The sequence below is a fragment of the Apteryx mantelli genome, chromosome 1 (genome assembly GCF_036417845.1).
Source record: "Apteryx mantelli isolate bAptMan1 chromosome 1, bAptMan1.hap1, whole genome shotgun sequence".
NCBI classification, from domain to species: Eukaryota; Metazoa; Chordata; class Aves; order Apterygiformes; family Apterygidae; genus Apteryx; species Apteryx mantelli.
This window is the reverse complement of record NC_089978.1, coordinates 97,884,544-98,004,789: the sequence shown is the minus strand read 5'-3', so window position 1 is coordinate 98,004,789 and position 120,246 is coordinate 97,884,544. Positions and strand designations below refer to the sequence as shown.

At 40.0% G+C, this 120,246-nt stretch overlaps 1 protein-coding gene and 1 long non-coding RNA gene across 4 annotated transcripts; both read left to right on the top strand.

The window, feature by feature from the left end:
• Positions 1–29,833: 29,833 nt before the first annotated feature.
• Positions 29,834–92,521, top strand: EFHC2 (EF-hand domain containing 2). 3 transcript variants are annotated; one of them, XM_067289751.1, is made up of 16 exons: positions 29,834–29,912; positions 42,831–43,019; positions 44,800–44,950; positions 52,393–52,616; positions 54,828–55,079; positions 56,702–56,812; positions 57,133–57,271; positions 65,538–65,703; positions 66,676–66,818; positions 72,013–72,209; positions 76,800–76,933; positions 82,111–82,308; positions 82,899–82,991; positions 89,629–89,734; positions 89,912–89,966; positions 92,201–92,249. In XM_067289751.1, exons 1-15 carry the CDS (start codon positions 29,871–29,873, stop codon positions 89,927–89,929), a joined length of 2,163 nt encoding a protein of 720 aa, XP_067145852.1. In that variant the 5' UTR covers positions 29,834–29,870; the 3' UTR covers positions 89,930–89,966; positions 92,201–92,249. The 3 variants fall into 3 exon arrangements, with proteins under 3 accessions (XP_067145852.1, XP_067145851.1, XP_067145853.1); XM_067289750.1 differs by lacking the exon at positions 89,912–89,966 and having other exon boundaries at positions 92,201–92,521; XM_067289752.1 differs by lacking the exons at positions 29,834–29,912; positions 89,912–89,966 and adding an exon at positions 42,081–42,131 and having other exon boundaries at positions 92,201–92,521.
• Positions 92,522–114,502: 21,981 nt separating this feature from the next.
• On the top strand, positions 114,503–116,362 carry LOC136991129 (uncharacterized). The gene is made up of 2 exons (XR_010883164.1): positions 114,503–114,581; positions 115,911–116,362. It is a non-coding gene; the product is annotated as an uncharacterized lncRNA (long non-coding RNA).
• The last annotated feature ends 3,884 nt before the right edge of the window (positions 116,363–120,246 follow it).

Genomic DNA, 120,246 nt, shown 5'->3' with positions numbered 1-120,246 from the left:
GTTAAGACAAAACCTGCTTAAGGTTTTGGATATCTAAACTTAAAAAATAAAAATAACAAGAAGCATAAATGACTGCCAATAACATGTTATCATCCGAAACATGGTTTTTGAAAAGTAAATATCTAAAGCTATGTAAACAGAATTGTTGTAGTTTACTGGAAGTGGGAAATCCCTGGTCATCTGGGATTGAAGAAAAGAAGGATGAAAATGTTAAAGTGCTAAAAAGTTTCTTTGCCTTAGTATTCAGGGCAAAGGATGTTGAGAAGATGACCACCATGCTCTTTTCTGCTGATGAAGATGAAGCTAATGGATTTTGGTCAGAGTTACTGAAGACAACTGAGAGTTTAAAGCAGTAAGTCACCCACCCTGACTGGAATGAACTCAGGCATTCAGGAGGGCTGTAAGAATGAAATGAACACCTTGCTACCATGAACCTGCATACATTTTAAAAAGGGCCCTCTCTGTGGAAGGATTTCAAGGAAGCATGTTGTCATGTGTTTTCTGAAAAAGTTGCTGATATGATCTAGGAATACACTTCACAGTTAGAACTAAAACAAAACAATTCTGTTCTATAATAGTCTACAAACCCAGTTTCTACAGAAGAAAGTTACTCTGCTATTCTATTACCATTATCTAAGATTCTCAATAAGACAGTGGATATTGAACTGATTGGCCTAAATATATATATTAAAGCCATTAGGATAAGAAGCTAATGTTATGGTAGATCTAAAAATGTCTGAGAGACAAAAAGTAAAGGTAAGGAGAAACAGTATAATTGAAAAGGTGAGCATTGGTGGTTTGTATTAGGATTGGCCTTAAGTAATACATTAAAGATTTGAGAAAAAGAATGATTGCTGACAGCAAAATTTGCTAAGTTCTTTGACACTGTTCTTGAGGTTGGTTAAGTATAGGGGATACTATCAGGAACTACAAATAGAACTGACAGGATGAGTAGATGATGGAGTGGCAATACTGATAAATATAAAATGCTGAGATAAATGAAGCTTTTCTTGCAAAAACCTGAGACGTTATTATCTGCCAGCTCAGAATAGGGACTTGGTATCACTATATGCAACTGAATGCTCTATAAATTTATCGTCAAAAGAATGCAAATGATGATGGGATTACTGAGAACAGAATGGAGCATAACAGAAATATTATGTTTCTAGTGACATGTTCTTCTCTGGAATGATTTCAAAGTTCGTATTATCCTCTCTGAAAAAAAGTAATGCAGACTGAGAAGACTGAGAAATGGATGACAGCAAAGACTGGTGAAAAATTCCTTAGAAGATCACTTTGGGAAAGATGAGAACATCCATTCTGGAAAGCAGACAATTAAGAAAGAAAGCCCATGCATGGTCTATATGTGGAAAATATACTGTTTCCCACCAAATTCAACACAATTGGAGCTAGGCAACATATTGGAAAGCAGCATTAATCATCATTAGAAATAGGTAAACTAATGAAAGTCTGAACCAGCATTTCTATGCTTTTTATTGTATAACTGAAGAAATTCAAATTTAGAAAACTGAAAGGGGGAAAACATGAACCAAGCATGGAGTAATACATTTTCACAAATGTATGATTGGACTGTTGAACTCATTTCCATTACGTGTTACTGAAATGAAGGAACAGGCTCTATTCAAGGAAAGATGGGGAGACATTTCAGGAGTGCTCAGGTATATTCAAAGATGCAAGAAACACAACTTCATGTATTTCAGGCCATAGCTAATATTGCCTGGTGAGGTTTGTGATAAAATCATTGTAGTGGTCAGATTATCCTATATTTGCCTTGCACAAGCTTGTCTCTTTTTTTTTTTTGTCTTTTTTTTTTCCCTCAAACGGTTGTTATCAGTCACTTCTAAAAACTGAATACTAAGCTAAATGATTCACAAAACAAGCCATATATCCTTGTGTAAAGTAGTAAACCTCTGTTGAAAGTTTACTGAAGAATGAGTTTTGGGAGAGACTGCTAATAAATAATTTATTCATTTTGTATATTCTTAATGGGATAATCCATTTTTTGAAATTATTTCTTTTTAGTTAAAGCCACATCAGGCAATAGGTTTAAATTTAAAGTGAGGTGAGTGGTCAATCAAAATCAGCGTGGTTTTATTACTGAATTTTGAGAGGCCGGAAGCTGGCTAAATCTGAGGAGGCTGTTTTTATTTTAGCAGCCAGACTGAAAATGAAAATGTTACAGTTGTACAGCTGTATTGTAGGTTCAAGTATATTTGTGATGAGACTGGAGTTCCACACACTTAGTAAGTCTTAGAAGGGAAGGTGCATACAAAATTAGATGCAGGAGAAGGCAATATTGTAATTTAAAATTGATGCCTGTGTGTGTTTCATTACATATTTAACATACAGTAGTGTGAAGAAGCATCTAGATTAGCACCTCCTGCTAACCTTTCTGTACATCTAAAATTGTTAGCGGGAAATCCAAAAGAACAGCTTGAAAATCAAAACTTTTGCAGTCTTATTTTTGCAGTGTGCAGCTGCCCATGCATGGTCTATATGTGGAAAAGATGGTGTTTCTCACCAAATTCAGCACAACTGGAGCTAGGCAACATTTTGGACAGCAGCATTAATCATCAGGTCTCTATCACCCTGAGACTGTTCACCCTTGGGGCAGGGCAAAGAGGGATTAGAATCATAAATCTACCAGAGTAGGACATTTCTTTCCTCCCATCTTCTGTACTATAGTTCAAACATTAGAACTGGTATGATCAACTTCTCTGTACTTGAGAGCTGTTTTTCCCTTGTCTGATGCGGAAGCACGTCCAATACGATGTGGTGATGTCCCAGTACTCAATAATGAGAAGGCTGGGATAAGTGGAAAAGTTGGCAGATGGCATTTTGGGGCAGGTTGGGAAGCAAGCTCTGGCTTCTTGACTGTTGAGAGAGCTGATATCCACCAAGATCTGTAAATCCTGAAGCTAGTGATTTTTATTTGTGGGGTGGGTCTGCACAAAGTGTCCAGTGCTGATTCTGTGAAGGTATATTAGGTCTGTCACAGTGGACCATGAAAGCTAGATTAGGTTTGGCCCCACAGGCAAGCCAAGAGGCCATGTGGAGCACAGAGTGCTGAGAAACATGGTGCAGGGGCATGATAGGGCCTTTTGTGCTCGCATACTGGACTGAAAACAGCATAGCTAATCCTAGCACAAATGGTGCCATGCTTATACAAAGAAATCCTGCTAGATCCAAGCTGGATAAATATCCAATTTATAACTTGGGTAAACCAATACAGCATAACAGATGTGATCAGTTCGTAAGTTCACAACCCAGAGGTCCTCTGCTCTCTGTCACCTTCTTATCTTGTTCCCTGACCTCTGTGTCCCCAGTTTTTCAATGCACTGCATGTTCCTACCTCCCCATTTGAATGTTGCCTTTCTTCCTTCTTCTTTTTCCACAATTATCTAGAAAAGAGCTTCACAGTACACAGTATTGCTAATCTGTGAAGAACAGGAAAGAGGAAATGCAGTACTTGAAAATGGGATGAAGTTGAGGAATAAAACCATCCCACAAGCCAATCCAGCTGTTGAACTACCTGCCAGTTACTGTCGCTGGATTAGAGAGTTCAAGGAAACTGGAGATCCTATTCAGTAAATTCTTCTTCCTGAAAAACTTCTTCCGCTTCCTAAACTAGTTTCCTACCTACCAAACCATAATGTGTTTTGGCAAGAGATACTCTTAGTCTCTGCTGCTGGCGTGTTCTGTCCTGTGTGCGCACCTCAACATTTCATGGGAGTGAGGAGAGAAACTTGAGTTTCATCTCCTCAGAGTTTACTTTAAATTATCACCGTATCACTGAACAGTTAAATATGCTACTCAAAATGGAACTACTCTAACAGAAAAGAAGAAAGAGAGTTACACCCAGGATATTTTACTGTCTGTTTGGTAGGATGCTTACCTGAGAACTAGAATCTATTGCTATACATCTAATCCTTGATACAAGGCTTTCTAGTTTAACTGTTGAACCCCCCAAAAATCAATTGCTCACAGAGCCTTAAGCTGTAAAAAACATTTCTGTATGTGTACACTGTACATTTTAAAAATACTTAACAGAAAATGTTAACATCCACAAAGGAAATTAATGAGTATTGAACCATACAGTTCCCATTTAGCATAGATGCTTTGAACTTTCATTGCAACAAGAGGCTATCTACATAAGCTTGCCAATATGCACTCATGGGACCTAGAGAATTGAGAACCAATGTGTCTAGTGTGATTTTTAATTAAACATCTTACTTCCTTGAAGTATAAATTGTGAAATAAGGGTTATGCTATTTTCTCATGTATTTAAGGGACGACAAACTCTTACTGAAGCCAAATATACAGATTTTTATTTTCAGATTTCAAATCCTCTGCAGTGAGCCAATTCCAAATGCCTTCATAGTTAGATGTTGCTCAGACAGAAATCTAAGCCAAAATACATCTGAACAAATTTGTAAAATAAGAAAAACCTACAGATATATGAAAGGAAAGTATGAAAATCAAGTGTTGCCAAATACTGTTTCAGAATCCGTTTGGGAAAATAAAGAGGAATAAATAGAAATAAGGGATTTGTTATTCTTAATGCTCTTATAACTGTGTATGATTTTTAAGGTTAAAAATATTCAGAAATTGCCTTTCTAAAGTATTTTTTTTTCTATTTCCATAACATCAAATATGATACTTAGCTTACAAACTTATAAGCTCCTTGTGCCAGATAAACTGCATGCTGGCTCCTGCAGAAACTTTCATTTGAGACTGCTTATACAAGTAAAGTTAAGCCTATGCTTAATTGCCTAACTAGTTTTATGAATGAAAGCAAAGGTAGAACAAACACTGAAAGTGATGAGACCATGGCTACAGATTTTTTTCTCTTTTAATGTTGTTATAGGAATCTCTAGCTGGGCTTTGAGTCCCGTAAGCAGTCTGTAGAGAATCAGAAAACCATGGACTGCAGAATATATCAGAATTAAAGGAAAGGCACAGAAGTGGAATTCAGGTGTCTATGTGTGGATGTCAAGCTAGTTACCTTATGCTTTGCTTGTATCAGTGAAAGGAAATGGACATTTCTATGGCAAATTTATCTTACTCTAAAATTGACATCTACAATGGGTTAGCTGAATCTGACCCTACATGTGCCCATTTTAACCCATTGTTTCTAACAGGAGGCCAGTAAGTGACTTGCTCATCTGTAGTTGTTTAAGATTAGGTGAGATGAATTCCATGAAATATGTTTGAAATTCCAAACACATGAAGGATGAGAAGGTCATTTACCAAGGGTAAATCATGCTTGACCAACCTGTTTGCTTTCTCCGATGAAATGACTGGCTATATGGAGAAGAGAAGAAAGGTTGATGCCTTGGATTCAGTAAAACTTTTGACATCATCCCTCCCTGCAGTTCTCCTTAGTGAGTGGAGGAAGTGTGGGCTGGCAAACTGGGCTCTTATGTAGACTGAAAACTGCCCAAACTGCCAGGCTCGAAGGGCAGCGATCAATGTCTTGGAGTACAGCTGGCAGTGGTAACAAGCGGACGCCTCAGGGATTGCCACTGCACCAGCATTGTTCCGTATTTTCATCAGCGACCTGCTAGATGGGCCAGAATACAACCCCTTAACAAAACCATGGATGATACTAAATCAGGAAAGATGTTTGGCATGCTGAACTGTAGAGCTTAAATTCAAAGGAATTTGGGAAGTTGAGGATTGCGCCAACAGAAACCTCATGGAGTTCAACAAGAAGTACAAAGTTCTCCACCTGGGGCACATTAAACCCATGTACAGCAACTGGCCGAACAGCAGCTATGCTGGAAACGGCATGGAGGTTATGGTAGACCCCAAACTGAATTTGAATGAACCGTGCATTCCCAGTGCAAATAAAGCAAATCACATACTGAGATACCTTACCAGGAGCATGATCTGCACATATGGAAAATTATGATCCCCCTGTCTGTACTCAGCACTGGTGAGACCACACCTGAAGTACTGTGTCTCTCTTTGGGCACCCCAGTGCAAGAGGGATGTGGAGAAATTGGAAAGGATTGAGAGAAAAACAACCAAGTTGATCATGGGCCTAAGCCTAGGACCTACAAGGAGCGCTGAGGTTGTTTAGGCTGGGGAAGAGGAGGCTAAGGGATGGTTGAATGGCTGCCTACAGCTACTTGAAGGGGAGTTACAAAGATGATGGAGCCAAACTCTCCTCAGAAGTGGCAGATGGTAAAACAAGGGCCAACAGGCACAAGCTGTGGCTTGGGGGGTTCACACTGACAATAGGCAATACCTTTTCATCAGGACAGTGGCGCAGCCCTGAGACAGGTCACCCAGAGAGGGTAGGGAGTCTCTGTCCTCGAGGTTTATAATATTGGGCAGTGCAAGAGGCATGGCTGACCTGATCTAGTGCTGGTCACCATCTCGCTTTGAATCAGAAGGCTGGACTCTGTGACCTCCAGAGGTCCCTTCCAAGCAGCACTTCTACGGGTCTGTGAAATTTAAGGGCTTTCCCACTCAGCCCCTCAGTCTTTTTTCTGGGGTTAGCTTTGGGTGCCTGTACTTCTGACCATACATAACAAAGGGTCTTCTGTGGCTGGTCTCTTCCTACTGTTCACACTAAACAGGAAAAATAGATACTGATGGTATATGGTACGGCAATTAATTCCAGCTTTTCATTTTAAAAGTAGGTTGATTATATCAGCATTGAAAAGGTTAGAGACCTGCCAAATGTTTTTGCGATATTAGATTTGCTCTTAGAAAATTAAGCTCCTTCGGTAGGTGACATACAGGAATTTGTGTACATGTGTGGTTTGCTTGGAGATGTTGCTGTAAATTCTCAAATATGGAACAGCCATAAAAAAGCATCATATAGTCTTTATTTTTTTTAATAGAAACTCCTTAACCAATTTAAAAATAGCAAACTGAAGCAAGGTAAGTATCGCAGAGCCTGATGTGAAACAATATTTTGATAGAAAATAAGGAACAAAATATTGGATAAATATTGACATCACAAATAAAAAAGGAAAATAAAAAAAAGAGACACAAAATAACAAAAGATGCAAAGTGATTAGGAGCATTGAGAGACAGGAATGGAAAGTTAGTGACAGATGAGGTTGATAAGGCAAAAGGCCTAAAGGAATTCTTCGCCCCAGTAATCACAGAGGCAGCAGAAGGTAATATCCCAGGAACTGGGATTTGTTTTCCTCAGGGAAGGAAGTAAAATGTCAAAAGGTTTTACTCTTGCATTGGAGTGGATAATAAGGCAATTAGTACTATTAAAAGTTGACAGAGCCCGCAGACTGCAATGATAAATCACATCCTAGAATTCTAAAGGAACTAGAAGATATTGGAAAGCTTTTGTGGAGCGGTCGTGATAACTTACTAGAAATGCAAGTATTGAGAACTGGTGAGTGGTTAATGAAGTTTACACTGATAAATGAGAAGGAACACTGGAATCCAAATATTAATAGATCTGTAAGCTTGACTTCACTTCTACAGGAGAAACTGTAAACAGTGGTGAGTCATGACTATACAAATTTATAAGTGACAACATGACTATATTTGTAAAAATATTATTTTAACATACATACCACAGGTAAAATGTATATAATATAAATGATTTGTTGTATATAATATAAATGATTTGTAGTCTTTTGCACAAAAGATTTATGCAAATAACTTCCATTAATAGGATTTATCAATGTAAATCCTTTCTTGTCAATATGAGAACAGGTCTTAGCAATGTTACATTCATGATTTACCTTTCCAAAAGGTTTCTGATGTTTCTACAGTTTCAAATGTTTTTTATCCTGTGTTACTATATTTAGTAGAGGAAGTAACTGTTATCCTTTCACAAAGCTCTGTAAACCTAAAGTGACCTATGTACAGTATCATCCACAGGTTTAATAACAATGGATAAAAATATAAGTTCTCTGGATGTTATACCTCTACACAACTTTCCAGGTCTGTTTTATACATTTTTTTATTGGTCAATATATTTTAGACAGGAATATGACTTTTTAATGAAATAGTTTAACTGATATAGATCCCCACATGATTACAGTTATACTAACACAAAGGAAAATTATACCAGCAAGTAGTATTTCTCTTCTCACATGGTAAAAACTACACTACACATGGATAAGCTTGAATAAGTTCCACTGCATAACTATGTCCACACTATTCCTTACCAAAACTGATGTAATTTAAAGCAATACAACTTTGGTGTTAGACAATATAAGAACTATCTATAGAGTGCTCTTTTATTGCTTACAGCTACATGCGGGGAGGGGGTATTCAAGCCTTTTTACTGTTATAACACGAGATGGGTTAGTAGTCACTCTGCTAACCTGTTTATTCTATAATATGCTGTTTTCCATTTCTGCTTTTCTCAACCTGTCAACTCTTCACTCCAAGACAACATGTCCTCAGGGGCCTGAGCTACTCCAATAAAAATGTGCAAACTGCCTCTGTGACTCATCTTTGCGTGGCCTCAGTTTTCCAGATGTTCCTTTCTCCCTTCCCCTCTGCCCCCAGTGTAGGAAAGGGCTTTCACACTGTGGTCATCTGGCTGCTTGAAAAAGTTTCCTGGAGAAGGTGATGTTCACAAAAATGAGGGATGGCATTTGAGCCCTGGGCAGAGCTGGAGCACGAGCTGCTGCCCATCCCCACAAGTGGGCTCTGTGCTGACCCTGAGCAGGCCCGGCCATCTTCCCTCGCCCCGCAATGGTGACCCAGCAGAGCTCCAAGTGCCAGGATGAACAAAGTCTGGTTGCTCGTGGGCTTGTGTCTCACTGCTGCTTGACCGCAGCCCGAAAACCCCACTCAGGCATCGGAGACTTTCCACAGGAGAGAACCACTCACCTGAGTGGATTTTTTGTTTCTCTCTGAGCTTTGGCTGAAGCTTTTCCCACCATTAAGGTATTCAAAACATTGCAGTCCTTTGTGGGTTGTCTGGTGTCTAATAAGGGTTGATCTCACAGATGAAGTGGTAAATAAAAATAATGAGCAGACTTCTCCATTTGGTATTGCAGGCTGGTTAAATACTATGTTGCCCAGGGGAGTATACTCCATTTACCTGCATATATCCTTGCCTTCACTGTCATGCTCATTTCCTTCCCTGAGCGGGGCATTAATGAGCTCTCTGTCTTCTCCCCAGCTTATTTTCATGCAGCTTCTATGAACTTCTCAGCTCTGATACCATTCTGTGAAGCATCGTTGATTTGGATCACGAGTTCTTGGAGGAAGTCTGACAGACAGACAGACAGACAGACAAGAGCATGATCACGGGACCCTTGTTACCTTAGAAAGCTAAGCTGTTAAAAATAGGAGACTGTATGTTTTGGAGAGGTGGCTAAGCTGCCAGTAGACACCTGGATGAAATGTCAGTGCTCTCTCCTGTGAGGCAGTTTGGAAGTTTTTCCCATTTTGAAATGAAAATGACTTACAGCTTTTGCACTTTGCTACCCAGCGTGTTACTGTGCTCCTGTCAGCTAGTCAAGGAAAAAGGTCTGGCTCCGTGGGCACAAAACACATCTTGGTCAGCTGTTGCTCATGAAGACTGTGCATATTATGTCAAAACACGCACAAATGCAATTTGTTATGCCACATTTCCAAGCTTACTTCTGTTCTTTGATTTGTCTTGTTTCAGCACTCCAAGAACTTCATTTTAACCAAAGAAAGCTCTTTCTTTCCTAGATACTATAGGAGGAGCATTTCTCAAATGCCTCCAATTGACAGCTAAACATCATTATAACAATAGCAATTACAAATATGCATGGCTTTATACAGCATTTTTCAGACATAAATGTCAGGTCACTGCAGCTCCCAGATGCAGCTGCCCATAGTTGCTTCTTCCACAGTGACTGCATCAAGGTCAGGCAGCGCCTCCGGGACAGGGGCTGCGCCCGAGGCCCTGGCAATGGATCTCCAGGAACTTTACAATAGATCTATGTATCCATCAATGGAAAGGAGCTTCAGGTGCGAGACCAGATGGGAAGAAACTCACAAGCTGTGGACAGTGTTTTGTTTACCTTCTCCAAGAGCTGAATTGGGTACCTCTCTGAGGAAGCTCTGTAAGGATCTCTGCTAGAGGAAAAAAAAAAAAAAGAGAAAGATAAGGAGACAGGCTAGAAAAATCTGAAGCTCTTAAGGGGAGCAGCCAGTTTCCTCTGCACAGCGTGGTTGAATAAATCACTCCAACTCCAGCTGGGAGGAAGAATCATCTGCCAGAAGATGCCAGCCAAGTGGAGAACTTGCCGTGTTTCTGCAGTACCCAGCACCAGCAGCATTGCTGTAGGTGGGCTGGTCTAAAAAATGAGTGAGGTGAGAGTCAGTGGGGGGCAAGACGTAACATTAGGACAACTGACACCACTGGGAAAATGAGGCGAGCTTTCAGGGGCACAAAGCTGTCCCTCAGGACCTCCCCATCTAAAGCAATCACCGTGCCCATACACTTTACATGGCACCTACCGTGAAGGGTTCCTGCTCCAGGACTTGTGTAGGCCCAAATCCTAAAAAGCACACAGTCACCACTGCAGGGGTGGCTAGCCTGACTCTCATCAGCCATGTGTGGTTCTTGCATGGTTCAGGCATGTGCCCAGGGCTGGGTGACTCCCCTTGCAGCTGCACTGGCAAGGCAGCTGCCAGATAGGCTGCAGGAGGAAGAAGATAGAAAGAGCTGCCGAGGTCAACCTTGCCAGGACACGCAGAGACCCAGGCGCTCAGCTGCCCAGCCTCCACCTCTGGGGCAGTGCTGGGCCCTTGGTGCCAATCCACCTCCAACTCTCCCCAGAACTGCCCTTCTCCTCGGCCCTCCACGGCATCAGCTCATTCTCAGTTGTGGCCTCTCCTCTGCGTGGGAGCCACTCTGCAGATGCGGATGCGCAAACTTGCCTTTGGCTGAATTTCAGGATTCAGCAACAGTAAAGGCACAGCTGAGCCCATCTGGAATTAGGAAGCTGAGGGCCAGAAAATCTGGTACTGACCTGGTGAGTGGTTGTGTGTCTGTGCGTGTGTGTGTCTAAGCAAACACCAGGTCTCTAAGGTTTGTACAACTTGTCCAGCAAGCATGACCCATGTATGTCCTTGCTTTACTTCACGGTGTCAGAGCTAATAGACACTTTTCCATGCTGTCCTGTGCAGACATTGCTGTAGTCATACACCCTGGCACTGTTACAGCATCAGACTTACATATATAGGACAGGATAGCTGAGGCTGGAAGGGATCTCTGGATGTTGTTTAGTCCAGTCCTCTATTCAAAGGAGGGTCATACACCTTTAGTATAGGGGACAGCTGGCATTTCAAAAAGCCAGGTATACCTGTGCAGTGGGAGGGATTACAGCAGCCACAGTGTGATGTTGCTGTCAGCCTTGTTCCAGCGTTAACTATTGTGATTGCCCTGCTCTTAGGGTGACTTCCCCAGTCACCCTTTCAGCCTGTTATACACCTTGGAATATTGCATATGGGATGGTAGTATTGCATCCCCTCTTTTGGGTCAGTTTGTTCGGGCATCTTCAGCCAGGTACAAAAAGTCTGCAAGAATGATCTATGCAGCCTAGAAGTAGAAAGTAATTATTCATTGCCTAACACATGCAAAAGATAGCTAGGATTTAACAAGCTACTAGGTTAAGCTTTCACATTCCTGCTGCCCCTGACTAGGCACCTGACAAGTCTTTGCTGGCCAGGCAGGCGACAGTCAGGCTGGGAACTGTTGGCATCTGCAACTTTGGGGAATGGCGCCTCACTGTTGCTGAGCTGCCTCTGCCACCAGCCCCGACAACAGAGATAACACCAATGACTCAATCCAGCGATCCCATAATTCTGGACCAGCCCCCAAACAGCCTCACGGTCTTTCTTTATCTTAATTTAGAATTCAATACCTTTCCCTGCTGGTGTTTTCCCTCTCGAATCCTTAAGCTGCTAGCAAGCTCATTTCAGCAGTCTTTCCTCTGATTGTAATTTTACCTTTCTTATCTCTATGCAGACTTTCTCATGGCTTTTTCTCAGCAGCCTGACTCAAGGTTACGCAGCTGTGCTGTATCAGAGCTGGGCCTTGGATCCTCGATATGCAGGCAGCTAAGCTCCTGGGAGCAGGTTACAAAGACAGAGGGGTACAGAAGCCCATAATCTCTGTGCTACCTGTGTTACAGCAGGCTATTTTGGGAATGACAACTAAGTCTACAAAAACATGTTTTATTCCTCAGGTCATGTAACAGATGCGCATTGCTCTCAATTCCTATTGACTTGGGTTACAAGTCAGTGTCTACCCCTATCACCTGTCACTTTTGCCCCTCCTCACTATTCTGAGGAACTGCAAAACATGCAAAATTTGTGTTTTTGGAAGAAACTTGAGCACAAGTATTTCTACAAAAGGCTAAAAATGATGTCCTTGCAACCTGTGTTAGTCTTAATTTTGGTACTGACTTTCTTTCAGGCCTGCTCAGCCTGTTTGCTGAGCTCTTTAGAGCATTGCCATGAAGCAGTTGGCTCTGGGCCCTGGAGGAGCTGCTGCCAACCACTCTTCATTTTTTGCTGAAAATGCCACCAGTCGTGGCTATGGAGCCATAGCTAGAGCTTGTCAGCCGTGCTGTGAGAGCTGGTCAATTCTTTTTCTGGAGAAGGTAGAAAAAGATAAAGACAGTTTGCTCAGCTGTTCCAGCTGGGAGACATACACTCTTGTTTGCTCCTTACTTCTTTTTCAGACTGATCCTCTTCAAGATTACAAGCAGTGACAGACTTGATCTCCCTAGCTCAGTAATCTAAATCCACGAGAACTGTGGATTTTTAATGCCACCATTCTAATTTAGATTATTAGAGTGGTAGCATTAAAAATCCACAGTTCTCGTGTTGCTTTTGAAAGGCTGTCAGCACTTCTCAAAGATGAATGGTAATATTGCGAACTTACTCTGCATTTAAGACAGGGTTCTTGTTCCATGACAAACAGGTTTCATTTTTCAGAAAAGACAAATTATGTTTTGTGCAAGAGGTTTCTTTTTGAAGAGAGAAGGAAAGACACCATTGTACCTGTGTATGTGCAGCCTGAGTCTGCACATAGGCAGGTACAAGGAGCCAAACACACATAACTAAAGTGGTAACATTGGTTCTGTCTGTATGGCTGAGAAAATGCTGGCACTGTAGCAATTTCTCAAATCAGTCTGTTCTGATTTTGTTGATTATCTGCATTGCCTTTCTTAATCTCCAGCTTTGTAAGAAGTGGGAAGTCTATTGCGTTAATATCCAGATTACCTAATATAGCTTTCCTTGGCTCAGCAACTAGTCATATAGGCCACTGCAAGTTCAATAACGGATCAGAGGCACCAGTCTGTTAAATTTTCCAAACATTTTTGTTGGAACAAAATTGCAGACTTTTATCTCACTGGAAGGATTTACAGATTACACATGGCACTGACAAATAGAGTATCAGTTTAATGTCTGACAGGTCGCCTCTCAGAGGACTAAAACCCACGTTTGCAGAGGGATGGAGATGGTTATCAAATGATCTTTCCTGTCTCTTTCTTTTATGAAAGCTGGCTATTTTGTGGCCAACTGGAACAAAAGGGAAATAATTTGGAAGAGTTATTCTAAGGCCAAAACCAAGTTCTCAGAAAATCTGTCTCCTAGTCTTCTAGTATGTACAAGGTTGTTATAAAGAGGATTATAATCAACTGCTCATCATGTCTACCAAAGGAAGGGCAAGAAGAAATCAGCTTAAACTGAAGTAAAGAAGATTTAGATTAGGCAATAGAGAAAACTTCCTAATGACAGGAGTCGTGCAGCACTGGAAGAGGTTCGCCAGGATGTTTTTTTTTTCAACTTTTCAAAGAGAAGATAAAGCAAATATCTAGCACTGATAGTTCAGAAGTGCTCAGCCCTGCCTGAGTGCATGGGGCTGTAAGGGTGTCCCTTCCAGTTGTGAACTCCTATGACCCTAGGATGCACTAATTTAATGTACAGGAGGCTTTTCAGGTAGCCTACTGCTGTTTCAGGCATTCTGCCCTCTTAAGCATATTAAATTTTCACCTGGTGGACCTATAGGCCACTGCATGCATGCAATTATTTGTCCAGGATATTGTAGATCTGGGTTCCACCTAACTCTCTGGTAAGGCAAGAGAGTGGGCAGGACTCAGGTGCCTGAACATAGGGGTCCAGTGCCTTTGGGATGCCTCAGGATATCCAAGCCATCCATATGGGACCCTACAGGGTCTTGTGTCATCTCTGCCTTCTTATGTGGATGAGCTGGATACTGCAGGGTGTTTCACATGGGACTGAATGCCTACGTTTAGACAAGCGAATCACAGCCCTGAGAGATCCAGCTTGTCTCTATGGCTGGGAGTCTCACCCTTGCCACTGCACATCCCCTGTCTGAGAACAGGCAACAAACTCCCTGTCTTGTTCCAAAGTGCAAAACTGCTGTGGCTGAAATGTTTATTTAAAAGGGATCTTTTTTTTCCCCGAGTATTGTCACTGTTACTCAAGCCTCCTGCAAATAATCTGCAGCAAATAATGCAAAAGTTGCACCCCGAGGAGTCTCTCAGCTGGTAGCAGCTTTCAGGAATCATGGCCCCACAGATGACTACACTCCAAATGGTTTCATTTGGATGCCACTTCCCTTTCCCAGTACCTTGCTTTGATATGATATGATATCATCTGGAAGACAGACACTTTCTGTGCCCAGCTCTTGCTGGCAGCTTGGCCCTGCAAAAATCTTGCTTTAAAGTACCAGGGTCACTATATTAATCCTGACCATAGCTGACCTAGTACTGAAAACACAGAAAACTGTGGTCAGTGGTAGCACAGAACAGAACATAGCCTGTTTGTTTGTAATGGACTGACATCATGCTATGCGTGACTTGTCACTTGATGTACAGACTGTGAAGCTGTGATTAACGTTATATTAAAAAAAATCCCTCACCTTCACATTCTCACTTAAGAAAAAAACTTGACAAAAAACAAAAAATGTGATTGTAAAGCTATATAAATTAGCAGAGGGATCCCAGGATCTGTTAGTTTCTGAATTTATTTAGAATAATTTTTTTAACTGTCTAATTTCAGTTTGATGGGTCCCTTTGAGAACTAAGCAGGTCATGTAGCTAAACTAAGCAAGAGCTTGTCTTCTTTATGCACTGACTGTGAGTCATGTTTATACTCAAAGGGAATAGTGCCATGCATTAATTGAGTCTCACTGGTTTAATTTTCGATTGACGAGTAAATAAGCCTGGTTCTTAAAAAATTATGCAACAGAAAAAAACTCCCAGTAATACTCTGATGACAATCTTCTCAGGTACATATTTTTTCTTCCCAGACCAGTGCAAATTGCAAATGCAGCTGATATTGCATCATTCTGTTTCAAAGGATGTTACTACAGTTCATTGTATTAATCTGATTATACTGAGTTTTGGCTCTTATTTACAGATAAAATAATTTTACTTATCTCATACAGCTGCATGTTTAACACTTAACAGAACTGCTAACCATTTCAAAGAATCTGATTCTGTCCCAAGGCAAAATTCATGAAATCTGTCAAAATGCCAGGTGAGGAATCTAGAAAAAAAGCAGTATGGACATAGTTTAAGGGTCAGTCTTTCCCAGATGTTTACAGATGCAGAAGACAATGTAGGCCTCTTGATCTCTACCCAGGGAACAAGAAAGTGGGTGTGCTTACTTCCCTGATTATAAAGCCTACAGAGAAATCATCCTCTTCTTTTGCCAGTTATGAGCTCTGTGCTAGGGGTAAGGAATGCTGGTGGAGAAAGACTGGATGTGAAGGGGGACTGTGGTGGGGATCTTTGGTGTGTAGATGTCAATCCATCACCCTACCTGGGTAGCACAAACCAACGCAGACCACTTTTGCCTCAGCTGCATTACTTGCTTCATATTAGGAAACTCTCAGTACAGGGAAATTCGTGAGATGGTGTTACCCTGAAAACAGAATTTTGTTAGAAGCCTGGTAGGAAGGATATTTAAGGAACAAAAGTATGTGCAGAGCAAAGGACCTCTTTTTTGGGGTGTTTGGCTCCAGAGATCTGTGGGCTAAGAGAGAAAGTCTCCTGCTATGTCCACTGCCCCATCCCATGCCCACCACAGCTGAGAAAAGACTGGCCAGCATCAGTGAACATATCGACTCTGGGAATGTCTGGGGCTCTGCACAAATAAACTCCTTGCTAGCAAATACAAGGTCCCATCTGTACATATATCCACCTGGTTGTTATTTTATTTCAATATGGCATGGCATCTAGGAAAAAGACAGCTTAGTTAATCATGAACTTATTTATATCCTTGGGATGGGAGTCTCACTGTAGTCCCACTCTATTTGAATAAAACGTCAAAAAGCAATGGTCACAGTGTACAGATTGCTGCTTCCTGACATCTATCTGTCCAGCTCCAGGTAGCTGATCAAGAGAGAAGGCTTTGGATGCACCTAACAGCTGCCTGCCCATACTTATGGGGGTGTCATTGAGAAGAGGGTTCCAAGCTCTTCACAGGGGTGCCTGCAGGGAGGATGAGAAACAATGGGCTTAAGTTGAAACAAGAGATGTTCAGGCTGGATATAAGGAGAAACTTTTTCCCTATGAGGACAGATGAATGCTGGAGCAGGTTGCCCAGCAAGGTCATGTAGGCTCCAACCTTGGAAGTTTTCGAGACCCAGGTGGAGAGAGCCCTGAGAATCCTGGGCTGATCTCAGAGCTCATCCTGCTCTGAGAAGGAGATTGGACTTCCAGGTCCCTTCCAGATCCTCCCTAGGTCCCTTCCAGCCTGAATTATCCTGTAATCCTATAGTTCCTTCAACATCTGCCACTGGTAATGGAGCTCCCACAGGTGGGATCACACTGACTGGAGCTCTGCTCCACAGCCCCTCTGCCTGTGGCTGCAAGGCAACATAAACAATGTGCCCATTCCCTTGCTGGTGTTGTGCAAGGGGAGACCCTGATGAAACAGCATTCAGAAAGAGCCATCTCTGCTATCTCTCCACCAGAGAAAAGTTCTTCTCAGGCCTAGGTCACTTTCAAGGGTGCTTGGTGTTGTGTCACAACAGTTTGCTGTTTCAAGATTGCTTACAGATTCTAGGTGAGTAGTAATACTTTGCATTTTAGCTTAGAATAAATAATATTCGATTGTCAGCATTGTGGGGAAAATCATGTTAAAAGTTTATGGGCATTGGAACAAGATATGAAAGAGGAAAAAGGTATAGCAGGCCAAATTTGGATCTCTGTAATTTCAACACTGTGATTTTCACCTTTAGTAAAACACACAACCTGCTTCTCCTTGTGTATTATGTGTCATTGCAGGACATGTTTTGCAGGTCACCTGTGGGGGGAATTCCCTCACATCAGTGGAGTTGCTCTACTGAGTATATAATGGAACTGTTTTCTGCAAAATAACAGAACTGATTATTGCAAAAATGTCTTTGATTAGGAATATTAGCAATTTACTTCACAGTAGCAATGAATGGTCTCAATGCTGTTTAGGAATATATAACATTCATCTCTAAAACTGACTATGTTTTCACACGTCATTTTCCTTGAACTGCAGACTATCAAAAAAACCCTCAAACCCTTTCTAAGAAACCACACACTTATAAAATACTTTGCTTCACACAGAGCATGTATTTTAATTTACTAATCTCTATGGATTATGTTCCTGTAAATTACTCAAAATAGTCCAATATCTGGGTTGATCATAATAGCTTAGCTATGATGGCTACCAAGCATCATCAATTTTTACATTTCCAAATCTATTATGAGAATGGAGCCGACAGAACACAACTAATAATTTTCTACTTTATTAAAGAAGGCAGTTTCACAACTCATCTAAATATGTCCCACATGTATATGGGTCTTTGAAATATTGCCTCTCTACCCTCTTCTTCATAATAAATAGAAACAAAAATAAAGTTCAGGAAAGAATCTTCTTCTGCATCTCCAAGGCACTTCTACATTGTCTGCCCAGCAGACCAGCTAGGACCAGCTGACATTTCATGGATCAGAAATGATACTGCATTTTCTCTGTGCCTAGGTGGTGATAGTACACTTACCCAAAGACTGCATCCTTGATCAGAACAACAGTCCAACTAGTCCTAGAAGCTAATGTTAGCGCTTTCTCTATCAAGAAACAGAGGAATGTAAGACACAGTTAATGAAAACTGCTAAAGTTGTGAAAAAGCAAATTAAGATTAAGGAAGCTGTTTGATTTACATAGGAAACAATAAGAAGAGTACAAGCTAAGGAAGTCAAAAGGACATAGATTTGGCACTTCTCCTGACTTTTTCATAATATGAGAACAAAACCCACAAATGACACTGAGAAACAGGGGATGAGAGAGGAATGCTGTCCCACACAATGTGGGGATGAAGCTTCATTGATTCAAGAACCTCACAAGATTAAAAAAATGTCATGCACTCCTTAAGTGATGAGAACACCAACAGTTATGATAGTAAGAGTTAAAATACAAGTAGCATAAGGGCTTGGATAGTTGTGCTTCAGATCCTGACTTAATTTCTTAATGAAAAGGTGGATTTTCATATTTGCACTTCTTTCACCAATGAGCAGTTTACTCACTGGTTACCCACTCATAAAGTTTTGCATTTCTCCCTGAGGCATCTGGCACAGCTATCCCTGGAGACAAAATATCCTGGCAGCTGAATCAGTCTTGTGATCTCCTATGCAGTTTTGGGGTAAGTATACAGTTGCTAGCCATGCACAAGAAAAACAGACCACAGGGACAAGCCTGAACATGCACCTCGGAACTAACTGAAAGTCAGATCTTCAGCAGTGAAAGCCCACTGATTCCATTACATTTCCACAGGGGTTCCTGCCCAGCCATTACTGCAGATAAACGTGTAACATTTGGGGTGAGAAACAGGGCTGAAAGAGACTACACAAACTCATTTACACCATCCCACTGACCCAAGGGTGGATCAATACCTAGCCTAAACCATCTCTAGCAGGAATTTATCTAGCCTGTTCTTACAAGTGCTGGAAGATGGAGATGCTCTGGTCTGCAGGGGTGTTACACTCCTGTCCCTCACTATCCTCACTTCTATAGCATTTTTCCAGTGTAAATGCCTTATGGCCAAGGGAAAACAAATGATTTTCTTACTCTTTGCAACATAGTTCTCTATATCTGAAGATCATTACCATGCTTTATCTTACCTTTTCTGAGCAAGCCCAGTCCCTGCAGCCTTTCCCCACCAGTGTTTTGATGGCTTGCAGCCAGAGCAGGGGGAGAGTCCTCTTCAGGAGAACTGGTTTGGGGGTTGGACAAGGACACACAGAATTTGGCAGCAGCCTCCAGCTGAGGCAAGTGAGGGTATCTGACCAGAGGAGGACAGCTGAGGACATTATTCCTGTAACTTCTGAATGCCTCAGGATTATCTAGGTGCTGGAGCCTCTCTTCCCCTCCCCATTCTGATGACTCCCATGTTTTCTGGGCCTTGCAGCAATCTGGCTCTTCTCCATCACCTGTTGTCCCCACTGCCGGGCCACAGGTGTCTGGAAAGAGTGTGCCAAGTGCTGGATGCAGTGCTGCAGATAAAGCCCGACCATCACTGTAGAGAGTAAAAGATTGGTCCAGGCTGCAGTACGCTGGCTCACTTTTGAAAGAGTCATGTGAGAAATTGTCAAAAGCTCTAATAAAATATAAATAAAGAACCACAGCTCTGGGGAGATCTTTGAACCTTCGGCTTTCCTGTATGCACCATCTTTCCCCATGTTGGTGCTCCCTCCAGGCATTACCCCAAGCATCCAGGGTGTGGAAGCAGAGACAAGTGCTGCCAGCACTGGGAAAGTTGGCTTCCTCTTATCTAAAAGGGTTTTCGGGTCTTTTCCTTGGCCACATCTTTTTCTGCCATCCAGCTTAGAAGCACACACAGTTGCCCAGTTGCACAGTATGCATGGCCCACACTGTTTCTTTTATACCCATAATGACTATTTCCTTGTCACAGAAGGAAATATGGTGGTTTCAGTAAAAACAAATCACGTCAAGCTGCATCTCATTTTTTAAATTTAAGAGAATTATAAATTGTCTGATTATTTGTTTTAGTCTTTTCTCAGCAATTAAGGGGATGGTAATTATTTCTAATTCCCTGGCTCCACAAGTCCCTGCCCCTACTTTTAACAGAGGCACTATGTTTGTCCTCTTCTAATCTTCTTCAAAAAAGGCACTAGGCTCTCTGAGCTTCTCAGCATCATTCGTCAATTTTTCTACCCATGGAGAAACTCTTCCCTTTGTTTCCGATTTTGATACTAATGTCCTTAAAATGTCTTATTAGTACAAGCAAAGAATATGAGAAGTATTCTGTTTTGTGCCTTAGATTTTCTGATTTTGTCTCTGTATGCTCATGCTAAGGGTTTTTTTTTTTTTAACATTCATTTTTAGATATTTGACCTAGTTTCTGTGTTCTGTACACTCCCTTCTTGCACTCGAGATCATTGAAGAGCTTGTGACTTCACAGATATCTCTTACTGCATATCCTATCCTTTCTACACACTGAGATAATTTTGTGATTCTGCTCCCAGTATCTTTTTTTTTTTTTTATGAACCATCAACTCTTGCTGGAGCTCTTTTCTTTCATAGATTTGATTCCCAGGAGAATCCACCTGCCAGTACCCTGTGCATTCATTGAAGTCCGCTGTCTTTAAAGTCCTTTGTCTTCAGGTTTATATTCTCCATTCTTAATTTCCTGAGGTTTATGAATGCTACAATTCTCTTACCCACATTGTCCTCCACCTTCACATTCTCTGGCTGTTCCTCTCTATTGGTTGGAACTGACTCTAGAAATGCCACCTTGGAAGCTGCTTTCTGTACCTTCTGCATGACAAAATGCTAGTGACACATTCGCTGAGCAGGCTGTGCCCTAGTTTATCACTTTCCTCATATGCATCTGGATAGTTAAAGACCCTCACAATCAATATCAGCCCCGTTTTTTAAATGATTCTGCTACTTACGCACAAAAGAGCCTCCTCTAACTGAGTTTCTTGGTTAGGGGAAAGAAGATTAGTGTAATAGACTTATATTTTTACTGTTTTATTTTCTGCTAATTAGAGATCAGGTCTATCTCTTTCTACATTCTGTGTCTGAGAAGAAACATATATATCTGTTTTTTCCTTGCCAGCTCACATTTCTCCAGTTCACTGCTTCCCATTTCTCCCTTACATATGTAGTCTCATGTAGACTCTCCAGTGCATCTTAATGGGAGGGAAGGACAAAGCTATGGTAGTCACTGAACCTTCTCTGCGTATGAGAAGTGAGAATCACGCAGAGAAGCGCCTCTTCACAGGCAAGATGTTTAAGGTAGATTGCCTCATCCCTCCAAAAAATCAAGATATATAAATTAGGCAGTAACATTTTGCCCAACCCAGCAGCTATAATTTGAGTATCAAGGCTGCTGTATTCCCTATTTCTTTAATAGGTAGCTCTTCTTGATTTTAGACAGTTTAAAATTTGGTACTGAGACCACACTGCATCACTAAGTTTAGTGTGATTTGATCTTGTCATCTTCATTATAAAGAAACCCTACATTTGAAACAAACATCATAGCTACATTAAATATCAGTAAAATTACATGTAAATACAAAAATTAACTCATTCTAACTTGACTTTTCCCTGCATGATCCCGTCTTCATCATCCACATAAAAATTATTCAGTCACAAAAGGCCCTTGAGCATAACATGACATTTACAGCATCTCTGAGTATTCCTTGTTTATTTCTCATAAATTTCTTTTGGTAATAAGGTAGTCACTCAGAAACATTCTACAGTATACACATACATTACATGATTATCTCATATTTTGTACAACACATGTTAGAGTAATTAATTTTCCCAGGCAAATGTCATACCATTTAGTTCATCGTTATGAGCCAAATATTTGTGCAACCATTTGTTACAAATATATGCATAACCACAGAACACTTTAGCTTCGTTGTATTTAACACATGTAATTTAAAGGGACACTGTCAATGTTATTAAAGTCTCAGCTTTCACATTAATTTTTGTTCCACTTGCCATTCCCTTAAGGATCCAACATAATTTTATTTATTATTAGTTAAATATCTTTGCCACAGCATTTAGCACACAAAAATAGATGTGGTTTTATTGTGGTGTGGAATGTGCTACCAGCTGATCTTTGTGTCCCAGGATGATAGAAGGGTTTCATCTTTCCCTTAAACTTCCTTTTTCCTTTTCATAGACAAGATCTTGACTTTGCCTCAACTTTAAGGTAGAGCCATAGCAAGTAAGAATAGGTATCTGCTTCATAAAAAGAACCGAGTTTAATTAGAAGTAACTGAACTTCAAGTTAAAGAAAGAAATTTCTTTCTGTGTTAACATAGCTAACCTTAAAAACAAACAAACAAACAAACAAACAAAACCCACCAGGACAGAAGCCCTATCCTCACCAGATGGAAGACAAGTTAGTTATATATCATCTGGACTGACTCCCTTGGAATATTACATCTTAAGGGCATGAAACCACTTGTGACAGATAGTGAAGTCTGCTTCTCCCATCCCCTAAATTAGGTCTTTCCCATACTCCACACACACCCCATACAGAAGTCCTTCACATTTAGAAAGAGGAACAGCAGCAGTGGAGCTGTGCAGTAAGAAATTGTGCTTGGAGACTTGATAGGCTGAATCAGACACCTCCATTAAAGCTTGTAGCCGAATAAATCCTATTACCTGCAGACCAGTTATTCTTCAGCATGTTCAATCCTCAAGTTTGGAGAGGGGACCTGACACTTTTCTCACTGCTTTTTGGCCTTCTAAGAGAAAAGCAGCAGTTAAGAAAAGAAGCAGAACCAAAAGCAGTAAAAGTGGAAATGAGAAGTGGTAGGAGGAACTGAAAAAACAAGAAAACAGCATGGCAGGAGAAATAAATATTGAGAAGATACAGCAGAGATATAGCAGAGAAAAGAGTAAATGAAACTGTAGGACATCTTGGTGAGACTTTCTTTAGATTACTGTGTAATTCCTGTATTCAGGAAAGATGCATTCAGACTGGAATGGGCATAGAGAAGAGCATACCAGGTTGTTCAGAAGAAAGATGAGCTAGCATACAAATGGAGTGCCAAAAAGTTTGGTTTGCTAAACTTACCAAAAAGCTGTAAGGAAATGTGATTATGTGCCTAAGGAGTAAGCATCAAATGGCAAAAAAGAGGCAAATTAGTTAACGGACAATGTCAACACAAGGATGAAAAGAATAAATTACCCATGAATATATTTAGGCTGGAAGTTAGAATAAAACTCCTAATCACTAAAGGAATTAAGTTTGGCGTAAATCTTAATTCCTAACCTATTCCTCATTGACTGATTTCAGTCAGTTTTGAGAAGCAAGTATTGACCAAGGCTTCTGATCAGTACAGATGACCTCACTAACATTAAGACAGAGCTTGATTAGTTTATGAAGCAATTTCTCATATGAAGCCTATAATGGCTAATGCGTTGGACTCTGTGTCTGAGGGGATCACTGTCACTCTTGCACTCTTGTAGATCTTCTACAAGAAGATGTTTTTATTCTGGCAGACTTCACCAGTTTTGAGACCACTGCTTAGAAACTGAAAATGTACTTTCTGCTTTGATATCTTATACTGCCTTAATTTTTGTATGGACAATGTGCTATCAAAGTTGAAGCAGAATAGATGATTTCTCAAAGCAGCTTTGATCTGTACTAGATCCTCAAAGCAACCTGCAAGGATAGCTTGAAAGCTTTTTATTTAAAAACAAGTGACATTTTCTCCCCTCTCTATTTAATTGAAATAGATGCTGAATCTAGGGCAAACTATATTGTAAGCTTGATTGCAGAATGCATGTATACTTCTAAAACAGCCTTGATCAATAGTAGTTTCTTGTAACTGACTGTAATCTATCTACCTATTTATTGCCATGGGAATTTTAAAAATTGTTTTTTTGGTTTTATCCATCAGCTGAAAAGATTAAGTTGGAGAATGGGAGGAGAGGGAGGAATTGATCAGTCATGCGGCCTCAACTGATGGTATATCCTCAAGGCAACTTGCAAGACTTGGAGAAATGCCGACAGAATTCTCCTAGGCAGAAGGAAGCAGAATGGCAAATTTGCTAAGCAGAGCCAGCACTGGGGCTTTAAAGTATCTTCTGATGTCTCATTGGCTAGATGTGACAGTTTTTACAATAAATACGAATACTCATGCTAAAGATAAATTAAACCACTGGTAGAAAGGACAAAAAAAAGTCTATTGACACTTCTGCCGAGCCAAACCCCTGTTTTGTCAGGAAGAGAGTGTGAAAGCAAAAAGAGGGAAGTCAGAAAATGTCTGCAATGTGAATGGGTTTATCCCATGAATAGAAGAGGATACAGGTCAGGAATTAAAGTAAGGAAAAACAAGTACGATCAGGAGGGAAATAGATATACCCCTTACTTTACTGTTGCTATGAGCGTGGCCCACTGCACTACAATGTCTGATATTGTCATTAGCTTTCTGGATGCTGCAGTTGTGGCTACAGAAGCATTTCCCTGATTCTTGCAGGGCTGTTGGAGGGATGGCTGCCAGTTTAGATTGCTAGTGTTATAGTCACAGTTCTTCCCCTGTCAAGGTGACTTTATATTTTCAGGTGATTTTTCTTCAGTCTAAAATAGATGTTATCTACATTGAGGAATCCATGCTTCGTTCTTCATGCACTTGACAACATAACTTGGAGGCCTCAACTGCATTTTGACAAATGGCTATATTGTTGCTGGGTGCTGTATTAACACTTTTCTCCTGTAGGTTTGTTAGGTGTGTTACATAATGTGGGGTCTTCCTACTCTTCCCAGCAATCGCTGCATGCTGTATTAAACATGTGTCTATAGTTTAATTGCAAAAATCTGCATTCTACTTCTGCATTTAATTAGAAACTTTACTGTCAGGTTCGTTTTACTAGCATGGCTGCATCTCAAATCAGCCCACGTTATGAGGATGAAGAACTCAACAGCTACTGTAGATTGCAGATCTCACTGAATATATGGAGCGGGGGCAATTCAAAGTTATCTACCGGGCTGAAAACATTTCTTTTTCTCATGCATTCAGAAGTGTGTGTGGGACTTATGAAAGCAGCCCCTCAGATTCCCCCCTGACTTCAATGACAGGGAAGTTAGGTCAATACCAAGCATCCCAGTAAAGCTCACACCATATATATGTAAAAGGGCTGGATATCAGATGACTAGGAACTTCCAGTCTACTGAAATGCTTTAAGCAGGCCTGGCAAAGTGAAGCATGCCAACCAAGCTTATTCTGTGAGATAGTGAACTTTTTCCATCAAGTTTTCAGAGACTGATGCATTTATGAGATGACTTAATGGGGTGGGGACAGAAGGGGAAGAAAAACAGCGTACCACATGGCCTTTAGCATGCAGGCTACAGCAGGTAGTACCAATGGGAGTACTACAGTTCCTACCCTTCTTCCCTGTCCTACACCTTGTGTTCCCAAAGGGCACTGCAGGAGATTTGAACAAGGCGATTCATGTACCAACATGCCTTCAGGACATGCTGAACTGGAGTATTAGCCACAGACAGGTCATTCCAGCTAAGGAGACCTTTCAGCGAGACTAAGATGGGACTAACTGCTTCTCTGTTCTCCTATTCTCTGCAGTGTGCCCAGAGAAAGAGGTTATGGGCCATATACTGTGGAAATTCAAGCTTGATACCCTGCTTTCTTGGGGCATTGGGCAGCTGCAGCAATAATAATCGAAGTGACCTTGAGGTACATGGCAAGCACAGAGGACATAAATGCCACATAGATGCTGGAGTTTTCCTGTGTGTGATGTGTGTGTTGTTTGGAGCACTCCACAGCTGCAGCCAAAAATTATGGTCAGACTGTTGTTCTGTGCCCACTGAAGAAGTATTTTCAAATGCTACATGTTCATTGACTGGTGAAAACAAAATGAATGAGGTAATAAAAGACATGGGAAAACATAAGGAATCAATATTTCTAAGGATCCTTCACTGATTGTGATGGTGCTGTATTTCAAGAATGATGGTATGTGTTGACCCATATTATACTACAGTGAATAGCCACTTCAGGAATTACCCTTTTCCCCCTTAAATTAACTAGCTACAGTTAGGGCTGCAATTCCATGTGTGTGTGTGTGTATGTGTGCGCGCGTGCACGCACGTGTGCACGCTTAATTCTTCTATTCCTATCTTCTGTCTGATTTCTGTGATGACTGTTTCAGTGTTTGCTATTTTTCTAAGTAAGACAGACCTAAGGAAGAAGGTATTAATAGGCAAAAATTTTCCATTCTTAATTTTTGTTACCTACTTAAGTGTATGTTAGTTTCACTTACGTTTAAGTCTTGGTGTGTGCTTGCATGATAATCCATGCATGGCCATAATTTGCTTTAAACTAGGCAGTCTGGGAACAATCTATTTCGGGCAGCCCAGCCTTAGCATGGCCTGTAAAACCAGTCCCAGGAAGAGGATGAAATAATACCTGTGACTGAAGCACAGGCATATCTTTACAGTGAAGTGACATTAAATAATGCTAATTTCAGTCAAACTTTCCTGGTGTATGCTAACTGACATAACTTCAGCAAAGGCAACTCTTTCTCCCTCACACACTTGAATGATGTCCATCCGCTTCCTGTTGTAAGCTCAGATCACTGTCTGCTCTGAAGTGAAGGAAGTACAAATTAAGAGTCAGGTTCTGAACTATTATGTCATCCTCGCTGGAAAACAAAGTGCTGAGCATAGCTCCAATCAATACGTGACTGGAACAGAAGTTTCAGTTCCCTTAAGATTTCACAGAAGAGAGAGAGAGATATGAAATGTATTTGTTGGAGCTGGTCTTCCACTCAAGTCAAATGAACTAAGAGTCTGAAGTCTGGAGCCAATGACATTTGGTCAAACCAATATAGAAAGAGAAAAATGAGGCCTTTTCTGGAGAGTTCTAGTTTGCTCAGAAGATTACAATTTGAATTCCTTTACCGATTTGGAGTTTGCTAGTAAAACTCAATACCAATAAAAAGAGATTAGAATCTCTTTTTGTCACCAAAATAATATTTTCCATGTTTTCCCCAGCTTTAACTTCCCTCCTGCTTTCTTCTTTCTTTGAACTGTACAACAAATGTTGTCTTATGTACATTCACCACCGTAACTATTATCCTTAATAGTACTGTCAAAATACACAGCTAATTTACTACTGCCTACTGCTTGCCTTTGTTGTCATTAACAATCTTAATTTAATAAAATGCTTTTATCAAAAATGGTTTTCCTGTAGGACTTCTATTTTTCCCAGAAAAGATATTAAAATTAATTTGTTTTCACTTGGTCTGTATTCTTGAGTGAATACAGCAAGGAACAAGAAAGATAACCATGTGAGAGAAACCCCAAAGAGAAGTTAATGTAAGAAGAAATGACTCTGCTCTAAGTAGGGTATAATTTTTTTTTCCCTGCTTCTGAAGGCAAAACACGATTGAAGTCTGGTAGAAAACATCACATTGTAACCATACTGTGGTGTACTAGGAGGATGCTTCCCTTCTCCATAGCTCCTTGTGGCTTCTTTATGGGATGAAGCAGAAGGTAATCCTATGCAGAAAAATTTGACCCACAAGTCAGGGAGGATTCATGGAATTTCCTGCTGAAAATGCATCATACTCTCTACTGATGCCGTGCACTTCAGCATCCCTCCTAAATAACTGCTACTGTCTGTTTCCCTTGCACGTGTTTCATATAGGTAGCCTCTGGCAGTATTGCCTGAAATCTTATTGCAACAGGTTATTATTGATACCAGAGGAGGACTCAGGTATTTCAACTGCCCTGTTATATAATGAGCAACAAAAACTAAACAGGAGATACCAGTTCCAGAGAAAAAATGAGGTGAAAAGATGCACTAATTCTTCACTACTGTGTTTTGACGATAGTTATTTTCCCAAATAAGAAGCTGTGCCATTAGTGATACAGGGCTTTTGGGGATTCCGTATAAAGAAGCAGCTATGCTGGTTCAAAAATCCCCAAAAGACATATTGGTGTATATACATTCTAAAATGTTTTGGATCCATTTTATGAAGATCCTCTCCTTCTAATGAAAGCTGTCAAGCCGAAAGGTACGTTTTATGACTATGCCAGTTGTCTCCTGTACAATATTTGTTAGATACAGAAAGACATATTGAAAAGGATATTGGAGGATCACACGAACATACAAAGAACATCAGCAAATGCAGAAGTGGTCCGCTGCTGAAGTACGGGAAAGAGTTTCATGCCCTGCAGTGAGCCTTTCTGAATTTTTTCTTTCTCCTTCTTTTCTTCCTTCCTTCCTCCCTCCCTTCTCTCTTTCTTTCTCTTTCTTTTTTTTAATTTATGGCAAAAATTAAAAATGAAATATTTTATCTGAAACTGTGATTTTTGATATCACAATATTCTGACTAAATAACAATTCTGTTAGCAAATGCTGCACAATGCTGTTCCATGGGGGCTTTAGAGGGAGTGCCTCCTAGACTCATTTAGACCAAGTACATTGCCCATGCTGTTCCACAAGCCTCTTTTTCAGGGAGGAGAGATGATATGTTATGGGAATTTCATGGTCTGATGCATCATAGAGTATAAAATATGGCAGGGAAGATCCACTCCATCTATGAGAATAAGGACATTAAGCAACTGGAGTATGGCTCCCCTGAGACAGCATGATGGCATATCAGAATTGAAATATTTGGGTTTCAGCTAACAATTTTGTCCATTAACTCATTTTTCTGTTAAAAACAATTTCAGTAGGAAAAAAAAAAAAACATGAACAGCTTTAGGTAAAATGGAAGAATGTAATGTAACATGGTTGTTGACCTCTGGAATATGCTTTGGAGATCTGGATCTGGAGATTTGGAGATCTGGAATATGCTTTGGATCTGGAATGCATCTTCCCTTATTAACAAGGAAAATGTTAGTTCTATCAAAGAAAGAAACAATCCTCCCCTCCAAGCAACCCATGAGAAACTCTCAATATATTTTCTGTTTGAAATGTAAATTTGGGTGTAATACCACCCACTATATGAAGTGAATGTGATTAAAATAATGGTTCCTTTTATTTTCAATTAAAATGTATTTTAAATGTTTACCTTTCCTTACTAGAAATGCAAATGCAGGTGCATAATGTAGCACTGGGAAACCAGAAAGTGAAAACCCACTGACCTAGTTTCACCATCTCAGTGGACTAAAATGCAAAAACAAACAGAAAGATGTAAAAGCATCTCCCCTCCTCCAAACCCGCCAGGGCCCCAAAGTCAAACACACTGCATAAAAAAGTCGCAAAATGAAAAAAATAGAAATAAAAATTAATTCATGCAGAAAATGGCAAATATGGTGGGATCTGCCCCTTCTCTGTGACCACAGCCGCACTATTATTTTGGATGGAGAAAGTTTTTCAGTCAGAGACTACTGCCCAGGGGAAGGGGGGGAGGAGGGGTCGCATATCTGTGCAGAGTACACACAGCTTTGGGTCTGAAGTAAGTTTGGGGAGATTTGCGAGGAAGTCGGCAACGACTTCTACAAATGAAGGAGCAGTCGGAGCTACTCTGGCCACACCTGAGGCGCGAACACCCAAACGCTCCCCGGCGGGGCAGAACCGGCCCCTTGCGGGGAGACGCCCCCCATCCCCCGCAGGGGCCCAACGGTCGCCCTAGGCCAGCCCCGCGCGCCGGGCATAGCTAACGGTTGCGGGGCGGGGCGATGCTGCGGAGCGGGGAGGGGCCAGAGCGGGCGGCTCCCCGAGGCTTGGGGCGCGGCGGCACCGCCCCCTGGCGGCGGGGCGGGCGGTGGGAGGGGAGTGAGCGCTCCTCGGCCCCGCCCCTCAGTGACGTCGGCGGCCGGTCTCCGGGCAACGGAGCCCCCAACAGCGCGCGGTGGTGGCGGCGGGGGAGGCGGCGGCGGCGCGGGGCTGCTGGCGGGCGCCATGGCGCTGCCGCTCCTGCCCGGGGCCTCCTTCGACCGGAACGTGAGTGACGGCGGCCCCCGGTCCCCCTCCCCCCCCGCCGCCGCGGGGAGCGGGCGGTTGCCAGGCGCGGCGGTCACAGCCCGGTTCCCCGGTGCTCCTGACGTCCAGCGGTGCCATGCGATGACACGCAGGACCTGGGGGAACACACACGTTTAAAAAGCTGTGCTTTTTAAAGGCTTTTTAAAAAAAGCCTCAGTTCCAGGCCTTTCTGGAGAGCCTGGCAGCTGCCGTGGAACGGCTGAAACTCTCGTTGCATCTCTAACAAAGCGAAGTGGGGAGAGACAAGTGTGTGCAAATAAACTGAAAAGTTTTTGCAAAGGACGAAAAAAGTAGAGGTGATAATGTGTTTTTCAGAGCTGCCAGTACTATTAAGTACTCACGGCAGTCTGTGAATGTATAAGAAGATGGTATTTTTATCATGAGCTGCAATAGTGTTAAAAAAAAAAAGTTTGCTATCACTACTTCAGACTTGTTCAGCAAAAATAGCTAAAAATTTGCTGAACAGCACCTGTATCATTAAATAGTGCAGAAGGTAAGGAAGAATTTGGGCATGGCACTTCAGCTGATGCCTGTGGGAGACAGATGAAACATAATAGCCTTTCTTAAAAATCTTAAAATAAAAATATCCAGGAGGGAATCTGTTGTTCTCACACTTTGAACAAGCCGTGAGTGTCGGAGCCCTCAGTTCTGCAGCCTGGCTGCTGAGGCAGTTCCACTCAAAGACTATTATGCGAGGCAGTACTGTAGTTCAGGTGAAATGAGGAGATGGAGAGTTTCCAAAATTTGTCAAGACACATGTGTTAATGCCAGTGAAACCATGAGCATCAGTACCCCTTTAATACGAGGTGTTCCCGTGCTGTTAGCATAACTGGGAGCCCACTTTATGAGTAATGAATCAGTCCACATTAAGTGCAGTCCGGTGTAAAACCTCTGGCAGTTCTCTCTACCAGCTGGAGGCAACCATAGCTGCCTGGGTCACTGATGCACAGTACTGGTACAGGGAACATGCAGATGTGTAGAAACATGTGGACTTCTCAGCCAGATTTGGTGTGTCAGCATTTGCATGGATGCACCTAAACATAGGTCCTCTTGCAGCAGAAGCCCAGCTTACAAGCAGTGAGGATCTTTCAAGCAACTTGTTCCCTACAAACAGCAGGTTGGGTTGTTGTCAATTTAGAAGAAAAGGCTGCTGGTGATTGCAGCCCTCCTCTTTTCGTTTTGTTGTTAAATCCACATGTGGTTAGAAAATGTGTATAGGAGAATTTCAGTCCTGCACCCCTGTTTTCCTACCCATTTTATAAACGTTCTTCTCTTATCTGAGGTACTGAATCTAGTTGTTCATCTGTGCTGTTCTCAGGTGTTTTTTTTTTCCTGGAGAAGACTAGAGAATACTGTAAAAGCATATACATTTCTCACTTGGCAACCTTTGTTAAGTCACTTCTCTTCCGTCTCTCTTGCTGAATTCAATTTTGTATTGTAATGAATTGGTTGTGTATATGATGCTTCAGGTAGTGGCCAAGTGGGCACATGAGCAACAATGAAATAGATGTGTACCATTGCTGTGCGCTGGATGGAAGAAGAATAGCTCAGCTGTGTTATCCAGGACTTTATTGTTCTCAAGACTTCATTTGACCTTAACTGATAGGGAGTTTATGGAGTGTGATGGAGTTGTTGCTAGACCTCCACAGCAGCAATGAGGTGGCTTTGTCTCCATGATGTCTCTATTTCTGGAGGTATGGCATAGTGCTTGGCTTCACATGCTTGAGAAAAACAACCTATATATAGTGATGGACCCCCCATGCTGAATTACATACAGTCTCATAACCTGTATGTTATGAGAACTAAAGGTATGAAAACCAAGGCACAATTGTTATAAGACAGTATTGTAAAACCATGGTTATACTGTTGTTAGGGCTCCAAATTGCTGTTTTTGTACAGTCCTTGCTACAGTAGGGTTAATACTGATCATTAGCCTCTCTTGAAAAGGATTTCTAATCTTTGCTCAGTTGTTGGTTATTAGATTTTTTTTTCATATTGTTCCACAAATAAGGGTCCAAGAAATACATATTTAAAGAAAAAAAAGTTTGTCTACTATAGATATATTGAATAGGAAAAATGTATTTGCATCTGATAGTAATCAGAGCATTGCCATCAGTGCCTCATATCACACAGGAGTAGTAGTGGCAAAGTATCCCCTAAAGAAGGAAGGGCAGGGGACAGGCGATTGCTGCTTCTGTCAGTCCTCAGTTTATAAATATGAGTATTAATTTCACTCTAGCTCTTATCACTGTTCATACTACTGCTACAATCCTCTTTTCTCTTCCCCTAATGCTTCCGCCTGTCTCTTACATAGGCCAACAAAGAAGAAGGGTCTGTGAAGAAGGAAGGCAGAGGAAGAGGTGGACATATCCATTTTGTTTAACTTGGAGGTGCTTAGTAAGGAGACTGTGCCATTTCTGGAAACTGAGCTTTAAGGTAGTTAGGAACAAGGAGTCTAACTTGATGGCAATAGGGATTGGCTTTGGCAAATGGGGATTGAAAATCCTTTCATAGCGCTTAGGTCTTTGTGTCTAAGAGTCACACAGAATCACAGAATCACAGAATCACAGAATGGTTGAAGTTGGAAGGAACCTCTGGAGATCATCTAGTCCAACCCCCCTGCTCAAGCAGGGTCACCTAGAGCATGTTGCACAGGATGGCATCCAGGCACATTTTGAATATCTCCAGAGAAGGAGACTCCACAACCTCTCTGGGCAACCTGTTCCAGTGCTCTGTCACCCTCACAGTGAAGAAGTTTTTCCTCATGTTCAGATGGAATTGTCTGTGTTTCAGTTTGTGCCCGTTGCCTCGCGTTCTGTCGCTGGGCACCACTGAAAAGAGTCTGGCTCCATCCTCTTGACACCCTCCCTTCAGATATTTGTACACGTTGATAAGATCTCCTCTCAGTCTTCTCTTCTCTAGGCTAAACAGGCCCAGCTCTCTCAGTCTTTCCTCATAAGAGAGATGCTCCAGTCCCCTAATCATCTTTGTAGCCCTTCGCTGGACTTGCCCCAGTAGTGCCACATCCCTCTTGTACTGGGGAGCCCAGAACTGGACGCAGTACTCCAGATGTGGCCTCACCAGGGCTGAGTAGAGGGGGAGAATCACCTCCCTCCACCTGCTGGCAGCACTCTTCCTGATGCAGCCCAGGATACCATTGGCCTTCTTGGCCACAAGGGCACATTGCTGCCTCATGCTTAACTTGGTGTCCACCAGCACTCCCAGGTCCTTCTCCACAGAGGTGCTGTCCAGCAGGTCAACCCCCAACCTGTACTGGTGCATGGGGTTATTCCTCCCTAGGTGCAGGACCCTGCACTTGCCTTTTTGTTGAACTTCATGAGGTTCCTCTCCGCCCACCTCTCCAGCCTGTCCGGGTCTCTCTGAATGGCAGCACAGCCCTCTGGGGTATCAGCCACTCCTCCCAGTTTTGTATCGTTGGCAAACTTGCTGAGGGTGCACTCTGTGCCTTCATCCAGGTCATTGATGAAGAAGTTGAACAAGACTGGACCCAGCACTGACCCCTGGGGGACACCGCTAGCTACAGGCCTCCAACTAGACTCTGCACCGCTGATCATAACCCTCTGAGCTCTGCCCATTCAGCCAGTTCTCAATCCACCTCCCTGTCCACTCATCTAGCCCACACTTCCTGAGCTTGTCTCTGAGGATGTTATGGGAGACAGTGTCGAAAGCCTTGCTGAAGTCAAGGTAGACAACATCCACCGCTCTCCCCTCATCTACCCAGCCAGTCATTCCATCATAGAAGGCTATCAGATTGGTTAAGCATGATTTCCCCTTGGTGAAGCCATGCTGACTACTCCTGATCACCTTCTTGTCCTCCACATGCTTGGAGATGGCCTCCAGGATGAGCTGCTCCCTCACCTTTCCAGGGATGGAGGTGAGGCTGACTGGCCTGTAGTTCCCTGGGTCCTCCTTCTTGCCCTTTTTGAAGACTGGGGTGACATTGGCTTTCTTCCAGTCTTCAGGCACCTCTCCTGTCCTCCATGACCTTTCAAAGATGATGGAGAGTGGCCTAGTAATAACATCCGCCAGCTCCCTCAGCACTCGTGGGTGCATCCCATTGGGGCCCATGGATTTGTGGGTGTCAAGTTTGCTTAAATGATCTCTAACCCGATCCTCCTTGACCAAGGGAAAGTCTTCCTTTCTCCAGACTTTCTCTCTTGCCTCCAGGGTCTGGGGTTCCTGAGGGCTGGCCTGAGCAGTAAAGACTGAAGCAAAGAAGGCATTCAGTAACTCTGCCTTCTCTGCATCCTTCGTCACCAGGGTACCCACCCCATTCAGCAATGGGCCCACCTTTTCCCTAGTCTTCCTCTTGCTACTGATGTATTTGAAGAAGCCTTTCTTGTTGTCCTTGACATCTCTTGCCTTCTCCTTCTGGTTGAGTTCTGCCAGGAGCTCCTTGCTCATCCATGCAGGTCTCTTACCTCCTTTACTTGACTTCCTACTCATAGGGATGCACCTCTCTTGAGCTTGGAGGAAGTGATGTTTGAATATTAACCAGCTCTCTTGAACGCCCCTTCCTTCTAGGGCCCTAACCCATGGGATTCCTCCAAGTAGGTCCCTGAAGAGGCCAAAGTTTGCTCTCCTAAACTCCAGGGTTGCGATCCTACTCAGTGCCCTGCCTCCTCCTCGCAGGATCCTGAACTCCACCATCTCATGGTCACTGCAGCCAAGGCTGCCCCCGATCTCCACATCTTCCATCAGTCCTTCTTTGTTTGTTAGTACAAGGTCCAGCAGAACACCTCTCCTTGTTGGTTCCTCCACCACCTGTGTCAAGAAGTTGTCACCAATGCTCTGCAGGAACCTCCGGGACTGTTTGTGCCTAGCTGTGTTGTCTTTCCAGCAGATATCGGGGTGGTTGAAGTCCCCCATGAGAACCAGGGCCTGGGACCATGAGGCTACTTCCAGCTGTCTGTAGAAGGCCTCACTGACTTCCTCATCCTGATCAGGTGGCCTGTAGTAAACACCCACAACAGTGTCACCCATGCTAGCCTGCCCTTTAATCCTTACCCATCAGCTCTCGACTCGCTCTTCATCCACCCCTAGGCACAGCTCAATACATTCCAGTTGCTCTCTCACATAAAGAGCAACTCCGCCACCTCGCTTTCCTGGCCTGTCTTTCCTAAAAAGCACGTAGCCATCCATGACAGCACTCCAGTCATGCGAGCTGTCCCACCATGTCTCTGTAATGGCAATGAGATCATGGCCCTGCGACCGCACTCATATCTCTAGTTCTTCCTGTTTATTCCCCATGCTGTGTGCATTGGTGTACAGGCATTTCAGGGAGGTGATCGAGCATGCAGGTTTCCCAGGAGGGGTAAAAGAGGATCCTCCATAGCCACATCCCATGCGCACTTCCCTGGCTGCATTCACCTGCTGGAGGTGTCCTGACTTGAGCAGTTTTTTGCCAACTACCCTGGCACTAAAACTTTCCTAGTTTAAAGCCCTCCTTACCAGGTTGGCCAACCTGTTGGCAAAGACCCGCGTGCCACGCCTCGTGAGGTGGATCCCATCTCTCACCATCAGTTGTCGATCTTCAAACAGGGTCCCATGGTCGTAGAAACCAAAACCCTGTTGCCAACATCAGCGGCGCAGCCAGTCGTTAACTTGGAAAGTCCATCTCCTCCTCCTTTCATCCTTCCCCCTCACTGGCAGGATTGAGGAGGAGATGACCTGGGCTCCCAGACCCTTGACCACCATCCCCAGAGCTCTGAAATCCTGCTTGATGGTCTCCAGTTTGCCCTTGGTGTCATTAGCGCCCACATGGAAGAGCAGCAGTGGGTAATAGTCCAAAGCATGGACAAGCCTTGGCAGTCTTTCCATGGCATCTCTCACACGAGCCCCCGGCAGGCCACAAACCTCTCTAGACAAGAGGTCAGGTCGGCAGATAGATGCCTCCGTCCCCTGCAGCAGGGAGTCCCCCACAACAATCACCCGCTGCTTCTTCTGGGCGTTCCGGCAAGGCACAGGGTCTGTTGTTCCAGGTACTTCCCTTGCAGCCATGCCCATCTCCTCCTCATCCTGGAGGGCACTAAACCTGTTCTTCAGCTTCAAGTCTTCCGGAGGAGTAGGAGCCTTTCTCCTGCTACGAGCAGTGACCAGTTTCCAACCTTCTTCTACGGTGTTATGATGTACCGTTTCACACGGCACAGAGCCCTCCGGCAACTCCACTGCTGCGGGGGATTGGGACTCCTGGAGCTGCACAGTCTCCGAAAATACCCTGTCTATCTCTTGCTCATCTTCTCGGATGCTGCGCAGCCTACTGACCTCCTCCCGTAACTCCCTTACCTGACGACACAACTCGCCAACAGCAGCACACCTCCTGCAGGAGAGGTGACAGCCAGCCCAGGCCTCCCGGAGAGGCCCCAAGCACTCCCTGCAGCCTGAGACCTGCAGAGCTGCATCTGCTGTCAGAGGGTCGGTCTGGGTCGCAGCCTCTGACACAGCAACTCCAACAGCCACTGGGGAATGTGCTCTGCGGCGTGTGACAACCATACTTGAGGAAGCATACACGACAGGGAACAGAAACAAAGGTACCTTCGTGCACCCTTCCGCGTGAACTGCTGTGCAAACTGCTGCCTCTGTTCGCTGCCTCTGTTAGCTGTGCAGGCCCCTGTATTACTGCTCTGTTATTAAGATTACTATTTCTAGATAGCTCTACCAAGAATGTTTTCTCTCTCTTTAGTCTATGAGCAGAAAAGCTTCATCATAGCTGACCGCTTCTTTCTGCATCAGCTGAAAACAATGGACTGCAAGGACCAGCGGCTCACAGCTGCCCCTGGTGCTGGCACTGTGTAAGGCAGAAAGCACTGTCTTAGTTATTCTTTGACTGTTATTGACTGATGCCTGTTTCCAATTCAGCAGCTTCCCCGAGAGCAATATTACTACTGCAGTTCTATTTAATCCTGACAAAATATAACTGCTTGGGCATCACAATTAATTAGAAGCGAGGCTAATATACCAAGGTGATACACACTTTTAAAATAGCTGGAGTGGTTCCTATGGTAACGTAACATAACATTTCCTTTGCACTAGATGAAGAGCAGGGATGAAAGTGACAGGCATAGCAGAAGCATTGCCATGTGTGATGTTTGGTTTGACTGGGGGGGAGAAGAATGATTGCCACCAGAAGGCATCTGAAGCATAAAATATTTACTGCCTACAAAGAGAGTAAAAGGAACTCTCCTCTTTCTTTCAAATCTCTCTTAAATCAAAATTACCGTAGTTTGGAAACACACAAGTCCATCTGTCAAATAACCTTCCTTTGCCTTCTTTAAAATTCCTGTTCTTTGAACATAAGTCCATAGATAACATGCATTACTGATAAGCCCACTGCAGCTTATGTTCACATGTGGGCAATCAGAAGATCTTACAATAGAGCAACCTGGCATACTCGTGAGTGCATATTAGCCTATCTCCTGCTTGCTTGCTCAGGCTCTGTCTTCAGAGGGCTAGTTAGTGGGTAGAAGTAAGGCCTTTCCCCTTAGCCAGGGCTGTGGATAGCTGATATTGAAATTGTTCAATAGCAAGATTTTTAGCTTTGTCCATACAAGTTATATGCACATCACTATTTGTCAGGAGAGAAAATTATGTATTGTGATAACCATGTTTAATCCTCTCTCTGGGGAAATGTAGCATGTAATAGATTTGCTATATTGCTGCAAAAAAAAGAGTTTGTGCATTTGGAGTCTGAGTTAGATATGGCTCTGGTTGCAATACAATAGCATTGTTGCTTCCTTTGTTAGTGCTACAGATCTACCTCCTGTTGTAAAAGGCAGCTGTCCCCTCTCATATCAGGTTAATGTTCTTGCCTTATATCAGCAGCTAATGGAGATGACTGTATATTCATACGGGTCAGATTTACTAGATTCTAGCTGACCAGTGTCTTCTTGTGTCTGAGGTTTGAAATCCCTGTGGCAGAGAGAATTCTTTCCAGCAGTTCTGTGTGGTATTTCTCAGAGAATCAGGCAGTGAGTTTACAGATCTCAGGGGGAAAATACATACTTGAGAATATCAGTTTCTGTGGCAAACTTTAGTGATACAGCGCAAATTCCCCATCTTCCCTGTTGGTTTATTGCAGCAGCTTGGAATTGCCCTCAGCTGTGCTACTGTGGCTGTCCCTGTGTTTCCTGGCTTAAGTATTTTCTACTGCTCTGTAATTGTTGGTGCCAAAATGGGACATTGGTTTTTCTTGACAGAGTGCTTTCCAACCTCTTATAAGTAAGTTGCCTGCTGTGCCTTCCCCTGCTCCTCACCCTTGCATTCTTTCCTGAACCCCTTCCACTATCTCCTGCCCCTCAACCCTGCTCCCCCTGATCTCTGTCCCTTCACAGTCTCCAACCCCAAACCTTCCCCTAGCTTTCCATCAGTGTTGCATTTTGGACTCTTTCACTTGTATCCTTCTGTTGCCTTGTCTCAGGCAGTACTAGCCCAGGCAGGAAGAACAAGCTAAGAACTCTGCTGCAGGCTGTGTGTATCATTAATGTTGATGCACGTTCTTCTGAGATGTATTAGAGGGGCACCACACTTACTGGGAACAATGTCTTAAGGTGATCGTCTTTGTAAAATACCACTTACTTCTAAACCTACTGGAATCTCTGCAGGAAGCTGGGGATGATACATAACTTGAAAATCAGTAGCTTACATAAGACTTTTCACTAAGAACCTAAGTGCTAACTTTGTGAAAGATGCGACTTGTATCATGGGAACTTCTGCTACTTGGCTCATCTGTCTGTCTGCTGATGGGTGATCGGTGCTTTCCACAGGGAAGGGGAGGTCAGATGAATTTCACTGGCACAGTGTGAAGTATTTGCATTTGTTTCCAGTGTTTAGCTGAAGCAACCAGAACACTGTCTGTATTGGCAGACTAGAGTAGTTCAGAAATGTCGCAGTTCATCCTGATACAGGGTTTGAGCAGGACCTCCACAGTGCAGCTGCTGTTCTCAAGGTGGGAATTAAAATGGATACAGGAAGGAGTACCAAACTGCTACCAGTGGCTTCTGCCATAACTCCTCGTGGGACTTGGTTAGCAACACATGACCCCTGACACAGTGCGTGTCACAGGGCTCCCTCTTCACTCCAGTATATATGGTCAGAAATGCCCAGTTGTGTTTGGCTGAGCTGAAACGTGCAGCTCCCTGACGAGTTTGCTGTAACTCTGTACCAGAGCATTAAAGAGTAAGATGCAGAGAGCATGAGGCAGAGTGTTCCCCCAAGGACTGCAGTAGCTGAGTTTGCAAAGCCAATAGCTGCAGTCAGAGAATCATGACCTTTGCATTACTCACTATTGAATGTATCCTCGGTATTTATTTCAGGCTCACCACACAGAAAATGACCAGCTTTGTTCAGCAGATGTACTGCCTGCTTAGTTTAGCTGCATTAGCACAGCAGACATAGTAAAAGCTCTTTTGCTGTACTGTCACATATTTCCTTTAAAACTCATTTAATATTGCTGTGGATGTAATGTGATGTTCTGTCACTATTTTAGGCTGGATGCGGTCTGAGTTCATTAGCTAAAGTTTCCCAAATGTCATTTTTCTCTTTTGTGATCTTCAATTATAGTTACTCTTTTTCTTAAACTTTCTTTTGTTTTTTAAAGACATATCGTGTTCAGATTTTTACAAAAGATTATTTTGTGTATAGATTTAGTAATTTGCATAGAGAAGGTGCTGATAAGTAATTCTGTGATTAATAATCTAAAATGGTCTTTCTGTAGAACCCTAAAAATTTACAAGAATTCCATGAAGGATTCTTAGTAGAATTGCAGCTGTTGGGCCATATATTTTTCCTATCAAATTGTGAACTATGTTGCGATTTCACCACTAAATTCTGGAAAATTTGCAGCAGGAGCAAACCTGGATTACTTTGACAAACACTTTAACACATAATAACTAACCCAAAACTAGAAACAGATCAACAGAAAATTCTTCTAGGAAAACCTTTGAGGACGTAAAAAAACTCTCCTTTGCCCAGAAAAACTGCCACCCTCGCTTGCTGTGCTTTGATAACTATGCCTTTCTCCCTAACTCATTCTTTTGTAATAGGGGGAAAATAACTAAATACTTGCTGTGCCAAAATCTGAATCTGTTCTGTAGATCCTTCAGCATAAATCAGATGTTTCTGCCTAAAAATTTCCCTTTTAAAACTCAGCTTGACTATGTTTATTCTACATCTGAATGGATAAATGCAGAAAGCTCCCTCCCGTTCTGACTTCTTCCCAACTTTCTTTAGCAGCCTACTGAGGGACAAAATTAATAAAAAGAAAAGTAGAACAAGAAAGGGCAGTTCAGTAGAGTCCTAAAGAAAGGGAGAAAACCTTCCTGATGGCAAATTTTCCACAAAGGAGGTGCCAGACCCCAGAGAGTGCCCATAACTTCCAGTATCCTTTACCTGGAGAGGGCCTATGTTGAGTTCATCAGGGGAGAGTGGGATGATCACATAAAGATCTCCTCCTAATGCCTAAATGTCAGTGCTTAGAGTGTGCACTGAAGCATGAGATTTTATATCACAGGTCAAAAAATGTGCTGATGCTAAATATTTTATTTTGGACATTATTCCTGCAAATATGCAGCTCTTCTTTTAATCTTGTTAGATTCTTGGCTTGAGCAATGCAGTGTGGCAGGGGTGCCCACAGGCTAACTGCTCATTACACGAACAAGTATTTCCTTTTATTGATTTTCAACTTTATTCAGTAACCCTTGTTCTTAAGTTATAAAAATTATATGGTTCAGGAGTACTTCTTTTCCCCTTTGTATCATTCTTTACACTTGATACTTGCCATGTGCCCTTTTACTCACCTTTTTTCAAAACACTGCTTGCCTTTTAAATACCTTCTTTGGGGAAGTGCTTCCATACTCTCAGTCATTCCCACCTGCAGTATGTGAACCTTCTCTTATTTTGCGATATCTGGTTGACTAGTCCTGCTTTTGTTATCCTAAGCAAAGTATGGCCATTTATTATTATGGCTTTTAATATAATCAGTTGTAAAAATAATAAATCGTGTATTATTTTGCATACCACTATCCTTTTCTTTCCATAGCCAAACTAGCGTTTTAAATACAAATTAAATTAAAGTCTTGTCCGAGCTGCTCATATCAGTGGCAGCTCCCCTTCCTGAGTGACTGGATTTAGACCACTGCAAGGTAGGTGAACAGTTCAGGTTTTAACCTTCAGTGTGCATTGGTTTGTATATATGAGCATTGAATGTTATGAGCCATGAGGTTGGTTAGCTGCCTTTGAAATTCCTCATACTTTTTCATTTTGGCAGGATGAAGTAACTACTCAGTTACTTTCAGATTTTGCTTATTCACTGCTTGCACTCTTCCAGAACATTGCTGTACTAAACAGCACTGAGTGTATTACGTTATCCTGGAGTACTTGAATGTTGCTATGATGAAAAATGATTGTTTGTTCCTGCTCTTTGTTTTTTCTCTTGGCCAATTTTTGGTTCATGATGGTAACTTAGACTAGTCTACACTTTTTGGGGGGTACCATTTTAATTATATGTGTGTGATAATTAGTGTTCCCTACTCTTCCACATGTAGCAGAAGAGGTGATTTTGGCACTCTGCTACTTTACCAACACATCTGCTTGAGTGCTGCTATTCAACCTCCAGCAAGTCTTGCTGTCCAGCCTTTACATCTACCCAGGGCCTTCTCTGTGCTCACCACTCGTAACAGCAGTTTTCCCCTGCTCCAGCCTCATCTTTTCTTTTTGTGCACCCATCCCATGCTGAGGGAGGACACAACTGCTGTAGTCTCCATCTCCCATTGCAAGGTGCACCAGGGTGCAACTACCCAGTGCCTTTCCTCTGCCTTTGCAGCCAAAGTGTTTCAGGCTTCTTTCAGGGGAGTGAGGAAGGGAGGAATAGCAGAGTGAGGGGAGCTAAGGAGTCGCTATTGCTGCTCGTGGAAGGAAGGATTAGTGGAGCTTTCTGTTGACTTTTCCTGTTTCCCTTTCCTCTCGTGTGAGAATGGTGTGATGGGCTGTTAGGGGATTGCTGCCTGAGCGCAGCTCACGCTGGCTGCTTCTGTAGAAGGGAGCAGGCCAGCAAAGCAGGCAGCTTATTAGAGGGGACATTGCCACAGGCAGGACTCAAATTCAAGTGAGGCCAGAGGCTTTTCTGCATCATTTCAAGACTGGCTCCAGCCCTAGCCAAGAAATGTGAGTAGGCAAGATGGGTTTCTTTGCAGTTGGTTATGCATCTTTTTTAGCACTCCATCCTTAATTGCCTGAAAAATAATAATAATATAAAGAAATCACTGCAGAGACCTTCTTTTGGAATAAGCCCAGATGGAATTAATATTCTGTCTTCTGATTCAGGCCTGGCCTCCTAAAATTCAAATGTATTCACTAGTACAGAGCTATTTATTTTGTACTCTGGAATGCAAATGTAAATAAGATCTTTGACATAAGTAATGAGAGAGGGCTGTTCTTTCGGTACTCTTGAACCATTTCCATTTGTCTTCAGGAGTGCTTCAGAAAAGGCTGTTCCTCTCTACCTTTAGGAACAATTCTCATGGGTGACTCACTTCCTTTTGCCACATGCCTTAATTTCAGGGAATGAGGTGGGGGAAAAAGGCCAGGATTATCCTGTTTCTCAGCCTGGGCAAACTGCTGGAATTTTTTTTCATTTTCATCAATAAGATGGTCCTGCAAATGAACCACAGAAAGATGTCACTTGAGTTGCAAAATTCAAGTTGTTACAGGTTTTTAGAATCTGTATTAAAAGTAGTTCTAGAGAAGCTTTTACATGATTAGTCCCCCTTGCCAGCTGGTTAACTCTTATGGATTAAAAAACAAACAAACAAACAAAAATGACCCAGTTGTTTTTTTCTTTCTTTTCTTCTAAACTTTTGACAGCTAGGGAAAGAGAAGTTCCACAAGTCTCAGCTCTGGGGTTACTGCAATAATGTTGCTATGCTGGTTGGAGAAGATAAATCTGGAATAGGAGGTGAACCGTTACCGGGACAGAAGCTGAAACCTAAATACAGTGCATTTCCTAGGGAGATAGGAAGTGATGCTCCTGCTTGGGTAGCGTTTGACAAACAGGTATGTAGAAATCTGTATCTGTTACCAAAGGATGTTTTCTATGATTAGATACAATATGACAAAGAAGGTATAAGGATGAATTTCAGTTAGTCAAATACCTGAAAAGATTATTTTGTGCATGCAAAAAAAGTTCCTAGATAAACAAAAGGAGTGGTAGTATTTATTTTTCTGTAATATTGGTATGTTGGGCAATTAATGTAAACATATGTCATGCCATACAACAACATATAAAAATACTGCTGCACTGAGGTACATCTCCAACAGTATATAATAAAGGGGGGTGGTTGATTTACTTCTTTTTAGTGAAAAAGATGGCAAAAAAGGAATTATCTGGCAACCTAGGAAGAAAAATGGGCTCCTTTGCTCCCCCTCCCCTCTTTCTTTTTAATAAGCAAACAGCAAACGTAGTTACAGGAATGTGAGGTAAGCCCTGGTCTGAGAATCTGCATGGGCACACAGGGAACATTAACCACAATGGAGGGCCATAGACTCAGAATTTACTTATCCAGACATGTTTGCTTTCAGAAAGTCCCGTTGACTTTTGTGTGATCCATTCATGTGTAAGGATATAGGTAGATTGTGTCCTTTGTAGACACAAGAATTTAAAATTACTGTATTTTTATTTTGTAAGGATATAGCAACACCTTTAAAGTTAGAGAGTTATCAAATAACTGTATTCTATGGTGCTTTGAATTTTGTAGCACACTCATTACTTCCGATGTTTAAATTTACATTAAATTCTGCTTAGTGATATTTTATTGTACCCACTTGAAACATAGGGAATAGCTAAGTTTTCTTTTTTTCCAGTGCTTCATTTTGTCTAATGAATCAAGATTAAAGGTTATTGAATTTATTAAATATAACTATTATGAAAATGAAGTATAAATTAGCACTGATTTGAGCCAAATGTGCTGAGGAGGAAAACCTAGTTTTTACTAATGCCTTCTCACACATTTAACAACACAAGCATCCTGGTTGATAGTGCACTACTAAATAGATATTTCTTGCACACTCCTTTTAAGTTGGTCTTGGTGATTAAAGACCATGAATGATACCAAGACGTGCAAAATTCACATAGTGCTTTGCAAAGCTTTAGCTGGGGTGTCCAGACATAAAGGTCTGAGCACCTCACCTACAAAGGTTTTTTTTCTGGGATTATTGCTATTGCAAGAGACCATGAAGGCAAGTTGGTATATTCTCTGAGATTTCCCCCCATTGCTGAATTGCAGAACCAGGTAAGTTTTGAAATGACCATCTTACACATCTCAGAAATGACTTCTGGAAGAATGTCGTTTCTCTCTGATAGTCTTCAGTACCATTCATTAGACAGCTTGCAGGATCTGCTTAAAAATAACTCTCCTTTCCACTTATCTCAACAGTAAAGCCATTACTGTCAGAACGCGCTTTATTTTCCAACAATTCATTGAATAGAAATATAAAATTTGCTTCAGGATCTAGGTAGCTCATTGTGCTGTCAAAAGTGCTTTGTTCAGAAGATTTTGCAAGCAGCCTGCTGATATTTTTATATTTGATTTATTTCTTTACTTTAGTGTTCCATCTCTGCTTAGATGTTGTGGTAATAAAAATGCCAACCAAAGAATTTTAAATTTATGTGATTTAATGTGGATTTCATTCTTACATTTCTGAGAAATAAATCTACCTCATGAAATCCATACACTTAGTTAGCTTATAATCTATACAAGTTTATTTTATTGACGTGTTCTGCAAAAGCATTGATTGAAGATTTTGCTTCATTATATTTATTTATCGTTCTTAATAGGTATTGTCTTTTGATGCCTATTTTGAGGAGGAAGTGCCTGACAAAAATCAAGAGCTATATAGAATAAGACATTGTAAAATATACTTCTACCTTGAAGATGATACAATCCAAGTGGTTGAACCCCAAGTGAAAAATAGTGGCATAACTCAAGGTATCTATTTTTAATAGCACTCTACTTTGTTTTTTGCCCTTTATACCTTTCCTCAGTATAGTCTCGGTCCATTCTAAAGGATATCTAATATGACTTCTTACAGTGAAAATGGCCTGTAAGTAAACAACTATAATTGATTTTTCTTGTTCTAGATGATAATGTGAACTTTTTTATTGTCTTAGTTTCTGAAGATCCAAGTTTTGTAAGGAGACTCCTGCCCCTACTTCCCCCTTCTTTTTCTGGAGTATAGATGTTTGAAATCATATGATAGCGGGTCTTTTGTCAGCATCTTCTCACTTTTGCAAAAACAATTGTCTGTTCTGGATCTCCATTCTGAAGCCTAGTTCCTCCCATCTTGGCACTGATTGTAAATTCTCTAGCTAAAACTCTGTAGTTGTTCATTACCTTCTGCAGGTTTCTCTGCCTTTTTTGAAGGAGAGCACCTCTGGTGTCTCTGGCTGTCGGTTCCTTTATGATTAGAATGTCCTTGGCTCAGTAATTTTTCCTTGACACCCCTCAGTGATTGCCTCAGGGTCACGCTGCTGCACTTGGGCCAGCCTGAGGACATTTGGAGGAGGGTTTAGGGAGCTGATTTACTGGGATATTAATGGACTTGGTTTACATTAACAAAATGTGATCTGGCGGTCAACATCCTGCTGCAGAAGAGGAGTGCAGCTGCTGCTTCTTGGTGTTTATGGGTCACTGCCAGAGTTAAAACACAAACAAACAAAAAAAACATTTCAAAGGATATAGTCCAGATAAGCATAATGTCTTGGGATTAGTATTTTAGGATGACTGCACCTCCCAATCTTCAGAGATTTTGTGTATATTCTGATGTATATTAGCACAATAATTTTCAAAAAAAGAAAAAAAAAACCTATTTAACTGCTATATTCTTTTCCAAGATGAACAGATACTACCAGTTTCTCTACATAGTAGGGGTAGCATCTGAAGGGATTACCTGCATCATTACTGTTATACATAGGATAGATTTTCCAGGAATCTTTTCTTCTTAAACTGGTTCTTAGTGCCTTTCTCTCCCTGTGCTGAGCAGTTCTCCTTGCCAGAAGTCTTGCTGACTATTCTGCAGCAGATCTGATTTTGAATTCAGGGGAACCTCTTCCTCCTACATGGGAAAATGCTGTTTCAAGACCTGAAGAAATGCATGCTGGAGCTCTTCACCTGGGAACTTCCAAAGCAGTTATCCTCCCTGCCCCTGACCTCATCTGTGCGAGACTGGAGACATCATCAGATGTGGGTGTTCCTTGACTCGTGTGTCACAGGAGTGAAGGCAGCTGTTTCTGGCTTAAGTGGCTTAGAACGAATGACCTTCAATGGAAAGGAAGTATGGTTAACACTAGAGATAGAAGTGACATCCTTGAGAGGGAAGATGGAAGCTGGTTTCATTATAGCGGGATAAAGCAAACTCAAAGCTGATTCCTTTGAATCTAGCTATAGGAACTAGATGTTTTCACTGTCTTTGCAGTATGGGTTGTGCAGACTGCATCTTCAGGCCTGGAGTTCCTGGCAGTCTAATAATGTTCCCATGGTGATGGGAAGGCTCCAATTTCACCTTATTTCCTTGGTTGTATCTTGGGTTAATGGCTGTTGGAATCATCTTGGTACCGGATCTAAAATTAACTGAATATGCTTGTAGAAAAACAAGAATTCTTCCAGTGTCCCATGCAAGGATATTTTGAAGGCCTGTAGAGCTTTGTCCAAGTACTTATGTGGGATCAATGAGTATCCATAAAGCATTAAACTGATGGATTAAAAAGGAATGTTCCAGGATCTCAAAAGTGCACTTAATTTATTTGTTGCTGGTACCTGGGCTGGTAAAGAAGTTCTATATATTGATTGTTTTTATGAAGGAAGCAATACTTAGATTCAAAGGCTCAGAAACCATTTGGGATGCATTTAGGCACCACAGTTAATGAGAGGATCTAGATCATATACTTATCATAAGTATCCATATAAATATTCTTTTTATCCTGGAGATTAACATGATTTAGAGGGAAAAAAGGTGGTAGAGAGACCTATCAGAGAATTCTTTAATCACATACACTTTACTCTGCATAACTGAAAATGTAAAAAGAACAGCCATGAAGTTGTTATCCTAAAGGTAGTATGTATATTCAAACAACAAATATTTAAAATCAGTGTTTCTTAAAAAGAAATCCAAAACCATCAGCTGCCAGTTTTACTCCATTTTAGAGCAAAAATTGGCCTGTTTTATATTGTAATTATATAATGTTATATAATAGTACAATTATATAACATTATATCTCTTATATTATTCAGAGTCCCTGTCTTGACTGGGAATATTGTAAGCCTGAAAAGAGCAGAAGTGTAACTGCCTGCATTGTAAAGCTGGGAAGCTGAGATACAAAGAAAGGGAAGTCTTGCCCATGATCATACAAGAAAGCTTGTAACAGAAAGAGGAATTGAACTCAGGCCTTTTAAATAAAAGTTCAGGATCTTAACCATAATGCTATCTTCTGCATCTCTGCTGAAATAGAATATTTCAGTTAATTAAAATACAAGGCTTTTGTGGAGGAGAGTTCAATTGTAGGAGACCTTGGGTTGGTGAAATAAGAGCAAACTGCACTGAACAAAAAAGCACAGATGTGGGGATGTGAATGATGAAAAAGTGTGGGAATGTCAGGAGCAGGACAGGCCCAGTCTGCACGGACAGTTGGAGAGCTGGCAGGAAAGGGGTTGCTTAAAGGAGGAGCAGCAAAAAACAGTGATGGAAAAAGAGCTTACTGGCCAATTTTCGGAACTGATCTGTTGATGGTAAAAGGTGGTGGGGACCTTTATTTGGATGTTCCTGCTACCCAGATGGAAAAGATGTAAAAGAGAAGCTGAAACGGGTGTTCTCAGGAGTCGTCCTGAAGAGTAGGTACAGCAGTGGTAGGGTGGCTCAGAGGCCGTGGTCTGAGCTTGACTGGCTAATCCCTTGGGGCCACTGGATTACCAGTGCCTGTGCCATTCCCCACAGATGAGAGCTTGATGGCCTGAATGGGTGTCTGTGGGCATGCTGGGATCAGAGAAATGTAGCAGTTTCCTGCTGTACTCTCCACTGTGGGTGGTACTCGTTGCTTTACAGAAAAAATGTTGCAGAGGCTTTCAGACTGCAGGAAGACTTGGTGAAGAACAGCTGGCAAAGAAGCCTTTGTAACTTCAGTTATGAGTTTACAAAACTAAAACAAATTGGCTTCAAAAGAAAAAAAAAAGCCAGAAAATGTACTTTTACCAGTAATCAAAATCTCAGAGTGACAAAATAAATGATCTGTGGGAAATGTGTTTCAGTGACTTGAAAAACAAATGCTTTATGGAATTGGCTGCAGTACTTGGACATGAATTTGGACAGATAAAGTTGCTACTAAATAACTGAAATTAAAACTATGTTCAATTTTGGAAACTGCATTGCTATAGCTTGAACTTTGGAAAATATTAGAAGTATTGGAAGAAATCTATCTAAACAGAAATTCAGTGCAAAACACAAAGGAATGCAGAGGCCAGCCTGAACTTGTGAGAAACCTGAATGAAAGCTAAAAATACTGGTACAATCACAGTGCACAAGAACTAATTAAAGATAAGGGAGTACAGAGTGAAGAGAAGGACGGTTAAGTCAACCACATAACAAACTCCACCTATGTTCTTCCAGAGCCGGAATGCTAATTACTCTCCCCATATAAAAAGAAACATAGAGAGCCAGGCTAGATATGGTGGTGCAAGTGTTCTGTAATCCTAATTCCCAGTTAACAGGACTGTGGCTGACTGATTTTGTCTTATCAAAAGGCCGTTTATGTCCCATGGGGTTAACTGTATCTTCCAGTGGAGTCCAGGCCTTGCAATCTACAGCACAGTGGAGCAGCTGGCTGATTTCCCCAAGGTCAGCCAGCTGAAAAAGAGAGTGGAGCTGCCTGCTGGCTGGATTCCCAAGGCTGACTGGCTGGCTGAAGAGAAAAGTACAGTCAGGAAAGTGAACTTGCAGTCAGCTCCTCCAATATAACCGATTATCTAAGAGTTTAAGACCTCCCCTGAGACCTTGAGATAATTGGGATTTTGCCATATTTAATGATGGCCAAATCATGACCTTGCTACATACTCACGTGGGTGAACAAGTGAATGTAAGAAGTCTTCTTGTTTCTTCAGATGAACTCTTTTTGCATTGCAGGAATAGTAGTGGTTGCTTCTCCTCCTTTCTGTGCAAGTAAACAAGGAGTGAACCAAATCCAGGTGTTAGCCTCACCTTCTCTCTGTAGTGCACTCCTGAGTTGTGCAGAGGGAATAGAAAGTTTTGCGGAGGAAATTCCTGATACCACTTTATTTCTTCTGCAGAGCAATGTAGCCACAGAGACCAAATCTTTTGCTGCCTTGCTTCATGAGCTGCCTCATAGTCAAGAGTCCTTCACTACTATAAAAGACTCCTTAAGCTGCCACTGGACTTGCCCCAAAATCAGCAGCTCTGAGAGAAGAGAAGATATCCTGCAAAGGGTGGTGTAGGAACTTACTGATGCCAGCACCACTGTCAGAGAGCAGCAGTACTCCAAATCCCTTTACAAAGGCGGAGTAAAGGAGCTCTTTAGCCTGACCAAATGCATATATTAAAATAATTGTTGGTAATGCAGCAGGATACCATGATCAATAGACTGACATCCCCATAATCAAAAAAGAAGCATCAGAATAGCCATCCATCCTGAGCAACCTGATTGTTGCACATTGACAGGTCTCCATATGACAACTTCTGGCAAATTTCTAGAAGCAGAAATTTAATTATTTTCCAGAAGGAAGGGCAATTAAAAAAAACCCTGAAACCTAACCTCAGCTGATCAAGTTTTATTAAATTTCAAATTAAACAATATAAAATGTATCCTCTGCATGTGTAGATCAGGCACATACCTAATAAAAGCAAAGAACTGCTGGGCTTGATATTATCTGTACAAGATGCTTTCCATTAGGAAGGAAATTTTTATCCCCTCAGAACAAAATGGAGTTGTGTATTGTACTTTGAGAAGTGATATCAAAAACTAGCTGAAGGCTTACTCACCAGTTCTGAGGTGAATATACCCTCAGAAAACACCTCATATTAGAAAACTATTGTCAACTATTTTAACTAACATGATCATTCAACAGGATTTCCATTTATGTGGAGGACTGTTCCAGTACAGCACCTTATCTGTTCATTTTTGCAGGAGTGACCCAATGGTTAGCCAAAACCAGTTAACACATTTTGAAAATGATGTGTTCTTGTTCGTGGTAGTGCTATAGAGTCTTGCATCATGTTGAAATGTGCTAATTACCATGTTTTCTACCTAACATTTCTGTGAGGATGCATCCTAAACATGTGTATAAGTTCATTTAACAGATAGAAGTTTAAGTTTGTTCTACAGGCAGTGACCAAAATATTAGATGTGGTACCTGTGAAACATCAAGGAGCTGAACAGGCCTAGTTTTAAGGAGAAATGTAAAGTAAATATGCTTTGTTGGTTTATTCCCCTGAAAAATTAAGGGCATGTTTTCATCACGGGAGTTAAATGTAGTAATAGAATGTATTTCATACAGATTAGTCCCTAGGGGAGTAAAGCAAACAATAAAGAATTTCCGTGGACTAACTCAGAAATATAGCCATTCAAATGCCAAACAAAAATATACAGGAATATCTTTCTTCCTCCCTCCTCCTCTGCTCCTCTTCATCCCGTCCATCCCCCTGCCCCCAACAAAATAGCAATGCTGGAGAATCATCAAGAGGGACTCAGTGGGAACCATTACCAGATGCACAGCTGGAGGGCACTGGAAAGAGACCCAGTTCCATAATGAGACATAATGAGATAGACCTTTTAGATAATTGTATCTATATAAACTATTATTATAGTAGTAGGTTGGTATTGGAACTATTTTTAATTTTGGAATTTTTGTATGTTTACTATAGTTGTTTTGAAGTCGTACCTTTTATAATTACTGTAATTTTAAAGTTGTTAGGAACCTCTAGTGGCAAGGAATTGTTAAAATAGTATGGGTTGGTGGTTTCTGTCTGGCCTTAGCCAGTGGGTACTCTCATTATGAAGCTGTTGTTACGGAGGCATCTGAGTTGGTAAGCTCAGCAAAGAGTCTGAGATTAAAGACTGGACCATCTTTTTATTCTCTGCAGGTTGTTTTCACAGAGTTATGCTGATGTATTGATGTGGCAACTTTCATGTTGTCCTATTTGTCCTCTCATAATATTAAAAATAAGCATTTAGTCCCAGCTTTGACAGTCTGCTATTCTTCATGAAGTCTAACTTAGAATAAATCGTAGCTTATCATACACACAGCTGCACAACTTTTCCTTTAACGTATGTGTTACACACTTGTATATACTATGAGGCTGTAGCTTACAAGTTGTTTCTAAAGTACTTGTAGTAGTGAATACTTTTAAAGCATAACCAATTCAGCAACATATGTGTGAGTGTTAAGCTGATAGACCAAGCACAGATTCCTTCTCTCTTAATGTGGTGATTATAAACAAAAGCATCGCTCCCAGAATAACAGTCCTTTCATTTAAGGACTATAAGGAAGAAAACTTAAGTGTGTATTAACTTTAACTAGGTTAAAGATAAAGTTTCTGCTTGTTTTTATTTTTTCTCTTTTACTTTTGGATAGTGTTCATTGTATTTTTTTAGGTTTTTTTTTTTTAGTTTGGGTTATGAGTTATTGGTCCCATATTTTGGGATGGATCAATATTTTACTGTTTTCTGCTGGAATGCAATCAGCCCTACTCATCTCAGATGTCTGTACTTTCAGTTTATTCCTTCAGGAAGCTCGGTTGAACACCCCTGCCTCCATCCTTGATAGGTCAGGCTTTTTTACCTTGGTAGGGCAGGTTTTTTCTTTAACCTTGGTTATGTGTGGTTCTTCTCACCCTGTAGACAAATCTTGTCGGCTCCTCCCACAACCCTCTAAGAAGTTTATAATTCGGATTGTCATTGTCATAGAGTTTTTGCCAGATTTTTTGCACAGCTTTTTGTTTTCTTTTCAGAAAAATAAATGATACTTAGACTGCTGTTGCTTTTCAGTAAAGGTAGAAAAGATTTCTCTTAATGAGAACAGTGTCTTTGCTGTTCTTGTTGGAAAAAATATTCACCTGTTATGTTTAGACCAATAAATGGGAATTTATTGAAGTGGTTTCCTGTTTGTTTCATAAGTTGGTAATCTTCTGCACCAACTTAACTGAAGTACTTGAACTATGTATTTGGCAATGATTTGGGAGGTTCTAGAAGATGGCCAGCGTAAAGTATTGCTACTAGTGAAAAAGGATTGCATTACCTAATAGTTCCTTTACTGAATGAAATATTCCCCTTCCCCTTTCCCTTGCCCTCAGCATAGAAAATTGGTAAGGCTGTGGTCATCAGTGCAAAGGATATTCACTCTATGGATTCATTATAATTCTTATACAGGAACTATTGTTCGACGTCATCGGATTCCACTTCCACCTCCTAATGAAGATCAGTTCTATACCGTAGATCATTTCAACATTAACATAGAAGTAATCCTTTATGCCCGAAGATACAGAATTATAGATTGTGACCAGTTCACAAAAAATTTCCTGAGGAAGATGGGAGTTAGATTAAATCCTCCAGTGTGTCGTCCAGATGACCCATACACCAAAGAGCGGCAAAAGGTCAGATGAGGCAGTAATAGTGAAAATTTGATTTTAATAAAAGTGCCATTGCATGAAGTAATATATATTAAATATTTCTCTAATAGCAAACAGAAAGTATGTACAGCTACTATTTCAATGTAATGAATTACAAGAGAAAATTTGCTTTTTATATAATATGGCCCATTGTACAAACATAGCAAAGTCCCAAGCATAACTGTTTTCCTGCTGATGTGTTCACACACATTTTGAGGCAGAACAAAAATATTTGATAAAAATAAAAGTCGTGTGTGTGTGTTAGTTTGATAAAACTGATAAAGCTTATTTGTTTGTGAAAAAAAAATCACAGCATTAAAATTGTTCTCAGGTTGTGTGTATAGTAGCTAAACAATGTTACATTTACCATCTACGTAAGTTGAGTTATTTTTAGTTGTATATACACTGAATCAGATTTATTAGAATCAATGTTGCTCTCTTTGCCTGTTTCCTCAGACTTTAACCAGCAGAATTGACTAGATGTGGCACTGTCATGGATTTTTATGTATTATTTGATGTCTGTAGACAAACCACTTTCATTTATAAACATTACTTGGTAGACCAATGAAAAATATATACAGTATTGTGTAACCTGCTTAGACATGATTTTTGTTAAAAATATTTTAAAAACAATGAGCAAAACATTAAAATACTCTGTGTGTGTGTCTGAAGAGAGTGGAGAAGGGAAAAGAGAGGTTTGAAAAATAAGAGCATCCAAAGACCAAAGTTGAATGAAACCTGTGTCTTAACGTTCTCAGTCAATTGTTGGGAAATTATAGAATGGTTATATAGCAAATTCTGGCTGCTTTATGCTCTCACATTCCTGTGACTAATTTGTAGAGGGTAAATTTTAATTTATTAAGTGTGGATTCTTCTGGACTGCTTGGAGCAAAATTAAATGTTTGCACCAGACTCTTAATTATGCAGATGACCAGAAGATGATGATACAAGGAAAAGAGGAAATATGATGAGATGGAAAATGAGACCAATGAAAAATGTATCAAGACCCTTAGATTCAAATTTCTGTGTTGTCGGAGATGATATCCCATAGATGGTGATGTTATCTAGCGCTGTAGCTCTATTTGCTTGCTCATTGCATCTTTAAGGCTCAGGAAGGAAGCTAGCTAGTACTGTGATGGTAAATACTGGGGTTTTAGCATATGGACATGGTGATGCCTGAAGTAGTGTTGCAGATCAACAGGGACATTGGCAGGCAAAATGCTGTTCTGCTCTCCCCATTTTCAGATTTGATGTTCTGAAAGAATGGGTCTTTGTCCCTCTCAGATTTTTAAGGCCAGAGGATATATCAGTCAACAGTTCTTTCTGTTCAGATAGCTCATCTTCCATTGCCTCATTGATGTCTATCACCATTCTCCTTCAGTAGCAATTGTATATAATTTTGTAGGTTAAAAGGACCGTCTGACCCCTTTAATCTACTTCAGACATGATGGATTTTGACTTAGGAAAAAACACCTAGTCTAGGACAATATTTATGTGTGTGTTCAGAACTAACAGTATGTAAATGCACTCCTGGGAATGGATCATCATTCTGGGATCAGATTTAATTCAGTGCTACTGATTTTGCAGCTACTATGATTGAGGGCAGGATCTTGTCAGACATCACATCTTTAATTGGAGATCTGCTATTCCTTTTCAGATCTATGGGTGTATATTGAGAGGAGAACATACATACCCAGTACCTGCCAACTGTGTGAGGTGAATCAAAAGTTAATTAGCTGTGTTTTAAAGCTAAAAGAAAGAAAACACCAAAGAAAAAGAAAAGAAATTAACTCTTTATTCCACAGTATTTGTATAAATAAATTTCAAGGAAATCAGGGAGGGCAATATCGTTTGGAGTTGTAGTCATCTGAACGCCATGGGCAATTTTTTGAAGATGTGAGTCATACTGTAAATATTTTAATGATTTCCTGAACTGAAGGACCTTATTGCAAGAAAAACAAGGATCAAAAACAATCCAAAATTGTTTTCAAATATTTTCTGACAGCACAGCAACCCCATGGATAGTTCTTTGGTAATGGCATGAATATAGTGGTTGATGTATTGTAATTGTGTGACGTTATTTGAAACTCCTGAAAGTATGTTCTAATATTTGATTGTACCATGCAGTTTGGTATCTTCTCTTTAAGAGTCAGTCATTACAAATTTTTTTTTTCTTAATTTCTTCTTTATCTGCAGATCATGGATAATATGAAGCCATTGCGCCCTTATGAACGCTTAGACACTTTGAGACAATTTCTGGAGTATGATGGACATGTTTTACGTTTTTTCTGTGTGTGGGATGACACAGAATCTATGTTTCGTGACCCACGAGAACTTGTCCTGCACTATTATTTGTCTGATGATACTATTGAAATAAAAGAAATGGTACCAGTAAACTCAGGCCGAGATGCAGTTCCACTTTTTCTTAAAAGAAATAAGCTACCAAAGGTAAAGAATGACAATTTCAGCTTATTTTGAATTCTTTTGCTGGTTAAGAAACATTAAATGCCTTTTTTTGAAAATCCTGTATTAGGATTGTAATGATATTTAGAAAGTATTATCCAAGCATTAATCATAATTACATTATTTAGTTTTTGCATACATATTTATATAATAACTGTAAGTGACAGAGGAAATTAAGGATGGGCATATCAAGCTTAAAATAAAAGGAGAAAGAATTGGGGTAGAAAGATATTGTACAATTTCCTTTCTCCCATATTAATGTATTAATGGAAATGTATAACTAAAGCTCTGTGTGGTAATGAAAGTTCATAAGAGTTCATTGATATTGGGATGTAAATTAATTTAAAATTCAAGTGAATTCAAATTTGGTCCATATGACTTGTTCTTGGGTCCTCTGGAAAATTCCAAGTTCAGTAACATTATTTCTTTGAAACAAGTCAAGTTCAGTAACATTATTTCTTTGAAACAAATCTACAGTAATTTCTTAAATTCGAATTCCTAGATTTGGAACCTCATGCAAAGCTAGTTAAAATCAATGGGAATCCATTAATGGACTTTGTTGGGTATTAATCACATGGTTATTAGAGATGGCTCACCTCAGAGAAACCTTCTAGGAATCTGAGTCCTCTAACCTATTATGATTATAAAATTAATGAGTTGGATACACTTCAGTATCCAACACTATCACTTCAGTATCTATCACTTCAAGTGATAGAAATAACATCAACCCACAGCTGGAGTAAAACTCTGAGGAATCTTTTTCCCTCCTTTCCTTCTAATACTGGTAATTTATTTGTGATGCTATAGATGTACATGGAACTTCACAGTTAATACCTAACAGCAAAATATATACTGTTTTCACCTTATACATCCTGCTTTCCAAGATGCTGATTTAGGTGTGATGTTATACTGATAGACCCCTTCTACCTGTGCAGTGCCTGTTGCAATTTTAAGGGCTTGCTTCTTCCTCTGAATTCAGTGGAAATTAGAGGAGCATGAGAAGAAACTGGCCACAAGTTGAGGTGTTAGGAAAGGTGGTATGTAAAAGTAACCTGCTTCAGTTATCCTGCATCACCAGTTCACCATTTAAAAAAAATTGTAATGTTTTTGTATATTAAGATGTTGATATTACTGCAATAAATTACTATTGTAATTTTGTAACTTATAAGAGAAACAAGAATTCTTCTCCCAATACAACCATGCTGAGCTGAATCCCCTGTATTTGTACTGGATCCAGCACAGTAGGACTCCAATCCTGAGTAGTTCTTTTACACATTTAAATAATCATTACCAATCAAAAGAGTAGTCTTTAGAGCAGATGTTAACAGGCATGTACTACTTTGGTGTGCTAATATTTGCTTCTAAGAAAAAGGTGACCTTTTTCTTGGATACACAATAAGATTCTGAATATATCTTTTGACATGCATACTGGCTTTTAGGTTCAGTAGCATAAATATACCTTAGAGTTTGCTAGAAAATCTTCCAAGGAAACACTGTAGTAAAAATCAGTCTGTAAAAAACTGCTGTAAAAAAAGTCAGTAAGGTAACTGAGATCTCTTTCTTCATTGTTAATTGTATTTCTTAATAGCTGGTCTCTTTTCTTGCAGTATGCTCCCACTGGGCTGTATCAGCCAGGCACAATCACCAATCGCACTGTTCTCAATGTGTTTGGAGAGTTAGTAGGAAACAAAGGTCGTTACATTCTGGACAATCGTAAGGTCAGATATTATTGAATACCTCCAGCTGTTGAATGTCCTTATAGTTGTTTTTGTAATTTCTATACTTATCTTCTACAACAAAGCGAGTTATTTTTAAAATTGTGTTGTGAGTGGAGAATAGTTCAGATCAGCCCTACTGAAATTTAACATGCCATGTTTGTGAAAGTGAGGTAGCTTAGCATGGGGTGAAAAATACTTGCAAGTGGAATGTGATGGTTACATTTTAAATCACACACACTAAATGACACAGATTTTAAGAAAACTTGTGTGTGATTATGAGATTTATGAAGCTGCTTTGTAAATGCTCTCTTTTTTATTAGACAGGAGCAGTACACCAGGAATTTTACAAAGACTGTGACCTGACAACAGGGGCAGTAATTAATGTGTGGGGAAGGAAGATAGTACTTTGTGATTGTGATGAATTTACTAAAGAGTATTACAGGACAAAGTATGGAATCAGTAAGTAGTGATAATTATCATTTCCTTATGAGCCTTTTTATACTTGTAATTTTGACAGAACTGTCTTCAAATTTTAATACTGATAAAACATATTCATTAAAGCCTTTAGCAATAATAATCTGTTGTAGGCTGTTAACAGCAAAGCAGTAATTTTGCAGGTGATCCAGAAGGGTTTTCTTCTGTGTTACACCATCAAACCAATACATAATGTACATGCTCTGTCACTCACTGCCTCAATTTTAAAAACTGAATGACAAAATAGTTATATGGATAGAATGGCATTTCTTCTCCCCTCCTTCCCCCTTCTATTTCAATATCCATGTTTGCAGTCAGAGAATAATAAAGAGTATGTAGTGAATGGGTAAGTAAAATGGGCTCAAACTATTCCCCATTATGCTATGTTCCATTTTATATGAATGTCAGAATCCTTACATAATACCATTTTCTGACACAACAATGGTAGTCTATCACATTACTGGTTTTTAAGTAGTTTTGTGTATTCTGGGCCATTAGAGTATTTATCCTGTGAGGTTTCAGCATTGAATTCTGGACACATTTAGCAACTATGTCCATAATGGAAAAGCATTTTGGAAATGTATAACAATAGGAGCTTTCGTTTATGTGTCTCTGAATTACCTTGGTCAGACTTGCTAATGGTTCTGTTATGGATCTCCTCCTGCAAAAACAGCTTAGTAAATTTCTGTCAGTTTATTCATTCTGTAAATACAAGTGTCTGACTGTTCAAAGTGATCTGAAGAATCCTGCTATGGCCTTTCTCTGACGTTGTGAAACAAAATACCTGGGTAGATTATTTCTTTCAGCTTGACTTGTGATCAGATAGAATACAGTGTTTGGATCAAAGCCTGTTTGCTGCTTTGGGGAAATTAAGTAATGTAGTGCTGCCATTACAAACACTGAATTTCTTAATTGGCAAAACATGTCTCAGTAGGACTTTTTTATAATAGCTTATCATGTCTCTACCAAAATAAATCTTTTCTTCTTATATTAGCCAGTGCATGAGGAAGCCATATTCAAGAACCATAGTATTATCTATAATAATAATGAGTCTAACTGCCAGAGATGCAGAACAGGGGGTTATCCCTCAAATTTTTTTCAGCCAAGACTGCTGCCTCTGGCAGCAATATCCTCTGTCTGAGTGAAATATCCTGAAACGGTGAATGGGGATTTCTTACTCGCAGCAGAGTGATAAATGAAACACAGCTGACCATTCTGTATCAACCAAGCAATGCAACCAAGTGTTACACAAATGCAAAGGCTCTCCCCCTCCTGTAATGCTGGCTCAGTAATTACTGGTTATGTCTCTGGTTGTTAAGGTTAGGTGCTTAGCAAGTTAGGAGAAGTCAGAATGGCTTGCTGTTGTGTAGAGATACAGAAAATTGGGACCATAGGAGGTGCTTTAGTCCATTCCCTTTGTTCTGAGGCAGGATAGTATATACACAGCTGTCTCTGACTGATGCTTGTATAGCCTTTTATCAACATCCGCCAACAGAGCAGATTCCTCTGCCTCCTGAGGTATCTTGTCCTAACCTTAGTTACTAAATGCTTCTTAATAGCAACCCTGAAGCTGTTCTGTATGAACTGAGAAAGTAATTTCTTTGTCTTACCCTTTGTTGGACATGGAGAGCAACTGATCAGTATCCTTGTACAGTAACATTGTACGTATTTGAACACTATTCCAATACACCTTTTTACCACCCTCCCTCCCTTTTAGGCCTTTTTCTGCTAGGCAAAACCCAGTTCTTTTAATATTTATCCATAGCCCATTCTTTTATGTCTGTGATCATTTTTCTAGTTTTTTTCAGTGCTTTCTCCAGTTTATCTACCTCCTTAACATATGGCATACAAAAATGCACTCTGTCTGAGATCTCCACAGAACTGGCTAGTGCTTCGCACATAGTTTTAAGGGAATAGGGTGGCAGAGACTGGCTAACAAAAAGCACCCATCTTGATGCAGCCTGTCTTATTCACAGAGAATATACACATTGTTAGAGCTAGAAGATAATTTGGATTTGCTGTGAAATTTTTGCCTGTTTTCCCCACCAGGATAAAAAAAAAAAGTAGGCATGACCTTTTAGTTAGAAGGGGGTATGAGTAGAATCAGGACAGTTTTTGGTTTAGAAGCAGTTCAGGCTTTGAGGGAGAAAGGGTTCGCCTTTTATTGTTAGTGAGTTACCAATTTTGTTTGCATCGTTCCAAGAAAAGAGTGGCTAGGTTTGATCTGAGGGGAATCACAGGCAGGGGTGAATGCACAAGGTACTCTCAGCGGGCTCAGTCACACAAAGTGCCCAGCATTCTGCCCTGATCCAATTAAACACTGAAATGTGTTTAATTGCAGTTTGAATCCAGGGAGACCATTTACTTGAGTAGAGTAAGCATGTAGATAAATGAATTCTTATATCAAGGCAGAGTGCTAAGCACCTTATGGCATCAATCCTCCTGTTATTGTTTTCACATTACTCCTCTTCACTTTATGCTCTTCTGCCAAAGCCATTAAAGAAGCCAACATTTATTTGACCCTGCAGTTTCAGCATAAGTTGCTTGCTGATGGAATTTGCCCTTTAGGAGAACTAAGGGCAGTTTAGATTTCCCTTGAAGTGCATGATTATGATATTTGATATATTTCCAATGTAATTTCTGCCTGTTTGCTCTTTTTATTGTTTGTGAAAAGCAAAGGAGAGTTTTTCCATGGGTAAACAATAGCTAATGTCCTTCAGTAGGAAGCTAATGATATTACTGTTGTGTAGCAGTGCTGTGAATGCAAGAGAAAATGCCTTAATGATGTGTGATATTATCTGTCTAGTTTTGCTAATGCAGCTGCAGAGAAGGAGCAAAATGTTCTGTAGCCATGTAGGCGTTGTGGACACCCAGATGAAACATGGAATATATTGACATGTGATGAGGGGAGGCTAATACTCATTCTTTTAACTAAATACAGTATCTCAGCACAGAGTTGAATATTCAGTGTCCTTTCTTAAATAACAGATTGTTCCAAAAGGAACAAAAACAGTAAAATCTGGTTTCCTACTGATTTTTGTTCAATGTCCCAGTACCTCCCAAGTCTGTCTGTTCTGTCTGTTACGCCTCTCCCCAGCACCCTGCGATCCCTCCCATGTCCCAGTTCTCCTTGCCTTCCCACCCCCTCATTTCTCAGGCTCCCTTTCTGACCTGCTGCCTGGGCAGAGCGGTGTGCGGGGCCATCAGCTGGCCAACACATGTGTGCTTTTGGCCAGGCAGCTGCTGCTGGAGAACAGCTGACTTCTTCTTGCTTTTCCCTCAGTGGGGGCATTAATGCCTGCTGCCAATTTTCACTAAACTCGTTGGAGATCAGAATCTTTCTGGCCTCTAACCCCTCTGTTAAATGTGGCTGAAACTGAGCAGGGGTTCTGAATATGTATGGGAAGGGCTATGTGCATTTACAGAGGCCTTTTTTCCTTAGGTAACCAGGAAAAGCGTCTAGTGGGACTGCGTAAAAGGAGATTTTTTTTTCTATGAATCAAAACAAACATTGTCACGTTTTAGCTGCAGTTTTGTCAGGACTAGATTTTCTCTAATTCTGCTTGTGAAAGTTGTGAAGATAATGGTATTGCCTTCTTATTTTACCTTTTATCAAAATGGTGAAACTAACTGTCACTAAAAATAAAGTTGAACATAAGGCCATGTTGATTTTATATCCATTTCTTGGCTGTTTCTTATTCATCTCCCCTTATGTATAGGGAACAACATGTTAAGTATGTCATGCCTCCAAGCTAAATCTACATCCTATGTTACCCAAGGCTAGTGGGATTTCTCTTTCCTGTTCTTAGCTTCAGTGCTCAGAGGTGTCTGTCTTATTCCTCTGAAGATTGACTTTCCTGCCTGCTTGCTATATACTGATACTCGACATGGTTATCGCTGTAACCCAGGATATGTGTCACTTGCCTCTTCCTTGAAATACTAAAAAAAAAAAAAAAAAAAAGTGTTTTTCTCTGACACATGCGTGTTTTACTACAGTTCTTTGACTGGGGGCAAAAGGTAAGAGGACAGGAAGTAGCTATTATCCTTGATACACTGTACAGAGAGAGTATCTCTTTGTAATCTTAAAATGGATATTGAAACTGGAAGCAGACCAAACCTCGTTGAAATTAGCTTAATGCTGCCTCTGTGGCAGCAAATTATTTTCGAGAAATTTAGTTTTCAATACTGAGGAGGCTATATCATATTCAAATTGTTTGTATACTGAAGAAGTGGCTGGGACTGTAGTTGATTTTTGTTTCTTGCTTTTCCCAGTGCTTGTTCAAATCTCACTTGGGCTTTGCTGTCAGGAGAAAAAGTTACTGAAATGTAATAAATGTTTGGTATATTAAGTGAAATAATTTTCGTAGTACCAGCTCATCTCCTGCTGGACACCAGTTGATGCAGTAATAAGGGGAAAACTGTCCATGGGGAAAATATCTGTACTGTCCTTTACAGAAGTAGAATTTTGTGACCCAGGATTTTCAATTTACCTTCTCCCCACTGTAAATTCACATTGAATATGTTACAGCATAAAAAGAGAGCATTGCTTCCTTTTCCAGAATATACAGAGGTAATTTGCTTAAGAAACAGTGATATCCTTGAGAGGGATGTATTTTACATGCAAGTGCAAGTTGTCTGTCTGATACTACCCTAACAGTGCATGGCAAAGCAAAAATGAAAAGAGTTTTGAACTCAGGCATGGTTATTAGTCTAATGCACTGAGATGGCTGTTCAAAACTTGCAGAAATAAGTTTTTAATTAGTTTCGTAAACTGTATTTTTCTATATCAAATTCTTCCAGACCTTCCTTATTTATAGGAGAGAATCTAAATATATAATCCTTTAAAATCATGGAAACTGTAGGTGGCACCAGACTGGATGTTTGCATTGTTCTCTTTAGTGAATCTGGATGAAGCAAAATCATTTTACATTGGGGAAAGGATGGGAACCAAAGCACTGAACTGCTCTTTGGACTTAATTTACCTCACACTTGGGTTGTGAGGTATTTAGCATACTGTCTGGGATTAACACAATTGTCATCTTAATTTGTAGTTTCCTTTCAGTTTTTAAAGGTAGTTTTCATCCATATGTGCTAAAGTATATATAAAGGGAAATGCTTCAGCATTTCTTAATGGATGCCTTATGCATAAGTGTTAATGTGCATATAGTGTGACATGCAGGTAAATGCGATAGGTTGTCTTTTGAGTTTATCATTTCAACTGAATGTCCTCCCTTTCCAAACTATTTTGGCAGGAGGCATAGTATTTACAAATGTGCAAAGAGAAAAGGTTTTTTTTCTGCTAAAAGGCATTGTTAAAATCCTCTAGACTTTGAGAGAGAAAATAGTAGTGCAGATTAGCAATGTCATTAAAAATTAATGATAAGATTAATAAATAACATTAAGACCTTAATTACAAGAACCTAAGTTATAGATCACTCAGGGAAGCATATGCTGTTACTTCCTACACTGACTGTGTGTTATGAGATATAAGAAGTGAAAAAGTGGACAACTGCATTCTAGAACAATTGAAAGCCATGAATTTGGTTTGCATCATGACTTATTAATACTGTTTTGAAGTTCAGAGGCTGAGTGTATGGCCTTTTGATCACAGGTTTTACTGCCATCTTAAAAATACCTGTTAACACCTGATAATCAAGAGAATGAAGTGAAACTGCAGTTATTTTTGTCTAATCTACCACATATGCACTAGGTGGCACTGTTGGAGTGCAAGAAGGCTGTCAAGATTTCATCTTTTATGTGTGTTTGCTGATTTGTGAGTATTTTCTTCATTGCTGAAGAAAACCTGTATTATGAAACCAACATTTCTTTCTCTATTGGCGAATACAGGAGTAGTCGTGTAGTAACTCAACATACACCATACACCAACTCAACATACACCATCAATACCTGTGCATACCTTTTTTTTTTTAAACCTTTTTTCATGTTTTTTTCTGTCTCAGTAGATGTGGATTTATGTATGCAGTGTTTATTGTAACAGGAACTACACATATAAGTTATAGCATAGCACACAGAAAATGTCTTGGGAGGTAATTTTGTTGCAGACAGTATTTAGAAGGTAATATTTTGGTGTATGTTTTCTTATCAAGTTATTCTTTGACTCTGTGGAGATTTCTCTGAAAATTTCCCAGTGGACTATCTTTTGTATGTGGGCTTGGGATTTGTGCTTCTTCTGAATTATAGAAAGGACACGTGCAGTTTTTTTGGAAAAAAAAATTGGTGTGACTTTGCAGAAACCCCTCTTGACTGATTCAAGTGGAGGTATTAGCTTTTCCAATAAAACAATATTCTCATATGAAGGAAATACTGAAGAAAATTGCATTATGTTTTTAAGTTAAAGAGAAACTCTGACATCTGAATTCTTTCTAATTTTTTCAACCTCATATAACTGTTAGGCAAGTCAGATTTTAAGTGAGTAGGTTGCTGTGATGTTCTGATATCCTGGTGTTTAAAACATTTCAGTAACAAACCAATTCAGAAAAAGTTTGAAGTGACACCAATTCTATCATTCTCTTCTATTTGTGCTGAAACCCAAGCTACAGTGTAGGTTATTCATATCTCTCTCTTCTGGGTAGAAAAGCTAAGTTTTTGAAAGAAAAGACCATTCTTTTGTGGGGTCCAGTTTTATACACTGCCTACTTTGCCTCTCCTTGGCTCCTGGGCTGTGGTGTGCGATCCATCTTTCTGTCCAATTTGCCTTATGGGTCTTTTGCTTACCAGAGCAGGGGCACAGCCAGGAGAGCTAGGGAGGTGACTGTGCTCCTCTGCTCGGCACTCATTAGACCTTGCCTGGGTGCCACGTCCAGTTTTGGGCCTCCAGAATGGGGAAGACACTCATGGGGCGAGTTCAGGAGAGGCCCTGAAACAGTGGGCCAGACCAGCAGCCCTGTGAGGAGAGGCTGGAGCACAGTGCCACTCGGCCTGGGGAGCACAGCAGTGGGGCCGCCTCAATGGAGAGAGTACTGAGACAAGGAGGGCCGGCTCTGCGCAGGGCTACCTGGTGGGAGGGCGAGGGACAACGAACATAAATGTGAACAGGAGTGGTTCAGGCTGAATATGGGGAAAATCTTTTCCCCATGAGGTCAGTGGGGTGCTGGAGCAGGTTGCCCAGTGAGGCCGTGCAGGCTCCATCCCTGAAGGTTTTCAAGGTCAGGCTGGACATAGCCCTGAGCATCCTGGTCTGAGCTAGACCTGACCCTGCACTGAGTTGAAGGTTGGACTAGAGACCTCCCCAGGTCCCATCCAACCTGAATTGTCCTGTGATCCTATAATTTATCACTTAATTTGCTTCAGTTCTGCATATCCATTTTTCCCATTATATAGATCACTTTTCTCCTCTCACCTTTTCTGTTTTTCATGGACCTTATTTAACCAGAAGACTGTATCACTCTGGTAAAGTTTTATGTGAGCCCCACTGGCAGTTGAAAGTTGTGTTGCTGTGAAACAGCAGTTCAGGGAAGCAACAAGGGGCCAACTGGGGCCAACAAGATTTTCACCAATAGAGGAATAAGGAAGGACCTTAGGGCAGCAGGGCTTTTGGGAGCAGCCCATATTGGAAATGAGCACAGGGATCTGGCTGGTCATGTTCCTGATGAGATAGGAGAACTCCTGCTGTATATCTGGGATATGTCAAGACCATTCAGCACTGTGAAGAAAGATTTGAGGGTAGGAAAAAGAGTAAAAAGAAAGCTTCCAAAACTCTGGATATAGTTGGGATTTGGACTGAAGCGACTGGCACCTTATCAAGATTTACATAAACTTTTAGAATTCTTCTGTGTATGATTTATATAATGAATGTAATTTTATTTATTTACGTATTTGTTTTTCCCGGCAAAAATTAAAGGACAGGAAACTCATAAGCCAGGTATTTACCTAATGATGTTATCTCAAAGGATAAAACTGAAACATTATTTTAGAATGGTTAATTTATAGTTTTTTCCTATTTTGAAACTGTATTTGTCTTTTTTGCCTGTGTGTCTTGTTTAATGATTTTAGTTGAACATTTTAAGGTTATAGATGAAATTTCTAAACCCTTGAAGTGACAATAATTTTGGTGTTGGCTGCTTTGGAGCCTTTCTTCTACCCTGTAGCTGCAGGAGGGAGCCTAGTTTGGCTTTGATCAGTCATGCTCTTTTACAGAAATAGGTTATTAAGTATTCATATTGGAAGGGTAAATCCTTAGTGGAATGGCATCATCAGAACACCAATAAATGTCTTGCTGTCTTTGTTATAGTGGATTTCACCCCTGTTCCATATAAGGCTCCACCACTTCCAAAACCAGAAAAGAAGTTTCCACCATATACTGGATTTGGTTCTGAAGAGGATTCTCTGTGCTCCTGCCTGGGTCTGCTTCCCAAGCATCCCCAAAAAGATTTCAAGAAATTCATGGAGAAAGACAGGTATTTCAGTGAAAAATAATTCCAACCTTTTGTATTATTATTCCTTTTTGTGAAGGAGATGGGTGTTAAGTACGGATGTCATTTTTCAGCAAGGTATGAATCTCATCGGACTTATAAGGGACAAGTGTATAAGGACTGGTGTAGTGACATGATATTCCATTTTTCTCCGATCTCAGCAAAATTTATCTTCTCAGAAGGCAAATATTTTGACATCCCTCCCCATTTCTCTGTCTCCTTCCATTCTGCTGTCTTCAGTGGAAGCTGGTTGGAAGTCTTAGTCCAACAGTAATTTTGAATACTCCAACAGTCCGTCACTGATTTGTTTTTCTGTTTGACCTTTTGGCATTTACTTTTTTCTCTGCTGATTTTCATGCAGAGTTTACTGTAGCAATATTAAAGCATTAACCCTTTAATTTCCATTATGACATGCCTTGTCAGAAGTAGAACATTCATAAAAGAAGAAAGGTATTAGAAAAAGACTTGGCAATGTATTGCTAGTATATATAGTGGTACTGTAAATCATTTTAAACACAATCACTTAGCAAATATCCAGCTAATAAGATTGTCTGATGGACCTGTTTCATGGAGGTGATCCTATTATGTATTGTTATTCAGAATTTGTTTTGAAAATGTACACATCTAAATATGTTTTTCCTTTATGAATTTTCTGGAAACAAACTTGGGAGTTTGATTTGCAACTGAATTTGAATACAAATTCATTCCAGACCTGTAGCAGAGAAGTAATTTTCCCCCCAAAATAATTCCTTTCTGTCTGGCTGAGCCTGGTTGGTTCTGTTAATTTAAGCTCAGAATAATTTTTGAAAAAGTAGGAGCCTTATCCCATTTCCCTTCTTAGTCCAGGAATAACATAATTAATGTATTTTACAAAACTCAGAAGAATGCATCTTTAAGTAATGGAAACTTTCCTCACACTCTGTTCTTAATTTCTTAGCTCTTCTTTTCCTTTTTTAGAAATGGTCTGGAAAGTAACATACTGCGCTTTCTTGCAAAACTTATTACTGATAGCCCTATTGACAAGGAGCGGAAATTCATTATTTCCTATTTTCTGAGTGATGACACCATTTCAGTTTTTGAACCTATGCGGCGAAACACAGGTAAGAGGTAGCAATATTTTGCAATCAGTCCCAGTTGTCCTGCTCATTTAATTACAATTTACAGTAAACATTGTGGCCAGACTCAGCACTAATAGAAGCAGGGATGTTGCCTTTCAAGTGCAACGGGAGTTGCATCAGCAGGTCTACTATGTTAGCTTGCGTAGTTGCTTGTCATAATAATTCATAATCTTCATCACTCAGCATAAAGCTTTTTAGTGTATGACAGCACTTCACAACATCCTTTGGGAAGTGGAAGTTTAGTATGTTAGAATTTTTATTACTCTTTAATTTGCAAATTTGACCTTTTAACATTTGCTTTTTTTGTAGGTTAAGTACAGGAATTGTATGGTAATTGGTGTTAAATAGGGACAGGCAATTTAAGACATTAAGAATGAAAGAGTAAGTCCTTTGTTTTGCAAGATTGTGTTATGGTGTTATGGTACCTATATAACAACCATTGTATAGAAGCATCTCATGAAAGCAAAACAGCTGTGATTTTTTTTAATATACAATATCATTAATAATATACTGTTGGGATTGTAAAAAGTGAAGATTGTTCTGTGCTAGTGTCTGTACGTTCGTATGTGTGTCTATGTGTGTGGTTACGTGTGTGTGCATGTGTGCATAACACTGATCTGAATTTCAGGAGCCAGATTGCCAGTGTTTTAGTGGCAAATACTTTATTGATCCTCAGTTGTTCATCACATTTATCCTATTGCTGGAGCATGGTCCCCGAATGCTGTCATGGTTAAATTCTTTCAGTCAGTGTTGTCTGTTGTAGGCTGCCTCCAACTGAGGATATGAAGGGTTCTGTGATTTTCAAGCACCTCTTATTTCCTCACAGTGTCATGTACATGGATGGAAGGGTACAGCACTGGGAAGAATAGCAGAAAGCCTTTTAGTAACTCAGAGAGATAGGGAAGCCTTGGTTAAATATGTTCCTATTGGAGTGATTAGTGTATTTCTCTGAAGACCACAAAACATCTGTGGCAACAGCTTCAAAGCGGTTCACATCCAGAAGTGCTCTGGCACCACTCAACTTTTGCAAAGGAGAGACTCTTGAAAAACTTGCTGTCAGTCTCTGATAAAATCCTAGGGAGAAAAAAATTAGAAAATCACAGTCTCTCAAAGACAAGAGAAAAAGAGTAACAGAAGGTTTCCTTAGTTATGTTGTCAGGCTCTTGTAGAACCTCATGATTAGTTCTTTTGATACTGGTTGAATTGCCCTATACCAGCTTCTTGGTACGAAGATCTTAGTATGGTATTTCAGGTATGATGGTGACCAGCTCACAGCGCTCAGTACTGACCTATTTGGTACTCCCAGCGCACTGTCTGGAACAATGACTATCTTAGGGAGGACTGCTCATTCTTCTCTGGTTCAGACTCTGAATACCTTCAGCTGGTGGCAACAGTTGACTTTCTGAGTCACGTTCAGCTTAGAGTTAAGGACTGAGTATTCTTGCAACCATATTTTAAGTTTTTACTGAAAATGATTTCTGATATTAATTCGTGTCAGACCTGTGATGAACATCACATCCATAAAAACTGAAGGTGTGGTGAACGTCTACACCTTATGTATTCTTAGACAATTCACTCTGTGCCAGTGATGCTACTAAGTCATTTCAAGTGCAATAGATTTATAGGAAGGCTTGAGCCTTTTCAATGCAAAGAATTCCTAATAGCATCTGTGTTTGTAACAAATGCATAAATATGGACCCCACCCTTAACTTGAATACAATCAGTTCTCTGAGAAATGTTTTGAAAATGTGTCAGCTTCCATGAGCATTCACAGTTAGCCCTGCTCCACTGCAATATAAAGATTTAACACTCTTTAGGGCAGCAGTGTCCTGTCACCATTATTTTAACTAGTTTCTTGCCATCCAGTGGTTAGTAATGTGCGCAACTTCTTTTGAATGACCAACAGCTGTATGTCATATATGGACAAGCATTCAAAGAATAGTTGCTTACCCAAAGGTGCATGTTGCTTTGACATACATGGTGTATGTGTGTGTATGTGCATATATATAGGTGCAGATACATGGATATATGGTGTATGTGTATATAGATAAAGATAAACGTGCATATGTATGTTTTTATTATAAAATGCTGCTGTGAGGCTCAAGAGCAGCTGAATCCTGCATTAGTGAATGACTTGATGTTTGACTGGCTTTCTTTACTTCTGGACACATGAAGGATGCTAAGGGTATATCTACACTGCTAAATTAAAGAAGTCCAGGAAACAGTTTGAATCTTGGACCCTGTCATCTGTATTGCCTAACTGTTAGTTCACTCCTGGTTCTCCTTTGGACCATTCCAATTAGACAAGGCCCCAGAGAGTTCAGGGCCCCTTCTGGAGGATGCTTAACCAGGTTTGACTTGCTTTGCCCTTATCAGTCATCTAACACTATCCGGCAGGTTTTGCACACTCAAACATCATTCCCAGACCCAGGGGTTGCAGTACATACCCTCAGTTTCATGCTATAAAACACCTCTCTGTGGAGAGACCACAGCACAGCCTTCACATAGCCTCAGGCAGTCTGAACACACAAAAATAATAGCTGTGTCTTAAGACCTCAGGATTATCACATAGCACCCATAGCAGACCCAGGGCCAAGCACTGTGCATTGCAGATGTGGTCAGTCAGACCCTCAATAGCATGGGTGTGAGGCCAGAGATTATTCTGGCTTCCTTTTATTTTGAAATGAGAATATATGCTAGGATTGCAGCTGTATTAAGTATTTCTGGTCACCAAAATATGAAACAATAAACTGGGCAAGTTTGCTCACCGACAGTAATAAATACTTTAAAGTATATATGAAAGGCAAGTATCAGTAAATGGGTTTTTAATTTTCTAGGGATGTTAAAGTGATTGGTGTAGCTGACTCTTTCAGAGATGGTAGAAAGGTGAAGTGGAAGAAGAGTGAAGAGATCATTGGATGTGGCTAAGAACTGGCCATTGGAGAGCTCAGTGAGAACAGCCTTGAAAAGGCTGGATGAGAAGTTGGAAAGAGGCCTGGGATTGCAGAAGTTTCTTTGTTCCCATTTCCTTCTTTTCCTTCTTCTCCCTTTCTCTTCTCTCCCTTTGCCCTCTCTCCTTTTTAATCATGTCTGAAGGAAAAGAGACTGAGTTTCTTTGGGGTTAAGAATAAGAAGGTTTTGCAGAGGTCAGATGTGAGAGGTTAGAAAAAATGGGTAAGGCATGCAGAATGGGAGTGAGAAGAACCTTGTGTGAGGAGGAAAGTGGTGTTGAAAAGGATGGGGCAGGAGAAAAGTAAGGTTGAACAGATCTTGGAAAGGGAATCAATTTTAACAGTAACTGGTTCCCAAAATAACAACATCCCTCTTGTGCATGGGCTCAAAGGACTATTTTTTCCTGTTTTATTTTCATGAATTTATACAAATTGGCCAGTAAAAATGTTTCAAGTCTCAGTCCTAAAACTTAAAGTTGCTCTTTTCTCAGTACAGTAACCTGAAGGTTGCAGGGAAGTACTTTATGCTATTAGTATCACTGCAGAGCTGGATTTGAAGTGCACAGGATTGGACATCTTGAAGCACTTGTTGAGATGCAGGGTCAAAACATAAGAACTTTGGCTCCCCATGCAGGAGATCCTAACCCCTTTTTTTGCTCTGTGTAAGACCAAACTAACAGCTGTACAAACATGTGCAAAGACTGAACTGATCTTAATGGAAGCAGGTCTTTGATTGGGGTGTTTATTTTGTGCTTTGAACCTGACTCTTGTAGATTTCCATCAAACTTTCTCATCAAATTTCAGTGTAAGTTCTCTAACCTAATGAGATATGTTTGGTTAATACACTTGAAATGTACTAACTGAAAACATTTAAAAAATAATTATCAGAGGTATATCAGAGGTAAGTTTCCAATCACATTGCACAAGGGCAGGAAAATACAGAGACAAGAGTGAAATGCCAATCTTACAGAGACCAGTTTTGCTTAATTATTACAAACAGTTGCCAGGATTATATAACCTAAAATTTTGTATTTGCTTTAATACCTAGGTGAAAAGGAATGTGTTAAGATTAGAATTACATTAGTGATTTGAATCATTTTTGAATTTAATCTAGACCTGACTATTACCTTGGTATATTTTTTTGTCTTTTGCTTTTATGATGCTAGTGAAGCAATTAAGTAAGACATCTGATCCAAACTCTGGTTTAATAAGTAGTTTGGGTTTCACATTCGTTTATAATTTTGACCATAAATAGCATTTTATTACACTGCTCATCAGCCATTTATGGGCCTTATATCACTAACTAATATGTAAGACATCATTAAACATACTAAATTATGCTATTTGGCTTTTGGCTTGGAAGCTCAAATATAAACAGGAAATGAACACCAGGCACTTCAGAGTTGGTGTAGGGCACATATCCTGATGAAACAAAACACTTGACAGACTTCTAGAAGACTTGGTAAATGTGATGCAATCCTGTGGTGCACCATAAGATATTAATGGAAAGAAAAATGTTCCTTTTAGTATCTTATATGCCCTTGAGCAGTGTGTGCTGTTTCCAGTGACATGAATAAAATCATTATAACATGAGAAGAAATAATCTGACATATCAAACTCACAAAGAAAATAACAGATCACAATTAATTTGCATTGCCAAAAGAGTATGTGGAAGCTAGTGTCATGTCACTCTTGATGTTTCACATTCAAAAGCTCTTAAAAACAAGTTAGAATTACAGTTAGAATTACAGCACACCTGAAATCAGGTTCATACTAGGACTCTATTATCCTAAGTTGGAGGGGGGTTGGGGTTTTTATTGTGTTTTTGTTTTTGTTTTTTACTTCAACAGTTGAAGGATAATTGCCTGCATCTTGCATTTCTCAAGGGTCAGTCCCAAGGCTGGCGACAGGGTTGTGGGAACCATTTGAAGAGGCAAATTTTCATCACATTTTAAAGAAAAGAAAAAAGAGAAGGTGTTTGGTGAGCATTCAAATGAGACGTCACAGAATTTGCACAATGTAACTGTTGCTGTGAACACTAGCAAAGACAATTCTTTTAGCGATGAAAAGGATAGGGAGAATATATTATGAGACAGGAAACTTCAGGATGAAAACTAATATTTAAATACAAACCAGCTGATTTGGGGTTATTTGTTGTTTTCTATTGTGTGTTTTTTTCTTCCAAGCAAAGCCACAATTAATTATTTACAATTCTATTCCCATAGGGATACTTGGTGGGAAGTTCTTGGAAAGAGGTCGCATTAAGAAGCCTGGACAGGAGCTCTTTAAGAGTGAGCCATCTGAATACTTCAAGGCTCAGAATCTGTTTGTTGGAGCCAGAGTTTGTTTCCATGGTCACAACTTTCTTTTGGTGGATGCTGATGAGTATGCTTTCAACTATATGGAGAAGCATGCAAATGAGGTGAAGCTGTCTCTTGCAATTTTTTGTTATCTTCCAGAAATGTATCTTATCTATATCATATTTTTTCAGAATGAATTATACTTAGTTTCTTCACCCCGAAGTCCAATTAATCTTGAAAACACAGGAAATGACATGCTGCATCAGATGAATGGTCTATTGAGCCCGGTGCTCTGTCTCTAGCAATGGATCTAGGAGATACTAGCTAGGGAGAGCATGCAAGCCTGGTGACTTTTTATAGTGCATTCCCTCCTACTTCCTCAGCATCCACACTTCTTGTATTAGGGGTTGTTAGAAGGTATATCCCTGCCTATTCCTTCTAGAGAATGTTTATGGACCTATTGTCCCTGAACTGGTCTAATCCCTCTTTGAACCTGCTGTTACTGTCTGCTTCCACAGCTTTCTGTGGCAGCAGGTTGAAAAGTTCACTGCCTGCTATGTAAAGAAGGATCTGATAAAAGAAGTATCTTTTATCTGTTTCAAACCTACCTCCTACTAGTTTCAGTGACAGTCCTAGTGTTGTGGGGTTTGGTGAAGATCCCCATTCACTTTATGCACCACCTTCATGATTTTGTAAACTTCAGTCATACTCCCCTCTCAGCCTAATCCCTTCCAAATTAGAGTCTTTGCCTTTTTTAGTCTGTCTTTGTAAGGCAATTGTGAGATGCAGAGACCAGAACTCTGCACAGTACTCAAGATGTGAGAATATCCAGTTTAGAGTCTTACTTATTAATGAGGCTATTTCATTTATGATTCAGTTTATGTGTGTTCATACATAATTTTTCTTTCAAAACATATCATTTGTGATATTGGAAATTCATTTCACAGCCAGGAATTCAGGCTTACTTTTTGTACTGTGTTTCACTGTCTTTTGCTTGTGCCTTCAGAGGGGAGAGCAATAATTAACAGAGACTTAGGGTGTCTTTGGTGATATATACTTTATGTTACCAGTCAATACACAAATGGTTAGTAGAATAGCCTTCGTTAGCTAAAAACATAAAAGTATTCAATAGGAAGAAATGCATTGTCCTATGGAAGTTGTCACAGAAGTCAGAAAAAGAATGGATACAGAGATGAAGAACTACAGAAAGAAGAGTCACAGAGTGTTTTGTGGGATTTTTTATTGGCTTGGTAAGAAAGGTAGATGTTCCTTTAAAAAAAATTTTTTTTTAAGATGTAGCTTGTGCTGAAATATTTGAATAAATGTAACCTGGTATACTTGGAAATTCCTGTTATGTGCAGTTCTGAACCAGTCATTCTGAGACACATCTTCAGAATGCATCAGGTCAGGAACCAAGGAATTTTTGCATCTGAGTCTTCACAATGTGACCTTGAACATTGCTCTATGGGCTAGACTGTGATGTGAGGCCTAATTGTCTGGGGCAGTGCATATGCTTCATTGCTTGTGGTGGGGCTGTAGCATGATTTGTGCTTTCAGCAGACCTTTTGGCTCACAGATTCTCCAGAGATGCCCTTTTCTTTAGGCGTATTGAGAACAGGTCTGCAGAAATTATCCAGGAGGGTTTAACAAGTTACAAGATACTCTTCTCTGCTCTTTTTTGTCCAGACCTTTTGTGGGTGGAGAAAGGAGAAGGTCTGAGTTCAGATTCTGCTTGTTCCCTGTCTGCCACCTCACCAAATCCTCCAGGATGCCAGTAGGCCTAGAGTAGCCTTGGGAACTGAGAGTGTCAGTCTTGATCCCATTGTGCTGCTGAGGTAGAAGTGGATGCAGTCTGAGTCTGTACTGCCTTTGGGCTGCACGTGCTATGCTCACTCAAAAGAAAATAGCAGTCCTGTGTCATTTCTTTGTAAAATAATGGGGGCTAGCATCACCTGCCTTCTCTGGAATAATGAGGAAGGGCTACAAAATACTTGTTGATGTAAAATACTATGACAACTAAATGCTTTAAGCAATAAAATACAAAGCTGTATTTCCTTACTGCTGAACTCTTAGTACTTATAGTACAATCAAAACCGAAGGTATTCTCCAAAATGGAGAGTGCACAGTTAAACTGTAAGTGTTCTTTGGAACTGCTGTTTGCACTGATTAATCTCAAAGCAAATTGATGAGATCTTATGTTTTCAGAGTGAGTGACTGTATATTATCAAAATAAGATCTGCAGAATGTGAAGAAGCAGCACTGAAAAATAGTTCTTTAAAGTGAATTTTGAAATGTGCTTCACACAATTAAGCTTTCAAAACAGCTGATGGAAAAAAAGCAGATTTATTCTCCCAATGATAGATGATTTATTCGCATCCTTTGAATAGAGTTCTAGGGGTAAAGACATACCTTGCTTTCCTCAGTTCCTCAGGGGATTCCATGCTCAAATCACAAGAACTCCAGGAAAAGTTAGAGAAAAGCAGAGATGAAAAAAGGAAGGTGGTTTGAAGAAGGGAAAGTAATTCTAAGATGACAATTTAACACTTATTTCTTAAATTAGAAAACAATTCTTTTACCTTTCCTTTTGAATAGACAGAAGATTTCCTTTCAGCAGAACATATCAGAACCTTCTCTGAAAACTGGTGAAAAAAATTCAGATGGAATGTTTTTCTTCTGGAAAATGCCGTTTTGCTCACATTTCTCTAGGCATATGTTGAGCTAGACAAAAATTTGATTAGATAAATGCGTTGAGGTGGGAACTGATTTTGCTATCATTGAAACATTCCTTTGACACTTACCGTATGAAATATTTGGAAGTTTTAATTTTCCATTTCAAATTTGTTTTTATTTTATTGTATTTAAATTGAGGGGGGAGGAAATCAATGAGTATTTTCATTTTGATTATGACCTGATATGAAAATAACATGATGTAACTAATTTTGAAAATGTTTCAGCACTCTTAGTTTCTTTTCCAATTTGAGAAAAAAAGATAAATTTAGGAAGTGTAAAATTGCTTGCAAAACAGAATATTTGGGTCCTGCACAATTTTACCTGTACTATCCAGGTCTGAAGAGGATTCTTTCAAAAGAAGCATCATTGTGCCTCCTTGAAAATGAATTCATCATCTCTGAAACAGTCTCAATTGTTCATACTTTGTAGTCTTCTGTTGTACAGGCGTAGAAGCTGATTTTGCTTCCATTGAAATCAACATAATAACCACTGACTTAAGCATAAACAAGACAAACAAAAACAGATTGTGACTACTAGAATGACAGCCATTACGTGGGAAGGGGTGAAAGTGGGTAGGTAGTTGTCTTCTTGTTGCTCAGACTCTAGATGTCTGTGTAGACTTTTGGAATAAGCAGGTTAGAAAAAGGTGTAAAAGTTTCTGCTTTGAAACTGTAGAGAAGGCAGATTTTTGAAGAGACAAAGTGCTTCGTCCATCTTTAAATGCTCTGCTGGTTGCTTCTTTCTGCCCAGTCTTTTCTCAATTTCTATTCCTTACTTTTTTCAGCAAAAAGATGTATGCTTACAACCCAGACAGTAACAGTTTTGGAGGAGAACTGAAAAAGTTGCCATCTATATGACTTTTTGGTTGTTGGTCAAGCTGCTCCACACCACTGCTTTGCATGTCATTGCATGCCAGCATTATACCTGGAACAGTTTTGGCATGGGCAACAACTGTCTGCTCTAAATCTGAGGATGTTAATACTGTTCTGGCAGTGTCACAGAGACATTAAACAACTTTTTCAAGATCATTTTAAACTGATACAATGGTATAGACAGATTTTAGCATAACTAGGAGTGAGGCCTAATCTTTGTTATGATTAGGTCCTTAGTAGCAGTCATACCTAATTTCAAATAATTGCTAATTGAAACAGCATTACTTACTGGGAGAAATGGGAGAAGACCCTTTTCAGACAGTTCATTGTACTTTACAAGCTAGGTAGAGCAAGACACAATGTTAGAGCATATCTGATATTCAAAACTGGATTCAGCCTCTATTTAATGACTAAATACATAGATGTTTTATGTTAAAAAGGAGTATAGCAAATAAATCATTGAAACAGCCCTAACACAAGAATCTGAATATAAGGTAGAAGCTTCAGTGCTCCAGTTCTGTTTGTCTACATTCAATTTTATTTTAATGGCCTAGTTAGGAAGAAATAAGCATTCTTCTTACGTGGCAGGAAAAACTGGTTTCTAACAAATACCAGTCTGCTGATTCTGAGTAAATAAACCAAGACTAATATGAATGAGCATTTCTTTTGGAACTATTCATCAGAGCAAAGAGTGAAAAGATTAGTTTTAACTTGGTGAAATTTATTAATAGAGAATTAGGGGAGATGCAGCAGCATAAAACTAGGACCAGTTTATTAGATCTGTGTCTTAAATGTTTCCACTTCTTCTTTAACAGTACAATGCTTGAAACAAAAGTGGATGTCCTTTTATGTATCTGGAATAAGCTTTCTGAGAGTGCATGATCTGATGATTTTTTTTTAGTTTTTCATATTTTCAGGAGGAAGAAATTTTTCTCAGTAGCAGGCTTCCCTCCAAACTTAGTGCGGATTTGTGCATTTGAAATGAGACAATGAAGAAGCTAGTAATACTTAGCAGTTCAGCGTGGCCCTGCATCCCCACAGCTCTTGCTGGTACATGAATTGAATACTGCCTTTCTGTCTAATCTGTATTTCTTGCTTTCCTCTGTTAAGTTCTCCATGGCTGATATCAGTGTCATCCTCAAGAAGCTGAAAGATATAGCAGAACCTCGTTCTCGAGAAGTCAAGCAGATGTTTGCAGCCACTGATCCTGACCATACCAAGGTGATTGAGTATGACCCTTTCAGGTAAGATGGTGGGTTTTATTCTTTAATATTTAGTGGAGGCACATTCTCCAAAAGTGCATAGGGCATGACTATTTTGCTTTCTGCATGTGTTAACTGACAAGTGGCATACATTTGTTTTGCATTTACTTGGGGACTTTATGTGAAAAAGAAAGTGAATCCATGGCCAGGAAAAAGAAATTAGGTGGTTTCAAGTAAGCTGAACAGCACAACTAAAATCACAGAATCACGGAATAGTTGGGGCTGGAAGGCACCTCTGGAGATCATGTGGTCCAACCCCCCTGCTCAAGCAGGGTCAGCTCGAGCAGGTTGCCCAGGACCATGTACAGTTGGGTTTTGAATATCTCCAAGGATGGAGACTCCACAACATCTCTGGGCAATCTGTTCCAGTGTTCAAATCTGTCTACTTTTTATGGTGCCAAAATAAGGTAGTGTGAGGAAAGGTGGTTAAGCAGTAATGCATACACTAAAGGGTAAAAGAAAGCTCATCCTGACACGGTTTAATTAGCAGTTTTGAAATTCAAGAGGAAATATTTGAGTTGCCTCCTGAGAATAGTTGTTTGTTTGGGGTTTGAATCATTGATAAAGAAGATGGTCTTCCCAGAACTAAGGAGCATTGAAATTACAGGATACAGTAATAAGCATCTTTAAAAAAGATTGGAAAGCAGTAATGAGACCAATAATAGTTAATGCCTGGATAGTAGGTTCAGCAGAGATAGGGTAAGAAGAAATCTGGATTCTAGCAATGATCCAGATATGACAGTGGACAAAGGTATAGATACATAAAAGAGGAGAAGAAATTCAAGAGCAAGCTGACTGCAGCTTAACCCACAGCTAAAAGAACTGAGCGTATGAGCTGTGTTGGGTACTGGTAAAGTTAATAATGTGGAACAGAGGAGGAGTTTTTACGTAGAAGCATTTTGGGTTTTTGTAGTGGTAATATACTATATATTTAGGAGCTGTCATAATAACTAAGGTATATAGGTAGATGTATGTTGTGTGGAATGTCATCCCTAAAGAAATGTTAACTAAGGCAGAAATTACTAATGAAATATCTCAGGGGACATATAGATCAGCAGAAGGTCTTTCAGCAATTCAGAGTAAAAGTAATAAGAAAGGAAAAGCAGCCTCTATTCAGAAATGAAAAATAAGTGACTGGAGAGGGAGGATTCAAACCAAGGGAAGCCAGAGTCGTTTGCAATTTTTGTTGAAAATATTCCTAGATTGGTGTCAGGTGTTCTACTGAACAGAAGCAAGGTTTTGAACTGCTAACTGTATTAAGAAGGAAAGTCTTATTACTAGAGTAAGAAAGGGAGAAAATTGAAAGATAAAGTACATCTCAAGACAATTTATAGTTCTTGGGAAAGGGGTTTTATTTATATGTAAAATAAATGTTTAAAATGAAATGCATAACTTAGTCATGGTTTTAAAACAGATTATGCAAAAACAAGTTTCAGAACATTTACATCACCAAATTGGTGGAGCACATTTGAGGAGGAATGATTGTGCTTTTAAACTGTAGGAAAAGATTTTTCTTTTTACTTTCTGCAGCTGTCAACAGTCTAGCAGCTCAGCTTAGCATAGAGATATTCTGTGGCATGGAATAAGGTATGTCTTATTGTGTGCTATTGAGGCACTTCTTTCAGCACACTCTTTCAGCAACCAAGATGCAGTAGCCCTCTCCGAGTAAAAGAGAAAACAGGACAATCCACATAATAATGTTTTTTTGGCCCCACTGTTCACATTGTCAAGTCTGAGCGCCTGCTAATGGTCTACATGCCTCCTGCAGTGGGACCTAAAGGGATCTAACAGGAAGCATCCATGCTGCCAGAGGAAAAATTTGCCTCTAAGGAACACTTCACTTTTGCACTTTCTAGTGATAGTTTTTTTTTTTAACGTTCATCCATATTACACCTAATAATCAAAAGCTTCTTTTTGTTTTTTATCTATGTACCTTATTTTTTAACAATGGAAAACTTTTTTCATGACAAAGGCAAGAGAACACTTCTTTGCCTCTATGAAAAGTCACAGATATCTGTTTCTCTTTTGGTTTTGTATTTTCTTGTATACATTATTGTTTACTTTTAAACTGTTGTGGCATTTCACAATTATAACCAACTACAAGTAGTTATTTTTAGTACACGCAAATATCTATGTGACAACTTCAACCAGCAAAATAATCCTCTTTTCTTATCTTAAATACAGCTAAAGCTGTACCATGATCTGAATTTCGTTGTTCAGATTTCTTCCTTTCCACTTACATAATTTTACATGAGCTACATTTTTAAAGATACACCCATAAATATGATGTAGAGAAGCATAATTGTAATTACACAATTTACTTGGACCATCTTGAGAACCCAAATTTACAGCAAATCATCCAGGAAATAAACACATGGCATATACTGAAGTTATCCCCATCAATAATAAGAACTACTGAAAGCTTTGTTAAAGAGAGAGGAAGATAAAATAAGTAAAAGTTAGATGCCTGCATATCAGATGGTCCTACCCTGAATGGTTTTTCTCTTAAGCTACTGGCAAGACCATTTGCTGTTAGAGACAAAGAACCATGTAGGTTTAACAAAGATGCCTATCTTTAATTCATCTTGTGAAGTAGCTCTCTTAAGCAATTAATTATTATTTCTTTTTTTTCTCTACCAAATTCAGATTGCAATCTGTCTTATTCTTCTAGAATAAAAAAGTAAAACAAAAGATAAACTGTGGACAAAATTGTTGCAGCTTGCTTCTCTTTGTCAGGAGGAATTTAGATGTAATTCTGTGTATGAATCCTGGGTCTCTCTCATCAGTCTCTAGCAATCATAAGAAAAATCCTTAATTCCCAGATGAGACAATAATTTTATCTGGGGTTTTGGTGACCTGATTGCCACTGACTGACTTAGAGGATGTAAGATTTTAAAATCCTGACTCTGCAAGAATTCTGTGCCATGTGTGGAAATCCAGTCCGTGAAAGTATTCACATGGGTAAAGCTATCTACATGCTTTCAGCTTTGCAAGCCTGAGCATTTAGAAAGCCAGTCTTAATCAGGCAGTATTGTCTTCTACTTTATGTTTGTAGCAATATCCAGCAAAGAGGCTCCATTTTTGACTAGGTCTCTGAATGCTACTACAATATAAATAAGTAATTTATATTATAAATAAATATAAATTTCAGTAATTGTAATAATAAGAGTGATAAGAGTAATAATAATGTTAATAGATGGACCAAGTTTTGGTCATTGAGTTTGCCTAATCCCAAAATAAGACTTTTTCTGGTGCTGTCAACAACTTATCTTCTCCTTATATTTATCTGCTGGAAATAAAGGATCTTTCTAACTTCTTTAATAAGAAAAAGGCAGCAGTTGAAGCCAAGTAGACTCTATATAGGGTTTAGCATCCTTTGTTGAGTAGCTGTGCGAGTGCAATCATATTCTGGGCTACGAACAGATATCTTCGTCTGAGCAGAACCACACAAGCCTCTGAGAAGAAGCTAGTGAAAAATTATGTTTCTTGGTAAAATTTTGTGTTTTGGAGGGGTGCTAAGTTTCTGTCCTTTCAATTCGGACCCATTAGCAGAAGCATTCAAGATTTTAAGTATTCTCCAGCCAGCAGTTTGAGTCTTGGGTCAGATATTTGTGCATCACTAATAATTTATTCCATTTGTTTTCAAAGACTTATATCATCACAGTGATGCACTATCCTCCAGGGTGCCACAAGGTACAGTTCTAATTGCGTCAGTGATTATGCTGAAGTTTATTTTTAGTGCAATTTATCCAGGAGTATCAGAGAGAGTTAACCTAATTTTGACTAAGACACATAGGCCTATGTTGATGCTTGCTGTTAAAAAAAAAAATCCTGTTAAATGTGAATTCACCAGAGAGAGACATTTGGAAGCATAATGCCATGGTACAATTACATAAATCCAAATTTGACAAGAGACCTTGTAACAGTTGGGGTAAATTATAGTTCAAGTCATTTTTTCCAGGAGAACTGGACACCTCTTAGATTTCCTTGCATGCCTTACTGCTGGTGCTTTTCTTTCCTTATGTTGTGTTAACATCCAGGATAAATGAAGAGCTCTCTAATCATCGAAGGTGGCATATTCCCTATTGCAAAGATTATATCATCTTTAAAATCAGTCCTCTTCCTTCCCTCTCCCCCCTCTCCAAAACAGAGAGAGATTATTCTGAATTATAATTACTAGTTTCTTAAACTGCACAGTGTGTATATCCATTTGCTGATATCTCCACAGATGCCCTCAGGGACCTTACCCCAAAATCACTCCAGTGCTATTATCAGTAACAAGTCCTTGAGATGTCAAGAGGAGCAGTCATTCAGTGTCAGCACTGGCCCTTCACTCAAATCTCGGGAACGTTTCCTCTTTCACAGGTTGGGCTGATTCTTCTAGCAGCACAGGCAATCCCAGGAGAGCTTGTGCTCAGGCTGTTCCCTGCATGGGATTAGGTTGTCCTCTGACAGTGTTCAAGCATCAGCTGATCTTGTCACTGCCTCCTATCCTCCTTCTTGCCAGGAGGGCTTGTGATTACAAGTTGGGTGTAATTTCTGCCTTTCTCTGTGGCCTGTTCCTGTTTCCTCTCCCTCAATTTTCCCCTGAAAACTGCCCAACAGGGCCAGCTTTCACAGTGCTCTGTGGAGTGTGGCTTGAGGCTTGATTAATATTCTGTTCTTTGTTGGTATCTTCTGCCCCACTTCCCCTCTGCCTTAGGAAATTCTGTCTGTGTTTTATGAAACAGTTATTGTACATGCTTCATGTTTACAGATAACTAATCATATGCTGCAGAATGAAAAATATATTTAGGAACAAAACAGGATAATATCTTATAGAATTGACTATCTTACTGGATATACTCAGTGACAAAATGAATCTCTGCTAATGTTTGATGCTGGTAAGACATTTGCAGGTAATGGGCTTCAAACATGACTATTACTTATTTTTGTTTGTATAACCAGCTTCAGAGGAAACATGAACATCTTCCAAAAGTTTAGAATATGGGTGGTTTCCAGAACACCTCTTTGAACAGACCTGGATTTCAAATTTAAGTGAATTCATTTAAAAACAGCATTTTATGCCCTAGTTGTTTCCACAGGTATTTAGTGACTATTAATTGCTTTTAACTCTTCTACTTAACACTAATGTAGGTTGCTGTTGTTTTTGTGAACAGAAATTTGATAGTGAATATCACTGATGGAGCGCTGTCAGAACATGAAATTATGACTCTTGGGCGCTATTACAGCATGAGAGATGACTCTGAAATGGATGTCCACTTCCTCCTTGCAGTGGCTCAAGAACAACTAAAGAAAAAGAGTTTTGAGAATTTTGGACAACTGTCTGCTGTGCTAGTATACAATGACCGTGAAAAGTAAGTTTCCTGTATTAGACCTAGGCTGTGATTTGGAAAGGTCCGCTTTGAAATCTACCTACTTCCTGGTTGTTGTTGACCAAATGATACACTGCAGTCAAAGACTATTACTTTTGATTTTAGCCTCTCTCTGCACTTGAAAGTGGACAAGCAAAGGATAGCCTTTTGTCTCATTTTCATTTTGTCTGTGGACTTTCCATTATAGCTGCTATATTGAACATCCTGTGACATAATCAGATGCTTTGTCACAGGCAAATCACAGTATTTTAAATCAAAGAGGAAAAACAGTGATTTACAAAAAAAAAAAAATTGTAGTTGATCCTTTATATGAATCATTTGTCCTTTTTGTTCTCTGATGAAACAGATTAATATTTTCAGATGATAAATCAGAATCTCTGAGTGAGAGAGAGCAACGACCATGTGAACTTCATGTTTCTCAGGTTTATAATACTGAAATTTCATAAAACATGTTTTTATTACCTCTAGCCCGATATTCTTGATATGTTTTCTTATCCACAGAAACATGTACTTGAAATAAACCTGGAAAATACATAAAGTAGACTTCTTCCCCTCTGTTTATGTTTGTTTAGACATGGAGTACTGCCCCATGAGATGTGCAGGACTATTTGCAAGTCCTTCAGGTTGCCACTCTCTGATGATCTTCTGCAAGCTTTACTGACTATGTAAGTCAAAGGTGACAGTATGACCTGCATGCATGGGTGTAAATCAATATAATGTAACATATGCTTACTGAAAGGAGGCTGTTGAATATCTACTGTTGACATATTTCTTATGAATTTGTCATTTATATAATTTTAATGATTGAATGATTCTGATTTTGTCCCTATACACATACAGGTTTTCTTATTTATAGAATATTTATAATTAACTAAGGCACATCCTTAGGAATGTTACTTAGTCTGGCTTAAGAGATCATCTGGATTTTGCCTGAATTCTATGGAATTAGTCTTATGGGAATTAGCTACTGATATTTATCCTTATCAATGAGATTCACATTTTTGCTTTCATGGTACCTGCATATATGTAAAGTAAAAATAATAATCTTGTGGAAGCACATTATGTAAATTTTAAGAAACAAAAGATGAATACAATGAAAATGTCATTTAATCAAGTAGGCAATATTAGTAGTAAATGAGAGTGTTTTGCTACCCCTGTTATTCTCATCTGAAACATATTTTATTAAATGTTTTAAAAGGGAAAGGGAGTTTGTCAGTTCCAGTATGTGCATGATTTCAGTATTTTTCTGTAGCACATTTAATGTATTTGTGACAAAATGCGTGACTAGCTGTGTTAGGGGGAGAAAAAGTGAAAAGAATTAGTATTCAATGCACTCATATCAAAGACTACAGTTCAGAGTAACCTGTAGTGTTTTGAACACTCCTGTCATGGTGAGTTTTGCTTTCATGGCCCACTCTCCTGGTAATAGGTTTAAATACATGCTCATCGGTCTCTTCTTTCCTGTATGGGAAATCATTAAATGTATTGCTGGTGCCTTCACATTGTGTAAAATGCAGGAGCCTGTCTTATCATCTGTCACATTTAGATGCTTTCAGGTGGACACACTTCTTGATTTCAGGAGGAGTTTCAAACTAAGCTTCTGGATTTATCATATAATGAAAAGACTCTTGTCAAGCAGAAATATGGAATGCTTTTGATAAAGCATTTACATACTGCAAGCAAGACTTCTTACTTCAGTCAGTGTCAAAAAGACTGCTTTAAGAAGCCTAAGGGTCTGTTTTCTACAAAGCCCCATTCCCCTCAGACCCAAAACTTTCAGAATACTTAGTTCCCTGCAGTAGCCAGATAGATGACTTAAGCAATTTGTTGGCCATACATCACTTCTGACAATTGGGTTACAAGCATTTGTGATCAGAAGCATGTCTGAGTTTTAGCATTAATCTAAAACTCATTCTTTAGAACTCCCACTAAGCTGCCCAGCACAAAAAGTGCTGGAGGACAATTGACATACAGTACTAAACAAGGAGTTCTCATAGTTTCCACTTCACAAAGACTGAAATTGAATAGATGCAACCAGATGAGAGTCTAGAGGTTTTCCTTTATGTACTAACTCAATGCTGATGAAAAACAGACAGTCCTGACACATCATAGGCTCCAGAGACATATTTATTGTTTGTGAATTTATACTAGGGAAAACTTTTGTGAGATGAATCTCTTCTCTCTTAAAAAGTCTCAGTGTAGGTAGTTAAAAAGAAAAAGCCCAGTACATTATAATAAAAATTAGAGATAAGCTTAGAAGGCAAGAAGGGAACTTAGGCCTGAATTCACAACATTTCACTCAGCTTTAGACCGGTACCCATGACAGCTGAACTAGGATGTAGTTGCTCTAGGTTCTTGCTATAGGCAATGGAGAAAGAGAGAGGGTTATTTCCTCAGCCTGCTTAAGAGCTAGATTTCTAAATTACCATTCTTTTTCCTTTGATTCTAAAGGGGTTGTGGGCAACGTGTACTCCACATTTTGGTATGAGAAAGTTGAATGGAATAAAGCTGGGCCATAGTATTCAGTGGAAGAAGTACTCCACATGATAAAGTATTATGTATCATGCCAGTTCTATGTTACAATATCAACTGCTTTGAAAGATTGCAGTGTATGTGATGATTCACTGTACTGCAGAAAATAGGGAAAAATGTCATGTTCTGAATGATGTGTGCAGTTGGCACTGCCTGGTAAGGCCATTGTTTCATGAGGGTGCACAGACAGGAAAAGATTTCCTGAAGTATATTTGATAGCAGTTAGTTTCCATTAATCTAAAAACCAAAGAGTAGAGTTGGGTGAATAAAATTTAGCACTTTTCTCTTCCTTCCCCCCTGCTTTCTCTAGTTTTCCTTAAGACTGAAGAATCATGAAACAGACAGGTACTGTTAATGAAGAACAGTCTCACTCCTTGGGAGTTCAGTGTGTGCAAAATTCCTCCTTGTCAACAATATTCTTTCCCTGTTTTTAGAGGAAGAAGCATGTGATTCCATGTCCATTGATGTTTCTGAAGCAAACAGTGGTAGTGTTTCTAGTGTATGAATCTGAATTTATGAAGGAGGAAAATGGTACAATAAAAGTTGTTGGATCAATTCCCACAAAATCAGTGTGTATAGCTAATGCACTAGCTGGACCCTATTCAGCTATAAAATGGTATTAGACAATGTGATCAGATAATACTGACTGAAGACTGAAACTATATGTTTATTCAGCTTTACTATCTAAGATTAGCTGGCAAAGACTTTCTGTAGGACTTAATGGTTCTATTTTTCCATTTTAAAAGGTAATACCCTTAAAGTATTTATTATTCACATTTGTAAATTACAGCACAATAACCAGTCTCTTATTAAAAGCATGGGATGGAACTAGGAGTTACTGTCTGATTTTGTGGTCACCTCCAGATGATGCAAGATTTTTCTCATTTACCCTGCCCAATAAGCATTCCGTTTCCACAGAGTGCAGGGGGGGGAATTAGCACAAAGGGTGAGAGGTTTCATAAGACCCTTTCAAATTGTCTGCTTAGAGTAAACTTATATTTTTAATTGTTATGGGATGGTGCAGTAGTAGGATTTAGGTGCCCAAAAATGTGTCCATTTTTTCAACTTACCAGAGCTGGCCTATTAAAAGATATTTCCGATCTCCATCAGCCTTGTCTCACTTACAATTTTTTAATTACAGTGCAATGCAGTTTTTTCATCATAATGTATTAGGCGATGCAGATGGTACACATTTGTTTCTGCCAGAAAACTGCAATAGTTATTATAAGCATTTCTTTAAATTTATGCAGGCATAATGAACAATTATAGTTTATTTAATAAACAAATGTTGCTGAAGTGCTTAAGTAATGAATTTTAGCATTTTCTTTTGCTGTTATTTTTATTTACTGCAAAGCTAAGTGTATGCTAACAAGGACTTAAAAAGATGCAGTCCCTTCCCCAGAGGGTATACAAACAGCTGGCAGATAAGGAAAGAAAAAAATGGAGGGAAGGGGAAGGAGTGGATCACAAGTATACAAGTATTACAAGTTGATGCTTGTGCATTAGTTTAGTTGTTAAGTATACATCCCTATTTTTTAAAATATGTCTTTTAATTGCTATAAGAAATGCCTGACTAGTTCCTCTCACCTCCACTGTACTGAGGTGAGTCTATTGAGCTCTGGGGGAGGACTTGTGATATTGAATCTGTGGGACCAGTCTGTGGGGGTGAAGCACTGAAAAGCTGATCCTGCGTGTCTCAGGTAGCAGTGCCCTCTAACAACGGGCCTGCTACACATTCTTCCCATTTCTCATGTCACTACTAGGTCATGTCAAGACACTTTCATCTGCTCAGCTTTTCCCCTGTTTGTGGCTGGATGTTCCTTAATAACTTTTACCACATTGCTTGCCTGTAATTCCATGCTTTTTAGGGTTGACCTGTTTCTTTTCAGCAACTGACCCTCTTCTCCTGCTACAAGTGTCCTGGTAGCAGACATTAAGATCAGAAATGGTCATGAGAAACAGAGAGACAAGACAGCAACCATTACTTAACTGTTACTGATCAGTGGCATATACTGATCTGTGCTTAAATCTTTTCATATGACCAGTTTGTGAACCCTTAGGCATATACCTTTGTTATGCAGGGGCTATCAAACAGTCTGAAGCATCCTAACGTATTCTGTAAAGTTAAAGCAGCTTAATGGCTCTCCTCTACTGTTATCAGATTGACTTCTTAATAAACTTTCATCAGAACGAAGGAATTCAAAATCTGTACATGTACGTTAACATTTGACATAAATGTTTGGGTTGCAGATTTCTTGAATGGAATAAAAAAGTATTTAAAAGCAGGATTTACTCAGCAAAGCATCCTCAGAAGCGATCATAAGGTGACTTAAGCAGATTTTTCACGTCTGGAGTATTTCATTGTGGTTATATTTTTAGAAGCAGAAATGTAGTATTATTTCTGTAATATCAAAAAGAAAAGAAAGCTCTGCAAACTGTGGTAGGGATGGGGGAGTGATTTTTTTTTTTCATAGTCTAATATCACATGGGTTGGTGAAGTCATAGGGCAAAACTGAAGAGAGACATAGTTTCAAGAGATCTTTGTTGGCGTCTTCTTGATAAGACAAATCTAATTTCCTTTGGTGAACAGCACTGTCATTTTCAGTCATATTAACTCCAGCCATTGAAATGTGTGATATCTCTGTCCTACTAATGCAGAAATTGATAACATCTCCTCATTTTATCCGGTGCTCCGGGCCAAATTAGAAGTATGTGCATTTAGTAGGTTGGTAGAACAAGTGGCGGTAGTAAAGAGATCTAAGGAATGGTAAATTTTTTTGGATTGTGGTAGAATAATATTTTAAGATACTTTCTGTAGGTATTTAAATATGGGATGTAGGAGTCCCATTTCTGGTGCTCATGTTGAAAGCTTTGGTTATAGTTAATGATTCTACTTCATGTTTATGTTGTTGTCTCAATTTGCTAGTGCTGTCACATCAAAGGACTTTGCTTCATGTTAATGTTTGCTGAAAGCAGTTGCAGTGCTTTCTTTGACTTTATTGCTTCAACATAAAGGTTTAAGTAATTACTCACCTTCACTTATTTCTTATTAAAAAATCCTACTCACAACTGTGCATCTCAGCAGTGGACTTTCTTTTGACCTTTCAAAACTAGCAAAAAATAAATTATATTCTATGAACATAACAGTTTAAAACATTCTATTTAATGAAAACATAAATATAAACAGAATGTCATACTCCAACATTTCTCTAAAGATTTGAATTCTATCATGTGTATAGTATTACAAAAATTTGTCATGACAGTTCTGAAATTCTAAATCTATGTGCCACAGCTTTCTTCCAAGAAGTATCAGCTTTTTCATTGTCTTGTTACTTCTAATGCAAAACTCCTTTCTCTCTGCACTTGCCTTCTGCAAAAAAAACAAATGAATAAAAACCACTTAGAAGTGGGAATGGTAATTTTTGTGTGTATTGGATGTATTCCACAAAAGCCTGGTTCTTATGAAAATGTTAAATTGCATGTGAGGTGTTAAAAAGAAGAAAGCTATAATAGAAAGGTTTCTCATGGCAGTGTTTCAGACTCCCACTTAATACTAGTAACAGTAGCATTCTTGGTCTGACTTTGCTTTCCTCTTCAGCATAACTCACTGTACTTAACATTTATGTTTATCGCTAGCATCTCTGTTTGTTGCTCTCAGTATATTTTATTATTAGCTCTCCTGCTGACTATTAAATGAAAGGTGTGGGGGGAAGGAGAGAGAGGATGAGTTGCAGTTTATTGCAGTTTATTTTGTCACTAGATTTATTTATCTTTTTCTTCAGTATTGTTTTACCAGTTTGTACTCCCTTAAAGTACCTTCATGCTTAATTTTTACCAGAACCCTCCCCAGTGACTGTATGGGTTTTGAGGTGCATGTTCTGTGCTGTGTTATTTCTTTTAGAACAACATAAAATAATTTTCTAAAAGACTTGTTTCCTGCAGACAACAGTGTGTAGCTGATCTTCCTCCTGCATGTGAAATAGTATTTGTCTCACCAGAATATAGTATGGAATTGTTTTGCCTGACTTTTTACATCAAAAAAATAAGTATTGAGTCTAAGTAGTTACATATATCCCTTCATAGACACCAGAGAAGCACAGACACTTCCAGGGGACCCTCATAACTGACCCAAACATATATAATTAGTCCATGGAAATACAGAACAATACTATAAAACAACTGCCAAATGACAAGGGTTGTGATTTTAAAATATGGCTGTTAAATGATAGTTTAGAGAACTGTATACTTGTCAGCTGAAAATTGATCCCAAGGTTTGTGCAAACAGCATTTTTGAAGGATTGCTTATTTTTAAGAAATGGCTGTAGAAACCAAATAAACTAGGTTAATTGTGTTACAGCGTAGCTCTCTTGAATCTTTCCACCAGTTTCTTTCTACACAAAGGAATTCTACACTGAGCATCCAAAATCTGTAAAGTTGTCACCAGTTGTGAGATTCCAGTGTTAGAAAAGGTTGGGCTATGGTTGAAAAGTAAAATGAAATTAGTTGAAATCTAATCCATTTCTTAAAGAAATGGAATTTTACTATGAGATACAATAATGAGCAGTAAGTATTTATATGAAAATGTAATGTACAGTATAGAAGTCCTGTCAGTTTTGCAGTGTTTCCCTTTGTACTCTTGCCAGTGTTTGTTCTATAGGTGTAAAATTTATTATCCAAAAAGTGATTTATTAGTATGATGTAAGAGAACATGATACAATTGTGTTAAAAATTCCATTTAAACTTGTGTCATCATATGGATATTCTGCTTAGGTTTGAAGATGGTCATGAGCAAGTGGAGTATAAGAAGCTTCTGGAGGGGCTGAACTGGAGAGAGAATCAAATCCCTGCTTTCCAGACAATAAAGGTTCCTCTCAAGGTAAAACCAATGTTTTTGAATAAAAGAAACAGTATAACCAGGACCCTGGGATATTGATGTAATTTGGCCAAATGTAGTAACATGAGTGATTTATCCAACAGAGGTTACAACAGTTTTTGGTCTTTGCATGTTTGTGCCTGTTTTCTTCAAGTAATTAATTTTTTCTGGGAGGTTTAGAATGAAGCAGAGAAGTGACACAGGGAAGAGGAGTCCTGTAACTCACCTGTGCCTTGTAGGTATCACATCTCTGAAACTTTTTTCTAGAAAAAAAAAGAAGAGCGGGGGAAACAGTTGTATTTGTCTGTGAACAATGGGCGTGAATACCGCTTCTCCCACAAATATTGTTGTCACACAAATGATCTGTTCACTTGCTAGTATAGCCAGGAAATTCTTTAAACTCCACTGACAATGCAGAAAATAGGCTATATATTTTTTATAACTCCATGGAAACTTGTACATAATACACCACAACCTTGGTAGGCGTACAGCAGGAGCAGCATTGAGGGATCAACTTCATATGTCTCCATCAGCCTGCTACTTAGGGTAAATAAAAATGCTCTTCCAACAAATTGCATATATTAATCTAATCTTGCCATCTTGTGCTGAATGGAACATTTTAAAACAGACTGTGTGTAGGGCAATTATGCTGATTTTTAAAAATCTCATAACAGATAAATTCAAAGCTCTTCAGCCAACATGTACTTTTGCTATTTTGGCCTAGCCAATATGTTGCTATGGTTGTACAGAATATCTTTCATTGTATTCAGACAGTTTAGAAGTATAGCATTCCCTTAAATTCAAGTTCAGCAGTAACATATTTCAACCAGCATTCTGCAAGTACTGTGGTATTAACCTGACTATTCTCTCTTACTTAGCTTACAAGCTGTTTCTTCTGTAACATCTCAAACTGTCTGTGTCTAGTGAAGGTCCTATCCTGCTGATTTGCTCTGATTTACATAGTGGTTTCTTTTTCACTTTGTAATGGAGAAGAATTTTTTCTTCTTGTAGAGATAAAATCAAAGCCCTTCCATGTGTCTTATACAGTAGTCTTGTGTTCCAAAGTATCATTTAAGTTTTGTTCAGTGGGTGTTCTTTATTTTTACAGATGAATTCTGTGCTTAAGCTATAGCCTCTTGCTCTCAAGAGATTCTGTCAGGATAAGGGGCCGCGTGGACTTTGGTACGGCACAAGCAGAAAGTCAGAGCCTGTGCGCTGAGGATTTTTGCCCTGAAGATGGTGCAGAGCTCTATAACAAAAAGTTGGGGTGAAAGAAGCAGACACACAGATTCATTTGCTGTTTAATGTGTTTGACTTTTTTCCTCCTCAGCTGCATTGCTTGTCTAGCTATCGAGCATCACCTGATTTCTGGCAGGGGAGGGAAGGAGGCTCCCACCAGGTGAAGGTGGGGTGCAAGTGACAGTGGAACAAAGGGGCAGCATTCACAGGTTGAAGGCATGGAGGAAAAAGTGCTTGTGAAAGAAGCAGGAGGTTGGAGCTGACATTCTTGGTTCAATGTGTGTGCTGATCAACATAAGAGATGAGGTTGTGCTTGGGTGAGAAGGAGACATTATCTTTGCTTGTGGATGGACTTTAAGAAAGTGGCTGATGCTTGAGAGCCCTAGCTGAAGACAGCACATGGGATTTATGTGAGGAAGGTTACAGCTGAAGTCAAGAAGGAGGAAAGAGTATTAGTAGGAAATATGCTCATTCATCTGCAAGCTGGGATAATCAGTTCCTCATTGGCTCCAAAGCCTTGCTATATCTGTTATACTGACATATAGTGATGATTTTTAATAAACTGTGTCCAAATTGATGGCAATATTGTTTATTCAGTTTTATTCACTTCATTATTTTGTTAGTTAGCTGCAAAACCTAGACTAGATTTTTGGTGCCACACAAGAATATTTTAATTAAGACATCAACAAGAAATGAAAAAGATCAGAGAAAGGAAGGGATTTAAATACTGTTGAATCTTTCAACTTTAGAATCCAATCACCATTCTGTTCATGACCTGCCATGAATTACTAGTAATAATTTTGGGGTGCAATATCTGTATTTGACAGACAGATTTCAGCAGCAGAGTTGTACTTGTTTAACAGACTTTTTTCTTCTTTCTTTCTGTCTCATTATTTTGTATGATTTTTAATGTCGAGACATAGATAACTTGCAAGACTTTCAAGACTTCCAAGTGTATGTGCCTTAAGGAAAACAATACATTCTTTAATTTGAATTTTTCTGTAAAAGTGCTAGTGATAGAGAGTACTTTTTAATAAAATATTCTGCCAGATTGATAAAAATGTGCATGTAGTAATCTTTTAAGAGGATGTGCTTTATAAAGGTCTACTATTTCACAGAAGATTTCTATGTGGAAATAAGGCAGCTCATTCAATCATATATTGTGCAGCTTTTAATTATTGCTGTTTTCAACATTATGTTCTAAGTTATTCTCTGGGTTACTAATTTCAGTATGAAGATGACTGGAGTGGACAACTACCATCCCTTCCTGTGAAAAAGATCAAATACTTAACTCTTCTGGAGGATCTGTTTGGCCAGGAAGAATAATCTGATCTATGCAAGTCACTGCTTTCGGATTAGTGTTTCAGCTCCAAAGCTTGCTTGGGCAGATACTGAAAATATTCCTTATAAAACAAAAAGTCAAAGATGTAGGTTTTATTGCATTTAATTTCTTATTCCAGCATGGAAGTATACTTCATGTGTTTTTGTAGCACCTTCACAGTACTGTTCCATTCTTATACAAGCATAATTAAAACTATACCCTCTAATCTTTGTGTTTGGTCATATGAAGAATGTACAAGTACTAAGAGATCTTTAAGTCAAACACAGCAAAACATGACTGACACTGATTTGTTCCACAGACAAAAGAGGTTGTTGGATGACGTCTTACAATTTCAAGTCAGACTGTATTACCACAATGAGGTAATTCTGTTCCAATTCTCTCTCTTGCTTTTTAGCTTATATCTGTATTTCCGCCATATCCCTATGCTGATGCTTAAGTACTGTTTATGTCAAAGCTTGTTATTTTACAGAGGAAATAATAGCAGGATTTTAGCACAGTGTAAAGTTGCTCTGGTATCAGAGAGAATTATAGCCTGCCGATACAGAAGTAAATGTTCCAGGCATGGTATGGAACCTATCAGTTATTGCTTTTTGCTTTAAATATGAGCCACATTAGTCACCACCCAAATTTACTTGGGTGAAACATGTATGAAAAGATGGTATTTCAGTACAATTTTAGTGAGCAGCTTTCTTACTGTAACATTGTACTTGCCCTTTGGAAATTAATTGATACTTTTCTCTTTGATCAAGATTGTGATGACAAAGTGGAGTTTCTGTTAGCATTTTTATGTCATCTTAAGCTTGTGCCAGCTCAAAGCCATGGTTAGATCTGAATTTACTGCATGCCCTTGTGATAGAGGTAAGTGTCCCAGTTTAAAGAAGGGAAGAGCTGAGGTGAAGCAGGGACCTGACTCACCCATAATGACTCAGTAGGTGATGGGGAGGATTTGTGAGAGAGGTCTGTGCCTCTGGCTGGTGCTGGGGAACTGACAGAGTCATTAGAATGAGAACCTTGGACTTTCTGTGATCTGAAATTATAGTTCAGTGATAAGTGTTTGATTTAGAAGGATGAGAATTCAATGTATTTAAATATTCAAATTGAGAGAAAGACAGTAGTTCAGAAAATAATTTAATTCAGCAAATCTGTATTTTTCTAAAAGTTGGAGATCAATTTTAGATTTCTTATTTAATTTTAGAAACTGCACTGTATGATAGTGTAAATTAAGTTTCTGATTATATGTCATCTATCTAGGCCCCCAGCTCCTAAGAAGAAATTCCTTTCACTCTATATGGTAACATATGAAGCTTTAGTCAGCTTTTTACCTTTTTCTGTCAGCAAAAGAGGACTTGAGGCAAGGCATAATCATGTGTGTTGCTGCTACTTAGGAAGATGTTTGCAGTAAAATGGGTAAGTGATGATCTGTCCAGAGGGTCAAAAAGAAAGCTGTGAAAACTTGTTAAAGCACTCCAGGTTGTAGACAAGACCATATACTGCTCTTTAATCCAAAAGAGGAAAATAGTTTCTTTCATGACAAGAAGATCTGACCATGGGGTTAGTGTTGAGAGCCAAATAAAAGAACAACTGGTGTTTGAAATCAGTTTGATGAAAGCTGAAGATTTTTTAAACATGCCATCAAGACTGAGCTCAGCACTTTAAGTGGATGCAGTTGCCCTTGTAAATATTTAATATTCTCAGACTTCGGAAGGATGTGTTTCATTAAAGAAAATTTTGTACATCTAAGGGGTTCCAAGGAAGATTGGCTTGTGAACATTTAGAACTTCCCAAGTATCTTTAAGAGACAAGAAATTCACTTTACTTTTTTTTCCTTTATGTGCACAGAAGAAAGAGGAGCCTCTTTTCTATAGGAAAATTAGTATATGGAATATAATAGGGAACATCATTTCATGTGGAACACTATGTACAGGTCTGGTCAGTCATGGTCAAGAAAGGTGATTTCAAACTAGAACCAGTGCTGAGAAGAACTGCAAAGGTGATCAAGAGAATGGAGATATGAAAAGAGGCTGGAGGAACTTAGCTTGTTTAGCATAACGAAATGAAGGCTGAGTGCTCAATGTAAATATATTATGGATATATATGCCAGATGAGGAGAAGATCTATTTCAGTTAAGGACATTGGTGGCCTGAGAACAAATGGATATAAATTGTCATGAATATTTAAACTTGGCTTTTAAAAAAAAGTTTCTAAATCCTAAAACAATGAGGTTCTCTAACAGCCTTCCAAGAGCAAAGTACCCAGTTAATTTTAAGATTGAGATGGCTCATCTAATGAGATTAATTACAGGATGTGATGCCTGTAAATAGTGAGGACTGCATCTGATATCAAAAGGTTCCTTCTGGTCTTTGAGCCCATGGAATGAGGCTTCTTTCATTTTGTTTTGTTTTCCTTTTAAAAAGAAGTATATGGAATTATCAGATTTCTGATGCTTGAATACTTCCTAATGAAGATCCATGTATTTTTGTTAATACCCTCTGAATTTTTTTTCCTAATTCTCTTTCTCCTCTTTTTCCATGTATCTCACATAACTCCGATGAACACAAAAGGATCTCCTGGGAATAGGGCAGACAGGGTCTGAAACATATTTTCAGTGCTTGTCACAGTGCTCATAATATGTCATACACTGTGGTGTGATGAGTTATAAACACTTTTCACCAGCCTTTTTTACAAGCAGCAGTGCTTCCAAAAGGAAAAGCCTTAGCCAATCAGCAGTCCCATAATAGTCTTTGTATACTGTGACTTAAAGCATATGCTGCCCAGAATATTTCAACCCCTCCTCTAATCCTGCCACCAGCTTCTTCTCTCTTTTCACATTGCTGATGAGGGGCCTGGATGAAGACAATACCACAAGATTATGTTTCAAGATGGCAGGAGGCCACAGCTTTAAAGCATGCATCGCATAAAGGAGAAGGCAGCCTTCACAGTTGCCATTAATCTCAGCTCTTGATCTCTGTATGGGAGCCAAAGATATCTTCTTTCCACAAGTATCTGTGCTCTATGGCAAGAGCGAAGAGATTCACATTACGGTACTGGCTCCCCATCTCTCTGCTGGGGTCTGCTGTGTGTTCAATGTTAATTTTTATTTCCTCAACTTGGGATTTGAGAATAAGAGGCTTAATGTTCTCTGGAATAGCTGCTGCTGCAAGCAAATGACAGGCCACAAGCAGCAAAGGTGACCTGTCCTTGTGTGCAGGTAGTACACTGTTTAGCTTACAGCCTGCATCAGCTTCTGCTCATGGCCAATTAAGAGTGCCTGCTCTGGTCACCGACAGATGGGCCTCCCTCAGACATGGTGGCCACAAGCAGCTGTAGACAATCTAATTTACTGTGGATAAAAATACAGTTCCTTATCAGGCAATTATTTTTCTGTGTCCTGCCCATCATACTAGTATTTACTGTAGTCTCCAGCCAAAGTCAGATCAGCTCTTTTTCATCTACATAAATGAAAAGGTGTTGAAGTCCTTCTGCGTTTTTGTCTTATGTGTTGATAGGAGCTGATCGCACTACATGGCAGGAAAGCTCTTCATAGAAAAAGTCTGGGCCCATTTGAACCCCGTGTCTGCTCTCTTATTTGTCCTCTTAGCCCAGGAGACAGTTCTGCCTCCCCAAAAGCAAATTTTCCATCGGTAAACTGCAGGGATCCTCATGCCACAATTACCAAGACAGAAGTTTTCAGTCACCTGACAGCATTTGGAGAACAGTAGTACATATATCGCTTAAAATAATTCACTAGCCTGTTGCTTACCAGATGCTTCTGCATGTTTCCATGGTTCAAGACAGGGAATTATAGTCATTAGAAAAATTTTCCAGTGGTTTAAATCTTGTACGCGGGTATAGGTTATTCACTGACATGGAGGATAACATTAGTTCTTTAAGCAATAATGTCCTGCACCCTCAGTAACTTATCCATTACATATCTACTCACTTATAGCACATTTTTTCCTCTTTTGAGGTAGCTTAGCCCTCCTTTTCTGGCCAGACCAAGAGTACAGTTAGGTCAAGCACAATGAGAATATTTTGGGGAGAAGGGGGAGTGGGGAAGAAAACAAAATGGTGCTATTTTATCATGTTTGTGAAGAAGTTACAATATCAGGAGGAAAAAAATACCACAATCTGAGGTGAGTCAGATGATTAAAAAAAATTTAGGATTTATAGAGTAATGTAGATAACATTTGAGAGAGAACCATCTTGAAAGATTTTTAAAAAAATACTATTTGCTCTGAATTAATTTCTTCTTGTTTGTTTAGGTTGGTGACTAAGACCCAGTCAGATTCAGCACTCTTGTTTTTAGGCAATGTTCAAACAGCGAGGTGGGAGTGCAGGAGAAAGTCCATGCCCCTACAAGTTCCCAATGTAAAGTTTAAAGCCAGTGAGGGAGCATAACCAGGAAGAGGAAGTGAGCTAACATAGGTAAAAATATTAAGATTATAGATTATATAAACTCTTCCTCTCCACAGCTGGGCATTTCTGAATCATTTGGAAGTTTTTTCTGGTATGTATTATACATAAATAAACTAGCTATCCTCGTCTGCCCTTCAACGTAGCCGTCTGTCCTCTTTGCTCTCCTCTTTCATCAGACTAGTTTCATATTAAGAACTACAAACAAAGAAAAGCAAAGGAGCTGATTCATGAACATCTCTGAAACCTGATGCTGATTGCTGGCAAGCAACAGGGTAGGATGATTGGTAACAGCATAAATTTATTGTATCACTTAACAGTACTTGAGAAAACTCCTTCTTTCAAAGAATTTTGTCTTGAAAGACAAGAGGAGGATATTTACAGAGTTGCTTTGGCAGGTGGGATGCAGCCTCCTCTATACGAGCATGAGGTTTACAGGTGAGACTTGCCTCCCTTGTCTTCCAATGTCTCCAGTGCAGATGTCTGCACCTACACTCGCTCTCTGGACCCCTTGTTTGCCAATGGGAGGGTCACCAGCACTTCTAGCCTGGCCTTTTAAAAATATCCACAGGAGGATATCCATCCAGTGCCACTTTCTCTGCGCTGACTATGAAGCATTTTTAAACAAGCTATGTGTAGATGTCTGCACTGCTGTTGGGCAAGATGAATCCCAGCCTTGGGGTATATCAGCAGTGAGATGCAGCAAAGCGAGTGCTTGGCTGCTTCCCACCCTTGCTGCAGGAGCTGCCGCGCTGCAGTTGCCATGTTATGGGCAGGAAGGGCTGAACCTCAGACACCTGTGGGTACTTTGGGTTTTGGTGTGACTGACCTGGCCAGACCACACAGAGGGGAACTTGTATCCATGCAAAAGTGTTGAATGTGCATGCAATCTTTCACCCTGGGTATTCTGGAGCTTAGGCTAAAACTGTTTAGTTGGGCTAAAATCAGTGAAATGAAGCACTGGTTGAAATGCTATCTGAGAGAGAGGGATTCTTAATTTGAGGCATTTACAAATTCTAGCATTGTAATAAAAAACCATCATATGAGAAGGTAGCAGTGAAAGGAGGTAATATAGAATTGTTTGGACATGTTTACACAGGCTATATATTGTGTGTTGTTATTGTAGTTCTTTTGCAATATATGCTAGCAATTAGCAATTAAATTCCCATTATGGGATCATGTTGGTAATTGAGATAAACTGTAAGTATGTAACTCTTTTAAACCTTTCTTTTAACTAACCCAAATACTGTAGTACTTATATAATTTAGAGATAATATCCCCATTAGTAGAGTTTATGACTCAATAAACAGCTCCCACAACTTAATAAAAACCAAAACCATAAACACCAAGACTATTAATGCAATAGAATTTCTGTGCCTCCCTCTTTTCTTGGTGGTCTAGATAGAGCAAAGGGAAATGCTATCTCAGAAAAAACATTTATTCTGGCTATATAAATATAAATGAATTGTCTTAAAACCCATCTGGAAATTTCCTATCCTTCCCATGTCCCAGGTGGTCTGGCAACAGTGATGCATTCTGCTTTTGTCTGCAGGCAAGAGAAAAAGCTCCCATTTGAAATAACTTACAAGAAAGCATATCATGTAAAAGTGCTAACGGTATCCTCACCCTGCCTCTCCCTTCTAGAGAACTGGGAACAAAATCTCCTCTAGAGTTAGGATTCAGTGTACTTTTCTATGATCATTATTATTATTTAAAGGAAAAGCATCATCAAAGTGCCTGGACTTCACAATTGTTGAAGCCCTTTGCTGCTGGCATTTTTCTTCCAGTTTGACAGCTAAATGAATTCTAGAGAAGAGTATCTGTGTGCCTGGAGGTTAATACAAGCAGAGCTTTTGTAGCTCAAGTCTCTTTCAACTTGAAGCTGAGGGAAGTGATTAATTAAGCCATTTGCAACAAAAATCAACCTTTTCCTTTGTCTAAAATAGCAAATGCATTGAACTTTATTTTGCAGTGTGGTAGGGCACCAATCTGTTGCACAATGTATCACCTCACTTTACTTATTTTTCTTTTCACTTATTTTTCTGCTGAAGGACGTTTCTTCCTGTGTTCTTACACTCATATTGTTTGAATTAGTCAAAATGCATAAAGATTTTGTCTTCTCTAGCTGGCCATGTTCAAACTGGTACGAACAGCTAGAAGTATGCTATAGAGCAACTGCCCTCTCCTTCCCTTTCCCAGTAAGTAACTCTGCTAAATATGAAATGTTTCATTGTTGCATCGTGCCTTCTGTTTTGCCACTTTTGTGTGAGAGTTTGTTTCCAGAGTAAGCATCTCAAGTGGCTGTTGAGATTCATGTCTTTCACCTCTTCACTGTTGTATTCATGACCTTTATGCCTACAAGGGAGTTTGGCCTTTAGGACCTCAGGAAAGCTCGTTTCCACAAAAGGCAGAATCTCAGACATTTTGTTCTGCGGCAGTGTGATGAGTAGTGAGCAAATACAGTCTCTGTTGGACTTCCTGCTGTTTGTATTTGACTGGCCTTCCCGGTTCTTTCTGAAGTTTCAAGTTTCAATAACAATTGTATCAAACAGGGAGGCACTCCCTCCAAGAACATGCCTGTGCATTTCAACTCTCCCCACATTTAGCACTCAGTAATGTTTTGTGGCCTCTCAGCAGGTTCGAGATGCCCCATTTGATTCCCTGTAGACAAGCACATTATTAAGACAACCCAATACCTGAAGCAAATCAAATATTCTACTTAGAAAGACTCAGCATCTTAATGAAGTAAAATTCCTTGTAAGAGGCAAAGAATTATGAAGGACCTTGAAACAGCACTGCTGAGGTCAAGACAGTTTTACTATTGATTTCTGTGGGAACAGGGTTTGGTTTTACTTTATGGGAAAGGGAAATTGTTTTGCTCCTTCCCTACCATTGCACACAAAATCAGCTCTTCTCAGGGTAGACCACATGCCTCAGCTGCAGCAGCTAGATCCTAAGATTAAATCATCCTCGCAGCTCAAAATGCAGTCATGCAGGTTTGTAGGGGAGTTGCATTTCCTCTTCTGTGGCTGCAGCATTAGTGACTCTGGTTCTGAGCTCCTGGTGGGATGGGGAGGCAGGAGGAGCTGTGCCCTGTGTTCTACCAAGAAAAGAGGCTGGTTGGAAACTGCCTGCAATGAGAAAGATGGATTGTGATTCCATTGCCAGCTCCAGTTTGTGAAGAGGAAGGTTTTACAAGCAATTCTAGAAAGACTGGACAGGGATATGAAAAGCGATAATTCCTAGCTATGAGATAACATGCCTAATTGCCACATAAGTATGTTAATGAGCAAGACAGAATTTGAGATTCTGCATCAAGGAAAAAGTCATGTAATATTGTCTGCTTGACCTATTACATCTGTACAGTCCTGGATGTGTAAACAGAGAGGATTGATGAAGTAACAGAGAAATCTTCATGCAAACCTCTGATAAGAAGAGAATTGATAACTATTCATTATCTTAAAGTACACCTTACTCTAAGTATGCAGGTGGGCTGTTACTAGAATTATAGAGAAGAAAACTGGACTTATCAGGTTTTGACCTCAATTATATACAGTTAGGAAATGCTCCCAAACCTCCTGAAAGATTCCTGTTGATTTGGAGAGAGTGCGATCAGACCCTTCTCTCAGGCTAGAAACTCTTCATTTGAAGTCTGTGGGTGACTGTGAGTCTTGTGGGCTGCACATGTCCCTGAGTGCAGCTTGGGTGGCAATGGGGGGGGGGGGGGGGGGCTGTCTTCTCAGAGCAGGCCCAGCAATTGCAGGAAGGGCTCCTTGGTGAGGAGAGGTTAGAGCTTTTTGATGGTTCTTTTCCTTCCTGGATTGCTCAGCTCAGTTGCACAAAGCTACAGCTTTCCCTTGGTGAGAAGCAATATTCCCTTTCTCATGGATCAGGGCAATTATATAGTCTTTCTCCTGCTTGATCAGCCAAGGCTTTCAGATATTCTGAGATTGTTTAGCCTTGCTGTGGAAAGCCCTCTGCCTGAGATTTTCTTATTGACAGTATGTGGAGAGCTATAGAAAGAATGAATGGTGTGAATATTAACACCCAACAAAAGGAGGAAGAGCTGCACAACTAGTATGTAGCTGCTGATGAATGCTTCCCTCCTCTCACACTCTTTTTATAAAAATGTCCCATTGGTGGTATTTGAGGTATCTCTGCCTCACTGTGCCAAAAGCTTCTCATATTGCAGGAGGTAAACCATAAATCCCTGGGTGAGAAATAATTTCTTGGATTTAATATTGCTAATTTTATCCACATTAGTTACATTGAGCATGCATCACCTAAGGAAAGTGATCAGTTGGACATCTCTGGGGAGCAGTTTCAGAATATTTTCAGATTCAAAAAGTGGTACCTAAGTTTATACAACTGGGAGTTCGCAACATGGGGGTTAGTGGAAGTTATTCTTGAGTGATGTGGTATGCTGTTGCTTTTATCTTAGTGGAACAGCTAATGAATCAAATAAGACATCAGAACAAATACATTTACACTAAGATGTCATGGCATCCTTTCTTCTGCATGCCTAAATATCCAAGCCAAAATAGCTTTTTTCTCTCTTCTTCTTTTTTTTAAACTGTGATAGTGTTGCAGTAGTGAGATATTTTAAAACATAAGAGTGCAGCCACCTGACTAGGTGAAATAGAGATGCTTAAAACATACTGCAATGAATCCTTGATGGAGATGGTTATTGTCATTCTGGTAGATAGTAATGCAGGATTCAGCAAAAGAAGTTGACCTTGTTCAGGAGCCTGGACTACATCAGTTAAAAAATGGTGGTAAAGCAAATAAAAGACAGTTGGGTTTATGAGGATAGTAACTGGACTGTGGCCTCTTCCCTCACCCTCTTAGCATCACTTACTGTATGTGCTCTGGGATGGGCTGCATCAGGATGCATCATTTCTGAGAGTCAGGCCATTTTAGGGAGGACAAGCAAGAAGGACTGGGAAAGACCTGCCACACAAAGATGGTTATATTTAGGTGAGTAAACCTTCTTGTATCCATGGGGAACTTATGGCTTTTCTTTCAAGAAAGCCAATGTATGTCAGATGGCTGAAGGAATTAATTAAACAGCACATGCAAGAATGATATTAGTGCTGTAGGGAGAAGGATCAGGAAATAAGGACAATATTTTTTCAGCTTTCCAGACAGCAAAACAAAGGGGAGGGGGAGGAGATAAAGGTAGATCAACATTTCTTTTCTTTTAATAATACTTGAAATCAAGCTTTTTTTTTCTTTCTTTTTTTTTTTTTCCATGGCCTCCATTCATGGCCTATATTATTTTTTATTCAGAATGCCCACAGAATTGGGCTCTTCCACTTAAGGTGAAAGCTAACATTATCAGTTAGGTACCTATGTGCTCCAAGGAAGGCTATGTCTCCATAGCCATGCAGCAGTTGCCACTTAAGTAGTAAAGATTTCGATCGGTATTTTTTTTTGGATTTAAAATGTGGTGCTGTAATGTTGGACTGAAGGGAACACTGTTGCATATAGTTGCCATGGAAACATCTTCAAGTTCAATTTCCTTTGAGTTTTGTCATTCAACTCACACCATGGCCATAATTGTTCTTTTAAAAGTGGGACATGTGAGCCCTGAAAAGATGCCAGTCACTGATGTAAGAGCTGGCATTGACCAAACACTCTGGCTTGAATCTTACGAAAGGTTTTGAGGCCAGCAGCAAGATTTCTGCAGGTGCTAGAGCTGTGAATATAAAACAGCATCATATGAATTTGAATAATGTGTTAAGAAATCCCCTCAATTATACCTGTAGCAATGATTCATATTCAATCTTACATGCTTCAGATGTCTTGCTAAACTTTTCATTTACATTTGAGTAACCTTTTCTGCCTGCAGTGATGCCCCTTGTTTTGTCAATGAGACTGATAGCAGTGTATTAATAGGCTCTGTAAAGAAAGAAAATGTGAGAGAAGTTATTGACACTATATTCAAAACTGATCAGAAAATTCTTATCTACAGAGGAACTGAAATGACAAGTTTTTTGTTACCATTTGACCTTGAAGATCACTAAACTCATCCCTTATTAGCTTGTAACAGAAGCAATGATGAAAGTTATAAACACTTGTGGAAGAAGAGGCATCTCAAAATAGGTGTGCCTCCCAAACGTGTATGCCCAAACCCTCTCCTGAAGAGAGGGTTATAATCAGGCACAAAGTCACTCACTCCTCTTTATGGACTGAGCTGAGGCCTAATTTTTTAATGGATGATTTGAAGAATTACTCTGAGAGCAGAGCAAAGCAGATATTTTGGAAGAACAATTGCAGTTTTGTCATCATCTCTCTGTAATGCCTGTATATCAGCAAGGTTTTGAGTGAAGCCTCATTCTCTCATTGTACAGACACACAGCAGGAGCCAGTTTATGACCTAGAGCTACTGCCCTCAAAGTAGATCAGAAAAAAGTTGGGAAGGGGTCCAGAGAAGTAAAGCGAAGTGACACATCCAAGATTAGCATAGCAGATCTAAGACTAAAATCCTGGCCTCCTGAACCCCTAAATAGCACCTTCTTCAGTGGGCTTCATCTTTTCCTTCCCCCCCCACCTTTTTTTTTTTTGCATATATGGCCCATGTGACTTCTTCAAGGAATGGCTGCCCTAGCTCAGACCTTGTGTGCAAAAACAGGGAGGGGGAGAATTTCATCTTTTGTTGGTTTAAAGGCTTATTGCTTTTACTGTGGGGCCTGATGTCTTGCAGTGGGTGACAGTTCATGTCACACAGGTGGTTGGGAGGGAGCCCCCGCAGCCCTGGGCTGTAGGTCCCTGGCAGACCCTCTAAGGGCCCTGGAACCCTGCAGCTCCCAGGGCCATGCAGGAGGGCGACTGCCGTGGGACCGTGAGCCGCTGCAGGCAGGCTCGACTGCTTCTCCCTCCTGTGTCCTTGGTCTCCTTCGAAGTCATGGGTTGCCAAGTGTAGGGAGGTTTTTTTGGAGTGAGATGGGATCGGGGGCGTCAGGAGAGAAGAATGATCCCATATTGGCTCTCTTGTTCCCCCCCTAACTTTGACAGAAAGTCGGGTTAGTACTGTTTTTGTTTCTGCTTCTTTTCCTCTTGCCAAAGAAATCAGTGTGACTAACTTCTCATCGTATGTGTTTGACAGTATTTCTGGGATCAGGTCCTTCTCATGAAAACAAAAATAGTCCCTGTTGCCTCCCCTCCCAACTATTCCCTAACATATGTAAGTGTTCAAGGAAGCAAGGAATGTATTTTAATTCAGATCTTTATTAATAAGTTCAGGAGGCATGAGTTTTCACCTCTTCATTCAAAATGAACTATGTCTTGGGAAAAAATATATCCATTTTACAAAGTTTTAATCCAAAGGGACACCTCTTAATTAAATTAACTGGTGAAAAGGAAATACTTGTAATAAGGGTGCAAGACAAATATTTGTACCGTGCACATTCTAATTTATCACAGCCTTAAAAGAGTCCATAAGGTTTGTTTTTCTTCACTGAAATGTGGCGCATGTAGATATCATTCTCATTTATAAATTAGGAAATGCCACTTGGGATACCTCCCTGTGGGTTATTGGCTTGTGAGTGATATACTGCAGCTGAGAGAACTGCAAAGTGAAGATGAGTAGTCCTGAAATGCAAGGCCCAAATGTAACATTACCCAGAGGCAAATACAGCCCTCTGACTCTGTGCAAGGCTGCACATCCCTGATGTAGCATGATATGGGAATGCAGTGTAGCAGTGCTGCTAATTTTGAGGGAGAGAGGTGAAAGCACCCATACTCCCTCCATTAATCTGCATTTGTTTACCATGCTGTTTACCATCATTACCATGATGATACTCATTAAAGCCTTGGGTAGGCAAAATGCTTGAACATGAGCCTATTTTTAAAGTACCTGAAAGGCTGTATTAATTTCACAGATAGTACTTTCATGCTTATAATTATGTTCCTAATTAAATGCTGAATAGAATCTCTTCATTGCTATAGGTAATTTATACTTATTTGTTTTTTATTTAGTATTTTTTGAAATAAAAGACAATTCCTGTACACATATCTTTGTTTACGTATTTACCTTCTTTGTCTACTATCTGCATGAATGTGCATGCAGTGTTATGCATACAGATGCACGTACACATACTCAGATGTACAGATCAGTCAAATATAAACTTGCACAGTCACCCTATATCATACATTTGACTACATTTTAAAAGGGTTTGATATGCAAATTTCTACTTTGTAAAACGGTGTAATCATGCGGAATGAAAATATGCTAAAACAAAAAAAAATATGCACAATTATTCCAGAAAATGAGTCTGAACAAGGAGAGCTGTACCAATATGACTGAAATCATATAGGTCAAATAATGCTAGTGCATTTGCCAATGTGGGAAGGCTCTAATTAATTGTGACCTCAAATCGCAGCATAATTGTAGATGCCAATCTGTCCAACAACCTCTGAAAATTCAGTTGATGATACATTCTATTATGCTTGATCCACAATAGACTATAGGAACAAAACTATGAATACAAAACTTGAATTCATGGTGAAAAAAAAAAAGCCAATGCATTTTGCAATGCAAAAAATAAATCAGCATTTTATTTAGGGAACATGTAAAACTTGGAAAAGCACATTTCAGATATTTTAACTGTGGGCATACTTTGGCCCAGTTTATGGAAGTTATGCTTTTAAGAGGAAAACTAGCAAGGACAATTGAACTTGTCCACAGTGAATGTTGTTGTCATTTTGATTATTAATTAAATCTCACATAGAGCATTTATTCCACATGTATTGACTATATTTATAAAAAATTCAAGAATGAACGTGAAAACTACAAACTAATGTGCCTGCCTTCTGTACCAGGCAAACTATTAAAAATTTTATCAAAGATTAGCATTGATAGACACAGATGAATCCCATATGTGTGGTATAATGGGAGGAAAGAAATGTTGCTTCTGTAGTGGAAAGTTATGCTTTACAAATCTATCAGGGGCCTTTGCAGAAGTAAATAAGTATGTGGCTAAGCATGGCATCATTGAGAAAGTGTACCTGACTTTCCAGAAATGCTACCTCACACCAGTCTCATTGGAAAGTCAAGCTGTGGAGGGAAAAGGCCCAAGTCCTTTCATGGAGCTGCTTTAATCTAGAAAACAGTGTAGATGTAAGTGGTATAATTCTATATATTCATCAAAAAGATCTGCAAGGGGGGATAAATGGTTAGGTAATCCAGGTTTGCAGATGCTGCAGAATTATCCAGAACAGCCAACAACAAATAGTTGCAGGAGGATCCCACGCTACTGAGTGACCGGGAGATAAAATGGCAGGAGAAAATCAGTGCTGATAAGTGCAAAGTAATGAAACACAGGGGAGGTAACAATATTACCAGAGCTTACACAACAATTGGCTCTCAGCAGGCTATTGCCTTTAGAAAGAGATTTAGAATGATACAGAAAATTTTCTGAAAATATTGGTCTGCTGCTCAGCAATGGCCAAAACAAAAAGGCCAAATCAAATACTAGATACTACTGGGAAAGGAAGTCATCTAAAAAATCACAGATCGAAAGCAAGGAAGTCATCATACAAATCACAGATCCAAGGCATGCCATGCTCCACTTCTCCTGCAATGGATACAAGAGAGCCAGAGGTACAGAGAGAAGGAAAATCAAGAATGACAAGGGCTGTGACAAACCTTGTACAAGAGGAGTGACAAAATAGCCTGGGAAAAAAAGGTATAAACACCATCAGTGACTGGAGACCAGGGAAAGTCTTTTCAGTGTTTCTCAAATAATGAGCTAAGAGCATCCCAGTGACATTATCAGGTTTAAAACAAGGGCAAGGAAGTATTACTTCACACAAAGCATAGCTCTGTTGAGGAGCTCTTTGCTGCAGGAAGCTGTGAAGGCCACAGGATCAGTGGGTTCAGTGGCAATTGCACAAATTCAAAGAGGTCACCATCAAACACAGTGGTCCAGATGCAGCTCCCACCTCAGGAAGTCCTTGAACTACTGAGTGCTGGGAGCCAAGGGGGTAAACCAGGGAAGGGCCTCTCGGCACTGGCCCTGTTTCTCCTGTTCTTTGCTCTAAGCATTTGCTACTGGCCACTGTCAGAGGCAGGATATGGGGTTACATGAACCTTTGGTCTGACCTAGTGGACCGGTTCTTATGTTTGTCTGTCTCACTGAGAACTACAAATGTGCTGTGCTGACATCCTAATAAAATAAAATAAAATAATCTAACTCTAAATAAACTGAATGTTCTTCTTGTACTAAAAAACAAAACAAAACAAAAACAAAATGAAGATAATGTTTATGCTGGGAAATGTGCATTTTTTTCCTCCTGGATAATTCAAAAACAGCTGGAGGGGTTTTATTCAGACTTCCCCCCTAAAAGTTCATATTTAGGTTGAGACAAAAGTTTTCAGTTCTAAAGAAGACATCTGAAGAAGGCTGTAAGTGAGAGAGAACAAGGTTAGGATGCAAATTCTATTTTGCTTCAACCTTAACCAGTAGTCTCACAATTTACAGTAATTTTGCTAACAGTTGCTTATCTTTAGGAGACAATGGCTCTGATTTAGCAGAAACTGTGTTCTACCAGGAGGATAAACAAAAGTCTTACAGATTAATCAAGATTTCACAATGTTTTCTAATGAAGATTTTAGGGAAGATCTCCTCAAAAATAGTGCTCTTGATACTACAGCTGAGAGATTTGATAGAGACTTGATAGTACTTAGCAGCTACTCACATAGGCCTTGTGCATGTCACAAATCTAGGAAAATCTGGAATTAATCTTGGTGGCAGGCTCAGTGGGGAATTTTGCCTTCAGTAAAGACAGGATTGCCTAACACTTCTCTTTATAAGCTGTTGCTTGTGCTTTCTTATAACATTGGCAAACTTTAGCTGTTTGGACTAGAATTATGCACATAGGAAATCTTTTGCTAGCTTACAAATTTGGGGAAATTTCAATGCAAATAGAAACTTCCGAGAAGGAGGAGAGAGAAATGGAGGCTTAAAACCTACCTCCCAACTCATTCCTTTAAAAGATGCTAAGTCCCTCTAAAGGTGCAGAGGCAAGGGAACTGGTGTCAAGAAAGCATGTTTCTTTGCGTTCGATTAGTTAAGTTATATGATTACTCTAAAGTCCTATTTGTACATGCTCAGAGATTAGCAGAGATAAGCTGCTAACATTGCCGACTGCTTCTTCTGGAGAGTGTCAGCGGTACTGGAAATGTTTCTTTCCTCTTATACATTTCCTGCACAATGGGCATGATCCTAGATTAGAGGAATTATCCTGAACCATGCTTTGGGAGCTAGGAGGAATCGTGTTTTGGCTCTTCTCCTTGTGAATAACAACTGTTTTTATAAGAGCACCAGTAGTGTGATTTCAGGCACTGCCAAGTTAGGAAATGCAGGAAATAAGTCTGTGTGCGCAACCTTGAAGGAGCCAGGCTTTAAGAAGAAAGTCACGTGTGGTTTCCAAGATCCCTGCCTTCCTCCAGGTAGGGGTGACCAGGCCCTCCGGTGATAATGATAGAGGCAAAATTATGTGTTTCCAGCACTGGCTCTAGGGTTCTAAAAGGGTGATGAGAAATGACCAAGGGTGAAAAGACCCAAAAAGCTGTTGACATGCATTCAAGACTCTCAAAGGGACATAGGAAATCTGAGTTTCCTGTTCTGCCAGAGGCACATTTGATGAAACTACCACAATATATATGTGGAGAAAGCTTGAATGAAGGGTCATTGTAGGTAAAATTAATTATATTGCAAAAGCACTAAAGAAAACAAGAACAGGAGAAACCCTTCAATCCATGAAAGGATTTGTGTGATGCCTCAGAAAAATATATCTTCATGTTAGCAGGAGGCCTATCATCCTTGAAGGGTCAGTGGAAAAAACCCAGTGCCTTTTGCACTCTGTGCATCTGCAGTGTAAAATAGCTTTGCATTTTCTTAATCTTCTTCATTTTATTATACAGCCTTGAAGAAAGAAAAGCAAGCATCAAATCAGTGATTTATAACTTGATATTTACTTGCTGTATCCGGGTGTGAGACCTAGTCCAAGAAACAAAAAAATACTGTGAGCCCAGAACAAAAGCTACACACTTAAGGACTAAATATATTTTTCTTGGAGGGCTCTTACTTGGAAAGCCAACCGCCTGCTAACCCTGTAAGGGTTTCTGAGCTTGTGTGTTTCCACATTTAAGTCTCTCGCTCAATGTTCTTCGCACTTGGCTCAGTGGACCTAAACCCTGATCCTCACTGCTCCTTGCCGAGGAGATTCCTGCACCCCCTGGCTGTGCTGAGAAACCCCCTCTTTAATAAATTAACAGAAAACGATGGGATGCAGGAGCATCTGGTGCTCCCGGTTTTGATTTATTTCTGCAGCAACACACAAAACATCGAGTGATAAATGATTCAAAGTCAATGGGTCCTTGGAGAATGGGCCATGATGAATAGTGAGCAGTTGGCATCCCACATAACAGTGCGTCTCTGAGGGCTACCTAGGGAGACTGTAAGGGGAAAGCAAAGGCTAAAGCCTTTGAAGGAAACAGCTGTTTGGAATGTCTTCCTTTGAGCAAGAGATTACTCTGATTTTTAATGCCTTTTTTTTTCAGCAATGGGAAATGAGATTAGTAGTTGGCTAGGAATAAATAGGGACCACTAAACTCACTTTCACCTGTAGCTCTGTCTAAGATGGCAACAAAGCAGAATATTGATTTACCCTAAATGAATTTTTCGTTAAGGAGGACGGGGGCTCCCTTAAAAGATGTTGCTAATATCAGAGCTGTCTTTTGCGAATTTCAAAGTAGGGAAATTCACTATCTGTGCCTCATCAGTAAAGAAGCACAATGTGCTTATTTGGTATGGAAATCAGAAATGTTTTGGAGACAGTGTTTAAAGACACTGGAACAAAGGCCAGATAGAGTAGACACTTTCTGGTTTTCCTGGTTGTGTAGGATTTTCACTGCACATGGAGCAAGGGAGAAACCTTTCTTGAATGACCCTGGAGCTTGTGGTCACAGTGGAAAATCTCCAAGTGAGGGAATCTGTTGACTGGAATGACTGTGGGGTGCGGCTGCAGCTGCTGGGTGGCCCCAGGGGATGAAATTGCTCCCTGTGCATCTCTGGGGTAACCTGGGAGGTGAGAAAAGTGGCAGACCACTCAGAAAACACACAGTCTGTCATGAGAGAACAGTTCACTGAAAGTTTGTTGTAAATCAGATTGTTGCAGTAGCCTTTTCCAAACCTGTTACGTATTGTGAACTTCACTGCATCGTTCAAAGCAAAATATGCCTGTATCCTGCACACATCAATTTGAGAGGTAAAATGAGACCTTTCTCCAGAGGTGAAAAATTGGGGCTAGAATAAGAGCAGAGAGAATAGTGGTCTGGGCTCCAACTACCCCTGCCTCGCTTCTCGGAACACTTCCAGCTTTTCCTGCTTGATTTCCTTCTGCAAGGGCTCAGCGGGGTTTCCAGGGGGCAAGCACTTTGAAAATATTGAACTAGTGCTTCAGCTTGCCATGCTTTTGGAATGATATGATTATTTATCTGTATTATACCTGGCAATCAAGGTGTATCCCAGAGTCTCATTTGCGAGTACTGCCATTTGCATAGGTTGTATCTGACAACTAGGACTAACTCCACTTTGACACCAAAACTTTCATTTTGGTTGCCGTAGAAGCCATCAAATACTGCACCCTCCTTGCTGCTTCTGCTTCAGAGAGCTCTGCTTTCAGATATGTGAGTCTGGGGGAGATGTTCACATGGATATTTAGCTCATTGAGAAAAAAGTCATTACAACATTTTCATGTTCATTTTCATCTGTTTGAATCCACTTCCATCTTGTACTGTAATGGGTATTTTACCAGTATTATTCAGTAGCTGGGGAATTCCTTTGGTAGTTTTTTTCTGTTTTGCTGTTCAGCTGAACTACATGTTTTGGAAGTCCCTAAAAATTGCTAGTTAGATGATTCTTATAACTGGCTATGAATTACTCTAAACACAGAGTCAGAAATACCAGTGTAATTTATAATTGCTTTTTGGAAACCATCATAACCTTTGCTTGGGTTTTTGTTGTAACTGTGAATTGCTCAATGGGCCCTTTGGGCTGTTTGTTTAAAACAACAGGGGTGATTGCAAAACTGCAGGTGTGGATTAGGACCAGTTGCCCCCAGGGACAAGCCAATGCAGGAGTAGCCTGTCACATATATCCACCTTGCACCAGCAGCAGCTTAGGGCATAGCTACCTGCCCTGATGGTGATGTCCCGGTGATGTTGTGTAGACGGATGGAAGCTCATTTTAAATCAGCTAGCTTAGGGACCACTAAGTATGGTTTGGAGGAGTCTAACTTACGTTACTTCTCTGGAGGGCTTCACAGTGTGGGCTGAGCTCTGACTCGACAGAGCCAAGTTCAGGCTGCTCCCATGTTTCAGATTTTTTCCCCTTCTACTCATACCCACAATGCTATACTATTGCAACTCTCACAAGGCAATAGCTACTCAGTGGCCCATATGAAGTTGTTTAAAGAAAGCCATGGCAGGATGTTTCAGTACCCGTTTAAAACCTTACTCCTTTCGTCTTACTCTCCCTACCTTTTGCCTTGTGGATTTCCAGCCTCTCTTTTTCCTGTGATGACATTGGCACAGGATGACCACATTTCCTCACCTTCCTTCTCTGCTGTGTTTAAAATTCCAGCAAGCAGACCAGGGGCTGAAGGGGCATTAGAGACTGAATTACTTTCAATAATCTCATCTCTTTGGCAGGCCCCATACTCCATCCAGTGAAGCTGGACTCGGCCTTGTGGGCTGGGCAGCCCCCAGTGGAGGTGCAGCTGGTATCTACTCTGCTCACACAGGATGTTGGTTTCTCTATTGCTAAACCGGCAATAGTGCACTGTATGAAAGAAAAACACTGTGAAGGTATGCCATTTAAAATTCGTTAATTGGAATAAATTCCACACTGAGCAATATGAACAGCATCCTTATTATATTGTGAGAACAAAACATTAATTCTCTTTAATTGAGCCTTTTTTCTATCCTTTTTTTTCTCTCCCCATATGAACAGGGGCTTATTATCACCATTTCCACTCCTATATTCCATATGTGACTCCAAATCACATCCTGAGTTATTTCTTCTCCTGCCTGGCAGGGTCAGTTTAACATATCAAAATCAGCTTGACTTACATCTGCTTCACAGATCATCACTGGCATACTTTTAAAATTGTTATATGTCTATAATGATGCCTTCCTCCCCTCCCCCAGTGCTCCAATAATGTCAAGATTTATTGAATTTGAAGGTCCAGTTGTGACCTTGGCTCTCACTCACTAGATCTGAATCTCTGGGGTCTATAAATCTTTGTGCACAGTTCAATTTATAGAAGTGAACATCTGCTTATCATACAATATTTAAGTTGCAGGTGTATTCTACTAGTAAAATAAACACGAGTTCACAATTGCCTGTGCTATAGGACATCAGACAGATGTTGGTGAGACCACGATGGTTTCGCCCTTCCCACAGAATGCACCACTGACAAAGCTGCTGAACAACGGACTCTGTGTCAGGGCTCTGTGTCACTGAGGAGCAGAGGCAATGTATATTTTACCCCAAAACCTCAGCCTAATCATAGCTGAGAGCAATGTCTGACTGAGATGCACACGAGTGGTAGAAGGGAAAAATCTTATCTTCCTGCCTCTGCTGCTTCTGGTTTGGGAAGTGTCAGCCCGTGTGAGGATTATTTGCTTCCTGCACAACCTGTGGAGTGAGATGCAGAGTGATGACTCCGTTTCTTTACTCACATGCTGAATTATATGGTGCACGAGAGAGCTCAATTTCAGAGCATGAACAGAGAGACAGAAACAGAGAGAAGTGTGAACATCTGAATATGACAAGAAAGGCTAAAGAGTCCTGCTCTGCAGCAAAAGGAAAGCATTACTGACCACAGTTCATTAGAAAGAGAAAAACAGAAGGAGCAGGAGGTAGCCAGTATGAGTGAAAAAGAGGAAGGAAGAGGTGACCAGGCAAATTTAATCAGGCTCAGTTAAGATTAAGCTGGGAAACAAAAGGGCAGCACAAAAGCAGATTGACAAAGGAGATAATCTGAACAAAAGAACTTTGACCATAACTGGGGCCAGCTAAGGAAACCAGGGCAGTTTCACTAACAGAAAAAGGAGATAAAATGAATGGTTAAAGTGACCTGAGAGACTGAGAGAGTGAAAACCTGCACCACTTTGGAAGGAAAAAGTTGAGATCCTGGAGAGCATCAATAACACCCAGGTCCTTCTCTGCAAAGCTGCTCTCCAGCTGCTGGGCCCCCAGCCTGTACTAGTGCATGGGGTTATTTCTCCCCAGGTGCAGGCCTCTGCACTTCCCTTTACTGAGCTTCATGAGGTTCCTCTCTGCCCATTTCTCCAGCCTGTTGAGGTTCCTCTGAATGGCAGCCCAATCATCAGCCACTCCTTCCAGTTTTGTGTCATCTGCAAGTTTGCTGAGGGTGCATCTGGTCCCATCATCCAGGTCGTTAATGAAGACGTTAAACAGTACTAGCCCCAGTATCAACCCCTGGGGGACAACACTGGTTACTGGCTTCCAGCTGAACTTTGTGCCACTGATCACAACCCTCTGAGACAATTCAACCAGTTTCCATTCCCCTCACTGTTCATTTATCCAGCCTGCACTTCATCAGCTTGTCTCTGAGTGTGTTATGGGAGACAGTGCCAAAAGGCCAAAAGCTTCGCTAAAGTCAAGGTAAACAACGTCCACGGCTCTCCCCTCCTCCACCAAGCCAGTCACCTCATCACAGAAGTCTATCAGGTTGGTTAAACATGATTTCTCCTTAGTAAATCCGTGCTGACTACTCCCGGCCACCTTCCTGTCCTTCATGTGTCTGGAAATAGTATCCAGAATTAGTTGCTCCGTCACTTCCTAGGGATCGAGGTGAGGCTGACTACTAGAGGCTTCTACCAGATTGTAGTTCCCTGGATCCTCCTTCCTCCCCTTCTTGAAGATAGGAGTGACATTTGCTTTGTTCTAGTCCTCAGGAACCTCACCCAATCACCATGACCTTTCAAAGATAATCAAGAGTGACCTCTCAATGACATGGGCCAGCTCCCTCAGCACTCGTGGGTGCATCCCATCACTTCCCATGAACTTATGTATGTCCAGTTTGTTTAAGTACTCCCTAACCTGATCCTCCTCTATGCAGGTTACATCTTCCTTTCTCCAGACTCCCTCTGTCATCCCAGGGACCTGGGAATCCTGAGGGCCGGTCTTACCAGTAAAGACTGAGGTGAGGAAGGCGTTCAGTACCTCGACCTTTTCTGCATCCTTTGTCACTAGGGCCCTGGCCTCCTTTAGCAGTGGGCCCACATTTTCCCTAGTCTTCCTTTTGCTGCTTACATACTTATAGAAGGTTTTATTGTTTCCTTTTCATGTCCCTTACCAGTTTCAGCTCCAGGTGGGCTTTAGCTCTCCTAACCCCATCCCTGCATGCTCAGACAGTGTCTCTATATTCCTCCTGGGTCACTTGTCTGTGCTCCCACCTCTTGCACCCTTCCTTTTTATGTTTCAGTTTAGTCTGGAGCTCCTTGTTCATCCATGCAGGCCTCCTGCTGCCTTTGCTTGATTTCCTGACTTTTGGAATGGACCATTCTTGAGCTTGGAGGAGGTGATCCTTAAACATCAACCAGCTCTCTCGGACCCCTCTTCCCTCCAGTGCCATATCCCATGAGATGTTTCCATGCAGGTCCTGAACAGGCTGAAGTCTGCTTTTCTGAAGTCCATGGTTGTGATGCTGCTTTTTGTTCTGCTCCTTCCTCACAGAATCCTGAACTCCACCATCTTGTGGTTGCTGCAGCCAAGGCTGCCCCAGACTTTCACATCCACAACAAGCTCTTCCTTCTTTGTAAGTATGGGGTTCAGCAGAGTGCCTCCACTTGTTGGCTCCTCAATCATCTGCATCAGGAAGCTGACATCAATGGACTCCAGAAACCTCCTGGATTGCTTGTCCCTGCTGTGTTGTCCCTCTAGAAGATATCAGGGTGGTTAACGTCCCCCATGAGAATTGTGAACATGAGACTTCTTCCAGTTGTCTAAAGAGGACCTCATCTACTACTTCTTCCTGGTTAGGTGATCTGTAGCAGACACCCACTACAACGTCACCCTTGTTGGGCTGCCCACTAATCCTGACCCATAAGCTCTCAGCTGGCCCCTGACCTGTCCCCAGGCAGAGCTCCATGTATTCCAGATGCTCTCTCACGCAATGGGCACCTCCCCATCCTTGCTGTGCCAGCCTGTCCTTCCTAAAGAGCATATACCATCCATCACAGCACTCTAGTTGCCTGGGCTATCCCACCACATCTCCATGATCCCAGTGAGATTGTAGCCTTGTAACTGCACAGAGACTTCTAATTCCTCCTGTCTGTTCCCCATGCTGCATGCATTAGTGTACAGGCACTTCAGAGAGGCACCCCAGTGTGCTGACTTCCTAGAAAGGGCATGAGAGTTTTCCTCATAATGGTCCCATAGGCATTTCCTTGTTTATATGCATACAGTTGGGGTGATTCCACTTCAGCCCCATTTTTTTGATTAAGAGGTCCTTTCCATTCACATCACCTCAGACCCTTTGGTTGTCAAGCCTGTCTGCCACTTTCTCACTGGATCATTGGTCATTCTCTCCGTCTCCCCATCATTCCTAGTGTAAAGCCATCCTTAGCAGGTTGGCCAGCCTGTTGGCAAAGATACAAAGTATCCCAGCTCCCATGCTGGAGTGTGGGGTTTTCTCCTTCCAGCCAGGTGCTCACCTGGCTAGGGAGACAACAGCTCTCACCAGCTGCAGCAGACAAAGCTGTGCATCATGACATGATGCTGAGCTGAGAAACCCACTGGGCTGTTGAAAGCCACACAGCCAGGTCAGCATGGTGCTGGCCTTCTGCAAGGTAGCCCAGCTTTGGGGGAGGAAAAGGAGGAGTACTTCTGAGGCAGAGGCCTGGATCTCACTTCCATTCCTGTTCTGCTACAGCACACAGCTGGCTACCACACTTATCCACGCCTGATGTTCCCTTGGTGAGCCACGGCATGCACGTGGCTGTGGGGCAGCCCGTGACACTGCAGGAACTACTCTGCATAGCCTCGTGCTGAAAAGGCAATTTACTAAGTGGATGGATTGGACATGATGTGATGACGTGGGGCTGGTTGTATTTTACTCTGATTTTATTCCTACATTTCTGTGCAGAAGGCAGCGCCCTGCAGCTAAAGACTGCCTCATCAACCTGCTGCATGCATTTTGGAGGATGGCCAGCTCAATTCAGTAAATTACCAGTGATGGGGAGCACCCAGTTAACATAACTGGAAGCACCTGAAAAAAAAAGACAGTGAAATGTTTTTGCTCTGTTTCTATCAAAACATTTATTAATATATTTCAAGACCTTCCATAGTTGTTTTCCCTTCTCTTCAGGCAAGTCTAAACCCAACCATAATTTAGTATGATGCATGAATATCTTCACTTATTTTACCCATAAAAGAAGAAAATTGGGAATTTATTCAGACTGCCAGGAATCTGGAATTTGTTGATGAATGGACATTTGGCTGAACATAGTGAATTCCCAGCTAATTGAAAGCAGATAACAAAAGTAATGCATTTACCTTGAAAAACATCACTTTCTTAATAAATAATTGAAATGACAATCTTCTGACAGATGAAATAAGAAAAAATACTTTGGTCTAGAAAGTGCCTGGGCCATCCTGTCAAGGGAGCGTGGTTTCAGTCATCATCAGCCCATGTGTCTGTCTCCAGATATTGTACCTACTAAAAAGAATGCAGAAGCCAGGGGAAGAAAACAGTCTCAGAATAATGTAAGGGTTGCTAATGTGATCATAAACAATTGAGTTAGCATGTTTGTAGGTGTGCATCCTCCTCATCTCCTTCCTCCCTGTGAGGACGGGCCAGCACAGCTGTTTCACTTTGCACTGTCAGAGAACTGTGGCTAAGTATTACACTTCAGGCAAGGGGCAATGATTCTCAGCTAAAGGGAGACAAGATCTAAAAACATGTTAATTGAAGTACTTGCAAATGATCTGTGTACACCCTTCATTTTAAGCAAAAAATAGTGATGGATCCAAACAAAAGCTTATGGGCCTAAATATCCCAATAGGGCTATAATTTGGAAGCCCTTCTGGATCTAGAAGCAGGTTCCTCCCATCTTTATACAACAGGACAAAATTAAACTGCAGATCTGAACTCCACCAAAGCGTAGCATTTTCAAAATGTAAAGGTAAATTTTTACAGCTTTAGCTTGGCAATAATAATTTGTTGCGGGATCGTGATTTGAGCAGAACAAAATGTTCACAAAGAGACTTGAAACCTCACAATTTTTAATCTGTGAAACCTCAAAACTTGGCCATGCTAATTGAAAGCACTATTAATCAGGGATAAATTTGCAATTTCTTTTGAATGAATTTGCATCAGGTTGTGGTTTTGGGAAGAAGCCATGGAAAACTTGGTAGTTTCACAAATTTTTAATGGGAAAAAAGGAAAACCATGGTGATTTTGCTTAAGCTTGGATTTAAGTTTTTGGACTTGGTCAAAATGATGGTCTGCAAGGCCATGTGAACCGAAAGAACAAGTCCTGCAAATGAAAACTTTCCTACCAAATGTAGAAAAGCTGCACACAGAAATAATATCAGTCCGATCAGCTTTCTAGCTGATGAGCAGGAAGAGATACATTCAGCTTCAAAATAAAATCAGCGGGCAGGAAATTCTACCAAGTCACAAAAGGAGCTGAGGAGCGTGCAGAAATGGGACAAATGGTTTGGAATGTCTAGCTTCATAGCTATTAATGTTCACTCATTTCCAAGATCTATAATTCCCTCTAGGACTGGGAAATTGCTATATGCTCAAGAGAGTTGAAAGAACAACTGCAGAAAAGCGTGATAGTGACTAAAAGTCATGACTGGACTAGCCAAGAGGTCTTTTATTGTATATCTGTAAGAGCATCTAGCTGGTACAAGCAAACAGTAACTCTGTGAATGCTTGAGTGCTCTGTTGTGTAAAGAGACGTCTTCCTGGTTTTCTTAAGAGTGAGATGGTCTGCTGGAGAAAAGAAACATTGAAATCAAATGCCATCACTGACTATATATTTCTCAGATATTTAAGATCAGAATAAACCAGAGAGTCTTCTAGACAGACCTTCATCATAACACAGCCTGTGGGACCTACCTGGGTTTCTCTCTGCTTGAAATTTTCTGCTTTCAAAGTTTTACAGCACTATTTTTTGGAAAATCTCCAATCTTTATTTGAAACTGATTAATAACAAGGAACCTACTGGTGAGTAATTCTGGCAGTTAATTATCCTCTCCTCTGAAAAACAGTGTCTTATTCTTGTCAGAATGAATCTAACTTCAGCATCTAATCAGATCTGTTAAACATTTGTCCAACAGACGGAGGAGCCCATCTTTGTGAAAGCTCTGGTGTCTCTTTGTGAGTGTAACTATACTGTGACCAAATCATCCTCGAGCCTTCCTTTGGACATGGCACATAAATTAAGCCCCTTGAGTTTCTCACAAAAAGGTATGCTTTCCTACTCCATAACCAAGTTAGTGGTTGTTCTCTGCATCCCCTCCTTTTTTTTTTTCAGTATCCTCTTCCTGAACAACAAAACAAGTGTAGCAGCCATCACACCAATGCGAACCACAGAGGCTACCTTTCTCCTAAATGGACCTTGGCTTGCACAGTCAAAGGCTGTGTTGGCCTCTTTGGTCAGAGTTGCATGGGGAGCTCATGTTCAGCTGACTGTCCACCAGGACTGGGAGGTCTCTTCAAAATTACTGATCTCCTTGCTTGGTCAGTTTGGCCTCCTTTGCTGTCTCTTACTTGTGCTGTGTCAATGTTATGGAGCGCTCTAGCTCCAGCTCTCAGATTAGCTGTTACATCTTTGTTGTTCATCACTCCCTCAATGTTTGTGTTATCTACCAGCTCCATCAGTAGGCCAGAGAATGAATGTTAAAGAGTGAAAGATAAAGAACCCAGCTCATGAGATCGGCTGATTCCCCAAAGACATTTTTATTTGAGGACCTATCAGTTAGTCCTTTAAAATGCATTTCAAATGGGCCATTTCAAGTCTGAATAATTTTTTTTTTTTAAAAAACAGACTTGGGACAACTCAAAGTCACAGGCTTTAGCTCGACAGTATTGTTTACATCAACACTATTACCTTTACCAGTTAAACTTGTAAATGCTCCAACATTATAAAAGTATTTGGATAGGATCCATTTTTAATAAGGTCATGGTAGTTTGAATGTAATTATATTATTTTCCTTTAATTCTTAATAGAGTCCCCAAATAACCATTCTATTATTTTGTTCAGATTGATGTCAGGCTGATAGGCCTATATTTATTTATTTCATCCCAGTTACTCTCTTTAAATGCTGGCAAAACATTATCTTTCCTTCACATCTCTAACTTTTCTAGCATTCCAAGACATATTCAAAATCAGCAGCAGGGGTTTGGCGAACAGCTTTGCCTCTTTGATGCAAATTATCGAGGAAGTGCCAATGAAAAATTTCTAACTTTAGAAATTATTGTTGGAAAAGAAAGGTTTTTTTTCCCCCATAAGATACAATACATTACCTATCTTTTTTCCAAATATAGTTTGGGAATATTTACTTGACATTTTTACTTATTTAGAATTATTATTGGCATTCTTAGTATGTCCATTTATTAGCAATCTAGTATCTTTGTGATGATCTCATTTGTACCTACCATACTTTAAAAACTCCTACTGACCATAGATTTCTACTTGTATTCTTTTCTTACTGTACTGCAATAATTTTCAGCCTTTAATTCTTATTCATTACCATCAATTTACTCTTCTGTTAGTGACTTCACTGGACAAAAGTCTTCAGTACAGGTTCACATCTTATTAAACATCAAAAGACCCACTCCAGAGAAAGCCCGTAAGGGTACCCAGCAGGAAGCAAAGCTCTGACCAAGGCCCATGCCTTATCAGACACCCAGAGTCACTTGATGGTGAGACATATCCCTTAGAAACTAGGATTCATTAGTCCTAGTAGTCGCTGACCTGCTGCAATTAAGCAGTAGTCAATTATTCATGTTTCTGTGTTTAAATTCTTGCTTGTGATATTTTCAGAATTCTGAAATTAGTCTTTTCAAAATGTCTGTACCTGGCTGGGGCTATATGATGATGATGATGTTCCCTGACAAACATTATCCAGCCATGAAGGTTTGCATCTACACAGCCACCAATTTTTACTGTCTAATCAGCTGGTAATCTGTAAAGACAAAATCTATTAGATATTTCCCTTATGTTACACACCACATTTTTTTTAAATTATGAAATGTCTTCTGTATATCTGGATATTTCATATATGCTCTGGTACATGCAGTGGGAGGTCTCTCACTTGCACTATGCAGGCTACAGCACCCATGATAATGCAGTTTTTAGTCCCTATGCATCATAGTTCAGTGAACTAATTTCACTCTTCTCTGTTGTCTCTAGAGTTGAAGGTGATGGTATCCATCTCAGACACTATTTCTGAGAACACTAATCTGT

Bases quoted from the DNA above. Each gene is read 5' to 3' on its own strand.
- EFHC2 (XM_067289750.1), top strand. From the start codon at position 29,871: ATGGCGCTGCCGCTCCTGCCCGGGGCCTCCTTCGACCGGAAC. The intron at 43,020-44,799 runs GTATGTAGAAAT...CGTTCTTAATAG, and splicing joins GGGTAGCGTTTGACAAACAG to GTATTGTCTTTTGATGCCTA. The intron at 72,210-76,799 runs GTGAAGCTGTCT...TCCTCTGTTAAG, and splicing joins TGGAGAAGCATGCAAATGAG to TTCTCCATGGCTGATATCAG.